The sequence below is a fragment of the Perca flavescens genome, chromosome 18 (genome assembly GCF_004354835.1).
Source record: "Perca flavescens isolate YP-PL-M2 chromosome 18, PFLA_1.0, whole genome shotgun sequence".
Lineage (NCBI taxonomy): Eukaryota > Metazoa > Chordata > Actinopteri > Perciformes > Percidae > Perca > Perca flavescens.
In genome coordinates, this window is record NC_041348.1 from 17,805,670 (window position 1) to 17,949,848 (window position 144,179).

At 40.8% G+C, this 144,179-nt stretch overlaps 4 protein-coding genes across 9 annotated transcripts; 3 read left to right on the plus strand and 1 right to left on the minus strand.

Annotated features, from left to right (window-relative positions):
- Window positions 1-24,497: 24,497 nt before the first annotated feature.
- On the plus strand, window positions 24,498-28,118 carry si:ch211-203k16.3 (fibrinogen-like protein 1). The gene is made up of 7 exons (XM_028604626.1): window positions 24,498-24,710; window positions 25,714-25,833; window positions 25,940-26,054; window positions 26,179-26,316; window positions 26,554-26,770; window positions 26,921-27,116; window positions 27,503-28,118. The coding sequence occupies exons 1-7, from the start codon at window positions 24,498-24,500 to the stop codon at window positions 27,647-27,649; spliced, it is 1,146 nt and encodes a 381-aa protein (XP_028460427.1). The 3' UTR covers window positions 27,650-28,118.
- Window positions 28,119-29,204: 1,086 nt separating this feature from the next.
- On the minus strand, window positions 29,205-46,696 carry snx9b (sorting nexin 9b). 6 transcript variants are annotated; one of them, XM_028604979.1, is made up of 20 exons: window positions 46,363-46,696; window positions 44,588-44,674; window positions 43,505-43,579; window positions 42,392-42,523; window positions 41,652-41,729; window positions 40,494-40,656; window positions 38,943-38,978; window positions 37,132-37,267; window positions 36,738-36,822; window positions 36,316-36,441; window positions 36,053-36,170; window positions 35,816-35,946; window positions 35,554-35,657; window positions 35,314-35,417; window positions 35,042-35,119; window positions 34,792-34,868; window positions 33,652-33,741; window positions 30,925-31,039; window positions 30,735-30,826; window positions 29,205-30,603 (listed from the first exon to the last, which is right to left on the minus strand). In XM_028604979.1, the coding sequence occupies exons 1-20, from the start codon at window positions 46,372-46,374 to the stop codon at window positions 30,556-30,558; spliced, it is 1,887 nt and encodes a 628-aa protein (XP_028460780.1). In that variant the 5' UTR covers window positions 46,375-46,696; the 3' UTR covers window positions 29,205-30,555. The 6 variants fall into 6 exon arrangements, with proteins under 6 accessions (XP_028460780.1, XP_028460779.1, XP_028460784.1 ...); XM_028604978.1 differs by having other exon boundaries at window positions 36,738-36,825; XM_028604983.1 differs by lacking the exon at window positions 41,652-41,729 and having other exon boundaries at window positions 36,738-36,825.
- Window positions 46,697-48,178: 1,482 nt separating this feature from the next.
- moxd1l (monooxygenase, DBH-like 1, like) lies at window positions 48,179-53,176 on the plus strand. Its single transcript, XM_028604627.1, has 13 exons — window positions 48,179-48,457; window positions 48,644-48,790; window positions 49,485-49,637; window positions 49,843-49,926; window positions 50,276-50,401; window positions 50,448-50,658; window positions 50,968-51,140; window positions 51,238-51,326; window positions 51,531-51,627; window positions 51,785-51,844; window positions 52,151-52,245; window positions 52,446-52,530; window positions 52,675-53,176. The coding sequence occupies exons 1-13, from the start codon at window positions 48,188-48,190 to the stop codon at window positions 52,831-52,833; spliced, it is 1,749 nt and encodes a 582-aa protein (XP_028460428.1). The 5' UTR covers window positions 48,179-48,187; the 3' UTR covers window positions 52,834-53,176.
- A 181-nt stretch (window positions 53,177-53,357) lies between these two features.
- rps6kc1 (ribosomal protein S6 kinase polypeptide 1) lies at window positions 53,358-78,204 on the plus strand. Its single transcript, XM_028605060.1, has 16 exons — window positions 53,358-53,541; window positions 54,695-54,730; window positions 56,965-57,085; window positions 57,580-57,695; window positions 57,772-57,865; window positions 57,969-58,022; window positions 58,566-58,988; window positions 59,922-60,046; window positions 60,506-60,604; window positions 62,573-62,620; window positions 63,223-63,355; window positions 65,011-66,645; window positions 68,448-68,537; window positions 73,949-74,031; window positions 75,628-75,723; window positions 76,537-78,204. The coding sequence occupies exons 1-16, from the start codon at window positions 53,440-53,442 to the stop codon at window positions 76,636-76,638; spliced, it is 3,357 nt and encodes a 1,118-aa protein (XP_028460861.1). The 5' UTR covers window positions 53,358-53,439; the 3' UTR covers window positions 76,639-78,204.
- Window positions 78,205-144,179: the final 65,975 nt, after the last annotated feature.

The window sequence follows — 144,179 nt, forward strand, 5'->3', positions numbered from 1 at the left end:
GCATGTCATTCCCCCTCTCTCTCCCCTTTCATGTCTTCAGCTGTCTTATAAAAATAAAGATAAAAAGAGAATCTGTGATGAGAAACATTATAAAAGCACAAATTGGTGGAAATAGTCATTTTTGTCATTTCCTTTAACAGTGATACTTACTGTGGCAGTGAAGACAGGCAGCCGAATGTCACAGTTGGAGGCTAACCCCATCAATGGGTTAAGACATGCTGTGGGCCTTAAAGGGAATAGAGAAAATGGAAATATTACTTTGGTCTTTGGCTAAAAAGGCTACCTAGTGCCAGAGATGAAAACTGCACTGATGTCATACTTCTATCAAATAATAGAAATAGATAATCACCCTGTACAGCAGGTTTCTATTGTCTGGGCATGTTTGAAGGTTTGCTAGTGATTCTCAGATTTTCTCTCCACTCCTTTTATTACATCAGACTTTGACAGTGTCCCAGTGTTCTTCACCCATCTCACCCACTGAGATGTCAGGGTCACCTATCCCACCGGTACACCTCAGCCACGGGGGGGGGGGGTAATAAAGATTAATGTAGAGGCTGACAAGGGTATTGCTGACAAAGCTGACACACACACACAACCACACACAACCCACACACACACACACACACACACACACACACACACACACACACACACACACACACACACACACACACATATATACCTCTACACACATTTTACTATGCAAACTGGTAAGAGGAGATAACCGCTGGGCTGTGAGTGTGAAATGCAATAATATCCATGAGAGTGTAATTCAGCAAAATAAGATCATAAAGCTAAAACGTTGTTCTCGCGGGGCCTCTCTAGTGTAGCAGATCAGACACTTTTATTTCATCACAAACCACATAAGGGCCATAAACACAGATTTTAAGTGAATGTTGTGTCTATACAGCTTGTCCGTAGAGCATCCTCATTCTTGACAATTCCTTCCTCATTCCTGAAAAGGAGACTGATATTTTTCTTCAGTGGTATGACTAGTGACCATGGCTGTGCTCCATGCAACAATGCCTGCAAGCCACAAGTTACGTACAATAAACACGACAAGTGTAGTTTATTCTCTTTGCTCGTTAGACGTGAGGTCTACGTGACACAAAGAGAGAGAATAATAATGCTAGTTTATTGTGCTGTTGATCACAGTGAGGGAGTGAATACCAGTACAAATCGTTTTGTTTACTGTTCGCTTGCATTTAAAATTGTTATCCAATATCTCACTGTTGATATTAGTGATATACTTACTTGTTTACTTGGCTTTGGTCTCTTCAGGGGAATTATTTATATTAGGCAACATTATGCCACACAGTCACATAATTCACTTTCCCACAGAAAACGGCAGCTCTACAATAATATTAACCACATGTTTCATGTGTTGTTCTATTAATGATGATAGCAGACAGTATAGGCTCTTCCTTTGTAACCAATGACTGCGCTCTTTCCAGCCTTTTCTTCCTTCTGCAGGATCCAAGATTATTATAGGATCAGTGTGTCATCCGGTCGCAAAGAAAATAAGGACCTTTTCCTTTGGGGTTGATTGTTTGACAGGGAGGTTTGCAAAGTGCAAGACATGCGCGCGCGCGCACACACACACACACACACACACACACACACACACACACACACACACACACACACACACACACACACAAACCACATAATTTTGTGGTTTCTTTTGAGTGTGAGTGTGCTGTAGCATGTGAATGGGGTTTTGCACCTTGCATAACAAGCTCTAGCCCAAAGACATTATTATGTGGTAGGCTTTCATGAGAACGCACCCATACAAGTCCTCCCGTCTCCTCCCATCACAATGACTTTGTGGTTACCCATTTCCTTTTGGAGTTTTCAACCCACAGCATCCCAACAGCTCGTTATCTGGATAACACACTCATCGCGGTGGCACATACTGTACTTGGAAAGCGGCTTATGTATGCATGTTAGTGCAATTTGCACCACCCAAGCTTGTTATGTGATTAGGTTCTTTCTCCAACAACACCATCACTGCATCTTAAAAAAAAAAACTCTGTGAAAGTTAAGTTATGTCTGTAAAAAAAAAAAACAGTTGATTTGGGTAAAAACTCATAACATATTTACTAGTTTACTATTTACTAGTCCTACACCTCTCTTATAAAAATTAGTTGAAAGTGCTGCCGCATTGACCGGCCAGTTTCATTGCTGCTTTTATAACACTCATTGTGCTACACATCAGATGAATAGCGTGCGTGTAAGATCACATTTCTCCCTGCCATGTACGTCACAGCAGATATAGCTTACTCTGTCGCTCACAGACACAAGGAATAGGAATGGACGAGGTAGCTCAGCAGTGTTTGCGGTTCATCTCCAGGTGCTGTCTCATTTTGTTATGTACTTTCTACAGTCTTTCCAGGTGCCATCTGTACGGAAATTATACTGGCAGGGAACAGATATGGGCTAACCAGATGTTAATCCATCGCCTTCTGTTTACCTGCATCAGGCAACATATTAGACTAGTCTACAGTGACACTGTTGTCTTGCTGCCAGTGGATCAAATAGCTGCTCATAATATAAATTAAAAGATCAATCTGGTGATATTATGCATTTTTCAAATTTATTTTGACATGTCATTTCATTACAACAAGCATAGGCAGTGTACATTTCTTTTGAGTAAAATAAAAAATGTGCTGCAGTGTAATGTACATGCTCATTTAAAAAAAAAAGGAAAGTATGTATTCATGACCTGTTTACATCTCCAGTAGAGACTGATGGGCTAAGTGCCACAGAGAGAATAGGGAAGTCAGAAAAGTATTGAGAGACAGACTATCACATTGTTAGTTTTGGTCTTTTCAGGGGATTTGTTGACAATAAGAAAAATAGTTTACATCACATGGCTTATCCTACAAAATCAAAGTGATAACAAGGGTGGACACAGGTTTACTGTATAAGGATATCATGTTTCTGGATGAGGGATTTTCTACATTGTTAACTATAGATACTTACATTAATTAACTAATATTTGGGGTAATTCACAAAACATTTTGCATGAAAGCAAACTGGTAAACAAATTATCGCTAGTCAACACTAGCATAACAATTGAAAAACGCACCGAAAGTAACGGGATGACTCGGCTTACACCCTAATTCCCCCCACAACTTAAAAATTATTTGAGCTGGGGATGAAATATGTGTGTCCTAAGACCAGTGTTGGGATCCATGGAACTCAAAAGATCAACTTGTTCAGTTTTGCAACTTTAACTAGTAATTATTAATTACTTTTGATAGACATTTTTAATACTGTTGACCCCAACATTTTGGTGGAGTAAGGACACCAGTATCACTATATAGTGTTAAGAAGGCATCCATAAATAGTTGTCGTGTCTAAGTGTGAAATAAGGACACATCAGTCTGTTGAGCCAAAGCCTTTCTAGAATTCCCCATAAAACACAGAGATTGGTATAACCCCTGCCGTTACCAGACCTTTCTCTAATATGGCGTGTCTGTGATATAGTTGGCAAAAAAATATGGATATCCCTGTCTCTATTGTTTTCCTCAAAACTCATCATTCTTTTTTAAGTGGATCATTTTTTACATCCCAGAAATGTATTGCAATCTGTTATGCTCCTGTGGGTCCATGTCTCTCCCCTGCTCGTAGCAGATCAGTAATCTTTCTCATGCTGTTGAACTTGAATGTTTAGGTGCAGACAGTTCAAAGAGAGAATTACAGAGGATTTTTTTTACAGTGAAATTTTAGTCATCATATTCAAGTGACTGAACAGACCTAAGAAAAGGTCCTGGTGCATTTGACACTGAGTCGGATGAGGGGGAGCATACAAAAGAAAAGAAAAAGAGCTCTGCTGCTAAACTTACTTACCTACATTATTTGACATGTTGGGTATGGTGTACAGTAGGATGCCTGTAAGGCAGGCATAGCAGCAAAAAGACAGCAATAATTTACACCTCTTTGGATCATGGTATTATCTACCTACGGCTACACGTGAAGAGGAAAGAATATTTGCCCTGGACCTTTTTGTGGAAGTATACTGTCATACGGTGAGGACACGAAAAGCTTTTCACATTTTGATAAGGTTGCCTAGAAAGAAGACATAGTGGTGTACAAAATATAGGGATTCAATATTCAGTGAGTATGATCTTCTCAGGGATGATGGTCAAGTTTGCTCAAAGGAAAGCTTTTATCATTCTGCCTCTATACCTCTACAGAAAACATCTTCTGATTGCTGCGGTTCAAAGAACAAAAATACAGTTTTTCTGAACAACCACCGTTTGCAGATCCCACAATCTCCTCACACTGCTGTGAAACATAAGTGCTGTCGGCTCTTCATTCTTTTGAAGCGTAGCTGACAACCTGGAGAGCAGCTAGAGACCAGATGGCTACAGGAATATATATTTCAGGATGGATGAACTTCTTAATTCCCAGAAGGGCTTCTTCTTTATGCCTCAAGTGTTGCGTGATGAGTACACAACATTTTCTCGCAGTGAGACTTGGATGTTATTTAAAGCTCTGCAGCTAATGTAGCTGTCTTGCCAATTACCTATGTCAATTTCCAGGAAAGAACATGGTTTGGACTGTAATTGCAAATGGTTCCTCCCCAGACACTGCAGGGATCTCAAGCCCCATTAGCTGAGCCAGGGCGTGATGTGAGATTGAAAAATGACACGCAATATTGTAAGGGAACTACAAGGCACTCTGGTTAATGAGTTTACACTTGTGGTTACTCATAAACAGTCATTTAATACAAGTAATCTCCAATCCATTCCGCTTATATGAGTTTGTCTTCTTTCTTTCTTTCTTTTTTTTTTAAATATACACATTTTAAACATATTAGGAGGTGAAAGGCATTTTAACATAATGTGTATCATCTTGCAGAGACTACACAGTGTTCAAAAGTGATATGCTATATATTTTTTTTAAGTCAACCAATCCCATGAAAAGACCAAAACCAACACTGAATTTATACCACTAATAACTAATGTCACATTTGATATAGTCTGGCATTGCCAGACCTACAGTTGAAACCAGATATTTACATACACTTAAAAAAAACCCACAAAAACATTTATTTCTTTACTGTCATACATTAAATCAGAGTAAACTTTTTCTGTTTTACATCAATACATATTAGCATATTTTTTGCATTTGTTAAATGTCAGAATCGAGCGAGGGAGAATTTTTATGTATTTTTTTTATCACTTTCATCAAAGTCAGAAGTATACACTTCCTTAGTATTTGGTAGAATTGCCCCGAAAATGTTTCACTTGGGCCAAAAGTTTTGGTTATCCTTCCACAAGCTTTTCTACAATAGTTTGCTGGAGTTTTGGCCCACTCCTCTTGAAAGAACTGGTGTAACTGGGTCAGGTTTGTAGGCCTTCTTGCTCGCACTCGCCTTTTCAGTGCCACCCACAAATGTTCTATGGGATTGAGATCAGGGCTTTGTGATGGCCACTCCAATACCTTGACTTTGTTGTCCTTGAGCCACTTTGTAACTAATTTGGAGGTATGCTTGGGGTCATTGTCCATTTGGAAGACCCATTTGCGCCCAAGCTTTAACTTCCTGGCTGATGTCTTCAGATGTTGCTTCAGTATATCCACAAAATTTTCTTTTCTCATGATGCAATCTATTTTGTGAAGTGCACCAGTCCCTTCTGCAGCAAAGCAGCCCCACAACATTATACTACCACCCCCATACTTCACAGTTGGGATGGTGTTCTGAGGCTTCAAAGCTTTGACCTTTTTCCTCCAAATATACCGTTTATCATTATGCCCGAACAGTTAAATTTTTGTTTCGTCAGACCACAGGACATGTCTCCAGAAATGAAGATTTTTGTCCCCATGTGCAGTTGCAAACTGTAGTCTGGCTTTTTTATGGTGGTTTTGAAGTAATGGCTTTCTTCTCCCAGAGTAACCTTTTAGCTCATGGTGGTACAGGACTCGTTTACTGTGGATAATGACACTGTCTTACCAGTTTCAGCTAGCATCTTCACAAGGTCTTTTGCTCTTGTCCTGGGATTGATTCGCACATTTCGCACCAAAAAACGTTCCTCTCTCGATCGATTTTTAAGTGGGTAAATGGAAATCCTGGAGCTTTCTTAGTGGGTATACTGCGTATACCTGCGTATCACGTAGACTACACTACTGGTGATGGACACAGATTTTCAACTCTGGATTGTCTAATGTCAAAATCATACACTCCGTCTATATTTCACACATGTATTAAGCAACTTTTCTCAAGATTATTTGTGGACCATGACAAAAAAATAAATCAGTAAAAGAAAAATCACAACCTCCTAGTGCAATTTGTCAGCCACTGATTTGCCACCAAGAACAGGAGTGTGTGCACTGTAAATCCGAACGTTCAAAGTACTTAAATAGATTAAGTAGTGTATACTCAAAGTTTTAGAAAATTTCTACTAACATAATTTGTTCAAGTTAGTATAACATGTTCTTCCTTAACTTAAAAACATAACTTAAGTACAACTTAATAGAATTGAGTAATAACATACTAAGAATGAAAAAGTCCTGCACTGTTAATTTTAACAAGTTGACTTTACTTAAAAAATGTATGCAAACTCATTGCCTTGAAAAAAGTAAGTTCAATGAACTTAGTAATGGTAAATTAGTGCAGCTTAATTGTTCTGAGTAAACAATACTTAATAAACTTACATTTCTTAAGTGAATACAGCTTGTTCAATGATTCAAATGAGATTTGTGAATTTTGCAATTACTTTGTGTTTGCCATTTGTCTGATTGCGTTAAAGATGTTAACAGGTTATTTGTGGACATATGTTCTGATTGGTCTGTTTAAAATCAGCTTTGTTCTGTAAACTCTTAAGTATATACAATTCTGTTTTTATCTGAATAGGAAATCCATGACATCCACACCAAGCGCACTACTGTTCTCCACGCCCTTCCTGTGTATCTGCGTGAGGACGTCTGGATTTTTAAGAACCTGCAAGGTGAGTCTCCTTAAGTCACTAACAGATTCTACTGTGTATTATCTAAACGTTCATATAAATACTAACTACAAAGGAACTGTATTGGCATTTTATTCAATGTTCAGTAAAACATTTTCTTGTAAATGTCCTTGGTTTCAGTCAACACTTAGATTCTCTGGTAATTTGGCTAATTCATACTGTATGTGCAGAAAATGGATCTTATGTTTTTCAACTCTTACAATGAGACCCAGGTCTCTTTTGTAAAAGATGTATTGGATTTCAATGGGACTTGGTTAAGGAAAGACAAATTATGTCATCTGTTCTGTTCCATGTGTTAGTTTGTGATTAGTATCTATTTTTTCATTTATTCAGGATGAGTCCGATGAGCCAGAGCTTGATGGTGTTTGCAGTGGGCTTCATTACTTTCATCAGTGACTATGACGCAAGTCCAGTTCACTACCACCCTGTGAGAATCACTGTTGTCATTGAAAGTGATGCCGTGGTCAGCCTCCCCAGACTTGGCGATGCCTTCCTGTTAATCTGTGGAGTGATCTATGCACTACACCTCAGCTATCCCAAAGCACTGACCAACACTTTTGAATTCACTTAAAAGATTTAACTTGGTCTAGAAAGTGGTAAACTATCCCCGAGGTTGCAGACCCTCAAGAATGAACTAATGATGTAGAAACTCATCTGAAAAAAGGCTGCAGGGTAAAGCATTATAAAAGGCTAGTTCAAAGTTATCTCCTTTTGTCTAAATAATGCCTCAGAAAGTTACTGCACTACTGCAGGTGTTCAGCTAATAGGCCCAAACTACACAATATTCCTTTGTTCTCATTAATATAATGCAAAAGTAACGCTAATGTTTTGTAAATTTAATGTTTTTCTTAACCATTGTGGGCTGCGCAAGATGACCCACATTTCACTGTGCATTTGATACTGGTTATGTAAAACATTTACATTTTAGAGTTTTAAGTGAAAATGTCCTTAAACTCTATAGAATTTTAGAAATTTCATCCAAATTGCTGCCCTGTTGCCTTACTCAGGAATTAGCCAGGAAACCAAAAGCAGTGTTTTTCTTTTATAGCTGTAACGAACAATAATTTCATTTTGGTATTATTGTTTTTGATTACTCCGACTATTTTCCTGACTATCTGATTAGTTGTCTTGTCAATATCAGAAATTTGTGATAAATATTTATTTCATAGGGCCTTAAAGAAACATGCCTACTTATTGGGACTCATTCACTGTATCCCCCAGAGTTAGATAAGTCCATACATACCCTTCTCATCTCCGTGCGTGTCGTAACTCTGTCTGACGCACCCACCGCTAGCCTAGCATAGCACAGATCCTGGAGGTAACTGGCTCCATCTATGCTCCTAATAAGTGACAAAATAACGCCAACATTTTCCCATTTACATGTTGTGATTTGTATAGTCAAAGTGTGTACGAATAACAAGGTCACATGAGACACAGCCATCTTCAAACCATATGCATACTGGGAACTATATTCTCAGAAGGCAAAGCACTGCTACTTGGGCGGAGTGATTTGCTTGCAGAACTCTAGATGAACTCTCTGCTCCTCACCACAGGGCTTCTCAGGTGCAAATCACTCTGCAGAAGTAGCAGTGCTTCGCCATTTCTGAGAATATAGTTCCCAGTATGTATACGGTTAGAAAATGTCTGTGTCTTATGTGACTTTGTTATTTGTACACGCTGTGCCTATACAAATCACAACATGTGCTAAGCTAGGCTAGCGGTGGGTGCGTCAGACAGAGTTACGACACGCACGGAGATGAGAAGGGTATGTATGGACTTATCTATCTCTGGGGGATACAGGGAATAAGACAAAGTCCCAATAAGTCGGCGTGTTCCTTTTAAGTGACCAGGAACACATTTGGAAGGATAGAATCAGAGAATTTTGAGTTTTTCTTCTTAAAAATCTCTCAAATTTATTTATTTAATATACAAATTATTTAAGTATATTTTAAAAAATATTTTTTTATTTTAATTTATAAATGTTTATTTATTTTTCTATTTCATTTTAACATTTAACTTTTCAAAAGCAGACGTTCATGACTTTTAGATATATTAAGTTAGTTAAACTCAATGTAATTTTTTTTTAAGTTTTGCGTCACATGGTGTGGTTGTGTACTTATTTTCTAAAGTTCTGTGAACTTATTCCTGTGGTTTGAAAACTCAAAACTGTAAGTCATAATAACTGAAAATAATTTGAGTTCTGGTAACTTATTCGGGTTTACAGCGTACTATAAATATGTTAAATGGCATGGTGGTTTTCTATGTGAATGCCAGATAATTAAAAATTAAGAAATTATGTGATTCATCTAAAACAACCTTCTCATTTCATTCTTTTAGATAGATTGTTTTTAAATAGATGTATATGCTACTTGTATAGTCATTTTCAGTCTGTAAACTGAACCAGAAAACAAGTCAGTAGTATTAAGTAGTACTCACTTAAGAAATCTGAGCTAATTAAGTGTAATTTACTTAAAATAAACAAGTTGTCTTCAATTAACAAGTATAGGCTTATTGAGTGTTACTTACTCAGAAAAAGCAAGCTTGATTAACTTAAAAACCATGAGCTAATTAAGTGTCATTTACTTAAAATAAACAAGTTGTCTTCATTTAGGAAATGTAAGTTTATTAAGTATTGTTTACTTAGAACAATAAAGTTGCACTGATTTACCATTACTAAGTTCATTGAACTTACTTTTTTCAAGGCAATGAGTTTCCATACATTTTTTAAGTAAAGTCAACTTGTTAAAATTTACAGTGTGGTAGCAGTATACTGATTTGTTAAAAAACAAATATTACCAAAATAAGATGGACTTGTCTTGTTTATTAAATTAATCTCATCATTTAAAAAAAGGGTGAAGGAATCTGGCATTACAACACATATTGGAGTAAACATGCACACACACGTTATATAAAAAAAACATGCCGAGGCAGCACTAAAACATGCAACATTTTACTTTATTTGTTACATAATCTTCTCCACATACACACACTGTTCTCGAAATAGCCACTGCAATGTAGAAGAGAGAAAGTCTGTCACACCAACAGTAGAAATAAAAGTATGGATAATTAATAAAGCTATCCTTTATTAAAATCAAATTGAGAACACTTGTAATTATTTTATCTGTTATATAATGGTCTGTCATGCTGATAAACACAGAGATAACAGAGAGATGACAGCCTTGCCCTGAGTCGAGGCTCCTGTATTTGTTACCACGAATGACCCCTGAATTTGGAGAAATTAAATTACCCTTCTCATTTGGCTGAAATACAATCCTTGATTTAATTCAAGAATGTGATTTTCATTATCTTTGTCTCATGCCTGTAAGCAGGGGCACAGGTATTGGGCTTTCTCAAACGAAGAGGGAGACTCCCAGTCTCATAAAATTTGGAGAAAGATAAATGAGCATGAACTCTGAAACTGACTGACAACACAAATTATTTGAATCCAATTGTCTCCTAAGTCACTTTTGATCTCTTCAATTCTGACTGCAGGCTAGACATCATGCTGCTGCTGTTGTGGAAGGTTACATTTTTCCTGCTTTAATGTAAAGTTGTTTCACATAACAAAGTGACAAAGCAAAGTGGATTCATGGTTTATACTGTATCATTTCATATATGTAATCAACTAGATGAGAAAAGTTCAGTGACCTTGACTTCTACACGTTAGATAAATGTCTTCTATATGAGTTACATTAATGCACATCTTTTGGACTATTATATTGTACAATGCATATTCTTTTTATTCTTAGTACTGTACACCTTTGCATATCCCCTAGAAAGTATTTCATATTCCTAAGTAGTTCTTTCAATTTAAACAGTTACATTGTACACATTTTTTAATTTCTAAATAGTATTTTTTTAATTTTCATTGTAATCCTTTATATTTTGTTTCTTGTCTATGCACTAAATACACCAAAGCAAATTTGTTGTTGGTGAGAACCTACTTGGCAATAAACCAGACTCTGATTTTGATGATTCCTTTAATTAATTCACAATTTTGATAAATAAGAGGCACATGTCAGACCCATAAGTTAATCATAAAAAAAAATGCATTAGTCATTTCACTTAGCCTATATTACCTAGGCCCTATAGCTAGCTAAGGTTTTTTCACATTTATTTGCAGCCAGTGTAACGTTAGTAAAAGTAATGTAATAATTCACATTAAACTGAACATTTCCGTTGATGGTGATGTAAGACAAGGTGAATAAGACTTCTTTGGGACTATTTATGTTGACGTCTCTGTCCTCATTCATCTCGTTTCCTGATTGCCCAGGCGCTACAGTTGACACACCTGTAAACACAATGTTGCAATGTAGCTTACCATTATTGTCCCTACTTCTGAAGTTACTGCGTAGTGACCATAGACTGTATTTAAAGATGTAGCGATAGGTGCTCCCCAGATCTGCTGCAGTCGCCTGGTTTGGAGGACAGGATCTTGCTCCACTTTTACACACTTTCTGACACAGCTGATAAATTAAGTGGACTTCTTTCTGCGGATTGATGGATGTCCATCCAGAGTGATCAGAACTGCGTCCGTGGCAATGCTCTGCTATACATGGCAACGCTCTGTTATGCTTACCAACAGTCTTTTATACAGAATTAGCAGACCGCAGAATGCTGTGATTGACCAATCAGAACCAAGCTGTGCAATTAACACCTATAATGTTAATTAGGGGACCGTCTATGCATCTCTTTTCCCCTGGTGTATGAAGCAGCAGCTATTGTAAAATTACTTTGATTTAAGTAAATTCTTTCAGTTTGTGTGCGTAAAGTGTAAGTATTGTCATTACAAAGTGGCTTATTTGGCTAATGTTAACGTATGCTAGAAAGGCAATTTATTGTTAGCCATTAGCTTTAACAGTTAATCTAGTTAGAAGTTGGGTTTCAATGTTGTTGTACAGCTGAAGAAGTCAGAGCTAAATCACAATGTATGAAATGTTGTAATAAGTTATTTACCTATTCTCTGTCTAATGCATTTGTAAAATGGGTTACTGTCCTTTATTAAACCACACAAAGATATGTTTGCATTAAACAAGAATGATTTAGGGACTGTAAACTGCATACATGAGTGGAGTAACATAACAAATGCAGATTAATGCACAAGGGGTCATATCCGAATCATATCCTATGCACCAGATCTTAACCCAGTTAAGAGGAATTATATAATAGAAGACTGACTAGAGACTTATATGAAGACACTGTGTATGAAGGCTACCTAAAATGCTCAACATTTGTTTTTTTCCTTATGTCTCAGTTGAAGCCGTGACAGTAACTGTGCTTAGTGCTTAACTCTGCTTAGAGGAAAAGGTGCCCACATTTTAACTCATCAGCTCATGTCTCATCTGGTTTTCTTGCTGCACCAGAAGCTTAAAATATATCCATAAAAAACCCTGTCAATGCTCAATGTTCTTCAAGCTCAACAAGCTCCCTGAACAAGGCACTATTTGTTTCTCAGTATGGCACTCAGCCAACAGCAAGTTCAACTTGCTGAATAAGGTATGAAAAATTATGAACATTGTGTAGACTGAGCAGACGATCTGTGACCTTGCTCCATATAGACCCAAACTGGAAACCAGCTAACCCTGGTCTACCATACTGCAAAATGAATCACTTTAACAGTTTCATACTGCATAATGTGTTTGTCGGTAGTACGTAGGCGGTTTTGACTACAGCCTAGTCTTCTTTTATTTGACTGTACTGAAAAGCACTATATAAATAACTTGCATGACCATCTTTCAAATATTCCTCCTTTTCTCTTTATTTTAACAACACATTTTTGATTCATGCAATTATGAATCCCTGGTTATGCTAGTTATAGATTCATTCTGACAACCAGATAAAGTACAATCTCATTTCATCATGTTTTACTTTAAATATAGGATTTAACATGACCTCAATGTATGATGAGTCATTTACAGGATTCCCAGCTATTACTGTAAGCAGTAATTAGTCTTGTTGCTAGGAATGGGGATACCCAGTAAAAACAGTGTAATAGTCCTAATGGTTAGAGGCAGCAGAATCCTCTAATTACATTGCCAAACATGAGAGCGTGCGCATATACACACACACACACACACACACACACACACACACACACACACACACACACCTTCCTCCTCATTATTGTTATGCAAATGAAAAGAAAGCATGCCACTGTGATTAGCACACAAAGTGGGCAGAGAAAGAGCTATGGTTTGATGTTCAGTATGACAGATTATGGAAATTCATCACTCACTGTCAGTCAGGAAGGGACAGCATGCATCATCTGTAACCTGATGTAAATATCCATCCTCTGTTTTTCGTCGCTTTATTTCAAATTCTTTTTTACCTTCATCCGAGCAGGAGGGAGACTCTTTTGTCTCCACAAATGACCATGCGTCGTTGCCATGGTTACTAGGTCATAACAGGCAAAATGTCATTTGTGGATGGGTATTGCCATAGAAAGTCAAATGTGATTCATTGAATCCATTTTGTTTCTATGGGTATTGCATTTAAAGACTCATGGCATATGGTCATATACTCACTGAAACGTTTGTTACAATTGGAGTTTATCAACAGGTTCTTTTAAGCCCAGTGAATTGTTCAAAAATATAGTCAACTCTGATGTAAATAAAACACTGCAGATCCATTTTCACAAAGTGTCAGATATCTTAATTGTGGCAATAAATCATTAAACTCTCCCACTCTGCCTATATTGTTTTGGTCCAGTCCTGCATTTCCAAAGTCATGACAACATGTGTTTGTGACGAACAAAACACAAGAATAAGAAGGGGTACATATTAGGTCCTCATTCATTTTAGAGTCTGTATACAAATTATATGGTGTGAACTCAAGCTATGTGTTTCTTGTGTAGTGAAAAGTGCATGGTAACTGAAAATGAGGAGAAATGGCCATTCCTCTTTACATGTAACTACAAACTGTCATTGTCTGCATTGAGAAAATCTGTTTATCATTTTGAAAAGAGAACTACTTTAAAACCAACTGCATCAATCCTCAAATGCACACTGGTCACATCTGACCCCCCTAAGTTATGAAATCTGACATCTGGGAGAGACAAAGTTTTCACCTTTCTACAATGTCATGCTAATTAGCAGGATGTTCGATGCAATGCTCAGAGCCTGCAGAGAATCCACTTCTGCTAATACAGCTGCTCTAATTCAGTGTGAAAAACACTGAAGTGTGATTTAGCACGTTCAGTGTGTGATTCAGCATTTTCATTCACAATAAATACAATTACTTGACACTTGATTAAATAAGACTCTTCAAGTGGGAGTCTTCGTCACAGCTCTGCAGGGCTCAAGAACATAACAAAAAGTAGACAAACAACACCAAGCATATCAAGTAACCAAACAGAAACTCAGTGAGGTCAGTGTGACATCAGCAAGAGAGAAATCTGCACAGGAAAGACAGTGGAACAGAGCACACAGATTTGTGATGAATTTAGGAATGTATTGGACAATTTGTGAGTATTTGGTGCATAAATGCAACCCAACTAGAATAATATTCTACATATAGATTAACAACTTCAAGCTCATTAACCCATTAACATTTGCTTTTGAAAATCTTCCTGTGCACATTTCTAGAAATTTTTAATACCTATAAATTACTCAAAATCACCACATACATTTGTAAATCTTGAAGCATTTGAAATCAATATTGAGAAACATTTTATCAAAAAACTGAGAACTAAAATTAGACGCAGAAGTGAAGAGAAGAGCTGGTGAAAGGCTACACAGTGATCTTTTTGTGATCATTGGTTTACTTTCCCCACCATCAGTGAATGTGTGTGTGTGTGCGTTGCTGTGATTGACCATTATCTTTTCTCCATAATCAGGAGAATCAGTTAAAGAGTCAGAATAATTAAATCAATTGACGAAAAACCACAGTCCCTTTTTACGTCATCAGCAGGGTGAGAGGAAGGACGCAGAGAGGCTCCACATTCATAAATCATTCATTCAGCACTTCCTTCTGCTGGAAACTAGCTTCACGTGCTGTGAATACATGAAAAAATGTCAAATACAGCATATGTAACTGTGGCTCAAAAATATTCAGGCCAATTATTTTGAGTTCAGCTGAGTATAAGCGCATGACACTATGTAGTAACATCATTTTACAACAACAGGTGGCTAATTTGTTGTGACTCAACAGTTCAACCGCTGCAGTTCAAATCTTGAGGAGCCTGAGGTCTAACATAATCGTTTATACAATTATCAAATCAATAATATTATCTGTCTTTGTGATCCGGGTCATACAAAGTGTGTGTGTGTTTTAGAGTCCCTTGCAGGCAGAATATGTGTGTGTGTGTGTTTTTGTGTGTGTGGTGTTGCTCATGTTTTGCTGTTAGATCTTTAAGTGTCCCCATGCTACAGCTGCCCAGAGGGTATGAGGACACAAGGGGAATCAAGTGGCGGCAAAAACAACAGTTGTCTCAAGTTGTCAACAATCAGTAGTCTTTATCTAATTTTAGATTAGAGTTTGTAATAGCCGGAGTTAAAATAACAAATTTGTAAGAGAACAAGGTGTGGTTGTTCAGGAACAATTGGTGATGTATTTTAAGCTACGCTAGCCACATGGCTATGGGAATAGCAATGTCTGTCTGTCGTTTTGGTCTGTGCACCACTATGGTCCAGACTGAAATCTCAACAACTATTGGATGGATTGCAATGACATTTTGTACAGCCATTCATGGTCCCCAGAGGATGAAACCTACTAAATCTTGTGATACCTTGACTTTTTCTTAAGCGCCACCATGAGGTCAAGATTTGTGGTTTTGAGTTTAATATCTCAACAATTAATTGATGGATTTCCTTGACATTTGGTACAGACATTCATATGTCAGGATTAACTGTAATCATTTTGGGGATCCCTTTTTCAATATGTTCACTACTTTGGTTTATTAGCCATTCCCATCAGCCTCCACTGTACTTTGTGTTGAGTGCAAATAAGCAAACATTAGCATGCTAAGACAATGAACATAGTAAACAATATACGTGCCAAACATCAGAATGTTAGCTTTCTAACATTACAGTTTAGCTCAAAGCGCATTGCCTTAGTATAGTCTCACAGAGCTGCTATCATGGCCGTACACTCTTAGTCTCGTTTTGCTTTGCCTCCATGAGCTGCTGCTTTCTAACTCTGTGTAAAAATGTCTTTCTTGTCCTGTTTCTCTTGGTTTGCACTTCTTCCAGAGAACTCCCAAGAAAGAACAAAAAGACTTATTGAGGTAGTTTCTTTGTAAGAGATGCAACTGCTAAACTAAATTATAGTAAGCTCTTTTGTTTTTTTGTGCTTTGGTGCATGTCAGAGCAAATTGCATGGCTAAACAGGAACAATATGATGATGAACATCTGGAATAAGGATGAAAAACAGCTGGAGGAGTGTTACCTGCTATCTCGTCAGAACTTTGGAGCTTTGTTCACTGAACACGTTAGGATAAAATGAGTTTACTGTAATCAACAAATAATTTGCCATGTAGATCTCAATTTCAAATCACAGTGAAAAAAAAGAATATTCCCTCCTTTCTATGTTTGAGAAGTGATAGGGAAAACATTGCTAAATCACTTTGCAAACAGTAGTTAATCAAAGGAAATTCAGACTCTTTAAATAGTCATCAATGATAGTCATCTATTCATTTTGACAGCGGTAAATGGAATCTGACCCCCTTTGATGATATTTATTTATTATGAAGTCATTTTTGGTTTGTGTTACTTTTTTCTTCTGTCAGAGAGATTTCAAGAGTGCTTTGTAAAAGACATTGATTTTAATGCTAAAAATAAAACTCAATTAATCTTAAGGACCCATCTCTTACTCCAGGGAGATACCAGTCCAAGTTAAACCACTCAACATTTAACAGGAAAATCAAATACATTTGATTAGTTATTTGTCTGTACCAAATTTTGCCAGTGTTTTTCTCTACTCAGTGCACTCAATCACTGTGGATGCTGAGTTAAAATGACTGTGTTGATATGATGTGTTAAGCCTGTGTTGCTTGCCCACACTGTTTGTCAAACCTGTCCACACAAACACACACACACTCACACATACTTTATACTCCCCTGTTGTCTGGCAGATCAGCATGAGCACTATGTGTGAAATGCTGTTTCTGTCCTGTGAAGCAGAGGTCAAGGCGGCTGGGTCCTCTGGAGACAGGAAAAGCACAACTATAAGTGGAAGGAGGGATAGAGCAGGAGGAAGTCCTGCTGGGTTTATGATACATCTGTCACCCTAATGTAAAACACAACAGACTACAGTAGCTTTTACCCTAAGATGTCCGGCTGACAGCTTTATGATTTTTGCTCTTTAAAGTCTTTGACAATAAAATTCAAATTAGTTGTGTGTTTAAAGCTGCTCTAATCAATATTTTTGTATTAACAATGGATCAAATTACTATGCGTAGTATGTTTAAGTCATAGTAACAACCTACAACGAATTATCACTGAACTTTCCCATTTACTTATTGAGCATTTTATCTTGTTTCTTTTTTACTGTTTTGACTCACGCTGTCAAAACTCTCTAAAAATCGACTGACTGCTACCTGCCCAGCATCAGATGACACCCAGCAAAGATAGCCTTTTGAACATAGTTGAACAACAGCTATTTTCATCAGGACCTGGTGGAGACCAAAAACAGAGCTAAAAGAGTGACTATTGGACCACATAGCTAGCTAGTATAGAGTCATGAATCAAAATGAATAATGTTGCTCCGTATCTGCTGAATGCGTAAATAGGCTGTTTAAAGAGAACTGTTTCAACTGTCTTGGCAACAAGTTTGCCATCTTAAAAAGGTGTTAACAAGAATAATTGACATAGGCTAGTTGTTATGCATATGACCAATACAATAAATAATTATGTATCATGTTATAAGAAAAAGTTCATTTCCAAGATGAAGTGTTTTGATGACATATTTTGACATATCTGACAAAACATTGCTCTGTAAATACATGAATTGATTATAGACAGAGTTCAATGCATAGTGCATTCTGTATAATTCAAAAGACATGAGTTTACATACTTCTCCACGCTGCAAATGTGAAGCAAAAGGTTAGGTCACCCTTCAGGCAAGGCAATGAGACAAGCAGCCATGTGCTTGATGAATCTGCCAACACGCCATTAACATGGTAAATGAGGGCCCGTAATGTTTCTGAAGTGCACTGTAATTAGTGCTTACTGCAGAGGAAAGTGAAGCCCTCAGGTTTTTCTTCTAAATCATTCAGAGGGGCATTGGAGGAGAATATATATATATATATATATATATATATATATATATATATATATATATATATATATATATATGTGTGTGTGTGTAGAAAAGGAAGTCATTGATGCATTATTATGTTTAAATGACCTCTATTATCTGTAAAATAAAACAAGCAAGGCAGAAACAGATATTGAATTAACAGTAAGCTTGGTTAGAAAAATGGCAGGTAATGACTTTCCTGTATTCGACTTCGTCAGTAACAGAAAAAAGTACCACATTAAGTTACCAAATAAAATGCACCAGCACCACCACACACCGACTCATCCATTGGCCCCCGTCAACCTCAGGAGACGATACTTGAAGCTGCTGAACTTTAGTTCAAGGCTAGCAAGTCCCTGTAGTGCATTCAGGTAATAAGGTTGCCATAATACATGATACAAAGAGGAGTACAGTGATGAAGTCTGGTGTCTCCTCAAATTCATTACAGCCAGAAGCTTCAAGCTAGACCTTGAAATGTATGTTTTTTCCGTGCGTGTGTGTGTGTGTGTGTGTGTGTGTGTGTGTGTGTGTGTGTGTGTGTGTGTGTGTGTGTGTGTGTGTGTGTGTTTAGTATGAGGGAGACTAAAAGCACAGTGCTGTTGGCTCTTGGAAACAATGAATCTTTCTGTAAACATTACTGTAATCTCAATAAGTCCTCCAAACCATACTACCACATAGGTAGAGAGAATTTTATAAAGCGTTGGCAGGAAATACGACCCACAGGCTTCCTCATACCTAAATGTAATGTTTAAACACATATACTTGGTTGGGTTTAGAAAAGGATTGTGGTTTGGGTTAAAATCAGTACATTTGTTGGGTTAATTCATCTTCCATGCATACGGAGATGACTTAATAATGCAGGTGACATAGAACGTGACAAAGTTCCGTTTGTTACGTAAAATTAAAATAACTCTGTTTATTTTTTATTTTCAAAAGGGATACAAACGGCAGTCTCCTGGGTTAAAGTCCTGTGTTTGTTTGACCCAACCACCACACCAACCTGCCTTTTTACACAGTTTGGCGCTCTTACACTTCGTCATCTTAATTCCTGATTTGCTCCATCATAATTACTACAGCCACTAGAGGGCATAACAATAAACGTAAAGATACTATGTGTAGTTACTGCTTGTGCAGACTTCTGGGGTCAGTCTCATTCATCTGGTTTTCTGTAATATTGAGCAGATATGAAGCCTTTTCTGGCATTGATCAGAGGCTGAAATCACACAGCTGTCTAGTAACATGTATGTATACGTTCAGTATTTTGAACAAAGTGTCTAACTGACAAAAACAATTTTCTTTTTGTGTTGGTAATGAGGAACTTAAGTTGTTTCTTTCAAGAATGTCATGTCATGACATTTAAAAAAAAACAGAGAAAAGCCCATTAATTTAATGTTCATAAAAAGAAAGAAAAGATGTTGGCTTACAGTATCTCTAGTTTTATTGGTATTTTATTGCTTTAGGCTGAGATGTTCAATTAGCTGTTGAATTTATGCACATGCAAATTAAACTTTAAATAAAGAGTACACACACTGTATGCATAATTATATGACTTTTGGTCTCTAATTTCCTAAATTTGTTCAGAAGTGTGGCTGTGTTGGATCAGTGGGTAGAGCAGGTGCACATATACTGAGAGGTTTATGCCTCGACGCAGAGGTCCAGGGTTTGAAGTCGACCTGTGATGATTTCTTGCATGTCTCCCCCCTCTTTCTCCCTTTTCTCACCTAGCTTTCCTATTAAAATAAAGGCGGAAAAGCCCAAAAAGTAATTTTTAAAAAAGAAAAACAATTGTTGGGAAGTTTCCTAGAAAAAAACGATGTTCTTTTATCAACCTAATTATAGGAAAAAAAGAGACAATGTTTAATCTGAACAATTCCAATAAATCAATTCCAATTAGCTGCCAGTGTAACCTAGAGAGTCTTTTATTTAGTGCACAGCAGAAAATGTGACATTTGTTTACTGGCAAACACTTTTTTACTTCTGTTTAATGAAGCAGTGCTCTATTTTCCTCATAATTATCACAAAATGACATAGTTCTTTCCAGGAACAAAATCATTAAATTATAATTTTGGACTTTTAAAACTGGCTGCAAATAACGATGCAAATAAAGACTGGTGACGATGCGTTGACATATGGATGACAAATTAAAGGAAAAACAACAACTTTAATGCTCCTTGCCAGAGATTATCCAATTCTCTGTTATGCTACTGGGTGACTAACTGCCCTTCTTTCTAAAATATATTTCTTTATTTGGTGTTTTGATGAGCACTGTCTAACACATCAGTCTTAAATTCCATAAGTGTTCAATAGGGTTGAGATGTGGTGACTGCGGATGCCATAGCATCATTATGACTCACATTATTTTCATAGTAATCAAGCCATCCAGTGACCCGTGCCCTGTATGGAAGCATCTGCATTCCTTATGTTTCTTTGCTCATTTATTTTTATTTTTAATATGTCACCCATCTGTATGTACACACACACTCTCTCACACACACACACACACACACACACACACACACACACATATATATGCATAAAGTTTATATATGCATTTTTCTAGACATATTTCTCAGAACTTATTTACATTCAAATTCAGTTAGTAACTACAACATCCTCATTTCAGGTCAGCGTAAGCAACAGCTGCTTTCCCCTTTAGTAACAGTTATTTCACTCTGCCTGGTGGACATTTGTCTCTTAGTTGAAATACCACTTTTTTTTCAAATGTGAAGTTGAATTCATGAATAAATAAAGGCATCATTGTTCAATTCAAAATGCTGGCAGGTTTTCCTGCTTTAATTGGTCTGATACGACCAGTAGAGTTTGTTAGCAAGCTTTAGATAGCTGCTGTGTAAGTGACATTAATGAGTTAGTTTGCTTACTTTAGAGCTTCTACACTTCCTGTGCTACTATTACAAGCCTTTAAAGGGGGAATCTGTTGCTGCAGAGAAAGTACACTGTCAGGGGTAACAGTAGTTTATCAAACAAAATGTCCATGAATGTGAATCACCACTGAAAATCAGTGAGTGTATTGATGAAATGTTTTATGATGAATGTAATATGGGCTCAAATTGATCATGATTTCTTTTCTGACACAAAAATGCCTAATTAGCACCATAACATTAAATGCACCATATGTCTGAACAGCCTTGGGGTGCTTGGCTCTGGCACCAAGATTCCACTTTCAATCAGGTTAGCAGACTTTAAGCCTCCTGCTTTTTTCTGGCTTTAATGTCTTCGGTCAGAAATCAGCAGCAGCTCTTCTTGTCTTTTAATTCTGTCCACTTATGTGTTGTCTGTATTGTCTCTCTTTTGCACTTCAGTAGGGACGCTTATTCTCACCATAGTCAAGTGCCAGCAGGTAATTAAGTTGTTACATGGTGCCACCATGTGGCCTCACACACACACAGCTTCTCTAACATGCTTACAGCAGACACCACCAAGTACAACAGCAAAACATTTCTTTTGAGGGATGTTTTACATTTCTGAGAGTTTATATGTGGACATTGTATGCGTTATATTTGGAATGCTTTGGCCAGGTAAAACATTGCCCTGTCTTCTGTGTGATGTGCAGAGTCCTTTGAGAACAGCAGGAAGATGGCTGCCCAGCCTTTCTTCTCTGCAGAGATAGATGCGGGAGAGTTCCCTGAGGCAGTGTTCTGTGTGAGTGTGAATTGATATAGTACAGTTAGATAGATAGTTGTTTTAGGAAATGCTTTTGAATTTTATAACAGTTTACTGAATAGCTGTTACATTATAATTCTATAAAAACAAATAATTTGGTTTTCAATAACATTTCGCTTTTTTCTTCTTTTAACAAAGAGACCATGTATGCTGAGCCATATTCCAGAGTATAAAGATGTAAAGAGCAGCTTGGCTACTGTAATAGGATCAGCAGCCCTCATACTTCCACTCACATCAGCCTTCACTACAACTAGCTTTGTTGTGCCTGTAGGTGATGCTTATTTATGTGCTGATGTGTGTTGGTGATTTGCTGATGTGTGCATTCCATTTCAATTAAAATTAAATGAACTGCACTGACTCTATTTCTTCTTTTCTCTGTTTAAGTTTAATTTATATTTAATTATTTTTTTTAGAACTCTGTATGTCTATAACATAATCAGGTTATTCCTCACAATATTACAAATATTACCATGAAATACAATTCAGTATATTTTGCAACAGCATTTGATGTCAAGTTGTTTTGTACTCAAATTGAATCTTGAAAGAATAATGGATATTGCTAGTAAATTAGAAAAGCATTTTGTAGCAGATTGTGTGGCCTTTTCTCTTATTTCTCTTTTACCAATAATTTTATTCTGCTTCCCTATTTGCCTGCCTTCCTTCATCCCTCAGGCGTTGTGAATCCTCTTAGAGGTGGATTATGGGACTAAGATGTCTACACTAAGGGGGAGAGAGAGAGAGGGAGGGACAGAAGAAGAGCATGAGGCACACAGAGTGAGAGAGAGCGATACAGGAGGAGCTATAGAGAAGGATAGGAAGAAAATGGAGAGGACCCCTCGGCCTGAAATGGGCCGGGAATGGGATAGAAGATGGTCTGTAACTGGGGTGAGTACACCACCTTATCTACATTTGCTACAAGACAAAAGTAATTCAAGAAATCTATTTTCTGCAAAAGGATAGTACAATTGTACAGTACATGTCATGATATCATGATATGTGTGTATGTTTTTGAGCGAGACTTAGACAGAATACACCATATAACTATTACCTGCCTCCTAATTAAGCTTAATTAAATCCAAACCTCGGTTTGGCTTTAAGAGCAGGTGACGTGCGCAAGCTTGAGTGTGTTTAAGTTACCTGAGGACAAACTAATGTAATAGACTGACGGGATCACCTTCCTCTTCATTAATCTCACTTTTGTTTATGTCCTATTAGTTGTACTGAGACAAAGGTGTGTGTACTGTAAGAGATAGAGAGAACATTGTGTGCCAAAATTCATCTTGGTGGCTTAATGAATTAGACAAAACTCTATTGTAGGAGCATAATACACTGATTTTTCTCAGTTTCCCTCCTGGTAGGAAGAGCCAGCAGAGCCTCACATGGTGAAGCACACACTCCCGTGTCCCGTCGCTCTCACTGACAAGGCAGGGACAGACTAACTGGGCGGCACAAATGTCTCTCCTGTCCTTAATCAACCCTCCCGGCTGGAGCGTGTGCTCTGCTCTCTGTATCCTCATCGTGTTGCTCCCAGAGGCCCAAACAGACGACCTGAACACTACCACTCAGCGCAATGGCGGGGGATCCCAGTGCGGGGAGTACACTAACCAGGTAATTACTGTAAACATACTTGAATATAGGCTACAAGCCAAAGTGATGTTCTCGAGCTTGTTTCCTCCTTTTACGCCAGAGATGTGTCAGCTGTGTGAAAGAGCAGCTCAGCTCTGCTGGAATCAGAAAGAACTTCATGAATGTAATGCTCTGCCAGAAATACATAAATAAACATGCAAGACAGCGGTGGGAGAAGGCATCATACTGTATTTTATAAACTGATCATATGTTTTTACTTAAAATCGTATTCTGAAAATCACCTAGAATGATAATGATGACCATCAACTAGTCCAGAATGATGTCTTTAAATAAACCAGAGGCATCCATGTTTTTATTGTAAACAGGATTAGGTGATATAGGTATCCTGGAAATCCTCTGTCATATGCAGTTGTCACATTTTCGAAATATATCAGGATTACAACTTTCTGGAAAATCAGTTTAGAAACACTTTATGAATGGAATAACCAGATAAGAATGTATGTTTTTGTCTAATACAGTGGATTTAATAATAAAATCAAGGTATTTCAATACAATATTGCCATTAAAAAAGCCCTGTTTATAGACTTGTAACATTGCACACTGGCCTTATACACACAGGGATATCAAAGGGATAGCTACCATGGTACAAACAGTAAAGATCTTTAACCGTTGAGAAATGTACCAAGATGTATATAGTCATGACTTAACACGTGATATCAGCACTAATTCGGCTGCAAAATAAAGTATTTGACCTGCAAAAGGTTTGAAAGCATGAAATCAGCTTGTGGCTGGTTTGTGGGGACATTGAAAATAAAAACTGACTCTGCTATTGGCAGGACTCAATATACTGCAGTTAAACCTTGAATCCAACACATGGAAATAATTGATTTGCCAGAGAGAAAATCCCTGTCACAACTGGGCTATTGGAGGCTGTAGTTACATTATTTATTAACAGATATTATGACACTGTTGAGCAACAGCAGGTCTGGAAGTTAGAAGTTGTTTGTCATCTAACAGGTGATGAGGGATGGGATGTGTCGGCTGGTGGCCACGCTGCCTCAGCTGGACGAGCAGAAATGCCCGGATATGTTTCGCTGCACAGACGAGGTTTCCTACTGGCTGCATGAGAACGAGGAGAGGAAGCAGCAGATCGTGGCGCTGAAGGAAACCATCTCTGAGCTTCAGGAGGAGCTGAGGAACCACCGGCACCGCATCAGAGTCCTCGAGCTGCAGGTGAGATCTCCATATCGACTTAGCAGAGCTGGGTCAACTATCAGCAACAATCCTTTCAACTGCTTTGAGCGCTTGCTTTAGTCCACCTGCAGCTCACCGGATGTTGTGACAATGTGACTGCTCCTTTTTTTTACAGACATAGACATGTGACAGAACTCACTTTTTTACTCATTTGGAAAGTAAACTTATTCTGTTCTTCTATGTGTGTGTGAGGGGGGCATTAATTATAGGCCTATCTTTTCAGAGCCAGACTTTTTGTTAAATATTTTTTTTTTTATTCTCTCTGCTCAGGGCCTTATGGTCGAGAGACAGTTCAGACATAAATATTTCAAATATCAAGGTCAAATAAGTCTTGGACGTGGTTTAATAAAAAAAGTTTTTTTTACATGTGTTCTGTGTATACTCTGAGTAGCTGTTAAAAATCATGGTTTGCAATTTGGTGAAACTGTCACTACGATTATAAATACTATCCTGAGCTGTACAGTGCAGTTCTGCACTGTAACGTGGTGCCTGGTCATCAAGCTGGCTTCTCCCCCCCCGCCAGCATGTCCTTGACCTTAGTCACTAACAGGATTGGCCTACTCTTCCACGTGTTGCTTCATGCGTCTCAGGCAGAGAGCCTATACAAACAGAGACTCTCAGCTGGACCGGTCAGTGGCCAAAGGTGGTGCAGAGGGTTCATGTGTTGTGTGTGTTGTACATGAGAACTGGGCACGGCAGAGAGGGCTCCAGGGTTTGTGGTAATGGGAGTTAGTGTTATCCTCCATGTCCAGGCTAGGAATAGACCACACACTGAAGTATCTGGCTTTAAGTTTATAAGAGAGGGCTCATGCTTTTTGTCTATACAGCACAGGGAGAAAAATTTAGTAGTCACTGTAGGCCTAGTGGCTGTCAAGTTCTAAGATCTTTTAAACCATTTTAAAGGGTTCCTTACACAGTTCTCAGTTATTGCCTATGTTTTTGTATGTGTGTGTAATTGGATATTTTTCATGTATGGTGTCAGAGTGAAGGGAAGAACCACTTGAATAACTCCTTGGAGGAGCGTTTTCACGAGTTGGAGCATCACTATACTGAAGCCACCACCCTGCTGCACCTACAGGGCACTCTGATCTTAGACCTCCAGGTATACCCATGAGTAGTACTATTTCACTTTCAGTATTTAAGGCACAGAAACATTAGAACATTACTATGTGCACTGCTTGTTTTAATTTTTACTGTATTCTGTTAAGAACCAACTCCATAATGTGACACTTTTGGTGGATAAAGTAAAAAGAAGCCCCGGGTGCTCAGTCAACATGGTCCGTCCCAGCCCACTGATGAGTGCTCAAGAAGCTCTGCACCCAGGTACACTCTCTCAGAAACATACAGTAGATGTAGTCTCACCTGCGATGATCTCCCAGCAGAGGGCGCCAATTTTCCCTTGTCGATTTACTCCTAATCCATCCTGTATCACATTCTCTTCCCTCAGAGATTCAGCATGTGAGGAACTGTCCCATAGACTGTGCTTCCATCCACTACAATGGAGTGAGGAGATCAGGTCTCTACACAGTGGTGCCATCAATGGCCGGCATGCCTGTGGAGGTCTACTGTGATATGGACACAGATGGTGGGTTGCATACACAATCATACATGGGTAGAAAGTTGGCAAGCTGCATTCACTGTATTCCATCTGAATTTCAATCCAGTTCAATCAATGCACAAAACACAACCTGTATCAACTCCAAGTTTGCTGTGTTGCACTCTACCTGTATTCTTCCTTTTGCCAGATAGGAACAAGTATAATAGCCCATTAGACATCACATATGCTTTCCCTTCCAATAGCCATACCTTCTTTATGCCTCAGGTGGTGGCTGGACTGTGATTCAGCGGCGTGCTGACGGCTCATTGAGCTTTGACCGTAACTGGAGGGACTACAGGGACGGCTTTGGTGACCTGCACTCAGAGTTCTGGCTGGGCAATAACCACATACATGACCTGAGCACCCAGGGAGACTACAGCCTCCGCATCGACCTGGAGGACTGGAGCAACAACCACAAACATGCCCTCTACCAGAGCTTCAGGTCGGTGGCACGCACAAGTCCACAAACAGTTGACAAACACATGCACTTACTGTACTTGTGTGTTATGGAAAACATGCACAACCATATCTACCTCTTGCATCATTTCCCTACTGTTCCTCTGCATGTGTGTGTGTATGTGTGTGTGGGCAGTGTGGAAGATGAAGAGCATCAGTACCGGCTCCATGTGTCAGGCTTCAGTGGGACAGTGCAGGACTCTTTCAGCTGGTACCATGACAAGCAGGGCTTCAGCACGCCAGACAGTGGCAACATCTGTGCTGAGATCTCCCACGGCGGTTGGTGGTACAACCAGTGCTTCTACGCCAACCTTAATGGCGTCTACTACAGGGTAAGTATAGGGTATACACAGATAGCCATGACTTCCATGACTTTCAGCTTTAGTGCGTAACTTTTTCATATTAATGAACGTCCATTACATTCAAGCCATAGCCAAATGATTTGAAATAATAGCTAATTAAGACTATCAGCTTCACAAAACTCTCTCTGTATTTCTCGGTATGGCTATGTTCAGAAACTGGTGTCGTCCGGCAACTTTCGCGCGTAAAAAACGAGTGAAGATATTATTACCTCTTCTGAAGAGTCCATCGTGTTTTTTTAATCCTCTGTGTCCTCCTTGGCTATAAGCAGCTTCATCATTACTTAGAATTCCTCACAGGGGAGATAGAAATATAGCTTTAAAGCCGTGAGATTGTTTACTACTTCCTGATCCTGCAGGGAGGCCATTACACCCCTAAAGGCCAGGGGCCGCTGGGTCCTGATGGGATCGTTTGGTACTCCTGGAGAGACTCTGACTATTACTCCCTACGCAAAGTCAGCATGATGATCCGACCACGCTCTTTCCGAACTCGGGTGTCCCCATGACCCAATGTAACCATGACATTGGTTAGGACACAGGAAGAATCCCAACAGTAGCCCACATGGGCCTCTCACTGGGACACCAGGGTGATGATGACATCCAGTGATGTTTTTATTGACAGAGCTCATCAAGGACTGAATGCTGTCTCTTATGTCAACAACAATGGCCTCTCTCCTGCTATTTTTGAACCACTGTATGTGCAAATGTGGCCGGTAAGCTCGGTATCCTCAATACTCTGGACTCATTATCTGCTGTATATTTTTGAAAACACAAACTTCATACTGTGGAGTTCTTTTTGGGACACGGATATTTTTCATTCAGTCACAGGGAAGAGAGTTTTTCCATATTTTCTACTTCTATTTTGTACCTTTAGTTTGTTACACTTACAGTACACACTATTAGCAACCCAGCCAAAAACAAGGTACATTCGTATGATGTGTTGACAGACGAGTGAATGGGGCTCACAGAAGAGGCTTGTGCAACTGGCAGGAAGATCATGTGTTGATCAAGAATGTGTGCTTATTGCATATTTATGATTACTCTGTTATCCAATTTTGTTCATTTTGAATTGCAGCCAACTATGAGTTTAATCCACTGTGATAATAATAAAGGGGGTTTTATTAATATAACAAGTCAGAACATAAGAACACTGAATTATATTAGATATAATAACCTTTTGATTTAAAAAGTGCTACTGTATCACAGTCTAGGGTCAGGCAGAGAAGATGTGTGTACATACATACTGTATGGACTGTACAATAAACACTATATATACAAAATGTGACACATAAAAGTGACACTATTTGATATAAAATGAAAGGTTTAAGTTCTGAAAGAGCACTGTTGAAAAGTAAGAACATTTCTGACAGATAGAAATAAGAGATAACTCCTATCACAGAGTACACACACAGACACACTCACTTTTTATCTGTGGCATCCAGTAAGTGTTACTTACATTCAAATAACTTCACGCATGGGTTTCCACAGACCTTTAGCCTATTGGCAAGTTTGTGTCAATATAGCAGGCATGTGTTGAGCAGAGGTAAAGTCCGTAGGCCAAAGGATACAGAAAATTTGTAATCAGTTCACTTTAAACTCTTATACAACTTTCAAAAAAAGAATTATAAATGTTTCACAAGATTTTACAGAGTACGAGTATTTTAAAACTGGAATGAGTGCTCCAAGCTCCAATGAACACTAAACACCCTAAAACACATACACTCAAAAATAACATGAGAATGCCTGTACTGTGTGGTGCATAAGATCTATACTTTATGTGGCCTGCACATCCAGCTGCACCTGATGGGGGCAGTGAGCTGAATGTGGGTCTTTCACTTCCTCTGCTACAAGACTGCACAAACACACTCTTTGAACCGTCGCACAGGCGGCCGACTCATTCTCATTCCTATCCCATCTCTACGCATGAATCTGCTGAAGCAAATAAGGGCTTTACTGTGAGTAAATCTGAGTGTGTGTTGTGCAGAGAAGACACACACAGACAAAGAAACAAACTCCCAATGAGTACAAATTATTGTTTAATAAATCAAAATGAAACTTTGCTCCTCTTTGAGTTACACTTTATTGCAAATACTCCTATACATAAAATTGTATCTCAATGACAAGAAGCACCTGATAGGTTAGATAGAATATATATATATATATTTATTTTTTTTCATGTATCAAGTGATAAGAAAACAAAGAGTGAACAAGATTAGAGACTAAACTAGCAAAACTGCATACATGACATACTCCATGGCTCTGTCCCAAACTCTTTTTATAGTACAGATTCTTACAGATAACATTGTTGTTACACCTTCAAATAAAACACTATAATCCGGTAAAACTAAGGGACAGATATTCTTTGGGAGAACTGGGAGAGAGAAGGAGGAAGGTATTATTTAATTGATGTTTGGCTTTAATGTTAATATAATGAACCCAAATTGAAAATCATTTATCCCCCACTTAATCTTTCCAGAAATGTAAACTGCAGTGTCATGGGACGCACGCTGGGGTCAACATTTCTATTTTCCTCAAAGGGGCAAGTCAGGAAGGAGGTGGAGCTTCCTGTTAGCTCTTGAGGAAGAGCAGGGTGAAAGGGGGCTAGCAGTGGACATGCATAGGAGACACACTCTGCCTTTGACAACTCTTCCAAGACTTCGATTCATAAAAAGGAATGCTCCACTGCTTTTCATGAAGATGTTAGGACTCTCTCAAATGTTAACGGTACTATTACGAGGCAAAAATTCTCAAAATATTGGCTGAGAGAAAAACAGTAAAGCTCTGATTTGTTGTAAATGCTGCATTCAAAAATCAACACCCCCTGCTGTCCCCTTGACAGAAGGGAGGGTGGCTTTGGTTTTTCGGTTTCAGTATATCACTGCATCACTGTGCAGACAACATGTGTAAATCATATCCTTTAACATTTCTAACCCGGAAAAAATGAAAAACTGCAGAAATATTGCTTTAAAATACGGAGATGTAATGTGAGCAAAGGCACGTTGGCACCTATAGCTGTACAAAACCTGCATCACATTAGAGAAACTCGATGCAATATAGCAATTCATGGTGTTTACGTATGTGTCACAGGCTGCAGACCTTGGACAGAGGAAAGGGTGTGTGTAACAAGTGTGTCTTGTTCAGCTATCATTGTTGGCCCTAAAAAGACTTTTCAGCTGCTGCACATGCTCATTAACTGTTTATAAACTGAGAGCGGCGAACAAAAGTAACTCCATGAGCTGGGACTGTTGGCATGAGCAGTAAAGAAAGAAGAGATGAGGTAAGAGCAAGAGAAATATAAGTGAAATTTAAATTAAAGGGAGGGAAGTGAATGCAGTGTAAGAAAGAATATTTTGGATGTTTTGCTGGTTTAACTTCTTCTTGTATTGTAGTGCGAGACTGAAGGCAATTATTTTCACATTGTAGTGAACTGACTGTGTGCTTGTCTCAGCTTTGCAGCAATCTGTAGATTCAGAAGAGGAAAAACTGGCATGAATACAAAAGCAGAGGCTCACCAGGTAATAAGGCAACAAAAAGGACAGGCTGTTACAGACTCCAATTTACGTTGATAAATGGTCGATAAAAATGCTTTACCGTCTCGTAAAACTTGACTTGCTCTTCCAAGTACAACTGCATGACCCTGTTGTAGTCGTAGATACGGTTGCTATGGAAGTGGTTCATCTCAGCTGTGGGAGACGAAAGGGGAAACCAGATATCAGATTTAATATGTAGATACGTAAGATAAAACGCCACCGCTTAAATGTTTCCTGAGTAAGTGTGCTACCTTGTAATGCGTACGACATGGTGCTGACTCGTTTAGCCATGGTGACTTTGTCCTGAGGGGTAATTTTACTGGTGGCCACCAGCTTGTCGGCCTCCTTCACCTTGTCTATGGCTGCCTGCGAGAATTTGAAAAATAGGCAGACGACGCAAGGTCTTCAGTGACATTGTATGAAGACAAAATACCATTTAACTCACCTGCATCCAGATAAGGTGATGGACAGTTGTACAGTCATGTGAAAAAATTTACTAAAAAGAGGAATAAAAAAGAGGAATGGTGAATGGTATGTGATGATGTGGGGCTATTTTAATTCCAAAGGCCAAGGGAACTTCATCAGGATGCATATTATCCTGGATCCATGAAATAACTGGCCTTTAAAAATAAAAATCTGCCTGCCTCTATAGGAATTTAACATTAAGAGGTGCTTACTTATGCCCCCTGTATTTTAAGGAAGAACATTTATTCATTTACGATACATTATTCATTCACAAACAAAATTGGTGTCCTTAAAGGTTGGATTTTTCCTCATTTTTTAAATTAAGGCATTAAGATCAATTTCCAAAAGATGATTTTTTTATTCCTCTTTTTAGTCAACTTTAGCATGGTGTCCTAATTTTTTTCACATGACAATACATGTTCACTATATTTTGACTCCTCTGGACTCTGGCTTACTGAGTTTTAAACAACTACTAGCTAATTTCTAAACTAGTGATTCACTAAATTGAGTTGCACTATTAGGCTTTAGGAATGTCTTAGATCAGTGGTTCTCAACCGGTGGGGCCCGCCCCCCTGGGGGGGCGCGGACACTCTCCGGGGGGGCGCGAGTAGGCTACAGGATGAAAAAAAAAAAAAAAAAGAATTCAGAAAAAGAATTTCCCCCATGTTGAAATGCAAGTGGTTGGATTGTAACACACAAACAAATCATCTTCCTGGCGACTTTTTTGTCAAAAACTAATCTAGCGACTTTTACTGGTGTTATTGGAGACTTTTGTGGTGTTTGGAGACTTGAAAGCACGTATCACTCTGCAGCTACAGTTTTCAACGAGCAGCGGGTGTTGCCGTGAGCCCCTCCCCCGTCCAAAAGCCCTCCCAGGCGGTCAGTCTCTCAGTAGCCTCGCGCACCAGTCCCAGCCTGCAGTCGGACCAGAGAGGAGACACACACACACCACTCCTCATATAAACTTCACACAAAAACTTGACCTATGGCATGACCGCATCAGTCGAGGGAACTGCGACATGTTCCCCAGCCTTGCAGACTTTATTTTATTTATTTCAAATCGGCGTCTGAGCACCTGTCAGCAATGAGAGAAAACAGCCACTGACCAAGTGGGAGTGAGAACGGGTTAAATTAATTTCCTTGTTTCGGTTATGAAGATGTGTGTGTGACTAACATCTCACATTTACCAACAAAACGTACAGCGAAAGACCGCGCAAAACATTTCAGACTCTACTGCCAACGTGTATACATTTTAACATCAATGTACGCTGTCATATTTGATTCATTCAATAAATTATTATTTTTTGTCTTAAATCCACAAGCCATTTTCCTATTATACCAACATTTGCAGCATCCTCAGCCTTTTAAGGTTCCCTAGGAAATCTCAGCCCAGAGTAATTAATTAATAGTACTAATTATTATTCTCCCCAAAACAAGTTTCCTTTTTATTTTTAAAGAAGTATAAAAAAAATTTCACTGTCTTCTGCAACTTCATTGCAACACACATACAAAAGACACCACAACTTTTATCACAATTTTTAACAAAAGCTCCCGTGAAATCAGGCATTTTGGGCCGCAACAATCTCAAAAAAGGCTGTGAAATCCTGGAGGGACTGCCCTTGTGTGTTTTTTCATGTGTTATGGTCAACATTCACCAATGTTTTTTTGTTGTTGTGGTGCGCATCTCTTATATGCTGTGTCTCTATGATCCTATCCTGTCCTATTCATGGTAGCCTACTCGGGGACATTGCGCCGTCATCACATGCTGTAGTGGGGGGGGGGGCCCGCCTTGATAATCCTGCATAGGGGCCCGGTGTTGGCTAGTTATGCCACTGACCTCCTGCCCTCTTTCGTCATTCTGGGCAGCACTGATGCAGGGATACTCTCAACTCTGTGATGTCACCTTGAAGATTCTCCTCCCTTTCGCGTCGGCATATTTGTGTGAGGCAGGATTCTCAGAAATGACTGCAATCAAAACGAAATACCGCAATCGTGCACAAATCGAGGATGATTGGAGGCTACGTTTATCAGACATTTCGCCAAGAAATTGGAGGGGGGGGGGCCCAACTGCAATGGACCAGCTTTGGGGGCCCAGCTTGCAAAAGGTTGAGAACCCCTGTCTTAGATAGTACAGACTTTAATAACGTGTTTTATTATTATTAATCGGCTGCTAGGAAACATATGTAACGCTGTCTAATCAAAAGCAATCAACTATGTAAATAGAAAGTAACTGTAGCATCATTAGCTGTAACATATCTTCCAAATCTATAATATATTAAACTGTCATTGCTTCGTAAGAGTAGGTATGATTTTTATTGAATTTACTGCATACGTAGAGAATTATATGTCTTTCAGAGTTAGTATTATTCAAGCAGGTTCTCTACCTAGTAAAAACTAAGGCTGAGCTTGAATTTAGGAGCAGCTGGTGCAACCGGCTCTGGCTGCAGAAACAGTTGCCCCCTGAAGAAAATTTGCTTTCTTATAAAGCTTCGTGTAACTATTTCCCAGTGTACCTTATGGACTCCGATGGTGTCCGGGAAGCATCCAAGAAGACCCTTATATTCATTGTTGGTCTCCATGACGAAGTGGAGGTCCTTCTTGGGCTGCAAAGGGAGCACAGACAGAAACAAAAACATATCAATGTAACCTGAAATCAAAATCAGGAAATTACACAGATCTGAAAGTGATAAGAACACAGGGAAACATTACGTCACAGGAGTAACTTCTCAAAGTTAAATTTTAACACATATACTGTACCTAATGGCCTAAAAAAGGGAGTTTTGCAGATTCTGACCACGGATTCAGCTGAGCATCCAGCAGAACTAGACACTAAACAAAGAGTTGCTGTAGTACTACTAAAAACAAGTACAGTAATAAAAGAGGCAATAATATTTAGCTGATAGATCTACGTATCCTGCATCTGGTAAAATGATAATAAATTGAATTTATCAATGGAACGCTGTATGCAGCCTTAATGCAACAGATACACTGCATTGTTTTAGACTTTTGGCTCTTAAGATGAATCCATGTCCAAAATATAGCTATAGCTAAACTAAAACCAACAATTCCACAGTACCACTGACAAAAAGTGTCTGGAGCAGCATAAGCTTACCAGATGAATCGTCCCTCTGGAAGCTGCTGGGACATCAAAAAAGGCCCAAGTTTCATTTTATTACACACCACACCAATCAGACTACATAGCACGGTCAGAAAAGCCACAAATACTGGTAGTGGGTTAAAACAACATTATGTAATAATAGAGATAGGTTTGCCTGTGGCCTCTTCCTTTACAGATACAGATTTCACGAACAGGACGCTGGGTTAAAGGGGTCAATAAAAACGCCACAACCAGGATGTAAACACTGACTGCGAGCAGGAAATGTTCACAGACATTGCGAGATACTGAGATATTATTGAGAGAGTGAACCCTGAACACTGCGGTTGATAAACAGGTCTAAAATAAACTCAAAGACATTTGAGGAAACAGAGGCCTTTAAGTTTTGCTCCACTGCTTTGTTCGTGAAGAAAAAACAAGTGCAGTATATTTAACAGCCCTGCCAGGACCGTTGGTGAACGGTAAAAGTAAAGTTTGTTTGGGGGAGAATATGAACACATGAAAGAAACACTACAGATTTCTTAACAACAGTACCAACCTGCTCTGCCACCATCTGAGCTATCTCCTCATAGGTCTTGCCTGCTGCCGTCATGGCATCAGTCAGAGTTGACTCGCCTACAGCAGAGAAAGGGTTGAAACATGTCGTCACCGTGTTTCTTAACCGCATCTGTGTGCCAATTTGTTTTTAAAAACAGACTTCCACATAATAAATGGCTACATAGTAAATTGCATCTACTTCTGCTATTATGATGATTACATGTGTTGAGGTTTTGAATTCATTGTTGTACCTTGGTATCCACTGCTGTTGAAGACGGCAGAGAGGTTTTGGAAGGCTTTGCCGATTCTCTGGTACTCTTTAGGTAAAGCTGTGGAGGGGAAGAAATGAAACTTGAAGACACACACACACACACACACACACATACTGTGTGAATGAATTTTGTCTTGAGTTGACAAAATACTTAGCACAAATAACCATTCTTTAATATAAACAGTAATTACAGCAGAGTAAAGGTGTGGCCTGTGTGTGGTAAAACATGTATTCAGTGCTGTGTGTACGTACGTCCTGTACATCTCTTCCAGTGCTCGTTGCCCACTGTGAGGATTTCCTTTACTCCGTCATCCATGGCTTTAGTGAACCTGTTAAACTGCTCACATTTCTGCTCTCTGTGGACGAGGGACACATTTTACATACAATAAACCGTAAGCAGGCTAACATACAGTCAGCTACACGCTTCATGTTGGTGCTTTTTGAGCCAGGTTCTATTTGTAGCAATTTAGAGTAAAGTTTGAGGAAACTCACACTTCCACCAGATCCAGGTCCGCAGCTTCAGGCTCTATTGTGGTGAAGACCATCACTCCCACTGTCTCGTCCTTTTCTGCTTTTCTTTTCCCCGTCTTCCAGTCCTGTACCAATGAACCATTTTAATTAAGCAATAATAATAATAATAATAATAATAATAATAATAATAATAAACAACAACAACAACAACAACAACAAAAGACTTGTCTATCCTTCAGCAATAAAGGGAGAGTGGAGAAGAAGTGGAGGAGGAATAGCACACCTTCTCATCCTTGTAGGTGAGGAAAATCTGGAATACTTCACTGCTGGAAACAACCGGGTGCCTGCACATCCTGGTCATCCAGCCCTGCAACCGCTCCATACGCATCTTAATAAACTCTTCCTCAAATCGTCCTGGAGTAGAAGGGAGGATGCACAGAAAAGATTTTATATATTCATGTTTTTGTCAGCAGTGTTCATCTTTTTTTTGTATGTCTTGGTCACAGAGTCGGGCACTTGCCTGTCACTTGCTTGTCTGGTAAAGAGGGGATGGGGATGGCTGACCCAAATTTGTCTAGCAGCCTCTCATACAACCAATCAAAGTGCTTGTATCTGTGATTGACTGGTCGGTTTGTGGTCTGCGAACCAATAACATGGAATTATAGGCACTGCAAGTCATATAAACTTGAGGAAAACATTTATCACTATTTTAACCATATTATATCATATTTATTTTACTGAATATGACCAAAACTATTTTTTTAGATGGTACTGGATATTTACGTTGGGTGTGATTTGGTACTCGATGTAGCTCTTGAGGCCGTACATCTTTGAGCCTTTCTTGGGATCAGCCACCACACAGTCCAGCTGAGTTTCTGGGTAAGACCACACCGGACCAACTTCTCCAATCTGAAAACAAAAGGTTTAGAAACCTGCTGTTCTGCATTTTATGGCATATAAACATAGATTCACACTGGCAATAAGAGGAAACAATGCTATAATACTAGTGAATATACCATTAGTATAACCTCTGTTACTGCAATAATCAACCTTGTTTTTTTGTGTTTCTTTTGTTATGATACAGCATATTGTGTTTAGTTTAGTTATATAGGTTTAATTGATTTACCACAACCACTGATATAACAAGGAAAGACATCTAATGATAATCTGTGAACAATTTGGGTGGATATTTAGAGATAACCTACATAGATTGGCAGCTTTTCTTTGCCCTTAGCGATCTGCTTGCATAGGAGGTAGAGCTCTGGGCCAGACTTGGAGAAGCCAGGAAACCTGCTCAAAGAGAAAGAGAAGTTTGAAAATTCACCATGATGTTGTGCATGAAATTCTGGGAGCGACAGAGAGCCATAAACCAATCTCTAAAAGGCCCATTTCATCTTAAGCACATTGTTCAGCACCAACTCAGATCAGCTCAATCTAATTGCAAACCATTTGCATAATTTTTTCCTTTCAGACACAGTGATTGTACCCTGTGCTTGACAATGATTTTTAGTACCATCAACACTGTTCTGCTGCTGTTAATTTTTTTTATGACACTCAAGAAATCAAAGCCTTGTGTCTTACTGCCTTATTAGGTCTTACTTGTTGAGGGAGATTTTCATTGAAGACGCATGAGCTCCTCTCTGAATTGCTCCGGCGTCTCCAGATTCTGACTCGGTGTAACCTCCAGTGGACTTCATGTCATCCCACTCATCATCCCACTCATCATCCTCCGCTCCTAAGGGGAAGACACATGCACACACGGTTGTGTTTTAGGCACAGAAAGTACATATTCTATGTTCAACAACCTACTGTATGACGTGTAATGTAATGTAAAGCTCCTGGAGAAGATACAAACAAATCTATTATATCAATTAACCACTTGCAGGGACTGACATCAAAACGATGTTCATTAAACCAATTCTTAATTGCTTCCATTATCGATCGCTGTTGTGTTGGATTGAGAGACAAATACATGTTGCAGCATAAGCCTGAGTGATGTTATCTAAAGTAGATGAACTAGAGTAATATTTAAGTGAAATTAAGATTTCTTACTCTTATTTTATGAGTGGAAAAATACTCAGTTTAGTCTTACTCTGTGGTCCTTAACTTTAGATTATAAAGAGACTTCTACAGAGTTAACGGATGTACAAGTTGAACTTGATTGAGGGCATGCAGCACTTGCCTATACTGTACAGTAAGCTATCAGAGAAATTGCATTTCTGTAATTTAATAGTGTGTACTGTGTAAATATATACACAGTTGCAAACATTGCACTTTGCCATTTTTATGATGTTTAGTTAAATATCTTCAAGGATTCAACATTAAAACGGATAGCATGCACCCAGGTGTAAAATAAGATTGGTACAGCTAAAGACCCATAAATAGCCAACAATTTGAACCTGGTTCTACATGGGAACCAATTCTCACTTTCTGTCCCTAAATGAGACTAAAAATATGAATACAGAACTCACACAGCATGATTTTCTCAACAGCCGTGCACTTTCAAAATGAGTCCTGAAAGCACATAAATACTGTATATAGAGTGTGATTAAGACACTGTGGTGCTAGGCATATCTTGAGGCTGGAATGTGGCCTCAAGCTATTAGAGAAAACATTCCCACACAAATACACAACAGGCAAGTTAGGAAGTGCACTGCTGCATTACACCGGTCCCACAAAGCTAAGATGCAATCACTATATATTTGGTCAAAATTCAGTTAAGACCAGAATCTGATTTTCTGACGTTTTACCATATACTTTTATAATGCCATAGAAACATTTCAGAGAAACAAACATGACATGCTAATGAGAAAGCCACAGCTAGCCTGAGCTAAAGCTAAATGTAACTACTCTTTTCTACCAGTTTCCTGTAACTGAAGAATCAATGATTATGATCCAACATCAATTCAGTATGTTATCCAAGATAAAACGAGGGCAAAGCTAAATCCAACCATGATGGATAAACCAAAGAGTTCCTTTACCACTGCTAACCTAAAAGTCCTGCTAAAAGATTACTAGCCTAGCTAGAGTTGTACCGGTCATCTGTTACAAAGTTTGGCTAAACAGCCTGAAAACTTAAACCTCCTTTTGTCAACTTCATTCTGTGTTTAGTTTCTACTCTGTGTCTTTTGTAGGGCAGACTCATCAACTGCAGAAATACATTGCAAGTATCAGATGTGCAATATAATCCAGTCACAATCCCCAGGTCAGTTACAACTGACACTTTCCCACATCACAATAAAGTTAATATAGTGTTAATATCAAGATACAAACGGAATGCCTCAAACACACATGCTTTTTAGTCTGTAAATCATTTCCTAAAACTATTTGCTGGTCTTCATGAGCATTTATTGCCAGCCCACACACACAAAAATGAGGAAAAAGCTTCCACCAGGCAATGCACGGGATACCTGTGTTATCGATAAGGTAAGGATACGGGTAGATGTCTTTGGCAAAAGAAAAAGAAAGAAAAAGTCTGTTAATTATTCTCCTTGCCAGTTATTCAACCAGTTCTCTTTCTACAATAACAACTGGAGAATTAAAAAAATGATAAGTCAAGTCACTTTTCATGACTTGATTGTCATATCCACATGCTGCAGTGTCTCTGTGAAGGGACTGGCAAGAGACGGCGAGTGAGCAGAACCATATCTAGGAGTTAAAGTCAATGCAAATCTGTAAAGACCAGGACAAAATAGAATTTGCAAATAATAAACACTAGATCAAACTACCTCGTTCCAGATTAGAGAGTTTGCTGTATATTCTCACAGTATTTCACTTAGTACCAGGAAACAGCACTCTGTTCTGAGTAAAAAGATAATTCTTTCCTATATTGTTCTAAGATGCGAAACCCATCTGGTACTCCAAAGAAGTTGATATTCAGTATTGTTTGCCATGACTACTTGGCCTAGCTTTAATTCTGTGAAACATGGGTTTTATAATCTTCCTGGTGAACATAAAATATAAGTTAAAATATACATATAAAGTAAAAATAAGGGGGAAAATCAAAACAGTAAGCACATTTCAAAAATCCTTAAATCATCTTCTGTCTTAAGACCAAGACATGTATCATAGTTGCAGATAATCTTACTCTTCTGAAACATTTAGGAAGTCTTCCTTTTCCACCCAAACAGAGAACTTTTACCACATGCCTGAAGAAGTGGATTGTAGAAAAAAAATAAAATGAAAACATTTATGTGGGATGTAGCAACCTCTATCATAATAATACAAAACATGCATCCCAACAGAAAGCTGATTCTGACAACAGTCTGACTAGGCGGTTATAAATGTACAACCAGATTCACCAGCCACATAACCTAACTGGGTTGCAGTGTAGTGTTACACCGAGCTTGCTTATTACTACAAACTTTGATTATTTGATTATTAATTAAGCTCACACCTCCAGAGGGATCCGCAGGAAGTCTTGGCTTTCCAGAACCTCATCCAATGCAGCCATATATTTTATCCTGTCCCCACAATTACAGTATAAAAAGAAAACCATCTGCAAACAGTAAGTTTAACTGTTTAGCAAGATAATGACGCCAAGAGCTAAAACAGTGTGTGACCTTCCCATGTGTGGAATCATGATGTAGAGGTTTTAATCTCTGTTTTTAGCCCCAACCATTTCTGGATTATTATGTTTGTTCCTTCAGAAATCTTAGATTCAAATAAACTTAAATGATCCTGTTAAACATTTGGCAGGAAACAAAAATAATCACTTGAAAAGAAAGCAGAAGCACTTGAGAATGACATATGCAGCATAGTCTTTGTTTCCTAACTTTGATTGTCATGAGGTTTTTAATAGCAGTACTACTGAGTAGTGTAAGTACAACCACAATAATTAATTATAATATAATCAAATTTACAATTTATAAATTGCATAAGATCATAGGCATTGATTTTACTGTAACGTCTTCGTTTCAAACATCAGGCCAACCACGGTTGCTAAATTAAGCTGATCTTACCTGGGCCCTGGTAAGCCTGAGGGTGACCCTGTGATACAGAGCCCCAGGGGTCAGCAGGACTCTTCCCAGTCTGGGTGCCCTCTGGATTGGACGCCCAGTTATTGTTGGAGCCCCCCGAGGGGTCTGCGTTCCACACCGACCAGGGATCATTACCGTTACTAGCCTGGAAGAGACCGAGAGAGAAAAAATGTGAGGGACGAAAGAATGACAGATCAAGTAAAGAGAGGAAGGGAAGAGAGAGAGGACACAGAGTCCAGTCTAGTTTGGAGTCTGTTTAATGAAAAGCTGACAGTAGTCTTTAAACAATGCTTTTTCAAACACAGGATGCAGACCTGGCCCCTAACAGGGAATATGTTAAGATATTTAACTTGACAGTGTAGTTTGTAAACACATGCAGTAGCTACAAATATCACATTAATATAAAATGCAGACACTTGCTTACAATGATGAATGTGCTTTTTAAGGATCTTACAAGCTGAAAATGCAACTGCATGCCATGCTTGCAAGACAGACGTACTGTAAACCACTATGACACCTTGTGGGCATAGCCATGCAATAGAGGGAATGTGTGCCTCTTGTACGTTGCATTTAGCTTAATGCTAACCAGGTACTGAGCTGCCTGAACACAGAACTAGTGCAGGGTCTCTTAAAACACCACGTAATGCACACAGACTTTGTTTCACAAACAATTGCCGCAATGACAAATAATCACAGCAGTGCAGCGCAGAACAACACTCCAACAGCATTTCCCAGATTTAGCACCCCCTTCTAACTGTACATGAATAGATAACATTTTAAACAACAGTCAGTCATAATGGCATTAAATACATTTTGAAGGTTATTTATGAGATTCTGATAATCATTGAGTAAATGCTTGTGTCCTGGTCTGATGATTTGTCTGTGTGATTAGTCAATTCTATGTGAGATACAAGGATCACTGACTCTGATCTTTAAGCTTTTAAAGTTTTGCTGTAGTGCTGATTCATACAATTGAGATAAGGGTGTACGGAGAGGGTGAGATCATGCTTTCTGCAGGCAGTGGGAGTACTGTAGGAGGGGGAATTTGCCAAAGCAGACCAATCAGAGAGGAGGGGGCTTGGGGCAGAGAATGGGTTTCATGCCACTGGCCTCATCCACCACCCCTACGTGGCGGGTTACCTCATCAGGGGACGAAAGGTAGGGGGAAACTGGGGTGTCGGGGGTGTCCGGCTGGGGACTTAAGCCCCCAGCATCCACCTTAAGGGGAAAAGAAGGTGACATCATCACAAAGCGGCAGCAGTGAAGGTTTACATTCAGCACGGCATGGGTTAAAGTGATGCTGGACATGGATGTGTTTGTGTGTGTGTGAGAGAGTGTGGGTGAAAGGAAAAAGAGCGTTAGGGAAAACGGCTGACACATTTCCGGCCTTGACACAACCCATTTCTGTGCCTAAATTTCTACTGATCCAGCAGTACGCCCATACTTGCGTGAGCTCCTGCCCAGAAACAGATTACACTGAACTTATTTCCTCTTGGTTCTATTTTACTAGGGCAAAAACATGTGCCTGTTATAAATGACTTGACCACAATGAATATCCTTCACAGCAGCTGCTCTCACTTCTGCATCTCTGGGGATCACACAGGCTGCACGGACGTCAGTAAAACTCATCACTCACTTCTGCTTCTTCTTCAACATCACCGCATCACACATACTATTGAGTGGGAACACGGCAGGTGCTCGGTGCATGGCAATGTTCTTCTCCAGCACTGGTCTGGGCTGGTGCATTTAGAGAAGTTAAGTATGTACATGAATCTACAACTCTGACTAAAGGTCCGTGAATAGCCAAAAAAGGCAGGCATTTGATATGACACTAGTATGAATTTAATATACCCAAAACCATCATTAGGTGAGTGCATTACCTGGTTTTGTACAGGTGCTGCTGCAGGAGCGTAGGAATCAAAGATGGAGAGGTCTGGAATTGCAACATTTCCTACACTTATAGCAGGTGCTGCGGTTCCTGCTCCTGGGAACGATGGTACCGGCTTACTGAACTACAAATGAAAACATAAAAGACAGAGGGAGAGACAGAAAACAGTCCCATTAGGAGAGCAAATCCAAATATTCCAGGGTGAGTTAATGACTTTTAAAGGTACATTCTTCTGTGGTAATGTGATCATGTCTGCTTGGCATTCCCTGGCTTTGCAAACTGGGTTTTAAACGTTCTCAGTTTATCCAAAGTGTGATAGCACTGGCTGGGTATACTTACAGTATATTTACACATTTAAATCTGCTCTACCACTTGTCAATATGAAGATACCACACTTAATTATTCTGGCTTATTTCTGTTTTTGCAGATCTTATTCCTACCAGTAGAGTGCACTGAAATAGAAAGTAGTTGCTTGAGAAACAGGCTGTGTCCTGATGTTTTTCATTAGATGTTACATAAGCTACAAGTGCAATTGTCATCAGTGGGTTTATATGATTTGCAAAAAAGAATAAAGTAAAACAGTCTGGAGGCAGCTGGGGAGGTAACTTAAGGTCAGACAAACACATCCACATGAGCTTGCTTGTTTGCTAAGTAAAACGGATGGATAACATCAATCTCTCATACACACAGAAACCACATTGTTAGATGTTGCAGTGAGGGTTGTTTAGTTTACTTTTAATCAAACTCTCTCTGTGTCTCTTTCTGGATGTCTTTAGAGTGAATCATAACCCCATGATGAGGTCAGAGTTACTGGACACACACATAAAAAACAGAATCAGCAAAACCCTGAAGGAGCCATATCCTGTTGTGATTTTAGAGACAGCTCCACATTCAACAGTCAAAGAATAAACCTATCCTTGACTATAATGGCACATATCTAACTGATAAAGCCATTAAATGGTTGAAATGTTAAATGTTTGGTTGTACTCTGGCATAGACAGTACATAGCGTGCATCTTGACCTCAAAGTGCGATAGCAGATGGCTTTCCGGCTTGATTTTCTGTTGTGAAATCACCATCGTACACTGAGCAACTGTCTATCTTACCTCGATGTAGTCTTCTGGCACCAGTCCAACCTCCCCTCTGGAGTTCTGTGCTTCAATCCAGCCGCCTCCAATACTCTGAAATAGAGTGAGACCAAAAAACAACATCAGTCAGGCCTGCAGAGATTAGGTGTCTGCATCACATGCAAACAAAAGACCAGCGTGCTGGGAGAAAAAAAAAACAAATTAAAAGGAAATAAATGCATTGCAGTAACCAGATTACTCTAAACCCCACATTTACATGCAGCTGGTCAGTAATCAGATTTCTCCTCTCGTTTCTACAGGATGTGTGAATGCTGCTGCAGCCTTGACATTTTTGCCAGGTTTCCCATGTATTTGTTATTTAGCTAGTTGACAATAACCAGTTTACCAAAGTATCTGTAAACACACTGAAAGCTCCAGGACAAATTCCTCCACAGACAGGCGATTTAGAGAAGAAGAAAAAAAAGCCTGTTTTCCTTATAGTTCCTGATTGGCTTAAGACCAAAAAACAATGTAAATCAACACACGGTGAGTGACCTTTGAACTGTTGCCGACTGGGGAAACTGGCTGAGACATCATGTTTACTCCCTTCTTTCCTTCCTTTGTACGCGTTTGTGACACTCCTTGTTTATATACAACCTGAGATCATGTGAGTTGGGCCTTTATAGGGCTGTTGGTTTGGAATAGCAGTGTTCGGAAGAGTCACATTAACATTAATATGTTGAGGCTACAACACACAAAGCTATTATAGCCAACTAATACCTAACTTTTAGGCAGAAAATACGATCACTTAAATAATGACTTACTGAAAAACGAAATGTGTTCCTCTTCCAGTGTCAGTGGTGACAAACAATTTGATCCAGATTCATTCTTCATAATCAGATGAGATAATACAAACTACATCAAACCCAATACACATTTTACATGATGTACACAGAACAGGAACCACCAACAAACCCACACATTAAAGCTTAATGTAAACAAGCTGAATAAATAATAAAGAAGACAACTGCCAATGTAGCAGTAGGCAGTGGGATCCTGCACCCAGTGTCTACTGGGCATAGAGGAGATAGAAGGAAGATAGACGCGCTGGCATAGATTTACCTGATTGGTGATAATAAGTGTCTCGCCTTCTTTCACCGTCAACTCGTTGTTTCCAGCCTCAGCAATGAAGTCATATAAAGCTTGTGCCTGAACACAATCAAGAAAAAACACACAGAACGAGAATATTTGATGAACACTTTTATGTCTAACAATAATTTGTTTTTACATCTGTGTGCGTGTATGCACATATACCATCACACCCAATATTACCCTCAGGATTAAAATTCTTGTGGAGTTAGTTAAATTAGGGGATGTGAAACAGGCCAAACTAGTTCTTCTGGGCATGTCATGCTGACTCAAGGCACCAGTATCAACCAAAAACAAGACCAGAACTATCACATTACCTACTTCAGTTTAATACAGGAGCCTGCAGTTCTTCTCACACTGACCACACACACACACACACACACACACACACACACACACAGACCACACACACTAACCACACACACACACACACACACACACACACACTGACCACACACACACACACACACGATAACGGTGTGAAAATTATTCTAAATATGACTTGCTTTTCACAGTTCACGTCATTGCTGATTTCAAGGCCCACCCACTCATTTATTTTCATCAATTTTACTATCCAAATTCACTTGGATTGTCATCTCTTATCTATACAAAAAAAGTATGCATGCCATATGTTATCAAAACAGTATTAACTTCACAGACTAACTTGTTCATTAACCAATGACATGGAATTCAAGGCTGTTTGCTCTTGGCTGAACAGAGATCTATTTTAGTGTTAGCCTGCCACCTCCCAGGATGATGTTTTTAAAACAGGGGCTACAAAAGTAAAAGAGTCATGAATTTTTCTGGCCTCAGCCTCAGGTATTATTTTAATGTAACTAATGTTTTACTTTACTTGGATGTTTGACACTAGAAAGCTTTCACATGCAGCTGTACAAAGGAGGAAGATTCTCTTTAACATCTGTGCCACCAGTAAAGTTTAATGACATCACAACTAGTTGGAAACCAATAATGGTCCAATACGCCACTTTAACAAAAGTGATGTGGAAACCTAACTCCTTTAAGTGTAGTAGGAGTCATCTTGTGTGGAGCAGTAACATTTTTTAAATGAAGAATATTTGCATATTTATAGATTCTGGAAACTAGACTTAATTTCTTTTTTATTTCTTTAATTTATATGTATTGTTTGGAGGGATGATTACCTATAATGGATAGTTATCTGGAACCACAAACACAAAACTGTAATCACAATAAACCTCAGACCCAACCATCTATTATAGTAACACTCATAAGCTGCTAATACTATTAATACTCACAGTAACTCAATAATTAATAATACTACAACTAACTGTATTAATGATGATTATACACAGTAGTCTATGGTGAAGATTAGTGAACAAAAAACATACACACACTCTAAAGACTCCATTTCCCAGAATTCCACGGAGGTAGACATGACCCGCACTGGGAAGGTAGTAAAATGTCACAAGACACTTTCTTAATGAGACACATTTTCCATGTATAGCAAAAACATTCTTGTCACATCTACTGAATACAAACGTGTCGTAAGCGTCCATTACACGCTTTTTAACCAGAGTATTAAGTTTTGACTTTTAATATGTAGCTTATCGAGTGAAGTGTTTACTATAAACCTAATGCGAGAAACTACAACTCTGTCTGTGTTTGTACAAGTCCACAGCCCGCATTATTGGTAAAAAAAAAAGTACAGCTGGAAGAGACAATACACCCAGGTTGACGTTAAAACAGCCGAGAAAAGTTGTCAGACTAACCTTTAGCGCCATTGTCGAAGCATTGATCAATCATTACAAAAACGGGCCCTGCGGTTTTCAGGATTTCCAATCCTCAGCTGGACATTTCCCCCGCTGCTTTTCAACTAAAAGCGAAGACAAAACGGTAATTCCTCCCGGTGAAGAGCCGCCGCACCATAGACTTTTAACACATTACGAATAACAGTTTGTTATTTTAAAACTCAAAACCTGGCGACAAAAAAAACGGTAGGAATCGATTACTTCAATGTGGCTGCAAGTTTGAACCGCTCAGAGAGCTGCTGCTGACAGTACGGAGGGAGTGACCCGCTACGGAGAGAAACCGGAAAGGTAGTCTCGGTCCGATATATGGCCCTCGAAGACATGACTATATAAAAAATAAAATTTGAAACCGGCTCACAAACGTAAATAAACGTAACATAAATATTATACATTGAAAATGGTTAATGTTAAAATCAGAAAAAGAAAAATGAATAGGCGTAGTAATAATAAAAATAATAATAATAATAATAATAATAATAATAATAATAATAATAATAATAATAATAATAATAATAATAATATAACCACTATACATGTATATAATAATATCATCAGCAAATTGGAAATCTGCCTAATAAAACAAGTCATCTAAATGTTTCCTTTTTAAAATATATTCTAAGTCCAATTCGTGTTTCATTGGTTAATATAGGCTATTCTATTTTCCAAAATAGGCTACATAAACAATGCTCAAGGGTTCCGACAACATTAGGCTTAGTTGGTTTTATTCTGAGTCCAAGCAATGGTCAAAGTGGTGTATTATTGCAGTCTCAAGACGGCTACTGTTAGTGTGTTTACTTGACAGCTCACAGCTGGCTCAACGGCTGAAAGGGAGTGACCTAAACGTTTTTCTTATGCCGAAGTCGGCCTCTGCTGGGCTCAATGTGCTATTACATTTAATCTATGTGGTCAGAATTGGCCATCAAGTTAAAACACAAAAACAAAACAACAATAGCATTAATAATATTGTTGTCTGGTTATTTTGTCCAGCTCACATCTGTATAATCACTCTTTGCCCTAAAACTAGAAAAGGCTAGATTTTTTTTTAAAGGAAATTCCAGCATGCTCGCTTAAACTGAAATTTGCAAGTGCAAACACTGTTATCAGATTAAAATGTCTTAAAATCCTAATTGTTTGCATCTGAGATGTTGAATGGGAATTGAAGTTGAAGCACTGAAAGGGTTAAAAGCCATTGAAATCAGTTAAAGTACAATTGCTGAAATTATTTAACATGTCAAGTTTTAGCTTTGTAGGCAGTTGAATTTTCAGTATATAGCCTACTGTATGTAAGCACTGAAAGAAGTGGAACTGTCAGTTCAGGTGCGAAAAAAGGGTTGGCCTTTCATAAAGCCTGCAACTTTTATTCCTGCTCCCTCCCTCACCTCCTTATACTGTATATCAAACACCTGAGTGGTCTCATTTGTCTGTCAATGTGAAAGATCCGGTGGAACGCGTTGATATCGATGAAAGAGGAGCTGTGAGGCGGTTGTAAGTAGGTGAAGTCTGCAGCCCACCTGTCCAAAGACTTGACTTCAAAGCAGAATATTTTCACAGCTATGACATCAAAGACAGTGATCTTGCAGATTTGTAATTTGATCGAGGCCGCAGCCTATGTGATATACAGTGTGGTTTTTTTTGTTCTACAAAGTCCAATGAGAAATGACTTAGCATTTTTCACCTGTAGCCTATCATCGAGCAAAGCAGGTGTGCCGGAGGAGGGTGGGAGGGTGTTTGGCAGCTCCACAGACAGTAGGTTCAGTTTGAAAATCTCCAACTTCACAGAGACATCATGCGCTCTCTGCTTCCTTTCCTCTACCTGTTCTCGGTCTGGACAAAAGGAGCCAGGCCGGCGGACCCCACCTTGCCCTTCATGGAGTATCTGGACCAGAACTATATGGTCTGCCTGAAGTGGGGCTTTGATAACCCGCAAGGAAACATTACATTCAAGCTGGTAGTCAACACAACAGGCTGGGTGGGCTTTGGCTTCAGTCCGAACGGAGGCATGAAGGGGTCAGACATGGTCATAGGGGGAGTTGGACCCAGTGGAATCTACTTCACAGTAAGCCATCACCAGAACTTTAACATGTGTAGCAGTTTGTTTTATGTTTCCTCCAAACTTGGATATCTTTGAATATGACAGGCAAGATGTCTTGCAATTAATTTTTTCATGCTCAATAGCAAACATAACACAGTGTTAGGCCAATATATTTCTGCTGTGTGAAAGTTGTGTCTTTTTGTCCATTAGGATAGATATGCCACAGGGAACTCCATGCCCTTGGTAGACGAGCAGCAGAGCTACACTCTCCTCTCTGTGACTGAAAGCGACGGTCAAACCATCATGACCTTTCGCAGGTCAATTCAGTCATGTGACCGCCAAGACTTCCACATCACTGTAAGACATTCAGATATATATCTATTTGTGGTATTAGACAGATAGCTGACGAGCACCTGCAGCAAGAATTTTGGGTTACCCACTGTAAGAGGCTGCTGATGAATGGAAACAATACAATGCCAAAAGGCCAACATCCCTCATTAACTCATTAGACCTCACTTACCTTAAACTTTGATTGTTGTTTTACAACATGGAGTTGTAATCTGAACCACCGTCTTTTCACTTTTTCTCTGTGGCTCATTTTTCTTAATACTATAGGCTTTTGTATTGCTAAACTAATTCTTCTATGTAGAGCTCAAGTTTCCTGATGGTATCCATGGTGCATTATACAATTTCTTTTGTGTTGAGTGTTCTTACCATGCATCGAATTGGGTGTTTTCAGATATAAAGACAATAGCAACAAAAGAGAGAGTATTTTTTTGCAGCAAGCACATTAAATGCTATACAATTTTGGTAATGACACCTTGCTGTGTGTGTTGACATTTGTGGTAGTAAAATGCAAAGCCAGTATTAAACTTTTGCTGTTTATCACTTGAATTTTAAAAATAAGTTGTTTTGTAAAGTAGACTTGATTTAATTTGAGTGTTTTGAGAACACAGGAACACTCCACATCCCTTTTCTTCCCCCAGATGAAAGCCCTCTCATGTTGCTGCTGATGTATATTTGTTGTCTAAAATTGCCATCTCTTTTACAGGATAAACCCATTAAACTAATCTATGCCTATGGAATAACAGATGAGATTGCTTACCATGGGGATCGTACGGGCACCAAGGAAGTCAACCTGCTGAACTATAAGCCCAGGACGACCTCAACCAACCTCAACTATCTCAATGCAACAGTGGACAATGTAGGAATAATAAAACAACCGTTATGACAATGATAGACAAGGCATGTTTGTGTGTATTATGGGAAAATTTGTAAATTTGGCTCAGTTTTCAATATAGTTTGGATGAATGGATGGACACTTCAAAAATACAAGCAAATTACTAGTCGTCCAAACTAAGACAAAGACAAACTGTGTTGTTTTTACTTTTATCATTATTTCTTTGCAGATCACTATCCCTCAGAGTCGTACCTACTACCACTGCAAGGTCATGCAGTTTCCAAACTTAAAAACAAAACATCATATATATCAGGTAATCAGCCTTTTTTCATGTTACCGTCATCTCTCTTCAGTCACCTGTTATCAAAATCAGCAACTGAATGTTGTTCTTTACACGATCTTGTTGTTGTTGTTCTTTACATGGATTTACACATCAAACTGTGAGCTTTTGAGTGGATTGGGTTTTCAAATGCAAAACACCTGGAACAAAAGTAGTTACAATGAAAATACTCTGAAAATTACTTTGATACTATATATAACTGTCATTAATGAATTCCTAACTATGGAAGAGTAACTAGTCCCATGATTTTAATATTTTGTGTCTTCATTTATTCACCATTTTTTAAACCTTCTGTACCCAATCTCTTCTAATTTTACCTCAGATTGAACCAGTGATTGAGAACACTGACATAGTGCATCACATGCTGCTGCACCGCTGCCCCACCTTTGTGACGAAGCCCTACGACAAGCCGTGCTTCATGGGCGACATGGGGGATGCCTGCTTCGGGGTGGTGGCTGCATGGGGAGTGGGAGCAGGGGTTAGGGAGAATCAAGTGTCTATCTGTGAATGCTGAGATTCATTTTGTTGTCTGTATTCTTGTGTGTATATCCTTGTCAGTGTTGTGCTGGTGCAAGCTAATCCACAGTTTTTTATTCCTGAAACCTAAGGCATATAAGCTTCCAGAAAATGTGGGTATTCCTGTTGGAGGTGAAGACACATTCTATCGGCTTGAAATCCACTACAATAATCAAAACAGTAAAGCCGGTAAATACTGTAGATCCTTTTCCCTGTTTTTACAGGCTGTGTAGTTCTCACTATGATCAGTAAATTTACCTTTATGTGTAAAATTGGTGGAATTTCCCTTTCCCTTTAAAATGCCACCAGTGCGTTTTAAAACAACGTGAAAAACGTGTGCTTTGGTTGCCTTCTGGACAATAATACACCATATAGAGTCATACTATCACAGTGTTACAGACTGTATAAACAAAGTAATGGAGCATGTCTTCTTTATTCTATACTCTCTCTTATTCACACCAAGATGCAACATTTTTAAACTTCTGTATCTCTGTAAAGATAGGACAGACAGCTCAGGAATGAAACTGCACTATACAGCCCAACTCCGGCAGCATGATGCGGGCATCCTGACCACGGGTATGCTGCCACTTGACCATATCCACTACAACATCCCTCCAAAAGCCACTCAATTCCACACCTACGGCGTGTGTAATACCACCCTCTTTTCACAGGTCTGTATTGGTTCAGTATGGATTTCAAAAGTTAAGAACTTATTTTTGTGGGTTGTTTATGACTGTGTTCCTGATAGTGTTAACTTACCACCTCTAGCTTTTGAATCCTGTGCCTGAATTGCAAGTGTTCGCTATGATACTGCACACTCACTTGGCTGGGAGGAAGGTCAGAGTTGGCCACTACAGGTAAGAACGAGAGAATGGGGATTTGCTTTATGTCAGTCAGTATCAAAGCTGAAAAATAAAAAAAATAGATAATATGACTGGTTTTGCAAAAACACAATAACAAATTGTTGGTAATTGTTTTGGAAAATAATCCAATTTTGATGCTGATTATCATTGTGCCATTGTTTTCTTGTAAATGTAGTGTTATTTCATACATCTCTGTAGAAATGGAGAGCAGATAGACTTCTTGGGTTTGGATGAAAACTTCAACTTTGAGTTTCAGCAGGTCATCAGTTTGGGAAACATCAAGACCATTAAGCAGGTAAGTCTCCATTGCTTCCATGACCAAATATTATGCCCATATGTTACTGTTAACGCAGTTTTTTTTATTAAGTTATTAGTTGTTTGGACTTTTAAAAACTATACTATAATATTAACAGTTCTCTATAATTTATCGAATTACTTGTCTCCCATTACAGAGTGATGAGATTGCAGTGGAGTGCACCTACAGTACTACCGATCGCACCAATGTCACGATGGTGGGTAAATACTGTATGACCTCATGTCATTTCACATACAATGTACTTTAAATGAAATCAGTGTTGTCCAAGAAACATAAAAAGAAACACAAGTAACATGATTGTTGAAACAAATGAGCAGTTTAATATTGTATGTATCTGACCTAAAAGATTGGTGAAATATGTATTGGTCAAACTGTGTGGAATTATAACCTAATGACGTGGGCATCTTAACATCCTGCAGCTCATAACACTATATATAGAGTAAAAATCCATCCGCATGTATAAAGAGAATCTCATGTCTTTAATCACATTGTCCTCCTTCAGATGGGATTAGCAACTACTGATGAGATGTGCTTGGCGTTCCTATTCTACTACCCTGCAATCAAGATCAACACATGTGTTAGCCACCCAAATACAAGGTATCTATCAACGAAACACAAGCTACCAATAAAACCTGATGCAGTCCTTCACATAATATTTCTGCTGAGATTGAATCATCAGCATCAGTGCTGGTTAACGAACAGCTTACAGGTTACATACATGTATACATTACATACAAATTATTTCAAGCAGCTGTAACTTGATATGCTCTGATGAACTCTATACTTATTTCTGACAGCATTTCTAAGGACAAGAATGACATAGCTGCACAGGAGAGTTTACTAAAGACACTTCCACAAATTCAGTACATCTCTGATGACAATGTAAGTCTGAATTGTTTGATAGTGTATTTTCTTCTCTGCCTACAATCTAATAAATACATATTTGTTGATAATTGAGGTCATTGCTTCCACCAAGTATCATAAAAGAGGTATTTCTATATAATATAATATTTTCTTTTTCCACAGACCAACTCATCATTTAACTTATATGGCACAGTCAGGGAGATGATGAAGACACCGACTGACACTTGTGAGAATAAAAACGCGGCAAGCAGACGCAGCACTTCCTGGATTATGAACCCAGCAGGAATCATGCTACTGCTACTCTGGATTGCAATGATGTAACGTGGTTGTATGAGCAATAGCTCCAAACCATTGCAATCTTGATTTAAAAAAAAAAAAGGCACAGTTGATAAAATATTATTCTAATCAACTAGCTATATTAAACTTTACAGGACAGGGTGTATAACATTTTCTATGATTTATTTTTCTCCATGCATAGAACATCTTTTGTCTTTGGTATTGATTATTAATCACAGATTGGGTCATAGTATTAGTTACTTTCAAATGTATACATATACAAAATTACATTCATTAGGGTAGAAGGTTTTATCCATATCGCCTAACAATTTCTCATTTAGTCCATGCATACGCCATGGCTATATGGCACTAACACTATATGCACTTATCTCTGTTTGTGTACATGTTGTGTATGTTGTGTGTATTTCATGCACACACATTATTTCTCACTTAATAAAATACATACACGCCAATATAAAACTGGTGTTATAACAATCTTAAAAAAAAGAGGAAGAAGAAAAAAAAAAAGAGAAGTGTAGTTCATTCCTCCAGGAGGCGCTCTAATTAATTTGCCTCCTGTCACTTTGCTGTCAGGGAATGAATGTGAATGGCTAGCCGACTGGTAGCTTTGGCAATGTTGTCACTATCAGAATGATATCGCAGCGGGACAGAGGAGAACTGGCTCGGTTTTATACTGTCACAGATCCCAAAAAGCACCTGAAAGGCTATACTGTGTACAAAGTCACCGCAAGGGTAAGTAAAGGGAGGATGGGCACTCTGACAGCAAGGCTAATGCTAGGTGTTGTTAGCTAGCTGTCTAGCTTGAGCTGTGCTAACCAAGCTAATATGATGCAAACACAAGTAACGTTACTTTAACCTTTTAAGGAATCGCTGGCAATGGTAACAGCTTTTGTGAACACCGTAGATGTAGCTAATATGCACATTCAGACTTGCTTATGTTATAAAATGTGGCGGTTTTACCCTCAGTGGCAGTGGATTGTCTAGTTACTAACTTACATTAGCAATATTAGCCGGACTGATTGAGTCCGACCTAAACGCTGTGTTGTCTATGTGTTAACCCAGTGTTAACCGCTAACGTTAGATAGCTAACTAGCTAGCTTATTTAGTGTTATAGAGTAGCGTTACAATGGACGAACATTTAGGAGATAATGTTAAGCAGAAAAAAAGCATCTTTAGACTCTAACATCAACAAGATAGCTGGGTCATATTGCCATTATATTTTTATTTCCCAGAGAAATGCCTTAAAAGAAGTAATTCACGTTTTGGATTATTCTGATTGACCTGGATGGTGAAATGTCAAAGCCTGGGTTAACTTCACCCACATGTTAATTGCTTAAGCTCCCTGTAAGGTGCTACTATACTCTGACACTATTTCAGGTTAGGAGAAAAACCCTAGACAAAATTCACCTATACTTTTGAAAAATCAGGCTTTAATTTGTAAGAATGGGCTCATGTCGCCATTGATAATATACTGCAACTCACAGATCAAGTGCTTGTATAGAGAAGTAAGTCATCTGATGTTAAAATGAATAGACAAGTATCCTAATATTCATCCAAACTTCTGCCGGATCTCCAGTCACCAGATTTTGCAGTGGTTTTACAGATGCATGGGCACACTCCCAGTCCTTAATAAGGACAAGCTGAGTTTTTTTGTCTCTGCCTCCCTGCTATTCTGCTTGTTATGGTTGTTGGGGATGTCTCGTTTCTACACTCAAGACTTCCGTCATTCGCTATATAATGTACTCATTGTCACACACAGAGCCGTGTCCCAGCTCATGCTTGTGCCAGCCTCACGAGAAAGTCTTAAACCATCACTGGCATCTTATAGGAATCACTCAAATGAAGTATTTAAATCCTTGAGTTCTCATATCTCATTTCCACATAGATAATCTCCAGGAAGAACCCAGAAGATGTCCAAGAGGTAAGCCATTATTTTTATATTGTGACTTTGTGAGTGTGCAAAGCATTTGCAGAGAGTTGACTTTCTTGAAAGACATAAGCTTGATGGAATACTTTGGAGGGAATTTCCCCTGCAGGGTTGGAGGATAAGCACTGCTTCTGTATATAGCTAGTATAAGCTGTTTGTTATCTCAGAATAAGTTGGTTGAGGTCTTCCAAGACCAATATAATAACACACATCAACATTTGCAGTTTTACAGTATTTAGTAGTTATAAAAGTGTACAAAAAATACAAGTTGAAAGCGACGGATACATTTGTGTTAAGAGATTTTAAAAAGGCAAACAACTGCCTCTCTGAAATGGAGATAATTCTGCTGGAAGAATGTGTGATACGCCTTGTGATATACCAGCTCAGAGAGCCTCTACTTGCTGGAGACAATGTGGTTTTGTGAATTCAATCGTTATCATAATTTTTGGGACTGCAATGTAAATTCATTCCGTTTAGCAGGACAAACATAATGTTATAGAGAGGGTACTTCATATTAAGATGAACTGAACTTACCAGACTGTTGTAACTGTTCTATTATTTACCTTTACCCACTTAGTCATTATATCCACATTACTGATGATTATTTATTAAAAATCTCATTGTGTAAATATTTAACAACTTTTGAACATACACGTTCCACCAAATCAAGTTCCGTCCTGAGGCTATTTTGCAGTGGCTCCGTGTAAAGGTTAGCACAGCCCATGACGATTGTGACCAGTTTAAAGAAATGCCAATAAACCAGAGTACGTTTTTCTCCCATCCCGAAATGCTGTGTGGACTAGCCAGACCCTCCTCCGCTGCGCCGTGGAGGAAGGTCTGGCAAAAAGACTACCTGCAGCCTGAAATGCCTATATTACAAGACTTTATTGAAATTATGAAGGATAGCTATGTAATAGAGAAATTGACATATTCTTCAAAGCTGCAAGATAGCAGATTTCAGTCATACTGGGTTAAATGGATACAATACTTTAATACCATTGAACCCAGATATTTTGTTGTATAATTTTAGTGTGTAAATAATGAACAAAATAATTTCCCTACCATTGTCATACAAAGGAAATTAATGAATGTAAGGGTTTCTGTGCTGTAAACAAGTGTGCTGTTTTTTTTTTGTTTGTTTCTAGGTATTGTTTTGCTTTATACTATTTCTTTTTCAGTTTGTGCTTATATATTTGCAAAACAATATGAGTAATGATGAAAAATGTCTGATGTAAAAACAGAATGATTTTTGAAATACAAAAACTATTAGTGAGGAGATTTTCTAAGGCAAAGCTTAATTTTCCTGGCCAGAAATTCAGTTGTGAAAAATAATTGATTAAAAAAATTCAAGAATTAGGTACACATCAGGTTCATTTTCTTTACTTTTTTAACTCCCTGTCTTTGTTTTATAATACTGACATTCAGGCTTTTTTGTCAACAGTCTAAATATTCTGGAAACACACACGGTCACATCTTCAGGGTGACCATTTTAAGAATTTTTGCCCAAGAAAACGGTTCTGTATTTTAAAAGGTTTTAAAGAACATTTAAATGTTCCCGTATCTCATATTGTATCTACGAACATGCTGTAAAGACACACATGCATGCTGTCTTACGTTTGTCACACACTGAGGAATGCAGTCTAGCCTGAAACCAGCGCTAATGCAGCAGGCATGATGTTGATTACTGCATGTGTGTCTGGGACAGAGTGAAAACGTTAACATTAAGCAGTGCTCCTGTTTGGGAGTGGTGTTTCCCACACCGGCAGGCTGTCCAGAACTCTCATCTCAACATTAGGCAACATTACGTTGTGCTTTATGCCACAGAGTAAGGAAATACTTCATCCATGTTTGTGTGTGAATGTTGTTACTTGTGTTTTAAGATTTTTTTTGTTTTTTGCACAAGATGGTGGTAAGATGAGTAATTTAACTTGTCATATGTGTTAGATTGTTTAATGTGTTGGCAGAGGAGCAATAGCTGCATAGCATGCATGTCATCTTTAACAAGACCTAATGAATATTTTAATTCATAACTTTTAAAATAAAAAGGGATAGTGAGATTACTTTTAACAGACAAGTACAAAATCAGATTACTTCTTCAAACAGTGTTTGATAAACACAATTGATATAATCCATTTGGGGAAGCTGCACATGTCATTAAACAGAAAATGATTCATTCCCCAACTCCTCCTCCATATCTTCATCCATCTGTTGTCTTGATCTTTCTGTAGATAACCGTATGGAAGAGATACAGTGATTTCCGGAAGCTTCATCAGAACCTCTGGCAGCTGCACAAGAATGTATGTAGCCAGTCGGAGCTGTTTCCTCCATTTGCCAAGGCTAAAGTCTTTGGTAAGAAACTTGATGTTAGTGACCTTCTCTAAAGTGTCTTAAGAAAAAGAGTTTAAAGGACAATTCCGGTGCAAAATGAACCTAGGGGTTAATAACGTGTACTGAGTCGACCGTTCTCTGGGATATGTTTTCATGGTAATCGAATGTGTCTCTGGCGCGAACCGCTGATTAGCTTAATGCGAGGCTTTCGGGGCACTGGTAGAGTAAAAATAAATCGCTATTTCTATACCACTAACAAGGCTCAAAATAGCAGCACACTTCCACGGTAGCATAATGAGGGTCCCTACATGTAAACCGAAGCATTGAGAACTTTGTAAGTGTACAGACAGTTTATTAAAAAGATAGTTTATAAAGACATTACCTTCACGTATACAGCCAGGCGCCATCTTGGGGAAAAAAGTCGAACCACGAACGCCGTGCAACCAGTAACCAGTAACATAGCTCAAGCTGAGTCTGATGTGTGTGTATCCTTCTATCCATGTATGCATGTACAGGTCGTTTTGATGACTCAGTAGTTGAGGAAAGAAGACAGTGCTCCGAGGATCTGCTGCAGTTCTCTGCTAATATCCCTGCTCTTTATAGCAGTCAGCATATCCAAGATTTTTTCAAGGTACCCAAACACACACACAGGCAAATACAAACATACTCCCAGGCTATGGACTGCAATGTTTTTAATTCTTTTCAAGGGAGGGGAGGTCCACGACGGCTCGGAGCTCATTGGACCAGCCGAGCCCTTTTCTGACTTCCTGGCAGACAGTTTATCAGACTGCAGCTCTGACGGTAGGCTTACACACAATTACTATTCGTCAGAATGAATCTTCCTCTTAATTAACAATGACTGTTAATGCATACTTGCTCAGAGATGTGTGGACATGTTTTTCAGTTCAAAGAGACCTCAGTGGTGCAGATGATTTGACTATCACATCTGAGTATGGAGGTAAGGTTTGTTTATGCATCAAAATAACACCCACCTACATAAAGCTCATACATAAACACATTATCAGGGCTTTTTCTGGCTCAGAATAAGCCTTTGGGGGTTGACTATGCACGGCAGTAAGCATGATCGGTCTGCGTACAGTATAGGCAATTAATTTGTTTTACCTTATTTGACAGAAATCTATGCATTTTCCTATTATTTCTGACAATTTGATAAAAATATATATTAGGCTTGAATTAATCAAACCCCAGTTAACAAAACCGGTACAGACTGACTCTGGATGATAAAACTGAGATTAGCTTTCATATTCAAGTTTATGTTCTGCATGTTCAATGGTTGTTTGGTAAATTGCTCGTAAAAACATTTGGAGAGGATTTTAATTGATATTTTTATTCCCAATTTTTTATCATTTTGGTCTTTTGGGGGCTGGCTCAAACCTCTTTGGGGGGTGCCAAAAATTCCTCTATGCAGGAAAAACCCTGATCATGAAGTGTGTATGTATGTGTCTGTCTGTAATGACCCCAGCATTGTTCTCCTCCCTAGGCCCGTCCAGTGACAGCGACCTGACCTCCCTGGCTGTGGATACAGACTCTTTGGCTGGGCTAGATGATGGCATGGCCTCAGGCCGCACCTCCCCAAACCAGCCACAGGGGGGAGCCACCAACATTGGCAGCAGCTGCAGCCCTCGCTTGCCCTCCCTGCACGGTCGCCGCACTCCATCTCCTGCTCCAGTCCCTGCCTCCTCAGCCCCAAACCCAGAGGTCAGCTGGTCAGGCCGAACGCCACTCTTTTCCGGCAGTCTGAAGAAAGCCAGTGGTGGCAACCCGAAGGACGTGAAGTCAGACTACCTAGACAGAGCCAGTGAGCTCATCTGTTTGGCTGTACAGAAGGAGAAAGAGCAGGACTTCCAGGCAGCTTTCTCCTGCTATCGTAGCGGAGTGGACCTGCTGCTGCAAGGAGTGCAAGGTGTGTTTGGGAGAGAGCTGGGCATCTACATGTGCAGCAGTGAAACAACACGACGATACAGAAGGAGAGAAGTGTTACAACTGAAACTCGAGTGTATTTAGATATTCAAAATTGAACTCACCACTCAATGAGAAATTTGGATATATTCACAACTAACTCATCATAGTGTGACACAGTGGAGAAACCAATACTAACTCCGGACATCCTGTTGTTATTAATCCAAAGTAACATGAATTGATATAGTTACCTAAGCTTGTTACTTAAAGCTTTAGTGCGTACCTTTTTGATATTAATGAACGTCCGTTACATTCAAGCCATTGCCAAATGAGTTACTACAAGGCTAATTAAGGCTATCAGCTCCACACAACTTTCTGTATTTCTCAGTATGGCTATGTTCAGAAGATTGTGTCGTCCGGCGACTTTTGCGCGCAGAAACTCGAGTGAAGATGATTACCTCTTCTGAAGAGTCCATGTTTTTTTTTTATCCTCCGTGTCTAGCAACTGCGTGGAGGAGGGGGGTGGGGCTCTGTGCGATCACGGAAGGCTTGGATCACGTGGACGCGCCGACAGTGTTGTAGTCATTACATAAAATTCCTCAAGAGGGCAACAGAAACTAGGCACTATAGCTTTAATACCAAGTGGTAACCATGGATGTCTATTTGCTCGGATGGTTGGCCTTGGGTTTATGTTGGCCTTGGGTTTATGAAGACTGTGATTCTGTTAGCATCCACCCTGCTGAAGTGTCCATAAGCCAGATACTGACCGTACCAGCAGGGTTGCTGTTCTTTAGTTTGCCTTGACATTGCCAAATAGACATTACTTTTACTTTGTGGTTTATTAGCTTGTCACAGTAATACTGTGCTGCTTTTTCAGTAAAAAATAAAACAAAAAAATGCTTTACAGAAAATTGATTCCCCCCTCATCCCTTTTCAGGTGAGCCCAGTCCCACGCGGCGAGAGGCAGTGAAGAAGAAGACTGCAGAGTATCTAATGCGTGCAGAACAGATATCCAGTCAGCATCTGAGAAGCAACATGGGTCAAGGGTCAACACAGACAGTGGTGAGTGGGAGGGAGTCTATGTTGGATTATGCAAATGTGTTTTATATGTGTCCATCCACCAAGGTCCTCAAACCCCTTGAGGCAGTATATCAGAGTACAGTCGGGTTTATTACAGACGAAAACATCACAGAAAGTCAGTGTTGAAAAATATCTTTAACACATCATCATATTAATACATATTGACCAAAATAATCAATAATAAATCCTACATTTTGGCCACAGAAGGCAGCAACTGCAGCTGTTTTCAAAAAGCTCTAAAAACCCACTGTATGCTACCTGTATCTGATGATCACAGTCCGGAGCCTGGATTATTTTTGGCTGAGACACTGACGGTTGCTTTCCTTCTCATATTGCTTGGGTCACATGTTGGAAGAGGTTAAGATATCTAATGAATGTGACCATGTTTTAATGATAAAATAGCACAAGATTAAAGCACTATGAAATGTTTTTTTGTCCAAGGCTTTGGGGGCACAGTGCTGCCCATCCACCAGCAGAGGAGGCCAGCAGAGTCCGTCCGAGGAGCTGAGAGCTTACAGGGTGTTGGGGGTGATAGATAAGGTCAGTTTACTATTGACAAGTCTTGCAACTTGCTGCTGCATTTTGTGAGTTTACTATGATTTTGTTTCTTTCATAATCACAATCAATAATTTGTCTATTTTTTTTCTCTCTACCAAGACAGTGAGTAAAAGACACAAAAAGTTTTACTTTGTTTGATCTGATGTCAGAATTTTCTTCTTGAATATTATAGTAAATATGGAAGAGGACACTTCTTACGGTGAAAACAAAATAATAATTGAGGTCCTTACAAAATAATTACACAAATTTATTTATTATTTCCCCGGCCCAGATAAATATGGATGTGTCAAATTTCTCCTCCTTGTGTCCTTTCCTTCTTCGACCATCTCTTTTATCCAAAGCAATAAAGCGTAATAGATTTACTGAATGGTACGGCAAGGGCTGAGTGTGTGTATGTTCAGCGTCAGTTATGAGTACTACAAGGTCAGTTTAGGTTGCTGGTCCTCTCAACCAGCTGCCGGCGAAGCAACTTCACCACTCAGCCATGAAATGACTTGGCAAGCAGCTCAGAGAGCGGTACACAACATTGAATCAATGATGCTCGTCCTCCACACACACAAAACCCCAAGGAAAATGTTGACACAATACTAACATGTGTTACTCTACAGAGGTGCATGCAAAATCCACAATATGTCAGAAACAAATCAGACAAAAAAAAAAAAAAAAAAGATACGCCATAAGTGGAAACTACGCTATCCAAAAATGACCTGGCTTTCCTCTCCTCTTTCTCCTCCTCCTTCCTCCTTTCACTTTTAATGGGGACAGAGGGGACAGATGGAGAGAGCTCCTCACCCTCCTGCCCCTTCTCTCCACCTCCCCCCTTCCCTGATGTTTGTGTCTTAATTATATTAGCGCCCTGGCTAGCACTGCCACTCTGTTTACTTACAGCTCCATTCATATCCATTTAGCCTGCACCTGTTTGGTTCCAGCCAGGGTCACATGGAGAGAACGCACCCACAAAACATACGCACTGCACAGCACTACGCACGAACACAGACTGGGTCACACACATATGCTCAAGCTCTCCCCTGAGACGGTAAGGGAGCAGAAGAGCAATGAAGATGTCGGCGATAAAGAAGGGAGAAAATAAAGGAAAGTGAAATTATAGATACTAGGAGCTCCTTTTTTTGTGGGAATTTGGGGACAGATGGAAAGAAAGGTAGGGATTTGAAGACGGCACTGCTAGCAAGCGTGTCTGCCGTGAAGAATTGCGTGGATCTGTAGTGAGATATTTCATGTGCTCCAAAATAATAATAACAAATGTAGGAGCACAGGAAAGAAATGTGTGCATCCGATATATGAACATAAATGTGAATAACCACACTGGCTTGCAGGTTGCTCATATGTATATATATTTTTTTTTTTTTGGGGGGGGTATATTAGCAACTAACGATTATTTTCCAATAATTATTAATCTGCCAGTTATTTTTTCTGTGGTACAATCTATAAAATGAAATTTAAAAAGGGAAAGACATGATAGTTTTATATAACATTTTTGATTTGTTAAATTACTTATTGATGAATTTATCAAAAATTGTTTTCATGGATTTTTTTCTGTCAATCAACTAATCGATTAATTGATTCAGGTATAATGTATTGCTAAAGATATGTGTTAATTCTATCACATTTACATTCTTCTTTGTTTTGGGGGTTCTTTAGCAGCTAGTATTGCATTTGGTTCCCTTTTTTAGCTCTTACACTACAGAACTCGATAGATTCCTTTTAGTTATTGTTGTGCCTGGTACTTGGTTTGGTCGACACAGCAGGATTCATTGTGTAATGCCAATTTTCTAGTATAATTTAGGGACCTCCATTTATCTTACAGGGACCCTCATGTGTGCCCTGACCCAGTCATTGAAAAACACTGCACTAGAGGACACAACCACTACATCATCTTAGACTGTGTATGTCTGTTCATATGTGGCAATTAATGGCACTCTTTCATCACAGGTTCTTTTGGTCATGGACAAGAGAACACAAGAGATGTTCATCCTGAAAGTAAGTTTTTTTTTTTTTTTTTTTTTTTTTTTTTTTGTGTGCTTGTGCACCCCACATCCTCGTTGTCCTGACTGTAAGTGTTAAGTGTGCCAGAAGCCCCTGTGTGTGACCGGTGTAATTGATTCTAATGGGCCTGTCCCTGTCAGCTCCTCTGCTCTCAGGTGTGAGACGTGTGCCAGATGCCAACGCACAGTGCAAGCACAGATGAATACACACGTGCGCGCACAAACGCACATACTTACACACACGCAGCCAATGTGAACTTTACGTGTAGCGCTGATAGATTTGTGTGGCTCTTTTAAAAAGTCACGCGCTGTATGTGGCTTGATGAATCCAGTGACTTTGGGTTGCCAAGGGGCAAAGCTGGCTCCTCGTTAATAGGAGGTTTCTCCTTTGCCACACTCCGTTTCTCATCTTCTTCTTTTTTTCTTTTCTTTTTTTTAACACCCCTTATTCTTCACACAAACTAAACTCACCTTCCTTTACCTCATCCCATTCATGCCCTCCAAATTGGGGTACATTTTTCTTTTCTCGTCTTCAGATTTCCTTGCTTACTTCACCTTTAACTACTCACCTCCTCTTCCTCTCACTTCTTATTGCAGGGTCTGAGAAAGAGCAGTGACTGTGGGCAGACTAAGAGGACAATCATGCCTCACTCTGTGCCGCACATGGTGCAGCTGAGAAAGTTCATTGTCTCTGAAGACACAGTTTTCCTTTTGCTGCAGTATGCTGAAGGTAAGACACACACATCTCATGCTTCCTAGTTTCATCTTCCCTCTTTTGTCTTTTTTACCTCCAACTGTCTTTTCCCCTCCTTCTTCTGATTCCTCCTCCTCTCTTCTCCTACCCCTCTCTCTGCCCTTGTTCTAGACAGATGTTTGATAAAGATGGGTGTGTGTCACAGGTCATTATTCTGAATACCAGGTGGCGCCATGCTTCATTAGCTATGCCAACACCTGGGCCTCCTTACATCCCACTCACTCTCCGATGTGTGTGGGTGAGTGCGTACAATGAAATGCAGCCATATTTTTTTAATGCCCTATAACCTATTCAATCTGGTGCACTCTATAACCACCCTGCACTAATATTAGTGGACAGTATTAAATATCATATGAACATGATCTAATAAAGCTAATCAAATGCCAGCAAAGGCATAGTTTCACCACAGTTACATCTGTTTCACAAAATCCAGGCTTGCTCCTTTTGCTTCTTAAGTATGCTGTTAGCAGCTGATGGGTTGAATGACGATAGGCAGGCAGACGGAGGGAGGCAGTGACCTGAGTGACATTGGACAAAATAACATGTGGATGGTTTTACTTTCTAAGCCATCGAGTTGTCCTGCTATCATTATCATCACTGTGAACTCCCTATTCCTTCTCATCACACACAACAGATGCTGGCTTCCAATTGCTCACACTACAGCTGTGTGTATTCTGTGTGTGTGTGTGTGTGTGTGTGTGTGTATGTGAGACAGAGATGTCAAAATGCTAACATTACACTGGGAACCTAAAACACACACACAGACCTCTCCATTTAGCCAGATTGGGTTCAATCCTAACTGTTCTTGTTTGCCTTGGTTACTCATTCCTAAGTGGAAACTAATGACCCTTTTTACCAAATAGTCTCAGAAACTAAGGAGCCCCAGAAGCCAAAGTCAGGAACTAAAAGGCTCTTTTGCGCATTTCTTTTTGCGTTTTCACAGAATCTGAAGAACTGTGAATATTAGGTAAATTAGATCGATGGCAGAGAGCGATATATATTTTTTTTATTTTTGTTTTTTTATATGCAATGTAATCATGCACAGAAAAGTGAGACGGACACCTCTGAAATAGTGATGAAGTTTCTGGTTATTTTTCCCAAATGGGCAAAACAAGCAATAGGCAGGGACCCCGAGGGGCGCTGCAGGTCATTTTTGCCACGGGCCTCATAGCGGATTACTTTAGCCTTCTTTCTGCTGTAGAAGGTAAGTCCATTGAATCAACTTACTCAAGAGTGGTTTATAAGTCTACCGCATAATCAATAAATCATCCATATGTTGATACTACTGGCACTCAGTAAGTGCTTACTGTATGAATGAATGTTTTACACAAATTATTGAGGCCTTGGGGCTAGTGTTTGACCAGTCAGTAACTTTGTGTGCTGCTACCTAGGGACTTTTTGGAAGATCTATGGCCTAGGAACTAACTTTAGACCAAGGTTCCCCCCTGTTGAAGCACAGGTGGCTAAAATTATTCCTGAAAAAGTGAATGTGGTGAAAAAGCTGTAATTATCCAGACATTGCACAGCTTTCTCCCTTAACTCCTCATTCATCCTCTTTATACCTCTGCTTACCACTGTGATAAATACACCACAATACATTGTTTTAATGCCCTGTTTTTTTTCATCTCTAGGTGGTAAGCTGTGGTCTCACATTGGAAAGTACCTGCGTAATTCCAGCCCAGAAGAGAGCTTTGACATTCCTTTCATCCAGAAGAGCCACACAGCGGCTGTACACTCTCCACAACATGCTGTACCACAGCTGGATGTAGGTTCAGCCAGTTCTGGTTCTGGGCCGGTTGCTTGTTCTGATTCTGTCTCAGGGCTTCAGAACAAAGGGGAGAAATTCATTGTGTCTCCTAAGAAAAGCGTTCTCCCTCCCAGGCTTATCGAACAAATTGGTGCCCAGTCAGACTCTGGAGCCACGTCTGAGGAAGAGTGCACCAACAGTTATTTGACACTTTGCAATGAGTATGAACAAGACAAAGTAGAACCAGATGCACTAGAAGAAGAGAAGGAGGAGGAGGAAAAGAGTGAACATGAAATGCTGTCCCTGGAAGTGCCCATTGCGACCACCACTACTTCCTCGCGTAGCCGCTCACTGCTTAGCAATGACAGCCTATCACCTATCAGCTCTCAAGAACTTGGCTTTTTTACCGAGTCATCCGACAAAAGTGGCCACACTCTTGACAATGAGCAATACCGCGGCGAGGGACAGGACCACAGTGAAGTGTTCAGTCCTTTGCCCTCACCTGCTGTGCCTCTGTCTTTGGATCAGTCCAAGCACACGCCAATGGAGTTTTTCCGTATTGACAGCAAAGACAGTGCAAGTGAGGTGACATGTCTTGACTCTCATAAGCCAGTTCCCCTCTTTTCTACATCAGACCTGGGCTCTGAGGATCTTCCAGAGCTGGCTCAGGAGGTCAAGTACCACAGCTCGGAGCTTTGGGAGTTGGACTGTAGCGATAAAGGCTCCAATGAGTCAGTGCCAGTCATCTCTTTTAAAGAGGCAGTAGTGGAGGATGAGGGACACCCACCAGACCTTTTGGTCAACCTGCCTATAACGGGTGGGACTGTAGACTCTTTACAGGAAGAATTAGACACTTCGGGGGGGTTTGTGGGCCTCGAGGCCACAGCCTCTCCTCAGAAGTTCATTCAGCCTGATGTTTTACAGCTTCCCGTTCACCCTGAGGAAGAGGAGGAGCAGCTGTTGGAGCAGGACCTTTCATCTTTATGTACAGCCTCTGCAACATATGACACCAGTGTTGCATCTTCCTCTCCCTTCAACTCACTATGGGATGACTGCAGCGTGGCGTTTGGGCAAGAAGCCTCTGACAAAATGGTGGTTCATTCTCCATGCCAAAATAATGAACTTCCCCTTGACCTTCCAGTTACTGATCCTCTAAATGATAAACCAGAGGCCAGTACAAGAGTAAATACAGACTTAGTTCCAGACCCCAGTAGCAACAGCACAGGCTCTATCCCCGCCACAAATGGGACTAAGGCATGCACAGTGGTTGAGAGTTTATTGGGTCTTGATGGTGAATCAAGAGTTATTAGCACTACAGGTGGCAGCGAATTTGATAAAGAAGTATCGCGGCTGTTTGCAGAGCTGGACGAGCTGTCGTTGGCTGCATCCCAAGCTCGTATCCCGGAGGAGTTTGTCCGATGCTGCGCGGTAGAGATAGTTAAAGCCCTGGATTGTCTGCACCAAGAGGGCGTCATCTGTCGAGACCTGAACCCCAACAACATCCTGCTCAACCACCAAGGTTAGACATCCTTTATAACCACAGCTTATGTAGTTTTGTTCAGCAAGATCCCATTATCTTGTCATTTATCTCATAGCTATCTTAAATCTTGTACTAGATTGTTACACACAGGGATGCCAGTATATGTCTTAAAATGTAGTGAAAATTAGAACATTTTTAGACTATGTTCTAACAATATAAGCTTTAATACTGCTAAACTAATACAGCTGCCTATGAGCAATAATAACCGGACAGCATTACAATGAAGTTTAGTTACAGAAAGTTTAGAAAAAGATGTAGATTATCTTAGTGCAAGATACATCTGCAAGTAAGATCAAACTTGAATGGGCTGAGAGAATGCAAACATCTACTTGCTGTTAAACCCCAACACATGATTCCTGTCACTTCATGATGGGGATAGCAAGCCCTCTAGGTTACTTTTAAAGCAAAGATGGACAACAATGCACCAAATCTATGTACCAGGGAAGAAAATTAAAATGTCAACTTCCAAGAAACATGAATTAGACAATCCACACACTGAACAGAGGCTGCAGCAGGACTAATACTTTACTACTATTAGGTGGCCTAGTAAGAGTTTCATCACAGATATTTCAGACGTAAATAGTTCAATAAAGACCTAGTCTATATCTACAACGTTCCACTTCCGGGATTTGTACCGGTACCACAGGAAATTCCGCTGGATGCATATCTTTTCGCCGTTGTCCGTTACCTTCCGCTTTCTTTTGTGTTGGAATTTTAAACTCCGGATCAATTTATGAGAACTATGGTTAACTGCTCCTCAGATCTCTGCATGGTAAATTGAAATAGCTAGCTAAACTGTCCATTCTGAGTTTTCTCTCGCACGACTAAAACAACTTATCAATGTACACGTTCTACCAAAACAAGTTCCTTCCCGAGGCTATTTTGCAGAGGCTCTGTGCAGAGCTTAGCGCCGCCCAAGACGATTTATGATTGCTTTAAAGAAATGCCACTAAACCAGAGCACGTTTTTCTCCCGTCCTGGAATACTGTGTGGACACGCCAGACCCTCCTCCGCAGCGTCGTGGTGGAAGGTCTGGCAATGCAAGACTAATATAGACCTAATGAAAATCCCATACGCTCTTGTTGACATCTGCTCATATTTCTCATACAGCAAGCATAAAATCACATTCTTCTGAAGCTGCTGTCCTATCATATATTGCTTGTTTCCTTAAGCAAAAAAACAAACAAAAAACTTGTACGAAGTTGAGATCTCTGCTTATTCCTCTCTTAGACCAGATAATATTTGACTAAGGGACTGTCTCTGTCAGTCAGCCAATCTATTTACTAAAATGAAGGCTCTTCCAGAAGCGAAAGTGTTGTTTTACCAGGAGGGAACAGATTCCCTATCAACTTCTTCCTTTGTCGTCCTACAATCATCTCTCTCCACCTCGTTATCAACAAGCGTCTAATTAGCTGAGTGGCTGTTTTCGTCTCCCTGGTAGTAATTATTGTTCTAAAGGGCCCATCAACGGCGTAGTGTGGTGCATCAGTCTGGCTAGCCCAGGCTAATGGCCACGGCTACCTAATGACACCATTAGTTCTAATGATAGCGTTAACGGGTAGCCGCTAAACAGGAGTAATCGCTGGGGCTGTGTGCTTGAAAAGCTTGCAGAGAGATGTAGAGAGGCATAAAGGAATGGAGGAAGGAAGTGCTGTATGTGAGTAAACAGTTTGAAAAGTAGCCAGTCAGAGTGACACTTGACTGTGTGAGGTTAAGCATTAGATGAATGTTTCTACCGAGACTTTGAGCTAAATACTTTCCCCCTCTTCCTGTCTCCTTAGGTCATGTTCAGCTTACCTACTTTTGTAGCTGGAATGATGTGGAGGAGTCCTGTGACAAAGAGGCCATTGCCAATATGTACTGTGCACCAGGTGAGACATACATATACATGCTAAAAAAAACTTTATCTCTCTGATTTCTCTTGTGTACTCATTTTATGCCTGGGAGCCTTTGCATGTCAGGAGGTTTTATGTGGGGTTAATTCTATGCAGGCATGCAGGGCCATAAGTAGGCCACTTTCCCATGGTCACAGAACCTTCATTCAAAGCCAGACATGAATAAACAATATAAAGTAGAAACAGATTCTTCTCGACTTTGAAATCAACAGAAATCCATATGCAAAGGTACTCTTTCCATTCTGTTCTTTTGCTTTTTTTTTTTTTGCCATTAAGGGCACCGCATCTAAAGGCTACTACATATAGTACGTCATCATGGCAGTGTTATTTTACATTTGAATTATACTTATATTGGTCCATAGCTGGGGGATACATTAGAAATATCTGTGTTTTTTACTCTTGTGGTCACAATTTTGAGAGGCTGCCTCTTCTAGTCGTTCACTTATTGTCCTCTAGAGTGTGTTGTTGTGCAACAGTGAGCCAGCAGTGCGGGAACCCCATGTGTTGCCTTCAGCAGGCTTGTGGCGGCTCTGGCATGCTGTTTACAAGCTGCCTAAAACAAACTGCTGCTAGACTACAGCACCATGTCCCTACTTAGCACTTGTGTGTGTGTGTGTGTGTGTGGGGGGGGGGGGGGTGGGGGGTGGGGGCATCAGACAGCTATGGGCGGATACTTTTTCCAATATGTTGCTGCTTTAAGCGTATTGCTTCACACTTAGGCTGCTGGATAGATTTCTGTGTGATGTGTTTGATTACATCTTTCTTAAATATGCAAGATGAAAACACCGGAAAACACCGGACGCACTCCGAGACACAATGACCCTCGCACCCATTTACTCTCCCACTTACTTATATTAAGCTATTCTCTCATATTCATCCTCTCTCTCAAGCCAGCAAGGTCACTTCAGATTTAAATCCTCCTTGTGACGAGAACATACAGTATGCCACTGTTGTAATAAATCTGAAAGCAACAAATGCTCCATCTAATATCTAAAGTGTGCATTTTTATTCCCTTAGCAACAGCTCGTTTAAAAGCCTACTAATGGAAATAGAAGCACGTAGAGACATATGTTCAGTGGCCAGCAGTAGATGACCTAAAGACACACAGGAGTGAAGCTCAGCACACGGAGCTTTATGCATAATGTAGCATAAAATCTAAGTGCCAAGCTGAGACATGTTTGCCACTTAAGTCATTGTGAAATAATTATAATTTTTTTTGTTAATATAAGCAGCGTGATATTTTTATACCTGTCTAAGAGTGTGGTAGGTTTGAAAGGACACCTGTCATGTGATGAACAAACAAATTAATTTGCTATTCAAATTTAAAAAAATATTAAAAGGTAGATTTTGACTAAATGTACACTTGACTTACAGTTAGTTATAACGGCACTGTTAAGCCCCTTCTGGTTCAGTAAAAGAAAAATGTTTAGGGCTGCCACCAATGATTATGTTCACCATCAAATTATTTATTGATTTTTTTTTTTAAAGTGCTGTACATAAACATCATATTTTCTCTTACCAGCAGTCAACAACTGGAAGGTATTCATTTTAAAATGACATGAAACTGGGATAATTAAACAAATATTCAGACTTGAGAGGCTGTAAGCAGCTTGTGGTTTCTTTACTTGACAAATTATATAAATGATTAATTGACTTTCGTCATTGAATACATCCATAAATTAATAGACTAGTCGTTTCAGCACTGTACTGAATGTAAATGTAGTGTAGTTTGAAGATAAATCAAAGTCTAACCAGCTAATACAAATAAAAAATATTTTCAGAAAAGAGATTCATGCCAAGACATGCACTGGAATTAAACTGACCTCACTCCAGGTGTGAAATGTCTTAGTTAAGCGACTATTAATCCCATGTGGATCAATGGATGTAATACATATTAGCAGCCAGCAGGGGGTGTGTTATGCTTTTGTTGAGCGATAATATCACTTCCACATCCATTGTCCTGCTCAAACACTGATAACTTTTTCCTCTTTCTTTTCTGTCTACCTTTCTTTGTTGTTGTTGTTGTCAATTTCAGTATACACACACTACTAAATAATGGCTATCAACTATTTTACATGCTTTTATTTCATACCTGAAAACCCCTACATTTGGTACATGCATGCATCTGTAGATGTATGTGGTTGTTAACACACACACACGCACACAAACGCAGAGGTTAGTGAGTGTGTGTCTCTTCTGCCCTTGTTATGTATTGCTGTTTATCCAGACAGGGTCAGCTCTAGCGATGGCTTCATTCCTGATGACAGATTTATGACTGTTTGCCAGAAAGCTAGCAGGGGGCCTGGTGTGTGTGTGTGTGTGTGTGTGTGTGTGTGTGTGTGTGTGTGTGTGTGTGTGTGTGTGTGTGTGTGTGTGTGTGTGTGTGTGTGTGTGTGTGTGTGTGTGTGTGTGTGTGTGTGTGTGTGTGTGTGTGTGTGTGTGTGTGTGTGTGTGTGTGTGTGTGTGTGTGTGTGTGTGGTAAGACGGAGGGAAACATGTTTTTAAAACGCACACATTCACACCCAAAAAACACGGGAGTGGACTCGGAAAAATACAGTGGCAGCCGGGTATTAATCTATTTATTTTGCACTTCTGCTTATTTACTTTCTCACCATTTTATCATTATTGATAAACATCAGATGGTTAATGTTTTGTTCTCTAATAAGAAAAAAAAAACAAGCTGTTGTGTGACACAACCTGATTTTAACAGGATTGGGAGTTGTTTATTGTTCTACTGAGAGGGAAGCAAGGCCAAAACCGATTGTCTTCAATGTCTAAGAAAAGGGAAATTCAATGTTCTTCCTCTCTGATGTATTAAGTCAGTAACTGATGACTCCATCATCATACTCCCTATTTTGTTGTTTTACCTGCTCAGTGACAGTATGATGATCTAATGAAAGATAAAGTTCAGTTCCCCTTTTGATAAAGAGCTGTCATCTCATTGTTTTGAAAAGCTTTTCAAGTAAGACATTTTACCGGGGGGGGGGTTACTTCTGCTTTATTATTTGAATATGTTCAGATATTCTGTCCTCATAGTGAAGATGTGTCATATAATCATATTTATATGTTTTGTTTTTGAAACAATAACAGCTGTTCTTTAGCAACGATTGGCACCATTTCAACAGAGCTTCCCCAGCTCATACAGTAAGACACGCATTCAGTCTTGGAACATCGTACACCGTCCCTCCTTACTTCCTACCTGCATACACTTTACTTCCCCTTTCAACAATGACTGTGTGTTAAGTTTTTAGGGAAGTCGGTCTAAGAGGAGAAGAGAGAAAGTTCCTTATGGCCCCCAGGAGAGAGGAGATGGAGTGTGATTAAGATACAAAGCAAGAGGGAACCTGATTGTTGAGGGGAAAGGGAAGAAGAGGAGGTCACGAGGTGGACACACTGTATTGTTTTATCAGTGTATCTGAACTCCTCCCTTTTGTTTTCTTAAAATTCTTATGATTAATTTTTAAAGTGCTTTATATTTTGTTCAAGAAAGAAAAATGCCAGCTTAGTGGAAGTATGGTCAATTTTGAAAATGTATACATGCTACAGTGTAACAGAAGGGTTTGAATGACCCATGGCCTGTGGATGCAGTTAATTCTCCCCTCCCATCCTCTTTCTCTCTATCTCCCTTTCTCCCTGCCTCGCTCTGACAGAGCGGTAAGTGTAGCCAGCTCCACTGTACTCTCCCTGCAGCTCCTTAGACATTAATCCATTGTGATGACATCGACCTTGCTTTGAGACGTGTGCTTGTGTGTGTGTCCAGTATCTCCCCTACAGCTCATAACTACGCAGGTATCACTAGTCCGTTCAATGACGATCTTCTCTCCTTGGCTGTCAAAACAGTAGTCCTGGGGAGCCCTGAAGACTGGTTGCTCAGTTGGCTGTGTGTGTGTCTGTGTGTGTGTGGGTGTGTGTGTCTGTGTGTGTGGGGAAACGTGCAAGTCGTATCATAGCCCTCTGTAACCTTTGCCGCAAGAGAGGCGCGCAGGCCCCTGGACTTCCAGGCAGCCTCCGGGAGTAGAGGGGTCTTTGTCTCTTACACTCCCCCAGCCGAGAAGGCAGGTCTCTGGGCACACGCAGCCGTGACCCAGGGTGCGGCCCTCTGGAGAGAGCCCAGCAGAGGGAAGCTGAGCGGCACAAGAGGCCATCTGGTACCCAGTGGAGCTAGAACACCCACACACTCTCACACATACACTTTTGACTTTAGCAAATGAGTGTCATTCTTGGTTTATGTGTTTTACTGAAACACATACTGTGGAGTCCCAACAGCCACACATCAAGCTGACTGTCGGACTGGTTGTGGATCAGAATCTCACAGAATGTGGCCATGATTTGGACAGTGGACAGACTTCCCATGAAATGTTCAACTTGAGAGGGTTTTGCGACATGTGTAGATGAAAGTGTTTGTGCTTATTAAAAATGTACTCCATTAAAGACGAACACAAGACCAAATGGGGAGAATTTTAGAAAAGGAAGAGATGGTAAATGAGGTCTTTAATTATTGAGAGCCTTTAATTAGTTGTCAAGACAACAACCTTAATGATAGACCGGGTCTGTGGTAAGGCTGCAACGATTTGCCGATATGGTGATGGATTAATTGTTATTTTTCAAGCAAAAGATTTTCTGCTTTTTATTTTTACTTTTTTTTTTTATTGTAAACTGGAAATCTTTTTGGAGTTTGGACTGTTAAATCAAGACATATGATGAAATGACTTGGGGCTTCTGGGCTTCATAAAATTGTTATTTACTAATTTGCCACTATTTCCTGACATTTTACAAACCCAATAGCTGAAAATGGTGCAGGGGGGGTAGTAAAGAAAACTGAACAAAAATGTTATACTATTTGTTCTCAGTTCCTGCTTTGCATTTCTTGCTGTGCGTGTGTTGTATGAGTGTATGTGTGTTTGAGGTCAGGTCATGCAGATGGTGTGAAGTTGCAGCAGACGGTTTCCTCAATTTAACTGCTTTTTTATTATGCAAATCACCCTTTTATGAGACACACACTTGTTTGTGTGTGTCTGTGTGGGACTGTGTCCATGTTTTTGTGCTCATTTTGAATTGATTATAACAATTCAATGAAATATTAAGTAATCAAAGATGTCAGTCTGAAACACTGAGTTTTTAATGTAATCATTAAAGGGGTTTTATGCACTAAAATGAGCTTAAGATAAAGTGTGTGTGTGTGTGTATATATATATATATATATATATATATATATATATATATATATATATATATATATATATATTTATTTATTTATTTATTTATTTATTTATTTATTTATTTATTTATTTATATTCCATCACTAGTTGATTATTCTTCTCCAACACATAAGCTATTTCTCTGCTTGTTGATTTATTGATGAATTCAGTGTCTTCCCTCCGTTTCAGAGGTGGGAGGTATCAGTGAGGGGACCGCAGCATGCGATTGGTGGAGTTTGGGCGCCGTCCTGTTTGAGCTCCTGACAGGCATGGTGAGTCAAAAAGCATGAAAACTGTTATCCTTGTTGCGAAGGTGTTGTGGGATGTCTGTAGGTGTCTTGGCTTTCAACTCTCTCACACTCTTTATGGTTGTGCCAGGTTGTGTATGATTGTGCGCGCGTGTCTGTATGTGTTTGTAGGTGGAGTTTGCTGTTTTGGTGTGTATGTGTGTGAGGTGCGTCTTGGCTGCCATCTCTTACTCTGGTTCTCGGGGAGTGCCAGGGGTGTCGGTGTGACTTTCTCCCCCAGCCTGAGCTCCATCTGCTGGGCCATAGGGTCAGCCCTCCCTGGGCCCCCTTGCTGGCTCCTGGAGCAGCACTGGGCTTGGAGGAGGTGAAGACCAGGGCAGCTCTCAAGGTGCCTCAACTCGGCTGGTCCAGGATCAGGGGCGTCTAAGACAGGCTTAAGTTTGGAAGACAAAAGATACATATTCAGCTGTTATACATGTATACAAACAAGTGCACATGCTAATTATAACTTGCTGCTCTCTTGAAGGACAAATTCACACACAGGTGAACGCACAGACAGGTGCAGGTGCAGAGCGTCCCTTGAATTTTTTTATTGTTTATTAAATTTGAATAAATGCTAACTGATCGCCAGTGGGCATATTTTCATATCCGCTATCAGTGGTTTCCATCAATGGTCCCAAACATGAGTCGTGGTGTTAGGTTAGTGTTTCTATGTTGAACAATACACACCCACTTACCTGGAAAAAACAACAACTCAGTCACACAGATGTCTCCTTTGATGATTATGTCTGGGTACAGCCCTGGCAAGGATACACAGGCACACATAGTGTCTCTTGATCCTTGCAGGATAAGATCTTGCCTGGAGCAGTCTTGACTGCGGCTAGGAACCCAGCCAGAACTCCTGCAGCACGTAGAGAGAGAGAGAGAGAGAAAGAGAGATGACCTAAGTGATGGAGAAAAAAAAACAGGGTCCCCTAACACAAACCGTTAACGGGCTTTCTCTTGCTGAACACGTTCTGTTCTAGCATTTTCAATTTGTAGGTGTAGATGCACTGAAAGACGTGCTGTTGCAACATACAGTGATTACGGTCATTATTGTCAATTATTTTAACAATGGGACTACATTCTGTGGTCGGAAAACCATTTGCAGGTCTTGGCTTCTGAGATTATTTCTTTTTTTCATTTTTTTTTGCCGTGAGTGCAACAATTCCTTGTAATTGACAGTTTGACCTGGTCACGTTTTTACTCTAAAAACAAATAAAAAGCTTTTATATGTACTGCTTCGTAACTGTCAGTTCTTCCAGTAAAATTGCTCTGTATACATGAAGAACAAAATAACCGAAAACAATAAGTTTTTCCATATCATTGTTTCTGTGACACACGCAGCAGTTCTAACAAAAAGCAACAGTAGTCAAAACGTAACCATGTTGTAGTTTGTGTGATCAGTGTTGTTTCAGGTGCTTTTCAGGTCTCCTCCTATTTGTCCAGTCCTCTGGTGCTTTCACATTGACTTGGCTGTGCAGGTGTCATTATATCTCCCTTTAGCTCTCAGTCTGTTAGGTTTTCTTTGTTTTGATTGATAGTTATCTATTCTTTCCATCCCTCCTTCCCTCTGCACAGTCTCTGCTGCGGTGCCATCCAGCGGGAATTGGTCGCCACACTGCTCTCAACATCCCCGCGTCTGTTTCAGAGGAGGCCAGATCTCTGCTGGAGCAGGTGAGAGTTATGACTCTCAAATAGATTTTCCCCACCTATAAAGATGCTGTCTAAAAAGATTGAAGAAACATGAACATGACGCCACAGTCACTGCTTTTTCTAAAGGGGGATGGGGGAGTGAGGAAGTAATATGTGTTCTTTTTTCTGTAAATCAAAGTTACTACTCTCTCACTGGCTGGTACACAAATATAAATTAGTTTATAAAAACGTGTGTATGTGATATTTAAAATACCCAGTTTTTGGCAGGTCTTTCCCATAAGTATGCATAATAATTTCCTACAGCAGCAACAGTGGTTTGTAATAAATACAGTAGAACAAGAACTGGGTTAGCATTACCTGCTTCAGTGCCCTTCTAAACTGTACCTTCATTGACAGAACATACAGGTAAAAGGCACCACAGTACTGAAAACACTCTCAGATAGGTGAGTGATCTCTAGACATGACAGCAGTGAGATCGAATCCCTAAAGATGTTGCGAAAATGAAAACCAGACCTCACCATAACTGCTTTAAATGATTAGGAATGTAATGGATGTATTTTTTTTTCTGACAGATTAAAACAGATAAACACACATCCTAGACATAGTGGACATTATCCTTAATAACCAAGCTTGCACCATGCTAATATCTTAAAGCTAATTGCAAATCCTCCACACTGGTAATCTTTAAATGTATATTAATATGGTTAGCATGGATTTATCTCTGCTTAACGTGACACAGATTTGCCATGAATCCAGTTTAGTTTGTGCTGTGAAGGAGTGGACATGCCGACACTTGTGCTGAATTAAAAGGTTGGTCTCTGTCTTGTCCTGCAGTTGCTCCAGTACAACCCAATGGAGAGACTGGGGGCAGGTGTGGGAGGCGTGGATGATATCAAATCCCACCCTTTCTTTGCCAGAGTGGACTGGTCCAAATAGACGCTGTGCATTGTGGGACTGCGGAAACCAGAGCTGCATCCTGGGAGACTGTCTGTCCTGAATGAATCCCTTTCAGGCTCACATATAGATATACAGTAAATATGCATTTCTGCACACATCACCCATTGTTTTGCCACAAAGCAGTATTACCTTCCTTGTAAATTGCTCATTTCTTTATCTCATAGAGGATTTACTGTCTAACCTTTTGGTGCAGGGAACACGTAACAACATGTGTGGTGCAATAATTTATACAGTGAGTGCTGGTGCTGAGTTATCATCCACTACGACATTGTTGCTTTTACATAACTCATACAGTAGCTGTACGCCAAAATGAGTGAGAGGATTTTTTTTGGAGGACATTTTTTAAACTGACGCAGACTTAGGTAAGCGTTCCTGAAGACACGTGCAATACACAGTTTGTTGCCACCTATAACATTTTTATCATTCCTCACTGAGTCCCTTTAGATTAGCTGGAAGTGAGACGGGTTGAGCTTTTTTATGTTGCTCTGATATAGAAACAGATATATCTCATTTCCTACAACACTTTTTTGCCAACCAGCACCCACATACAATAAAAGAGAGACACTATACAAGGTGAATAAACAAAATATTTTTAGATAGGAGATGGTTTTGTTGTTGAGTGAAGTATTTAGTTGTATGAGGATTGAATTATTTAATAGATTAAAGCTGAAAAAAAAGGGGGCCTTCTCCCTCCATGAGTAGTGAGTGTGTATCATTCATTCAAGAAAGAAAGAAAGAGAAGGATGGAGGGCTTGACCCACACATTTAAAACCAGCCCTTTTACAGATAGTTGTTTTTATGAATAACAGAGGAAACTCTGTACTGTACAACACTGCATTTTTTGCATGGTCGAATATGATTTATGTAATCTATTTAATACTATGATAAATCTACTGAACAATAAATATTGTGCGTCTTATAAATATACCTTTTTAAAGGATGTTGTGCTGAGTGAACGGTACACCCAGATCTCAAAGCCTTGATTATGTCCAACTTTTCAATCACTCACTGCCTCAGCAATCAGATCCTTTTTATTTGATTGTGTTTTATTTCTGAGCATCACATCTGCTAACTTGCCGCACAGATCTTAATGCTGATTTAATAATATCTATAATAGTCTACAATGATAATATCTATATGGTAAACATTGCCATGGTTACATTACATGCCATATATCACTTCTTGTTTAAACAAATGAGACTTTTGAGAATTATTGGAGCATATACAGTATATCAAACACATTGCAATATCAAACGCATTGTAATACATTTCTCTAACAAAACACAGATAATCACACCACTGTAGATGCTGCACTCTGTTGTACTCCACTGCGGTATGCTACATGTTAACTGACAGATACTGTCCATATTCCACCTATTAACCTTTTTTATCAGACTTAAACATCACAGTAAGATCACATTTTCTTTTTTCAGTTTTCTATTGAATGCTCACTCTTGTCTGTGCTGTATGTCTGTACTGGTCTGTCAGTGCACTCTGGAAAACAATAAACATACCTGGATAAGAACATCTAGTGATTACGTGTAAGGAGCTGGGAGTGTGTTGTGTTTGTTCTGAGGCTACAGCCCCTCTTATTAGCAGGACCGATGATACTCCTAGAAAGCCGCTTTCACTCCTGCTGAGTGTCACCGTGACGGTAATATGACCCAGCACAGAGACACACACACACACACACACACACACACACACACACACACACACACACACACACACACACACACACACACACACACACACACACACACAGCATGGTGAACCCCAAGCACTCATTGATACACGTGGGCCTCTGGGTGCAGTTATGCTATGACCAGCTTTAAGTCTTGATTATTTGAAAATCTGTTTGGAAATGTGATAAATAAGTACAGTATGTACTTACTGCAGTTGAAAAATGTGAGATGAACTTAAAGGATAGATGATAAATAAATAATAAAAATAAATCTGATTACTTCTTTGTGGATCAATACGATCACTTAACATTATTTTCTTCTTAATATTCTCTTAAAAACTGACCTTTTTAACTTTTTACATAAATCACACCCATTAAAAATCACACCCAGGCTTGATTAAACTGAACATGAACTTGTTCCTCTATTACCTGAAATTCACACACACACAGACACAGGTCGGAGGAGTTGTTAGCATTGTCGGGGTGTATCCCCTTGTGTCAGCCTCACTGCCACAGGGTCAAGAGTCTGGGATGATTAGTGCTTGTCATAGGACCTGTCTCTCATTACACACACACTCAGGGCGAGAGGTTCACTTCAGCTCAGAGAAGAAACCTGTCAATCTTACTCAGCGTAGATGTGAGATGTGCCTTCAATGTGTTCACAATCCCTCTAAGTGTATTTTATTTTATTAATGGTTCAAATTGATCTGATATGGACTTAAATATAATCATATAATACATACCTAAAATGTATGTAATGGTTCAGCACAACATGCCATTGCAATATCTCAAACTCTCAAAACGGACTTCTATTTGCAGTGCTGTAAAGTAACTAAATACATTTTTAGTAAGTACTTAAGTACTGCACTTGAGTACAGTTTTGTGATACTTATGAGCTTGAGCTTGACTGCTTGAGTATTTCCCTTTTGTGGTACAATCATCTCACCTCACACTCTGCCAGTAAGTCTTTAAATCTATCTTCACCTTGCCCAGAATACTATTGATGCATCAGTATTAATGATGTAGTATATCACTTGCCTGAGTACTCATCTGCAAAATTTTTACTTTTGATACTTTTTGCTGATAATAATTCTGTACTTTTACAGTATGATTTTGAATAAGTGACTTGTAATGAATTATATTTACATTGTTGTACCCAGCACAAGTATCCGAGTACTTCTCCCACCACTGTCTATTTGGATCCACACACAGACAAAGAACCAAGGTGCATGCGTTTTATGTGTGTGTGCGTGTGTGTCTTTGTGTGTGTACAAAGCCACAGGGAAGGATCCGTCTGGTCAGAGGCAAGATTAAGAGGACACGCCAAGGACTCCCGGGATGCAATACAGGCCAGAGCCCTGAAAGCGTCACCCAGGCCTGCAAGGCTGAATTGACCCCTGAACCACTTCTGCAACTTCCTGGACCTCCCTCTCTCTATCTCTGTTGTCTTTTCCCACCTCTCTCTCTCTCTTCAAACGCGCCTCCCTCAACCCTCACACCCATCGCTTTCACACTGAGGCACCAGCAAGCGGGCAGCAGCCAAATGGCCTGCCCTCTGCTTCATATTGCTGTTGGTCAGGTTTTGTTTTTGCCTTTGACGGTTTGACTTTCGTTAACAAAGCCCAAGAGAACTCCTATAGCCCAGGGATGGACACACACACTCACACACGCACTTGCGCCAAGCTGAAGAGTTCCGCTCTGAGACCCCGGGCATCTTCTCCAGCTTCTGTCAGAGCCATGATGTCATTATGAAGAGACACAATGCCTCTTCATTATCCCCCCCCCCCCACACACACACACACACACACACACACACACACACATCCTTACCACTGTAGGACAGATATCAGACAGATGCACACACGCAAGCTACATGGTCAAAAGCATTAGGAGCAGCACGTGGTAAGGCACAGGTGAACAGCTCTGTGAAACAGGTAAAGGTGTAAACATAATCTTCAGTGGATGATCGGTTGATTGCTACCTACTGTATATTATAAGATGTTTTGTCATGAAATCTTTGGGACAATAAAACACCTGCATATTGCCCTTTTCTTACATTTTGTTTTAAAAAATAACATTCAAAAAATACATTTTGTGATCTCTTTGCCCATTGCATCTACTTTATATAGTGGTTAATGTGGCATTGTACTTTAAGAAGCAGGCCAGCTGGTGTCCAGTGTACTCCTTAGGGAATGGATCATGACCAAACAATATTGTAAACAGAAGAAGAGCAGAGCCATGAACAGAACCCAACCACCACCCACAGCATAAATGTGTCTTTTCAAAATATATCATAACACCTATTGACATTTGTGTGTAAGGAAAAAAGTCTGATATATCCAATTATGCAAATCATATTCCTGCTTAGTATCTTCAGGGCCTTTGAATAAGATTCATTATACTGCATATCTTTGCAAAAGTTGTCCACTCCAGATAAAGAAAAAAAAAAAACGAATTAAATCTCCTCTTGGTCTGCCTCTAACTAACTCCTGTAATACTACTTGTCACTGCCCTCGTGCTTTGGGCTGTCTCACACCTTAATCTGATCAGATAGTACAAAGCAGCTCTGCCTCTTACCTCAGCTCCTCCACTAGACCGAACAGAAATGAAGCTCTGCAGTAGTGATGAGGTAACTGTGCAAGACATCTCACGTGCAGTCACATAATCAGTGTCAGAATCAGTGTCTGTAAACATACACCACAACATTAACCACAAGTTGGCCTTAAGGATTTAGGGATCTTACAAACAGGTCATTGACCTGCAGTGTGCTGGTGCACTCCCTCCATTTGCAGAGGACCTTCATTAGCTGCATGGCTTCATACTGTGATGCTCTGCTTTGCTGCCTCAAGACAATATAACAGAATCACTGAGAGGGAAACACAGCCCTGTGAGGTCACATGAAGCCATCCTAAAGATTGCATGGTTAAATATGACCTTTGACCCTTAAATAAAAGCACTTTACAAAAAGGTGAGGTGTTTATTAGTCTGTTTATTTCCCCCCAAATCACTTCATGTCTTGATCTTTATTGAATACCTGAAAAAAAAAGATTAAATCAAATGGAATAGCAATTAAGGCCCCGTCCACACATACCAAAACGATCTTTTTTTTACCCGTCTTCCCTGGATTCGTTTCAAGAATAGTTGCGTCCAAACGAATCCACTTGTAAATGACTCAATACGCTACTTCATAGTCCAGGCCTATAGGCGGCGCTGTTTCTTCTACAGAAATTCACCAAAAACGGAGAAGAAGAGCATAGTCACTTCCACTTCCTATCATAACATGACTAGCTAGATTATAACGTTCTCTTAATACATCCGTGGACTATAATACCTTTCACCACTGCCGCCGCAAGAAAACGTGTCTTTGATCGACATCATCGATACGGATCCGTATTTACCATCCATACGAAGCCAAACAAGAGCCGTTTTCGGATTTTTTCACCCTGAGACCAGGTTTTAGTACAGCAGATTAATGGCATATTTCAAGAGAATCGTTGAAATTGGTATAGAAGCATGAAATTTGGCACAGATACTCTCTAAGGGTCACTTTTTGGGAAAAAGGCATTGGCCACCCAAAAATTCAACATGGCGGCCATTTTTTCAAGATGGCCGCTATTTCTGTCAAATGCTCATTATGTCAATCGTTCAAACAGTGATGGTAGGCATAACATTTTGTGAAAATACTCTCTTAAGAATGTTTTTTTGGAAAACGGTGCTGGTCCCTCAAAAATTCAAGATGGCAACCGTTTTTCAAGATGGCCGCCATTTCTCTTGAATCCTTTCATAAATTTTTGATAGAAATGGTGGCCATCTTGAAAATGGTCGCCATCCTGAATTTTTGAGTGGCACATACCTTTTTCCAAAAGAGTGTTCCTTGAAGAGTATTTCTGCCTAATTTTATAATTGCATCACCATATGAACAATTGAAATAATTAATATTTGACAGGAACGGTAGCCATCTTTAAAAATGGCGGCCATCTTGAATTTTTGAGGGACAAGCATCTATTTCCATTAACATGTCCTTTAGAGAGTATTTGTATCAAATTTTATGCTTGGATCACTGCTTGAATCATTGATATAATAAGCATTGAATAGCACTCAAAAATTCAATATGGCGGCCATTTTGAAAAATGGCCGCCATATTGAATTTTTGAGTGGCCAACGCCTTTTTCCAAAATAGTGGCCCTTAGAGAGTATCTGTGCCAAATTTCATGCTTGTATACCAAAGTGAACAATTTTTTTACTAATCTGCTGTACTATTTAAAAAAAGTGCGTTTTCAAGCAGTGCGTTTGCAGGATTCGTCTGGACGGTCGGCCCAAACGATGCAAAACATGTGCGTTTGCACAAAAAAACGTTTCCGTGTGGATGGCCCCTAAGATTCAAATTCGACTGAAATTATATTACTTAACATTGAAATAAATTAGTTTTAACAGTTTTATTATGGAATATAGTTAGTGTTGGTTGTATCTATAGTTTATTTTATGGGTATTTATTTCCTGTGTTTGAGTATTCAGCGTTGGTTGACGAGCATGGGTGGAAGTAGCGAATTACATTTAATCTCCCTAATGTAACAAAATGGTTTTTGTGTGTACTCACGTTACAGCGGTGTGGAACGTAAATTGGAGAGAGGAGTTTCCGGGGAGCGTTTGTTATGTTGGGAGTAGCCCCAAAGTGTAGGGTATAGTGTTATCTAAAAGTTAATATAATATATATAATATAATAATAAAAACAACGGTTCTTGTATGCGCATATGATACTTGTAAAAAAAAAAAAATAATAATAATAATGTCGAGCTACACTTAGACATAGACATAACCTTTGGATAGGGAAAGGCCAAAGTTGTGCTACAGCTACAAATGGATCCTATGGTCCATACCGTGGATGTGTTCATTCAGTGCGCCTTGCAGACTATCGGGTCTGCCGTGACCATTTTGACCGTATGGAAACTGCCAGCCAAAGAGGAGAAGAGACACCCACATCAAAGAAAATGTTCTTAAAGAAAAATGCTGCACCAAGAGTGGAGAGCTGCAGACACAGCGGAGGTAAGCTAATGCTATTAGCTAAAGTTACTGCGTTGACCTGGCATCGGTAAATTACACACCAAAGCATGGCAGGATACTCTTTCCATAATGTTGTCAGACACTTATAATAACAATCTGAAAAAACAAGCACCTATAACGGACGTACATTGACAGTGTGTAATTTTGCCCCATGGGATTACATGGGATTACATTGCAGTGGTTTTGCGACTACCAGCTGCAGTGCTCTCACTCGGCCAATGTATGAAAAAAATGTTCTTCCTATTAGTCACCACACAAGTACGTGGGAAAATAGATTCCAGGTTGAAAAATACTGATTAATATACTGACTAAAATACTGACTAATTCCCTTTTTTATATATATATATATATATATATATATATATATTTTTTTTTTTATCTCAAGTATTGAGTACTTTACTACAAGAACAGGTGCATATTCTGGGTATAGCTAACAGGGTAATGCTAAATGCTTATTATCAATCCTCCAGGTAGCTTCTGCTTCACTGAGAAACTTTTACCTTCAGTGAGGTGTTTGTGTGACAATAATTGTGACTGCAGAGGCTTATTCAGTTTATAATGTTTGAAATCTTAAAGGAGCGCAGTGGGAGCTGAGAGGCTGAGTGGACTGGTTATACTGGGACAGAGCGGCTGAGTGGACTGGTTATACTGGGACAGAGCGGCTGAGTGGACTGGTTATACTGGGACAGAGCGGCTGAGTGGACTGGTTATACTGGGACAGAGCGGCTGAGTGGACTGGTTATACTGGGACAGAGCGGCTGAGTGGACTGGTTATGCTGGGACAGAGCGAGGCTGAGTGGACTGGTTACAGTATGCTTTAAAAGTGACCGAGCAGGTAAGTTAAACCTGGAGCAGATTGAGGACTTCACTGGTGGTGCTCAAGACTCCCAAAATGCCTTCAAACAGGTGAGTAACAAAGTTCTTACTCTCCAGAGGAGAGTGTCGACGTTGCTAGGCAATGTAGCGTTGTGTGCAAAAACTGTGCAGCTCTCTTTTTGCTTTAATATGTCTGTGTGCTTGTGGCTGCAGTTGCTGTGGAGTTTATATTGTTTATACATGTCCATGTTGTCTGCCTTAGTGATGCTTTATTCTGCCGCTATAATAAGTCATGACAGGTTATTTGATTTGTGTAGATTGTTGCACCATGCGGTGTCCCCTTGTTATATTTATATTTGATAGTCATTGTATGCTCAGGCTGCAAACTGCCAATACATAGGCCTGTATCATTGGTTTGGAAATAATGGCTCTGTGGTGTGATATGTATTAGTTGACATATTAATGCACTGTATTGATAGGTCTGTCATATAGCATCCTCATCATATACAGTTTTTGTTTACCCCTCTCTTTCCCTTTTTAAAAATGTAACATAGTAACATTTACTCAGAGTACATTTTAACTGACCTACTTTACTTTTATCTAAGTAGGCTACATTTGTTCAAATTTTTAAAAACTATTAACAATTCTGTAAAGTAACAGTACAAATTCCAGTCCTTTTGATTAGGATGGTTGCACTGTGATAGGTTGGATATTTCAGCCTACATGTTTCAAGTGTATTTTATATGTTGTATGTAGTGTACTACACAAGAAGGCTAGTCTGGGGACAACCTTCACCCACAGGAATGTGTAGAATCTATTATGAGTTTGGGTACAACTTTCACACAGAGGAATCGGAGCCAGGAATGTGAGAATCTATTAGGAGCACGTGCCATAAAAGGTGTAGTTTAAGAGTAAACTGTTCCAACTGAAATAGATGTCTCATGCTGTGTAAGCACAAAAGGTGTTTAAAAGGTATTCACTATGATGTACATGTGGTTCATCTTTGGGCAGACGTGTCTGTATGCTCATGGTTGTTCCAGTGTGAAAGTTTGTTCATTGTTTGAATAAAGCTGCACTTGATTTGTAATCATCGGACTGGTCGTCATCTTTGAGGTCTCCCAACATCATTTCTGAATCGTCACCCGATATCACACTGTATTATCCATGTTTTTATGGACGAATAAATTGAACCCTGATTGATTGTGTATGGAAAGGACACTACAAAACGTGTTCGACTGCATGGAACCATTGTTTTAAGTTCATCCAGATCACTGGGACAGGAGTTTTGCAAGATCTCCACCGTGCATCGGTGACACCTGTTTAAGAAAAAGAAACCCATATAGAAAAAGGCCATGGTGTGCTTCCATATAATAGCATAGCACATTCTGTGTTTTTTGTTCTAATTGTGGTTTCATGGTTAGAAACCTGTAACTTCAGCTCTCTTGTTGCTTGACCAACATACATTTATGAACATGTTTATTTGCGGTTGTTTAGAATGATGCTAGTTCAATTAGATGCTCTTAAACACAGTTAATGAGAACAGTTTCAAGGGAAAGGGAGAAAGAGAGAGACTGATGGAGGATGTGCTTAAATGCCTGCTAACCCTGAGAGATGTCTCAACTCCCTTCAAGTCAAATTACCCAAGGTGCCTTGCTGAATAAAGCGTCCTCTGTATACCTCGGTTCGAAGTGCCGGTTATTTTTCTTCCTCTGAGCGTTGTTCTACCTCACCTTTCCCGCCACATTGGATTTAGGGGTCTCTTTATATAACCCACATGCCTGCCTGTGAGTCATGATACGAAAGGCTCAGATGGTAAAGGAGTCCCAACCGGTGCCCAAAAGACGTGTCACTAGTAATACCTCCCCCCCAGACCTGAGGTGTCTCCTTTCGTTGTGCTGTGGGCCTCTGTGATCTGTGTGGAAGGGCGGTGCACCAGGGCCCAGGCATGCCGTTAGCAGCTCACTAACATAGCATTAGCTCCACGGTCATCTCAGTGGGCCTGTGCTGTCTCAACTGTTTCCTCACGCTCGGCTACACACACCTTCTGTGGCTCCACACCGCTTGTTAGCCGCAGACCCCCTCTGTCATAAGACCACCCTCCCCTACTCCCCCTCCCACTGACTGTCTACTTCTAGGCCTTTATCCTCCCTTCCTCTTTTTCTCCCCTCTCACTCCCTCCATCCACTCTGAGGCTTGAAGAGGCCTCAGCAGGGGCTCCTGTTATTGCCACACACACACACACACACACACACACACACACACACACACACACACACACACACACACACACACACACACACACACACACACACACACGTAGAAACATCTCACGGTTGCAGCTCAGGGGCAAAGGCATTTGACTATCCCGCTAAGAAAAGAGAGATAAGGAAAATAACAGAGAGAGAGTGCCATCAGATCACTTTCTCCTCTCCTTGTGTTTGGGGTTGTGTGGTTGCCGTGGGCGACCTGGAGGGGAATGTGATGCTTGTTAAGGAGACGTTCCTGGGAATGCAGCTTGAACGCCGTGGGAGCTAGAATCTACCCGCTAATCTGTCTGTTCCTCCGAGGCCCAAGTCTTCTTGGCGATGAGACACACTCTGTTACCACACACACACACACACACACACACACACACACACACCAACCCACAGCTTTTACAGTTGCATTCCCAGCCAGACGACATCTCACTCACCCTCAGGGGAGAGAGCAAAGGAAGAGGTTCAGAGGGAGAGGGGGCTAGAGAAAAAGGGGCAGCAGATTAAGGGGGTAGATGACATCTCACACATCCTGACAGGGGGGCATTAGACGGAAACGACGTGAGGATGGAGGCGTGTAAGGGAGGTGGAAAAGAGAAAGGATAGGGGCAGATGAGATTAAGGAAAGAATGGAAAGAGGGAACCAGCTGGAAGTGTAACTTTGATGTGGCAGGGGAGGTGGAGAAGCTGTAGGACCAAAGTGAAGGGGAGAGGAGACAAGAGCCAGTTTTGGGAAGCAATAAGCAGAGGCCACAGAGTTAGCTGGACTGCATGATATCATGAGGGTGAGGCGTGAAGCGGGTGAGAGGGGGTTAAAGGGTGGGGTTAGCGAGGTGTAGAGCAGTGTTCTTGAGGGAGTGTGGAGGATCCTTGGAGTCCTGGCACCTTATGGCATGGCCTGCAGTCAAACAGATGCTGCAGGCCATGCCAGCCTTGAGCAGGGCACAGATGAGACCATTTAGAAGCAAAGGAGGGACGTGCCTTGTCTTACCGAGCAGTGTGTGTGTGTGTGTGTGTGTGTGTGTGTGTGTGTGTGTGTGTGTGTGTGTGTGTGTGTGTGTGTGTGTGTGTGTGTGTGTCTGTGTGTGGACCTGTCTCTCAAAGAAAAGAGAGCGTGAGTTGTTTGTTGAAGATATGCTAATGAAGTCAGTTGTCTTCAGTTGATTTTCAGACCATGATGCCCCGGCAGTCAGCTGCTAGTGTTCCACGCAGGTTCTGGGTGAGCAGATACACATTTAACATGTACACATTTAACAATCTGTGTGTTTATTGTGTTAAAACCGGTTAATGGAGCCACATTCAACTTACTCATCTGACACATATCTTCTATTTTGGAAGGAAAAAGAAGCATAGGGGGGAAAAGTGTTGACAACTTTTATTAATGAGAATTTTACACATTTTAATATTTGCTTACTAGAGTACAAACCAAACTGTGAAAACATTTTTGCTGTGGAAGTGTCTAAGAAAAAAAACCTAAGTGATGCTATTATCTGGGATTAGCCTGATCAATAATTGTTTAGTTTCACTTTGTTCATTTGGCCTGACATCATGTTGATGGTAGATTTTATCCGTCTTAATTGAGTCTACATTTGAGATACTACATTTCTAGAGTTGTCTTTTAACAAAACAAAATATTTTCATGTATACATGTCACACACAAAAAGGAAAAGGGACATGGAAATGTGAGGTAGCAATGGCCATTGGTGTTAACAATGGATAGATTTCATTACATCTAACTCTAAACAGCCATTCCTCCTCTCTTTCCATTCCTGTCTCTCTACACAAATCACACCTGCATGTTTAAGGATGGTAGAAAGGACAGAAAAAACCCTTCTCTACCTTAACTTGAGAATCTATGCCTCTGTTTTGGAAAACTACTGACTCTAGTGGGTTGAAGCATGTGCAAGTGGAAGAAGAGCAGCACCAAATCTCTCCTCGCTGTCTATTCTCTCTCCTCCATCTCTATTTTTTCAAGTGTAAGTGATCATATCCTACCTTTTTTCTACCTCTCACTGGCTTGAGTGATTTGCTAAGGCGGTGTGTTCATGTGTATATACGTGTGTATGTGTGTGCGTCTCACATTAGCCTTTTTCCATTAAAGCAATTTTGCCACCCATTGTATTCCTAAAGAGGACCTGGGAAGTCACTAATGGTGCCTTGCGTCCACACTTGCGCGCTCGCACACACACCCACTGCAACATGCGCTCAGCAGAACATCTCTCAGCGCGTGCTATCATCACCTGTCGCCTGATTGCTGTAAAACACACACATTAGCATAGAATGAGACACATTATCACTCCTGATTATGGGACGCTAAGAGGTTTCACAGAAAAAAAAAGACCTCGCACCTTTTCTCCACAATGCCTGCTGCTAGTGAGATAAATGCATGTTGTCCAACATCTCTTACGCTACCGAAACAGCCTGAAGACTCTGCTGATGGATTTAATGGCCTCTTGTTGTCCATGCTCATAACTGCTCAGAATTGTCACGTCAATACAAAAATTTTAAATTCAGACGGCACTATGATCTGGCTGCCACCATCAAAACATGTACTTTGTATGTTTCCTGCTGTTTCGAAAGTAGAGTGAAAAGTGGCCGGCTGGTGGGGATTTCAACAGGTTATTACTTATTTTAGTGGGATCAAATCTAAGTAGGAATAGAGCAGACACACACACACACACACACACACACACACACACACACAGACACACACACACACACACACACACACACACACACACACACCACGTCTGCCATGAGAGAGGTGACGGTCTATGGTTAGCAGGTGGCCTTCTCTTCCCTGTCTTGATGAGTACAGGAAGTGTCAGCCGTGTACAGCGGAGGCACAGGACACTTGTTGAAGTCAAAGGTCAGCCCTCTCTTCTCTTTGCACTGTTATCTTAAGTCTGGGGTCTCTGATGAGGTCTCGTCACTTTTGAATGGCCTCACTCATTTCAGGGGTGGAGGAGGAACAGGAGGAAAGGGGGAAAATGCTGTCAATGATGAGTTTTTACTATTTTCTTTTGCCTTTCTGGGCTTTTTCACCAACATCCTGGAAACGCAGGAAGGCCATGTCTGGATCCCTATATAGCCTGGCAGGGTCACAGTGTGATGGGTGGAAGAGACTTTAGGCTACGATGGAAATTCCCCTGCGTTTGACAAAAGCTTTACGTTCTCTGGAGAAAGTCCACTTTCTGGCGTGAACTCAATCATTCTACAAAAGTATGTTTTTCATACAGAGAGTTAGATGAAAAGATTGCTATCACTCTCATATCTGTCTGATTAATTAAATGCTACAACCAGCAGCCAGTTATCTTAGCTTAGCATAAAGACTGGAAACAGCTAGCCTTGCTCTTTCCAGAGGTGGAAAACTTTCACCTATCATCATCTCTAAATCTCATCAGTTAACAAGTTTAATCTGTTTGTTTAATCTGTATAAAAACACTTAAGTCTTAAAATGATAAGTTTGGTTTTACCAGGCGTTATGTGCAGAATAGCTGTTTTTCTGTGCTATCAGTCTTTTTGCTAAACTAATCTAACTGCCTGCTGTTTCGAGCTTCCTATTTAACGAAGACACATGAGATGTAGAACCGAATTTCTCATCTAACTCTTGGAAAGTATTCCTTTTGAGGTTGAAAAAAACTTTACCTTTGCAGGGATCCCATTTTTCCCATTTGAGTTGAACATACTGTTAAAAGTGACTTTATAAAACCCACAGAGAAAGTGAAAGAGTGTGAGTTCAGATTTCCTTGGCACTTAGTAGCTTCATTTGCCCACCTGTCACCCCGCACACACAGACACACAGAGGTGTGTGTGATAATGACATAATTGTCCCAGAGCATACAGCCATGCAAATAGGGAAGATGGCTTGTGTTGCCATCCGTAGGTCTCTGCCATCTATTTCCATTATTCTAATGCACTGCTACTGATGACCTGCTCTCACACAATTAACACATACACATACAGAGAGAGAGAGAGAGAGAGAGAGAGAGAGAGATGTTCTGCCCTCGTCTTTATACCCTGATCTCTTGGCTTTTTTTCGTACAAGCTCCGTTTTGTTTGACTTTTGTCATCTCTTCATTCATTTTCTGGGTGCAGAGTTGGAGTTTAGAATTAAAGGTGGTAATATTCCTCACTTTTTGTACACACTGTTTATACCATTTTCTCCATATTATTTTCTGTCTCTTCTTGCCCCCTTATTTGTGTGTGTGTGTGTGTGTGTGTGTGTGTGTGTGTGTGTGTGTGTGTGTGTGTGTGTGTGTGTGTGTGAATGAGAGAGATATCTTGGGAGAATGGGCTGTTGATTCTGGTCGGTTCCTTGGCTCTCCGTCTCATGGTCTTGGCCCAGGTCTGATCCCTGCGATTGGATTGTAGGGCTTTTGTGGGGGCTGATGGGACAGAATTAAGCCAAGTGGCACACACTGAGCACGCTCCATGGCGGGCAGATGGACGGAAAGTGAAAGAGCTGTGATTTCTCATTGTGTCTCGTCGTCTTTTGGGGTGTGTGTGTGATACCCCCAGAGCACAGCCTCCATCCAAGAGTTCTATTCTTCAATCAGTGGCCACCGCTTCCTGGGTCCAGAGACACGCCTCTCCAAGATTTCATCTCTGTATCGGACCACAACTGGGTTGTAAGCAGCTTAGAGAAGAATAATGCAGGGCAAGATATAGCAGCTCAGTCTTTGTTGAGGCTCTGTCAAAAGTGTGAAATACTCTGAGCTTTTTAAAATATAATTTGAATAGAGTAACTGAATATTCCTGATGTTTCACCCTCAAATTTTTTTTTTAATGAGATGCATTTGCAGCTGTGCTTATCATTAAACACATTTTTTGTTAGAGCATGATGCACAGCGGATCATTCTAAAATATAATGTTACTTAAATGAAGTCTCTGGATCAGTGCACTTGCAGTTGTGTCCAGCTGTTGACAATGAGCTCGTATGCTCAAGAGATTTGGAAAGTAAACAGATGCCCAAAATGTCTGTTTAAACATATTTTAAAACCGATTAAAAAGATCTAAAGGGGTTAAATGACTGAGGCGGTAAAAGTTCCCACAGATCATATTTAACCTCTTACCTTTGGAGCCACCCCCTGTGCCCAACCCCTAAAGCTTAGCCTCAATGGGATTTACACCATGACGAGTGTGTGTAATAGTTATTTGACCCACTGCTTTTCTGTGCATACATTTGTGAGTGTGTTTTGGTGAATGTGCCGATTACAGCAGATTACTTACACCCATGTAAAAACAGGAATTAGTTCCCAATAAGAACTGCTTACAGGGCCTAAAAATATCAAAGATAATCATTAGTCCAAGGGGAACATCGCTCATTGAATCACGCAAAAACCCACACTCACCATTACATGTTAAAAAGGAGTAAATACCCCTCTACCGCCTTTCTCAATTCCCTCCACCCCTCCCGAAACCAGCAAACTGAGCTGTCGGCAGTGATGCTTAACTGCTCCTCTGATCTGGACATTAGCGATCAGGCTTTGGTGTTTTATTTTGAGGGGGGAAATCATGTGAAAGGGCCCAAAAAGCCTGGAGTTCTAGCCAGGAAGGGTGGTCAAAATTCTTTCCATCCGCCCCATCCTCTTGTCTGATTCTAGCAGTACCTTTTGTCTCCTGTTCTGAGAGCTGAGCGACAACAGGGAGAGAGAGAAAGAAAGAGAGACCATAGAAGATAACAGTGGTAACATGGTGTTCCCAGCAAGGGTTGAGTGATCTACTTAGAAGGGCCGTGGCAGGCCTGGCCAGCAGAAGCCAGATAGATGCCTGAGCAGGCTGGCTGAGGACCAGACACCCCTTTAAATCTGCTACTATGGCTAATCTCTAATCTGGAGATTTACTATATCTGTTCCCCTCTCCTGCTGTTTCTCTTTTTCTCTCTGTTTCTACTTCTCAACATCTATAAATGAAGCAATCTGTGAGTATTTCAAAAATGCATTTATCCCCAAAATGTGTTATTAAAGACTGTCTAATTCCCTTCACATCCCTCAGCTACTCCAACCCCACCCACTGACCATGCCCGACAACACACACAAACACGCACTTACATTTTTTTTTGCAGATGGTCACATAATGCGCAATCAGCCAAACAAGACGGCTGATTTCAGTGTGGAATGTTGGACTCCCTCTCTCTTGGAGGGCATCCTTGGTGGACATTGCTAGCTAGAAGCCATTAGATGTTAGCTGTACGCAGTGAGCCAGCACCAGTCACAACCAATCCCGAATCTTCCTTTAACTGGACCACGTTCCAGTCCAAAAACTGGAGCTTGCCTGCCTGAAACAATGTAGTGGGATTGCAAAAAAGACATGCTGGGTGCCATGCATATATCAGGAGATTTTTCTCACACATCTTGCAACAAATAAAGCCCTGAAAAGCACATTGTTAACACATTTTTGGTCTTTTAATGGATGTTGCAGTCATGGGGTTAGTTTTAAAAGATGGTTTTCTTTGCTGCCGACAAAAGCACCTTTCCCCCTGAAGCACTCAACACATGGCAGTCTTGAAACTTGCATGATGAAGACATGATGTGTCATAATAATTAGGAGGTGGACAAAGGATCTGCTGTTTAACATGGAAATGTATGCAGTCCCCCGTTGTATTCTATGAAGCTAAATTCTATGATTTTCCATTTTCAGTCCTGATTCGTTCAATTCATTTTCATCGTCCATCAGTTTTAGATGGCCGAATGTTCACTGAAACTAATGTGGCGCAGGTCAAGAGAGGAAGGGTCCCAACTAATGCGCATCTTCATCTCTGCGCTCCTCGTCGCCTCCGCTAAAAAACAATGCTTCCCTCCTCCCTCGTTTCGGCCCTCGCAGCAATTATGCCCAATCACAGGGCCTCAATAGGAAGCAACCGGGGCTTGTTTGTGGCTCTGCGGTCATTAAGAGGGGGGTGAAGAAAGGAATTAATGACTTAATTGAGGAGGAGAGAAAAGGGGGAAATCACACAGACTCTGGGAGTGAAGGGGAGAGTATGAATGGGGCGCCTGGAACCCTCCTGGAGCAGGGGATTGTGGGATTGCTGAAGTGTGTCAAGATTTTGGTCGTCCTCCAGAGCAGATGGCGGCTTGTCGTTCGCATACCATCTATTCTCCTCTTTGTCAACCCAGAACGGCTTCTTTTGTTTGTCCCCATTGCTTTGCTGCAAAAGTTCATGGGCGGAGAGAAGAAAAAAAGAAAAAAAACAACACAACAAAACTGAAACATCGGCCCAGTTTGCTCCAGATTAACAGTCTCAGTGTCTCTCTCTCTCCCTCTCTCTCTCCCTCCTAAAGTTTTGACCAAATCAGAAAGGATGCTGTGTCTAAAGTGCCGGTTTGCCAGGCTTGGCACATTTCTATTCATTCCTCTCTAATGTTGCAGGGTCCCCCCACTGCCAAGCCTTCGCTCCTGCTCCACAGACTCCTGATTACTGTGGATAAACACGCAGGAGGAGATACCCCTCCTCTCCTCCATCCACACCAACTGAGACTTGAGAGATATGCTACCTCCAGGAAATTCTGGCTCGGCTCGGCTCGCTCTCACAATTTCTCTTCCCATCCAAGATTTCAAACCGATAAAGTAATCAGGAGGAAACTGAAAAAAAACAGCTTGCTGACTATTCAGCACTTGCCATACCACTGAAATTTTCCTCTTTGATTGTTGCATAGAAACTGTGAAACAAGGACGGACGTTGCACTGTTAAGCCCCAGGGTCTACAGGGCTGATGAGGAGGTGCTTTTAACAGTTTGCTTTTTTCTTTCATGTGTCCTGATTCCTGGAAGGTATTCCTTCCGTAAACAACGACTGAAAAAACAACTGAGGCTTATTTGGAAAATGGCTCGCACCTTTGCAGGGCTGAATAATTAATGTATGCTAATGCTAACAATGTATTAGTTATTCAAATGTGATCCTTTTAGACAACAGCACTGTTTACCCCCTATTACTCCCTCTGATCGGCCACTCCAAAAGGGAACACATAAAGAGAAGAAAGCAAAGGGAGAGATGAGTGTATGTGACACTAGCAGACACCAGCCAACACAACAAAGAAACAGTGAGATTAGCATGACAGAGAATACCAGCGCTCCTCACATTAATACACAACATGAACTATAGCCATAACCCTCAGGGGCCCGATGCAATATTCATCTCCTTTACCTCCTCCTTCAATCTTTCTCTTTTCACACCTCTGTCATTTCTTTTTTTTACATTTTCTCCCCTCTCTCCAGTGTTTTCTGTTCTTTGCTCATCTCTTCTGCCTCTCTTTCCCACCCCTCTGCTCTTTCTCAGTAGACGTCTGAAGGGCCCTTCAGCCCAGAGGAGATGGGGACTGGTCTTACCCAGGGCAGAGGCCACTGTGTGGGTGGAGGGGTGCGGGGGGGCTCAGGAGGAAGGGAGAGGGCTCTCTGTCTGGAGGATTTAAGGATGGTTATGTGTCTGAATGTTGGGAGAGGAGGGCCTCCCATTGATAGATTAAGGACCAGGTTGGCTGTACTTGAGAACTATGGTTCTCTATCTCAGGAGGTGAGACTCGAGAGGCAGGTCACACATTAGCATGTGTTTTGTTTTCGGCTTGACTGTCCCAAAGTCCGTTACTCAGTTGTATCACTAACAACCAGGGGGATGAAACCCACCGTCTTGTTTGCTGAGCAGTATTTGCACAGCGTGTTAGGCTTATGTAAAGTATGTAAATCTTTCTAAAACACATTTATACTACACAGACCGGGGATTGGTTCCAATGTTGCTACCCCTTTACCTATAAATATTCTGTATGATGTCAAACTTTGTCTCTGTTAACATGTTTGTAGCTGAGAACCCTGGACCACCACAGTACTAAATATAATCCAGCTAAACTAAACTAAAGAAAAGTTTTATGATTATCATGATAATACCATTTACCATGATATTTTTGGCCACAATAATCACAATCATAAGAACATCCTTATTATCAATGAAATGCAATTGTGCTGGATTACATGCTGTAGAATTTCCTGTGATCTTGGGAACGGCGGACTCCGCCACTACCAGTAAAAACTACAATATAGAGAGGTAATTACAGAATGTAAATACAGTGAATGGCTATTGCAAAAAAAATGAGGACCATAAATAATATAAACTTAAAATCCCATGAAACATATGGTAATAATGCAGATTGATTACAATTGAATGTCATTAACAGATCTTCTGGATGTCTTATACTGTATCAAGCCACTGATGCTCAGTGATGCAGTACTAGAGATAAAAGACATAATATAGGCATTAACAGCAGGAAAAGTAGTTGCTGATACGCTTGTATGGTTGAGAGTAGAGTTTGGGATTTTGTGTCTGTAATTTAACCGTGATTGCACTGGTGTATCACTAAGGGTTTGTTGGTACGCCTGGTCTGAAGTAGTTGTAATGTACATACTTCACAACCACAAAAGGAAACTGATAAATCTGATTCTATGCATAGAAATGAGTGAACGCAATGTTTACGCATAAAACTGTGTGTACGCAAGGTGGATACATTAAAACTTATTGTTTTAGATTTAGCCACCATTTTTATTGGTTATGATAACATTGTCTTAACCAGTAAATAAGTAGCTGGAATCAGGGAACACAGCAGCATCCTGTTTGACTTCCCAGATCAGTTGACTTGGGTTGTACAATCTTATTATTACTGACAGGAGTGATAACAAAACAAAAAAAAAAAAAATCTGAATTTCCCTTTTAAAGAAGGATGTCATTTCTGAAAACCTTATGTTAATCTAAGATATTGTTTGCTTTGTGCAAGAGCCACAGTTACCCATGTTCATATTCATGGCTACTTCTCTGCAACTTAACAGCTATATGTTTTTGAATGAACTTCATGATCTGGTTCTCCACATGTTGTCAAATACTTGAGAATATTTGCATTAATCCGACATGCCGTTGTGGCTGAGGTTGTGTTCAGCGGTCACGATATCTTTTCAAGGGTCTTTAAAACATATTTTCATGCCAGCTTCCATCCGTGTGCCGCTTTCATTTGTGAGTGAGCGGAGCCAAGACCGCCTGAAGGCAGCTCCTCAAGGTGATTCAATCTGGGAATGTCTTTGAACCTCCCTGAAGCTACGCCTGCCTGCACAAAAGATCAATGCATCTGCGAAAATGCAAGCGCAGTTGAGTTTACCCCTGTCCCCTCTTCTACTCATCAAAGATGAGTTTGAATTAGGTGCAATTAAGGTATTTCCACAGCCACCATAAAACAAAAACCACATGATAGGAGAGCCGTGGCTTCACCATTAACAGTAATCGCCCACTAACTTCACACATTGTCACTCAGCAGCAACAAGGTCAAAGATGTGAAGCTGACCTGTTTATATATATATATATATATATATATATATATATATATATATATATATACCAATCACGACAACAGTAAAATCCCACGTGAGGCTGTAAAACAAAGTCATTTAAACACTGAAAGCTATAGAACACCCCCTAATGATATCAGTAATAGAGTCTTTTGTTTGATAATGAGAGCTGCTATTTCTGATAGGGAATAATAATACATGGCTATTACAGTTTCATCTGTTGGGATTGAATGAATAACAATGCTTTGTGCAATATTCAGCGTCACACTAAAACACACACATTCTGTATGTCTGTAATTGTGGGGTTGATGTTGAAGTGGCCGGCCACCTCGGTCAGGCAACACGGAGAGGAAAGCAAAGGTCCTTGGAGTTATTGTTACAAGTGTAACAATGCAGTCGTTTTTTTAGTGTTAATCATACACTTTATTCCAGCAATAAAGTCCTGGCTGTGTTCAACCTTTGATGAGACTGTTTTGTTGCTAATTTTACAGTGGAATAATAATTAAGTTAATGGAACGGACATTTAAGAGAACATGTTTGTGGTGCCGAGAAAGACTGGCACTCATAATGAGTGTCTGACTCAGTCCTTGCTGTTTACAAAAGTTGGTAGAGGTCAAGATCACAATTCACTGTGATAATTATAGTGTAAATCTAGCTATAGCGACGTTGAGGGAATTCAAAGTTTCAGCACATATTGAATAAGAAAGATTCTGACAGTAAATCTACTCTAAAATTCTACTTTGACATCCAAAAACCTTCTAAACGCTGCAACCTGTGAGAGTGAAAACCTGGAGGGCGAAAACTCTGCAACAAATTGAAAACTTTCTGTTGCTCCCGCTGCCTGCCAACTTCAGTGACTCCAGCTGCAACTGCCAAAACACTGATTCACAAAACTGGATGATGACAAAAAGCACATTCTTAACTCAAAACACTGTGCCGATGCTTGAGATAGAATTTCTCGCCTTTGTGGGATGGATGATAATAGGTGAAAACAAAGAAGCGGGGTGTAAAATGCTTCAGCTGAGCGTGATTACAGCTGTGGCCATCATTAGGCAGCCTCTTTAATGTAATTGATGGAGTGGATTCTCATAGCAGACCTCAATAGACTGGGCAGGGTCTCCTCGTTTATTTGGACTCATCTGCATTTGGTCTGTGTGTGTGTTTATGTGTGTCTGCGCGCATGCAGGCATGAGGTAGAGCCAGAGTGTGCAATAATTACGACTTCACACTCTTCAGACACTTAGAGAAAAGAGCAAAACAAAGCGCAGTAATCAGTGTGTGTGTGTGTGTGTGTGTGTGTTACATTCTAAGTGCAATTGTGCAAATGTGGTCTCAGTGTCTACATGTGTTTGCGCATACACGCTTCTGTGAATGTGTGTGCAGCTACTGTGCGAAAGTGAGTTGCATGCGTGTGTGCGCGTGTGTGTGTGTGTGTCTGTGAGAGAGAGAGGGAGAGAGACTGTTTGCATTTGCTCAAGGATCCTGACCCTTCAGAAATGACACGTTTTCTCTATCTACCCCATCCTTTCCCCACACATTAGGTGCTTACAAAAGACAGAGCACTAATGCATCATCTAATTGGCCTAGGCTCCTGCCTCTCCCTCCATCACTCTATTAGCTCAGTAATTACCCATATGCCTCAGCGAGGCGGGCGTCCAGATAATGGCCGCCTCAAGGGCCCTTGAGCGCAGCAGAGAGGGGCCGCAGTCTGTCGCCGCGTGAACACAGCGAGCTCTCCAAACTATCCCAGCACCACACTGGGAAACACACAATGGGGAAGGAGTTTGGCAACTTCGTCTCCCCCCCACTCTTTCCTCAAAAAAATAAATAAAAAAGAGTTATGAGTTAAGGGAGTGGAGATGCAAATTGGGGCTTTTCAAATTGGATGTTGTCTATTTAGCTAATGTGAAATTGTGTGTGTGTGTGTGTGTGTGTGTGTGTGTGTGTGTGTGTGTGTGTGTGTGTGTGTGTGTGTGTGTGTGTGTGTGTGTGTGTGTGTGTGTGTACAAACCCCAGACATACTTTTACATTTCTTTACAGGAGAGTTAGGGATATTTTCACATCTGTCTTAATACAATATTCAAGCCCAGTATCCTTGCAAATATGTCCACACTGAAAGATGCCGCATCACAATTGCCAATGTTCAGAATGCAGGGAGTCATGTGCCTGATATGTAGCGAGGTGGATGGGAAGGGTTTGATATTGGGGTGGTGTATGTGTAGTGTGACGTTCAGACCAAGAACAGCTGGCTTGAGGAACAGATCCATGGGTTTTAAGGCGTAGCAGACGCCAAAACACTGCACAGAGGTTTATAATACTCTGGACACTGGATTTTACGACTCGCGATTAGTTTATCTGTAATCTACCCAGACTGTGCAATGCGACAAACGTTGAGCCATGTTCAGCTTTTTTGGCGGACAACCCTGAGGGCTAGAGACAGATTGAATGCGACCTGAACGCCCTGTCAAAGGTCGTGCAGGTGTTCTAAAATGACCATTTGACGGCAAACAGGATTTTTTTCTGTCCTTTTCGATACCAAAGTTGATATATGTGCATATATTATAGAAAGCATCAATGTGACAAAATGTTGGCATTGGAAGTAATAAAAAAACATGAGTCATATAGTCAAGGGTGTTGCAGAATCATCCTATATCAGTGTCCTAGTTTGGCAATAGGGTTGAATACTCGCATACTATATGTGCAGTGATTGGTCACTGTAATCACTGCTGCTCTCTAAACTGGTATATGCTGTATTACTGTAAAAGATCAGTGACAGAATCCATCGTCCTGTTCTATTTAAAAATGCATTTCCAAAATTCATATTGTGAGTGTTGTATTACGACTTGCATCTCCTCTGTCTTCCTCTCTCTTTCACTCGCTCTCTCCTTCTTATCTAAATCTCTCAATTTTACATCCTTTGAAAATAGAAATCATAATTCTCCAATCTTCAATCTTAAACCTCTTAATTGAAATCGCATAATCTGTGACAGAAACGGCCGCCCTCATCCCATCCCCAAATGACACTTCCAAAAAGGGTACAACAAAGAGCTTCTTAAACAATTCCCTCGCTCTCAGCATCATATAATATGGATTACACAGAGCTCTCCCTCTCTTTCTCTCTCTCTCTCCACCTCCCACTCTTGCTCCCTCAATCTGGGATATGATCTCATCCCTCCATCCTACCCAAGGCAGATTTTGTGACACTCAAGCTGACCAGGCAGCATTATCTCTTTTTAAAATAAGTTAAATATATAAATAAAGCATCTAGCAGTAATGCTAATATATGCCCTAAGAGGGTCTAAGGCTTCAGATCTGTGGACTTAATCTGGGTTTTGGGAAGGTATCTTCCCTTGGCCGTTCAGAGATTTGCGAGATCACTGTCAGTCCTGGGCCGGCTGAATTATCTTTGCGTATTGTGTTAATCTGTTGGCATGCAGCTTGTGGTGGACTAAGGTTCAAGTGGGAAGGATTAGGGGAGATCTGAGCAAAGCTGATGCAGGCAGCCTTCTCAAAAACGGTCCATGCGTTCAGGCCCCTGTGTGGGTTTTTTGCACACTGACCAAAGAGACCACTGAAGCATGCTCTCTCTCTCTCTCTCACTCTCTCTCATACACAATCACACACAAAGATACACACACAAATCGCCTTCATTCCTCCCTTTCCATTCCAGATAATTCCCCTCTTAAAATCTCCCCTCAGACCAACCACTGCGAGTGCAGGACCAAAAATGCAAAAACCAGTGGCCATGCCCACTCCACAAATCCCAAAACCTTTTAGAGCTACTTGACAGAGAGAAATCCATCTGGAGAGGATATCCACCGTCCATTACTTAGAGACTAATGTCTAGTTTTAACTCTGCAGTATTTATTTACATCATAGCATCTAAATAAAGCAATTTTTTGCCCCAAACTCACCCCAGTAATACCTTATTAAGATGCTTTGAACACAGCCTGAACATGGACAAGGTTTGTAACTTTGTTAATTGTTTGTTGTCAGTTCAATAACCCAGCACTTTGTGTCGGACTCTCCATGATTATCTCTGGAGAGTGATAAAATCACTTCAGGTAAATGAGTGATTGGACTGGAGGACCGCTGAAGTACAACTTAGCAGTCCTTTAGCAGCTTGTGTTTGCTAAATGGAGCCATGGAGTTGGGAGTATGAAGAGGCTGGAGGGGTCAGAGGGGTCCATATGGACCAGCACTTGGACGACTCTCAGAGGGACGAGCAACCAATCACGTTCTCTACTAATCCTCGACCTGGAGATCCAGCAGGAGAGCCCTGATTTCATTTCCACCAATCACTTTGCGTCAATGAAAGCTAATTGAACAATTCTTATCTCTCAAATCGTTTTATTTGGTTTAAGTTCTCCGTGACAGAAATAACAGTGTTTGAGGTGCACTTGCCTTAATGGAAATGTAAGAAAAAGGTCTCATTGTTGAGTTGTCCAGAACAAATGGACTTTGATTCTTAGGAAGACACAAGAAATATAAACTGACAAGTTACTTTAGCTTTTGCACCAAATTACATAAAAAAATAGTGATAACGTGTACAAATTCATAAATAATATGCCCCCAGAAACCCCGGATTTTTGCATTTTGCACAGAAACTAATGAGTCTGCTAACCAAGACATTGAAACAAAGAGATCATGCTTACATCTACATAGTTTAATCAACCAAATGTCTTCGTTTGGGTTCCTACTCACAATCCTGCGTTGATACGGTTAATAGGTCTCTAATATGGTAATTGTCCGGTCAGGGAGGAAGGAGACCAAAACATTTTAATTAAGGAGCGAGTGGCTTTTTTTTTTCTCTTCACTTTGTTTGTACTCCGACCCTTAAATTATCTTCCAGATATCAAGACTTCCAGAGCAGTTGTTTTGTCATCTCTCCAATTAAAACAAGCGGACCATCGGAGAAAGTCGGCGGCTAATTTCTTTTTTCCGTTTTTCCTAGATCCATGAGTGAGCAATAAGGACACTAATAAAATCAGATTAGCAGTGACCACAGGACTCCTTGATTGATTCTTGTCCGATATTGTTTTCCACAAATGTAATTAGGTTCAACTCTGGATACTAATCTAGCTCCTCGTTTATTCACGATAGCATCTGTTTGCCCTCCTCATATTCTTTACTAAATGTTCTATAATTACCACCGGTTATTATTGCCCTCTTTTTCACAAAGAAATATCTTCCTATACAAATCTTTGAAAAAGGTGTGTGAAGAAATTATCAAGAAGAACAGAGGGGAAATGTTAATACAGATACTTGTAAGTCTGGCAGAGAAGCTACAATGAAAGACAAAAGCTTGATTAGCATTAATGTCAAACAATTAAAGCAGGGGTATTCATAAAGGGAAGGATCTTATTAGCTGGAGAAAAACCGAATGAGACGGACCATTTCTCGGCTGCTTAAGCCTCAGGATTACTCAACCTTTGGTGGCAGAGACGAACAATGTGGCTTTTAAAAACCCATTTTGAAGAGAAGCATTTGGCTGACAATTATATGCCTCTAAGCTGTTTAATAGGTGGTTGGGAAGAGGTCTTTAAGATCCTCATTCAGGACGAGCATTCTGGGCTGTGGTGTTTGAGGCATCTCAGAGTGTCTGTCTGTGTGTCTGTGTATGGGGGGTATGAGAAGGGTTTTAGGAAGAGCCTGACACAAGAAAGGACAGAGGGAGAGTTTTAAGCCTGCTAAGCAGATCAGTGTCTTTGTATGCGGTCAACAGAGGCACTTGAAACTTTTCGTGAGCCCCAGCTGTCTGGAGCTAATTCTTTTTTCTTTTTTTTACAAATGGTTTTTTTTGTGTGCCTCTACACTTTTTCTTTTAGCTGCAAAAATGTTACATATCAAGGGATACGAGTCCATGAAACTGAGGGAGCAAGTAAATCTGAGATATAAAGTGATGACTAATGTTATTCATGAGACTTTTGAGGTAAAACCTGAGTTAACAGATAAAATGTTAACTATTTCTGACCCCCTTTGACTCCTTAAAGCAGCCTGTTTGTGTTTACAGATTGATTTAAAAAAGAAAAAAAAAACAGTCAATAATCTGTTTTCCCTAACGATTTTTAATCACCCTTTCAAATATTTGTGCCGTCGCTTGTGTGGAGTTGTGTCCTTTAGGATTTGAGATGGCCACAAACAACAGGAGGAAAAAAAAGGCACCACCAGAAAAAAGATCAACAAACAGGCGAAGCATAGAGACAGAACAGTTTGAGGATGAACGCTGCTAATCCTGACCTCAGCTAATGCTAATGCAAATGCATGTTTATCAAATATGTAATCGACATTAGTTACAAAAACAAGGATCTGCCAGCAATCTGCTCTTTGTTCCGTGATTGTGGAAGAGGGAGATTAAGATGGGCTTTAGTGATGCTCAGATGGATGGAAGGAGAGAGGGAGGGACGGCTGGATGCACTCATGCTCACTGTCAAGAAAATCTCTTCTTTTTCATTTGAGCTAAGTGGAATTGCATCCAGGCAGTGTTGGCAATCTTGGCACCTGATTATGATTTAGTTTTACTCACATTTAGTTTGCATTTTTAACTATGTTTTCTAAGCATTCTGAGGCTACTGTAGTTGTCATCTTTGAAGGAATAGTTCAACATTTTGACAAATACGCTTATTTGCTGTCTGTCTGTGAAATATAAGGCTACCGGCAGCAGCCTGTTAGCTTAGCTTAGCATAATGTTTGGAAACTAGGGGAAGCCGCTAGCCTGACTCTGTCCCAGATACACAAAATCCACCTACCAGCAACTCTAACTAATTACTAATTAACACATTCTATCTTGTTTGTGTAGGCCGTACAAAAAGCAAAACATAAAAATGGCAATTCACAGTTTTACGGGGGGTTACATGCATTTCCTAAATGTTTTAAACAAGATATATTGGTTTCATTAGCGATGCTGTATTTTGTTACCTTTAGTCAAAGCCAGGCTAGCTGTTTCCCCATGTTACCTGTGTTTATGCTAAGCTAAGCTAAGCAGCTGCTGGCTAAAGCCTATTCATCAAATAGACTACAGGTGTCTCATCATCTACCACAAGGTTGGCAGTAAAGGTACCGTTTCACACACATAGTGCCCATGTCACTCTGTAGTCATACAACATGCAGCTTACTTTTTATTTAGATGTAGTCTCGTTATCATCATGAATATTTTTCATCACAGTTTTCGTTAATGAAACCGACACTCTTGAAACCTTGCTTGTGCGGTTGTTTTTAACTCTTTAGCTAAAAGAGGCACACATCTTTTACTTTTGGAGTGAGCATTTAACTAAACATGTTTGCCACTGTGTGCACATAAAACATTTTACATTACACGTCACACGTCTTGTGTTATTGGGGTGTGTTGCGGGGCAGTTTTTGTGGTTAAATGTTTACAGGATGACACAGGGCCACAACTCTTGCCAGTTTGTTTCTCCCCTGGGCACCCGGAGAAACAGAGGTAACCTATTTTCATCGGCAAGGTTGAGCAGTCACAGAGACTGTGTTTCTGTTGTTTGATTACATTGCTCCTTTAGGCTCTCTTACCTTGCTTTCTCCATCTCTCCTCTCTCTTAGCCAACACATTCTCCACTTCTCTCTCTTATCTTATTTCTTGTCTCCATGTTTCCTTATTCCCCCTTGGCCTCCTCTTTCCTTCTTTCCTTCTGTCCATTGTCGCACAGGGATAAAGGAGAGATCTTGCTGTGCTGTGTGTTTGCCTGCTTGGTTGAAGGGTTTGTTGTTAGTAAATGAGGTCAAAGACACTCTGACCTAACCAAAGGCATTTGTTCTGCATGCTGTATTTTTTTACCCTCTTTTTCTCAGTATAAATATACACTTTTGATGGAACGACCAGATGCTAGGATCATTAACATGTCATTATATCATCCGACAAATTAAGGTGAAAAAATCCTTTCCATATTCCTTTCACCTCTCTAAGCATCAGATACAGTGACAACTAAACATACACCCAGTATCTATTCTTTGTCCTGCTCACACACTTTCAGATGTTATCTCCATCCTCCCCTGAGCTCTAGTATAGCCTGTGATGTTTTGGTACATCTTGCAGCAGAGTGACACCTCCAGGCGAGCCTCAGGGCCTTTGGGTCTACTCTCCGTGGCACGTAGCCAGATCCCTGATGACACCTGTGAGCTTTGGCAGAACTCCTGGTTTACAGTAGCTGTTAGCAGGCTTTTTTTATGTCAAACAAAACACCAACACAATGTGCTCTCTCTCACTGTACCTCAACAATTCTCCCCCCCCAAATGACTCCAGCCCACTTTCTCCTGCACTCAATGTGGTCAGGGCTCTCTCTGCAATCATATGCTACTGTAAACACCGCCAGTGAATCAGTCTTTTTCTCACCATGTCAACGGGTTTTAATTAACGGTGAATGTCAAGGATGTCTGCTGGGTCCGCCTCAATTCTCTCAGAACCAAACCCATTTCTTGTGTTGTGTAACATCGTCCCCCATTGTCTGAGCGCACACTCATAAACATACTTCATACGCAGCATCTCTGAAGTGTATTCCATTGTTCCTCAAGTGGGGAGACGAGTGTTGCTGCTCTCAAAATGGACATTGGCGCATCTCCTGAAACAATACGCTTCCCCCACACCACATCACTCACATGCGTTTAAAAACGCCAGACCTTGGCCACTTACGCCTGGAAAGAAAATTACCTGAGCACAAAGCGGGAGCTCTTGTCTACACCCTAAAACACATCATAGGACTCTTGTCATTGCAAGTGGAGGGTCTATTATAAACAATTATTTTAGCCCTTCACGGACAGTTTGGTCTTTGTGATGCATTGTGTTTTTGAGCGAAGAAGTATAGGCAGTAATCAATGGAGGAGCCGTACGGTCAAGGTAAGGCTGCTGCGTGATCTAAACACATACATCCGTGGGAGGGAGAGAGGGGTGCTGTGAGTAAGATAGTGATGTATGATCTAGCGTATGCATAAAGGCTGGGGATAGCGCGACAACGGATACTTGTTTCTGATTGGCTGGCAGGTGTCTGTTAAAATCATAACTCCTTTAAACATAGTTCTGGCAACAGTTTAGCCACAGTAGTGTACAAGATATATTTAATTCCATGTAACCATAGCAACGGTGCTTGCTGCTTCCTCATAAGTCTTTTCTGACGGGTTAAATGTACCTAACCGTGGGATAAAATGACAAGCAAATGTTAAAAAACAGATGACAATTTGAAGCGAGCTTCTTTTTTTGCTTGTGGTATTTGGCCATGGTATGATACACTCCAGGGTGTCCTGATATAATAATTAATGGATTGGTGGAGGAAATGCATACAGTATTGGTTGTTTAGTTTTAGTTTATTTTATTTATTAATAAAAAGACTCAAAGAAAAAAAACCAAAAGGGTTTATAAAGATCTACTCACCACAAAGGGAAAAAACAGCTAAAGTTTGTCAATGAAGAACAAAAAACCCATTAGCACAAATAGTTGTTGTACTCTGCCGCATGTTACGGTAAACGTTTCTGCTGTATTTGTCTATTTTGTTGTCTCTGTCATCTACACAAGATAAGACAAGAATTCTTTAGTCTTATTTATAATATACAAAATGAGAATTATAATAATCATTTCAGTCACACTGGAAAATAACATACTCCTGCAGAATGGATTATTTGGTCACTTGCATATAGCAGGGAAGCGAGATGCGGTGTGTACTGCCACTTTAAGTGATGTAAATACTATAAACCCAACATGGCATCATGACTTTGCATAAACATACACGGCACTTATCTAAAGCCAAATGGCGTGTTATCTGTACGCATTTTGAGCTATCCGCGTGTATGTCTACGCTGGATGTATACACCACGTGCCGTACTATTGCGAGAATGTCACACGCGTGTTTAAAAAAAAAAAAAAAGGTTGGGTTTAGGAAAACAATAAACATTGGGGAAGGCTTTAAAAAATAAAGGTTGAAAAACACCACACGCGGGACGCGATCCCAGCTCTCCTGGGTGAAAGTCCTGTGTTTTACCCATCCGTGGACTTACGTCCTTTCATATTACTCGCTACGGCGAAAATTCACATGTAATGTAGGTCAGTGGTGGCCGAACAGCATTGATAAACATGCTAAAAAGCGATTATGCATCTTGATAACACGCCAAAACGGCATACGAATTGGCGTGTCATACATACGCCACTTTATGAGATCAGTCTGTATAAACCAGATCATACCTCATTGACAATCTGCAGCTTGTTGCAGAAGCTAGAAATTCCACAGTTTCTACATTTTTTAAGTCAATTTTTCATGTTATCCATTTCAATCAGCTAAAAGTGAGACATCACTTCAAAGTATAAAGTAATAGAAGGAGATCAAGAATGAGTATAAGGAAGGGTGCATAAGGTTGAAATGGAAATATGGAAAGAGAAAGAAGGACAGATAAGAGACAAAAAGAGAGGTGTGAGACGTGTGGGTGGACACTGGGCATGGTGGCAATAGGCACAGGGGCTTAATGAGAGGTGAGCCAGAGGAGAAACTGAGCAAGGACAGACAGAGAAGGTAGCAGGGAGAGGGAGAGGTGAGAAGGAGGGAGTGAGTGATAGATGGTGCAGCAGGAGAGGGGAAATAGAGGAAGAGAGGGAGGATGGGACTTTGGAAAACAGAAGCAGTAAACAAACAGCCAAGAATAGAGTCCAGGTGTGAAAAGTGAAGAAACAGGTGAGGGAGACAGGGATAGAGAGGACGGGATAGAGGAGAACGCTGAAGGAAGAGCAAGGAAGGGTGAGCAGGAGTTGTCCTCCGAGTAAAAGCTGTGCAGCAGCAGTCCGAAGGAAAACAAAGAGCAAAACCAAAGAGACCAAAGAGTATATTATCTATTTTTTCTCCATACATAATCATCATATAGCTACTCATTTGACACTTTTTTACAAAAGAGCTACCATAGCATTGCATGTGATTAAAGATAATCTTTTCAAAAAGTGCATCCTATTTTGATACCTTTGATAGTGATTTTTGTTTTTGACCCTTGACCTCCAGTAGATGTAAAGAAAAAAAGAAGGCCTGGTCACACTAGAAAGTAGCACCAAAAAATGTATCCACAACTCTTTGCAAAATAATTGATTCTGTTAGCTTGGTTCTGTTAACATACAACAAACTACTGTAGCCGGGCGAGAACATGCTTGTCACTGCTCTCTTTTTTTTTTTTTCTTAAGGATGTACAAAATTTTATTCAATAAACGGTGTGAATTACGAACTTTATACCTGTTTGCTTATTGTCAGTTAGCAATCTTGGTAGATAGGGACTAATAGGGACTCATTTCTGTTTTTACTTTTGGCAAGCTTGTTAGCTTGGTCACAAGCAGGATAATAATAGTACAAATAGATGTATTTGTACCATCAACTTCTGTCTCTTAACTATCTGCAAACAGTTCCCCTTTTGTGCAGCAGGTTATACTCTGACAGAAGAGGTTAAGTAAAAGTTGACTTGCAACACAGCTCATAACCATTGGATATAAACGTTGGATATTTGTGGGTCAAAAATCACAACATTTTGCCTTGATGCTAAAAATGTGCATGAATTTACTGCAAAAAAGTCCACTGATCGTGGCGATTCCATTGGAATGAATTGATTTAATTGTGAAATGTTGCTGTTTTAGATGCTGGTGGGACTACTGCACTATTTGCAAGCCAACTGGATAACACCTAAAATGTTAAATCTAAATAAAGACACTTGAAGAATGATGATATTGTTAACATTTTTGGAGATTTTGGGAAACGTGATAACAGAAGTTTTAGGCAGAGACAACGAACAGAAAACATCAGGGTGTCCCTAACCACAGAAACCCACCCCACTCCTCAGACAAAAAGGGAAAGGGACAAACCAAAACTTGGCTCTGTCCCAACTTGTGAAGGAGTTTGGGACAGCACCCCCCCTCCCCCACTCCATCCACACCTCCACCATCCCCCTATAAAGGTGATGTATGACCAGGGGATGGATGTGCCCTTGTCAGAGCCCTGTGTCTGAAAATGCTGATGGATGGAGGGATAGAGAGGATGGAGAGGAGAAGGCGAAGGAGCAGAAAGAATGCAGGTGATGGGGAGATGACAATGATGAAGCATGGGTGCGCCATAGTGCCACATCTCAGACAGCTGTTTAGCGACGGGGGCTAACACTCTGGGGTGTGTGTGTGTGTGTGTGTGTGTGTGTGTGTGTGTGTGTGTGTGTGTGTGTGTGTGGGTGTGTGTAGGGTGTAGGGGATGTATTTGTGGAGAAGGCTGCAGTGTGGTTCTGCAAGACAGGTGAAAAAACATATAGAATATTTATAGAAGAGTGAACATAAAGGACTTATAATAGAAATCAAAAGACAAACTTCCTTATCGCCTGTACACAAGTCTATTTTTTGTTAGTAGCTTGTCAGAATCTGTTGGCTTGGTGCAGAAGAGAGGCAGTGTCTCCTCTCTCTGTATCTCATGTCCTTCAAGGCCTGGCTGTAGCCTCCAGGCAAGCCTCGGGCTCCAAGGCCTCCCTCCGTGTGGCAGGATACCAGCTCGGACTTAGACACACACAGCTGTGGCCCAGGGGCCTTCACTCCTCCCAGAGAATGACACTCAAACTCCCCAGAGCCATATTTAAGTGCAACAGTAAGTGATTATGTGTGTGTATCAACGGGATCTGTGTGTTTGTGTGTGACTTTTAGCCTGCAGCCAGCAGGTATTCAAGGGCCCTTTCAAATTAGAAACTGTGTGTGTGTGTGTGTTTGTGTGTGTGTGTGGGTTGGCCGATTCCCCTCAGAGCACAGTGGGTTTCCGAGCAAGGACTCTGGGAATATCAGGAATATCTGTCACAGTGGAACACGGCAGAACGTCACAACAGCGGTCATAAATCACACAGCTTGTCCTGCTCATCATCCACCGGCCACAGGTTACACTGTCTCAGTTTTACTTGACTACAAATCAGGAGAATAGAATAGAAACACTGCCACCACACTGAAGCAGTCAGGTTTAAGTAACTCTCTTCTGTTCAACTGTCCATGAGCAAGGCCCTGAATCCCTTTCAGTTTCAGATATGCCTCTGACCTCCAGATATGACCTCTGACCTCCATGCAAAGAGCCAGACTTTAAAAGGAAACTTGCAGTGTTTTTGGTTTGGTCAGCCAGCAAGTTGCCCACAAAGTCGTTTTTAAATGGCTTATCCAGAATTAATTTCTGTTTACTTTCTGTCAAGCTTAGAGACACACTTTGAAATGGTTTAGGTAAAATTCAAGTTCATTTTAAAGCTTTTAGAGGCTTGTGCTGCTTGCCTTGTGAGACATTGTTTCGCAGTATGTGTTTGGGGGGCTAGAATTAGCATGTCCACAGTCAGAAAGGGCACAATTATGAGCCCCAGTTTAAAATATACCAGGATTTTGCATGAAACGTTATTAATCAAGTATCACCTTGTTGTTTTTATAAGTACTCTGTACAGTTTTCTCTTTGTCTTGTTATTGGTCTTTTTCCTTTCCTTTCTCTCACTTCCCTCCCTCCTTCTTTCCTTCACATCTTAGTTCCTACCCAGGGTCTGTCCTGAGGTTGAAATAATACTAGTCTACATGAGCAGCAATGAACATTATACTGATAAGAATACAATGAAAACAACATACCAGTCTTAACTCAAGGTCAGCTGTCATGGAGATAGTTCATCAAGTATACACACAAAATGGAATTGATAAGCAGCACATTTACTGATGTTTGATTTTTACCATTCATACATGGTGGAAAGTAAAAAGAGAAAGAACAGAAGGGCTGAGTTAAAAACTAGTGGGAAGATGTGGTGATGCAGATAAAGGGAGGGTTGTAAAAAAGTGGAAACATGGGGCAAGTTTAATTGAGGACTGGAAGAGCGGGAGATGAAGTGAAGAGGAGGGGCGAGGGAGAGGTCTGGCTTGGGACAGTGAACTGGAAGTGTGCGTGTGTATGTGTGTGTGGGGACAAAATGCACTTGTGACACAGAGCAGTATTGACAAGCAAGGCTGATGCCCCTGAGAAAACCTTCAGAATTCAATCTCATTGATTCCCACAGAGGAGTGGAGGACGCTGCCTCTGGTCCATACTCTGAGTCATTACACACACATGCACGCACACACACACACACACACACACACACACACACACACACACACACACACACACACACACACACACACACACACACAAATAGTTAAATTCATGCATTTCAAGCCTTTTCTCATAATAAATGCAATGTGGAAATTCAGTGTATTTTTAACATGTTTTTCAAAACAAATTCAATATTTTTGCTCAAACTGTCTGTGAATGTTTTATACAGGAAAATTAAGAAAAAAAATTCAACCATTTACAAAACCACCCCTGAATCTCTCCGAGTCCTCAGAGTGTTTTCATGCTAAGCACTAATGCGACTTATTTCTATAGCTCCCACATGTACAACTTCATTACATTGTTAATGCCCTCCCTTTGTGCAAGTATGTGTGTGATAGAGTGAATGCATCCATCATGCATGTGTGCAAATCATGTATGTGAGAGAGAAATGAGGAGGAGGAGGAGGAGGAGGAGGAGGAAGAGATTGTGGTGGGTGTTGAAGGGGTGGTGGTAGTGTTGGGGGGATGGGTGGCACAGAGTCCATGTGTTGTATGACCTTGGTCACTGCTGAGGGGACCTAGTTTCTTGCCAAGCCAATCAATAAGCTAAACAGGCGGAGGATGGCTATTTGGAGCATGGGAAGCCAAACTCAAATACTGATAGGTTATCTGCCTGTCCCAGCACCACTTCTGTGCAAATATTGGACCAGCACATTTTTCACGGTGACTTGCATTTGGAAAAAAAAGAAAGAGAGTCAGAGAGGAGTGAGAGGGGGTGTTGAGAACAGACATGGTCGAGTGGATATGTTGCAGAGGGCAAAACCTCCCTCCTCCCTCCATGTCTCTCTCAGACCCCCTCTTCTTACCCCCCGAAACCTTCAACCAACAAGTGCATCACCCTCTCTCTCCCCCTCCCTCCCTCACTCCTTCCCACCCACACTCTTTGGACAAGTGTACAAAGCAGTGCAAAAAATAGCAAACAAAATGTAAAGTAATGAGAACAATGGGAGAAGATAATTTAAGATAATTTTTTATCTCCATGGGGGCTCCTTTAGCGGTCATATTCTGCTTCCAGTAAATTCTTAGATACTCACCTAAAGTTGTAATTGCTGTTGCATTAGATGGCGCTCTACAAATAAACTTGAATTTACCACTGTCTATTAAGGCACCCTTTATGAAGAGTTCATAATATTGTTCATGTATTATTAATTGATAAGCATGTATTAATGCTTTATAGATTATTGTATAATCAAGTCATAAGAATATAACGTTTTGATTTTTTTTGGGATTGTGAACCCCTTATTGTTGTATATCTTGTACCAGCATGACACTTTATTATAAATGTTGATACTTCATTGATGAAGTGTTTAGATAAACTAAATCTGCAGTTGTAAATGTTGATTAGTTGTTAATAAACAGACCGGTTTCCAGATTCTCAGTAGATCATTATCATTCAGTTTTTGTTCGTAATTAAATCACTGAAATAATTGATTGTAAGCAGCAAATCTGAAACCAGGCTAAATCATTCTTGATTAATTAAAGAGTTAAAAAGATAAAGTCATGCTGGAGGAGATTTAACAACATGGCAACCCAGAAATGGTTTTGTATTAATGACTCATAAATGAGCTATAATGCATTAGTGAATAATATATTAACCATTAATAAAGCCATATTATGATATATAAACCCTTTTATAGAGGATTCATTATTAGAGAGTGGCACCCAAATATCTATATACAGTATCTTTGACACACTGTTCATTTATTAAGTGGTTACAGGTGTAATGAGGGAGCTGCATGTTGGTGTGCAGTTTCTATGTGTGTGATTATAGCCTTGGTTTTAATAATGTAGCCATAATAATAAAAACATTTATTATAGCGGTAGTCTGCTTTGTATTTTGGGGGAAATCCATTTCTCTCTTGTGAACAGAATGTAAAGTAATCCAAAATCAGTGTAGGAATAATATATATAGCAAGCTAATTATGAATTTTGAGATGACAAGCTAAGCAAAGAAAAATTTTATGAGTTTGTAGCGACATTTACTTGGGTGTGAGTGTGTATTAGTGTGTGAGACAGAGATAATGTATCAGTGTATCTCTAAGTGATCTGTAGATGATGGCAGCTGGATCTAATCAATAATGGATGAGTGACACATGCCAACCACTGTATCCCAACCACTCTGGAGAGACACCAAACAGTCCAATTTGTGTGCGTCTCTCTGTGTATGTGTGTGTGTGTGTGTGTGTGTGTGTGTGTGTGTGTGTGTGTGTGTGTGTGTGTGTGTGTGTAAGTAGAAATGCGTGAAAGCAAGCAGTGAGACCCCCTTCAGAGAAAGAGAGGGAAAGTAATCGAGAGATAGATAAATAGACAGAGGGAAGGAGGGTAAGCTGAGGGGGGAGTGTGGTGCTTTTCCCATCAGGTGTAGAAGTCAAAGCCATCTCGCGTCGGTACAGCGGAGCCTGGAACAATGACTTCAAGAGCAGTGCACAGCAAAACCACATTAATTATTAGAGAGGAGCGATCAAAGCACAACTGTGACATGAAATAAATGAATTAAAGCTGGAAAAAAAATATCGCCATCTGGACGAAGGGTTTCACATCCTGAAAACAACTCACTGCTCAGATGCCTGCCTTTGTTTTCCCCCCTTTTCTGTTTTCGCTTATCAGTTGAATATTTCTAGAGTATGTAGGCTAAACTAGATTCAACGATTTCTCATATTTATTTGTCTCTTTGTTTGAGACTGTTTTACTGCCTGTTGGTTTCATGTAATTTAAATAACCTTTTAGAGTATACATTTATTTTCTTTCTTTCACAAATATGGATGAGAATATGTGCATTAAGTATGAAGCTGGACATAAACCTAGCTTAGTAAAGCGGAGTGTCAACATTTTAGGAAACAACCAAGATGGGTTGGTATGTGGTACTTTCTATTTTCAAATTCTAATGGTTTAAAAACGTCAATACTCGTTCACAGACATGTTGATGCTACACTATCACAGCCCATAGCTGTTTGTTTACATTTGTCCGTCAGTCATCGCTACTGTAAATGTTGTAGGTCTATCCAATCGTGTCCAGAGGCATTTTGTTCTATGTCCTACGTTCATAATGCCCCTTGGAAATCAAAAATCAACTGAGAGGTTACATACTAAAGCGTGATTTATACTATTGCGTAAAATCTACATCGTGGCTACGTACGTTGGTACGTGGAGGCACGGACCTACGCCGGACCCTACGCCGTAGCCTGACGTGCACCTCTCAAAAAATGTAACAAGACGTAGCGGTGACGCACGTCGTGTCTTGGCAGCGTTGCATTTACCCCTACTCATTTCCTCGTTCTCCTTCTCCAGAAACAACATGAAATCAAGGAGAGAGTTAATTTTTTCTGCTATAGATTTCCCACCGTGGTCAGAAAGCACAGGGGAGACAATTTGTTTCTCTCAATATGACTCTAGTGTCGCTACTTGCTCCGAAGCTAATCACCGTCACTCTCTCACTTCTCCCTCGCTCTACCATACACTCCCCACACACACACATGCCGTCTCGACGCACACACCAGTGCACAAGTATAAACTTCAGGCCACTTACCTAGGCTACGGCGAAAGCTCTGTGTGGCGCCTACGCAGAACCATAAATCACGCTTAACTCACATTTGCGTCTGGCAATGACCCGCCTTTCAATAGCATCCGCGCACTACGATTGGCCAGGTGTCCATGCTCACGCGAGGTAACGGAACCTGATTTGTTCAGGTCCTATCCCCTGACCAATCGGCTATCCTAACATTAACCACTCAAGGTCAATGCCTAACTCGGGCTGCTTCGTAGGGCGGGTCCCAGAACTGCATTTGGCTCCATTATAACGCAGCAATGATGGCTAGTGACTTCTTGTTGTGACTGTGATGTTGCCGGGCAATCAGCGGATATGCTGCACAGAAGTGTTGGGGAGACAGACAAACTGTTGTTCATCAAGAGATAGTTACAAACTCCTCCTAAAATCACACCCGTCTGGTAGACCTAATTTACTCTGGACGAAGCTTGGCTAGGTCATTATGCTAAGCTAAGCTACAGTAGTAACTAACTAACTAACTCTCTAAAAATGTTGAACTGTTCCTTTTGAAATCATTCAGTGTTGTTATTCAGACTTTGAAGTGCTGGTGGAGACGACAGTGGGGGCATGTGATTACAGATTGTGTGTGTTTGGTAACAGAGATGGCCCCTTTTTCTGTCTGTCTGCAGCTCTGGCTGGCTGAACTGGTGTGATGTTGTCTTCCTGTTTCAGCTCCTCCACTCCGGTCTGGCTGCCATCCCTCGTCTCTCTCTCTAACTATCTCATTCGCTTCCTATCTCGCTTCCTCCCTTTTCTCTCTCTTTCCATTTCTCTCTTTCTCTCTCATTGACACTGGGCACTGCTCCCCTCCCTGACCATCTGGGCCTCTCCTCCACGACTGTGTGTGTGTGTGTGTGTGTGTGTGTGTGTGTGTGTGTGCGCACATGCAGACAGGCTTGTGTGAGCGAGAGCTTGCGAGCAGTCTCTCCTCAAGAGGGCATATATGTGTATGTCTATGTTTGGGTGTTTGTGTTTGGGTGTGTGTCAGTAGAAGGGTCTTCCTTCGCCAGGTGGACAGCTGCTACTTAGTAGCCTTACAGCCCAGCCAGCAAAGTCAGGGAGAGTGAGCTAGCGGACTTAACCCTTTATATTCCAAAACAATGCTGAACACGGACAACACACTGGAATGTGTGTTTGTGTGTGTAGCATTATTATTATGCGTGGTGATGTGTCTTGTCAGTATTACTTTACACACTTCATACCAGTGTATTGCTATATACTCAGTTTATATAAATACACACTTTTAAGTTTTTTTATTTGTATTTTTGTGAGTATTTGTCGTGTGTATACTGTATGTACGGCATGTGTGTGGGCGTTTTCAGTGTTGTTATCATATTGTATGTCACTTTGTTTTAATTACTTTTCTGTATCTCTGTTTTTCTTATTATAAATCATGTTCAAATGAGAAAATAAGACTGTACACTCTATACAGTATTAGATTGATTAGGTGTTCAGACTAGAGTATCGGTTGTGGATTGCATTGAAAAACAACACACACTCCACAACTCACATGACATAATTAATTAATAAATAAATAAATTATTGTGGTGCAGCATTTACCTATAACTTAATACCTCAAATAGTAATGTAAAGTAGCTCAGAACTTATTAAAACTAAGATATGCTGCTGCTGTGTGTGCAGATATACACTTACCATCACTGGCTGTGTGTGTATACTGTACATTGTGTTAAATCTACATCTGTGTGTTTGTGAGGCTGGCAGTCCGATTTAATACTCTTATCCGTCCCGGCGGTCCTGTCTTTGTCTGGTCCTTAAATGGAGGTTTAGTCTCTGCAGCACAGGCCGGGCTGGATGAGCTTAATCAAACCATTAGAGTCCTGAGCCCTGAGGAGCATCTCACCACCTCCTACTGAGATCTGCTTTAAGACATGGTGGCAGTGGCAAACACTCAAACCTCTGGATTAGATTGGCTCTCAACGACTTAGCAGCATTCTCTCTCTCTCTCTCTCTCTCTCTCTCTCTCTCTCTCTCTCTCTCTCTCTCTCTCTCTCTCTCTCTCTCTCTCCCAATCTTTATCTGTCTGTTGGTCTAAATGCACTTTCTTTAGAGGCCTTTTAAAGGTAATGCAAGTACAAACAGCTGTACAGCATTGGCCATTTTCACAGATCAGTGAGGGATTATTGAGAGCAATAACAACATTTAAAATATGTACATAAACATTTTAACCACTAAGTTGGAAACTAAACTTGAGTACTGCTACACTGCAGGGAGTGGGATGTACAGGTGTTTCCATACATGCATTGGACAACTTGTAACGTAATGACCTCTATGTATCCCGAAAACTCACTCCCATGTCCTTGAATATACACAATACCCGCACTCTAAAGATTTGGAACTTGTTTATGGTGAGTTCCCCTCAGAGTGATCCTCTACCCTGGTTTTCCACGGACTCTCTCCTTAATTGATTTCACATGCGACAACTGTGGATTGTCTTTCTGAAATGTTCCTCTATGGCCAGTGTGCAAATGACGAGCAGTGACAATGTCGGTTTTGTCCCTGGCCTCTTTTCTTGGCTGCTTGCGTTTCAGTGTTCTTGCTTTGATAAGCAGTATCGGAGCGCATTCTTCCTTGCCCCCAGAGGATGATGGGTATTAGTGTTTTCTGAAGAGTCTGGAGTCCACATCCTCCGCAGCCTTTCGTCCAAGTGAGACAAGCGTATCAAAATACTTCCCTTCAGTCCGGCTGATGAGCCATGTTAAAAGATTAGAAACAGTGGCTTAATTTGAAGGGAGAGCTTTGGAAATATTAAGAAGAGGCCATCATCCCCTGTGTTTAGTTTGTAGGAAGTGGATAGAGATATCCCCCATTGTAAATCTTTCACTATGACATTTGATTGAAAAAAAAGGGAGAGGGAGAAAGAAAGAAAGAAAGAAATAGGACATATTCTAAAGCCTTTCTGTGTTGCAGGAATTAAACAAACGCAAAACAGGGATAAAATCGGCTTAGACTGTTGAGACAAGTACATCTAAGAGAATGCACAAAAGGAGGGGTGTAAACGGCGGATTCTTCCCAGCTAAAAACTTATCAAGCACAGGCTTTGTGCTCAATCCATTTAAGTGAGTCCCTAACACGCCCCTATTGTATGCCTTTAATGGTGGAAAAGTGACTTGTGCAGGGCTATCGCCTCTTCATGGGGATTACAGCTAAGTGCTTAAGTTGTAGTGAAACCCGGATTTACTGATGGCAAAGAGAAAAGGGCAAGGGAGGGAGGGCAGAAAAAGGACCCTTACCAAGGATTTGTGTCAGGATCGCACTGTTCCCCTCGTCTGTCTGTGGCAGAGTCCAGAGAGGACAACTGGTGTTCACATGCGAGCCAACAAGCAGACACACACAAGTAACAATGCTTTTGCACAACATCCTTTTACTGTGCGTGTCTGTATTTTCCTTGTGATCCCTTCCCGTCTGTGCCCCAGTCTCTCTCTTACCCCCCTCTCTTTCTCTCTTGTTCCATCTCCTGTTTTAATTAATTTCTAGCTGTGCTGCCGTATGAGACTTGGCCATGGAAGTGTCTGCTCCTGCAATTTCAGCCCTCATCTCCTGCTGCTGCCAGAAAATGACTCAATGCTCCTTGCGTTTCAAGAAGGAGAGGTAAACAAGGCCAGCAAAAAGAAAGAAAGGCAGAGAGAAAAACTGTACATCAATGATTAGACTTAATGATGTATTCAGGTTCTTAGTGTGAAGCCTAAGTACGTCAGTTTACACCTGGTATGAGAATGTGTCTCCACATGCGTATTAAGTGACCACTTGTGATCAGATCTCACTTCATGCATTAAATACATAAATAATTTCTGTTTGCAAAGACCAAATGTCTTGTTGTTTTAAACCGGCGGGAAGCAGTGGTAGTAATATCCTACATATACATGAATTTGGGAATCTAACAATATAAAGTTAATGTCTACCGGCGGTCCCCGGGAGCCTCCATGCCGCTAACACCAGAGCTCCAGAGAGAGCAGACGGGCGGGCTGGCAGGTGGCACACCACCTCAGAATGCGGTCTGAGTGATCAGATCTCAATGTGTCCTCATTGCATCTTGGGTGCATTCAAACCTGTACTTAGCGCTGTCCACTGTTGATCGGATCACCCAAAACACATGTTAAAACCATGTCTGAACAGGGCCTCTGTAACTTTCTGAAACAAAGCAATCTGACCTTAACGATGCAATTGGAACGGTGTGCAAGTGTAAAAGTTGGCAGAGTTTGAACGTCTCCTTACTTCCTTCATTCTTTACACAACTATTTCAGTTTTTGTGTTTACAAACGAGTGCAACATTATAAATGTCTTCCATGAGAGAGCGGTTGGACGAACTAGTTTTTTTAAAGCATAACCCTGCTTACTTTAAGGCCGGCTACACACTGCCTGCGCAGCGCTGCTGCTGCTAGCCTTGTCTGTACACATGTATGTTTCCCATTGATAAAACGAAATACCATGTCAAACATAATTATATACTGATTTGATTACAGCAAAGACAACGTCGGCAGTATTGACGGCAAAATAGGCCACAGAATATATCGTTCTGTATTGACAGGTGCAATATATATTAGAAAATATATTTTTTTATTACATTTATAACTGTATTTATATCAAAACCTAGAGACTTTCAAACATCAACGTGTCATTTATTTACATGTATTTGTGTCAAAATTACATATAAACATCTTTTCCTATTCTATTTTGCCTGGAAACGCTTCCAACACGCTTGCGTGTCGCGGGAAAAATAGGCGTCGGTTCTATTTCTAGCAAGCATGGGTTTTCAGCGCGGCGGTCAGCGCTGCCTGTCATGCCACGCAGCTGACACGCTCACGCCACGCAGCCAGTGTGTAGCCGGCCTAACACCTTCACACACCTGGTCAACCATGTGAAATGGGCATATTTGTTGTCGGTTTTGTAAAGTTACTAAAACTGTCACTTTGTTTGAAGCATATACTAGTCTGACCTGCCATTGGCCACTTATTTCACGCGGCATTCTCCTCCCGCTATCTATTTTGCAAGGGCACCGTCCGCTGCATCCCGGGCAGCTGTACGGTGTGTTATGTGTGTTTTCAACACAGGAAGTGGATGCTTGTCGTTTACTTGTGCCAATGTCAAAGCGCTGTCACTTTCAGACCCGAGTGATATGATACACCTTCCTATGAAAAGGAAGAGATACTGATGATTCCGACGATAGACGAGTTTAGTTTAGTGTTTAGGAGAGAACGCTTCTCCTTGAGCATTGTGTTTGTGTGTCTGTTCCCTAAGCTAACACACTGTATGAAGGTAAACTCGGGAGCACCTGCCTCTATTGTCATGCTCTCACCCCCCCCACTCACACACCTTTCACTTGAGCACACAACACCCAATACTGAGTAAAGATGAAGAAAGGGCCAAGCCCTACATGAGGCAAAGGCTACCTATTCAAATAAAGACGGTAAACCCTCTGTCTTTTCTCTCACTAAGCCTTGATATGTTCCTCAAAGCTACTGAGACCCATTGTGTGTCTCTGGCTTTGTTGTCTCGTGTTTAAGCAGGCTGATGATTCTAATAATGATGATGATGATGCTAACGATGACGGCGATAGCTTAAGGCCAAGCAGCTGCCGAGGGGTTGAGAGAGGCACAGACAATCGGCCTGTTTACTCAAGAAAAGGTACACTTTGGATGTTCAAAGTGACGGCTGCTGAATGGAGATTGACTGTGTGTGTGTGTGTGTGTGTGTGTGTGTGTGTGTGTGTGTGTGTCTGTGTGTGTCTGTGTGTGCCTGTATTTAACTTCACCTCATTTAATTTGGGGCCTTATGTGCATATTATATTATTATCATAATAATGCCCTGTGACATGATAATTCAGTAAGTAAACAAAATCTATCAATGCATATCTATAACTCAGAGGAATTGTTTGGTTTCTATTACCCATGCCACATGGATGTCTTTTTTTATGTCTTTGCATTCAAATCAAAGGAAAGGAATGTTTGGCAGCAGTGGAACAGGCTGCTAACATTGACATAAAAAGTTGTTGTGTTGAATATAGTAGCAAAAAATTGCCTATTTACACAACCAGCAGACATGAAGTGACATAAGCTTTCATTTTAAGTCCAATATCGACACCTCTTTTAGCTCTGTTTTGATGTCCTGATGGAAAAAGCTGGCTCTTTAGCTGCTAAATGCTCCACTATGTTATGTTCACTAGCTAGTTGCTGAACTTGTCTGCCGTTTGGTGCTGAGCAGGTAGTGAACGGTGGTTTCATCAGAGCTCTTTGTGCAGAAAACTGCTGCCTTCTTGCTGCTGGAAATGAGGTTGATAAATTCTCTGTGAGTTCATCATCACTACAGGCAACACCTTTTACATTACACGTAGTCTTTTGTTAATATAAAACATTGATTATTGCAGCTTGAAATCCCCCCCTCCCCCCAGTTGATTGGGTGTTGATAAAATTTTCCTTTTTAATCTGTGAAATAAGTGGCTTTATTAAAAATGTAAATTATAACATGTGGTTACTTGTGGAGACGTTTGACAGCTTGTGTCAACATTTAGCTAACCTCCAAACTGCACACAAAGACACATTAGTTATGTAACACAGAAAAATGACATTTAAGTGGCTGCACTTAGGCAGCGTGTGTTTTTGCTCTTCCATCTTCCAGCCTGTTTCCAGGATTTGCTATCCCCTCACCGTGGCGACAGTGATATTTTCGCCCTACTTAAGCTCCAGATGCTGAGAGGCTCCTTGTACTGGCACTGTTGCAAGAGGGCCAAAGAGGTTAATGCACCCAGGGAGGGAGAAGCAACCAGCTGTTGGCCTTCCAATGTTTAAAACCTCCTCCCCTCCATCTATCCTATTCTTTCTCCCTCCCTCCACCCGTCAAAGGAAGAAAGCCCAGGCAATAAAAAGCGCTCAAATGGTGAAACATCTGTTAGGAGCATTTCAGTGCGGCCAAGAGCGTCTTAAGTCCTCCTGAGCAGCAATATGAGGACATTTTCTGGGCAGGGGCAACAGGGACTTAGAACGAGATAAGAGGAGATAATGGCTGGATGGAGGACTTGGGAGCTGCAAATGCACAATCCGGAGGTCCGCACGGAGATGGGGGTAGGAAGGGAGGGACAGGAGGGGGAGAAGGAGGGAGGAGGAGGGTCTAGGAGGCCAGAGGAAAGTGGTCTGGTAAACAATGCCTCCGCATTAGCATGATAATCTGAAACATGCCTTTTATTTAGATAAAGATGTAGGTTATACTGGGGGAGTCGTACATGATGTGCAAGTGTCTGTGTTTCTGTGTGCAGGAGTAGGGGTGTGTGTGTGTGTGTGTGTGTGTGTGTGTGTGTGTGTGTGTAAGACCTGAGAAATGTATAACAATGTACAAAGAAGCTCTTGTCCATGGATGTGCAGGACATGCACAACATAGCAAGTCAGACTGCTAAGCAGCTTATGCCAGGCTATTACGGTCCTTCTACATTACTCGCTGTTTTAACATTCAACATTTATGGGGCCGTGACTGACTTGAAATGCCCTCAGTGTTGTTAAAAACCTGGATTATAGCGAGACTATGTAACTTTTGAAAGAGGAAGTAACACATCTAATATTTACAATGATTATAAATTCATAAGCAATTAAACAAAGTCTTCAACAATTCAACATCTTTTGCCACTAGAGCCTCCCTTGATCCGGTATGACCAGTAGCTTATGGTGGCTAATTTTAGCTAAAATTAGCCACCATAATCAAAGAAAAACATTTGAATGGTTTTATTATAAAAGTAAAACTAGACATAGACACATCTTTATTGTGGTCCTATTCAGGTTGCTCATTAATGACGCCTTTGAAGCAACTCACTCAAGAAAATTTGATGTGCAATTATATTGTAATTACCACTTTTGGTCACTGTTCAAAGGAAGTATTAGGTCGCTAACTTGGACTTTGCTTTAAATAAAAGTTGGGGACCTACTCCTGATTAAAGCTATCATACTGTGTGTTATGCCATACAATATGACAAAAGTGCACTTAAATACCTAATATCCCTCTCTTTACGATCTCTGTCCTCAGGAGTGTTTTAGCACCGTTTCAGAACTAATCTCCATCTATACTAACATGTCTGTAAACGCATCCCACAGACCATTCACGTATACTGCGTGCTGATAACCCTGCTGGACATGGGAATTGCTGCATATAATAGTAAAAAATAATAATAGTTTGCCTTCTTTGTATGTAGGCAGTAATACCATTATGAAATGCACAACAGCTGCTAGCATCGCCAACAAGGTCAGAAACGACTGTAATTCGTTATTCATGTTGAATTAACTACCAATAGTTTTCCAAAGGTCTCCGTTTCTGCCCATTAAGACTGAAATGCAACCCCTGAGTTTTCAAACTAATGGGGTCACCGGCATGCTTCTCTCTTTGTAATGGCAGCATTAGTACATTTCATTGCTCTTGTAAACTGTGGTCAAAATTAGTTTTAATCTAGTCCAGTCAGTAGAGAAGCGAAAGGCATCTTAAATGCTCTCTTTTTAGGCAAAGTCTCTATGTAACTGTGACATGGGACTGCATGGGGTTTCACCAGATGTTGATCTAGCATATGCTAAAAGATGCAGTGTAGCTGTCACATTGTCAGGGGGAACTTAACATTCAACAGTAAACTACATCGTAGATTTGCTTGATAAAACTGAAAGTGTCATTTATTGCACGTACTGAATATGATTGAAATTAGTGACTTGACCTTTTTCAGTTAATTCAATTAAAGGAGTACATTTAAAAAAAAAAATGCACTTAATACCTTGGAAAAGATTTTCATTTCATTTTCATTTTTTTACTTATAAAGGACAACGCACGTTAATCAACATTTCTGTAAATGTGCCAGTGTTAGTCAGCTGTAGGCCAGATGTTTTGAGACCAGAGAAACAGGAAACAGCTCATGATGGAGATCTTGATACAATATTAAAAGTCGCAGTACAAGCCATGCAGAGCTGACTATATCTGACAATAAAGTAAGTGGGGGGTTAATTTAATCCAAATATAGTTTTGCTGCTGAATTTTTAAGGCTATACAAAATATACCTAAAATTGGCCAGATTGTATTTAGTTATTTGCATTAGTTTTTTCACTTGTTTTTTTTAAGGAAAGGTGAAGTCAAGGATGATACGAGATATTTGACATGAGACAACTTGAATGTTCTCATCAGACACATCACAGTCAGATGCAAAGTGTGTCTGTCAAAAATATGCAGACAGTTTTTTGACATTAAGAAACAGGTGTGAATCATCAAGCCATTTGGTTACATTTACCATCTAGCACTGAGTTTAGAAGCTGCTTGTTCTTTGGTTTTTGCATGGACGTAAATTACAGTATCATCTGCATACATCTGAAATTCACACCTTGTGCAAATCGATGGCAAGTCATTTACATATAAGCTAAACAGAAGAGTTCCTATGTTGAGTTACATTCAAAAGCCAGTGCATGTTGAAGGATAAGACAGAAAAGGCAACATGACATCATGACTTCGCGTAAACATACACGCCACTTTCCTAAAGCCAAGTGGCGTGTTATCTGTACCCATTTTGAGATATCCGCGTCTATGTCTACGCATGTCTACACTGTATACAGCAGACGGCAATCTGTCATGTCCACTTTCTAAAGCCACGTGGCGTGTTATCGCGAGGCTACATGTTATTGCGAGGCTACATGTTATCACGAGGCTACGGTTAGGAAACATGACACGCGGGTTGGGTTTAGGAAAAGAACAACTGGTTGGGTTTAGGAGAAGGTTTGGTTGGGTTTAGGAAACGTGTCACGCAGGTTGGGTTTAGGAAAAGAAGAAATGGTTGGGTTTAGGAAAAGAAGAAACATGGAAAGGAAACGTCACGCAGGACACGAAGTAAACGCCACACTCTCTTCTAGGTGAAGTCCTGTGTTTTACCCATCCTCCACCCCGACCAACCTTTGCTGATTTTCGCCTTTTCATACTACTCGCTACGGTGTAAATTCAACGCAATCGCAAGGTAATGTAAGTCAATGGAGGCCAAACGGCATTGATAAACACGCTAAAAATTGAGTATGTGTATTGATAACACGCCAATAATGGCATACGAATTGGCGTGAGTTCATGAGATCAGTCTGGAAAAGGTAAAATAAGAAGAAAGCAATGAAGTGGGTTCATAATAAGGCTTCAACATGACAAATGCATACACTGCTGTTGCATGCCCTCATTACATGCTCTTGTCATGTTCTCTGAAAGTGAGAAGTAGCAACAGCTGGGTTCACTGCTGCGTCTGGACGGCAAGACGGACCTGGAAGTGTTTGTTTTTAACAGCTTTTTTAAAATGATAAGGATATCTCTGCCATCTACTTATGTGCCTACATAGTGAGTGTGTATGTGCAGATGCAGTCTAATGTGATGCATTTGTATAGAGTGTGTGTGTGTGTGTGTGTGTGTGTGTGTGTGTGTGTGTGTCCAGGCGCCACTCACCCTGATAAAAGCCCTTTGACACTCAGCTGTTTAACAGCTCAAACTGTCTTTGCTCTGTGGATTAATCACACACACACACACACACACACACACACACACACACACACACACACACACACACACACACACACACACACACACACAAACACACAGCTTCAATGACCTCCACAACACCTCCAACACACCCCTCCCCAATTTAACAAGGAATAACTTGTGAGTATGTGCATGTGTTTATTCGTGTGTGCGTGCAAATTAAAGTATTTACACACAAATTCAGTGGCCTGCTGAGGGCGTCCTACACCATACGGCCCCTCTTCTCTGCATTTTAACTGTGGTGACAGGTGCTGGTCCAAGAGACAATAGAACTCCAGAGCTGGCAGCCAGCACACCATAAAGAGAGAGAAAAAGAAGAGGCATTTGTAATTGTCATTGCGTGAGAGAGACTTTCCAAATCTATTCTTTCTCCCAAGTTTTGCCTCAAAGGTGAGAATAAGTGGTTTAAGTTACTGTAGAATACAGAAATGGAGACAGAGTGAGTGAATTTGAGAGAAGAGGAGGTAAATGAAAAAGGAGCATGAAAGATACAGAGCTACACCCAGCTCACAGCTCTTTCCACTCAAAAAGGGACTAAAATGCCTGTTGAAAGTTTCAGCCTTTCAGTCTTTGATTCCACCAGTTTGCAATGTGACTCCTCAAGAGCACAACCACACAATACAAACCCCTGCTGACAAATTAGATTCTATGGCCCTGATTCAACTTGTTCGGTGGTTTCTGGCAGTGTATTTATAGTAAGAGTGTAATGTATGTTTCCTGGGTGAGACCATATACAAATAAAAGGTTCCCTCTGGCCTATGGCTTGTTTCTTAATAAAGTTCATCTCTGGCCAGAACACACATTGATATAAATAAACAGCCCCATCAAAATTCTTAGAAAGCATTGTGTGTGTGTGTGTGTGTGTGTGTGTGTGTGTGTGTGTGTGTGTGTGTGTGTGTGTGTGTGTGTGTGTGTGTGTGTGTGTGTGTGTGTGTGTGTGTGTGTGTGTGTGTGTGTGTGTGTGTGTGTGTATACACGTGTACACACGCGCGTGTCCCACAGGGTGAGGGTGCTATTCACCTAGCCGTTTTATTTCTGTCAAAATCACTTTAAAAAATACAGTCCAGAACACCTATATCATTACTTACCTTCGTCTTTTTTATTTACCTCCTTTGCTGGAGTTTTGTATTACTAGCCTTGGTTTTTTAACTCGAAAAGCAAAGTTAGGAAGCATGCAGAGTATTACTAAAATTTTTGTTGATTTTATTCATAGAAACATGCCTTAAAGGTGCTGTGATGGAAGCTGTGTTAAGGCCTCAGTATGCTTCGAACAAAGTATTGATTTGTAACTTTTGGAAACTGGAAATTGGAAGTGTGTGTGGGACATACATTGTGCATTTTATTTATTGGCCCATCTTGTGTGAGTAGAGCAAGTTTGTGTGTGTGTGTGTGTGTGTGTGTGTGTGTGTGTGTGTGTGTGTGTGTGTGTGTGTGTGTGTGTGCGTGTGTGTGCGTGTGTGTGTGTGTGTTGAGGGTACCAAAGTGTGTGTACTTGGCATGTCACTGGGGCCAGGTGCAGGGCTGGGTTGTAATCACGAGTATGGGTTCTGCTCAGGATAAACAGGGTCTCTTTCTCATCTCTCCAGGGGCCACTGTTTCCTGGTACTCTTTGTAATGGGAGGAACACGACATCACAACAGCAGAGAAGATCAAACGGTGGTCGTTTGCTGAGTCAGGGTTAAGAAAAACCACCAGTTGACTCAAAAACATGCGTGACTGACCGAGGTTAATCAACAGAACAGCAAATCACGCAAAGCAGGTGTCGCAAGTGTCTTATGAAGTCATTTTCTATCTTGGTTAGGTAACATTTAATAGTTTTCTTGTTGTTGTTTTTTGCTTTTGTCCAGATCTGGCATGTGCAACAAGGGCAAATGCCCTTTGACTTTTTATTCCCAAAATGTTTTAGTGTTTGTTTCTTTTGCAACAGAAAAACTAGATATAGATCTGATTCAGTGAGTCTGACCTTCTTTTCAATCCTTCAGCACAAAAGTCTTTATTTTCTCTCTCCAGAATTCCCCCTTCAGCCTGTAATAACCTGCCGTCCATCCCCACCCCCTCCCTCTGCCTTGTGGGGCAGGAAGCGGAGCAGCTCAGACATACTGTACGGTCCCTCGCGTCTGGGCCGGAACCAGGATGTGTTGCTAGGCGCAGGGATGATTGTGTCAGCACTTGCTGGCCGCTTCGTTTCCTTACAGGTGATCTCCTGAATGGACAATGACAGATATACGTTTCCTGCTATTTTTCACTTCTGCAGGAGGGGATCAGAAAAACACGGGACTCTGTGACCACGGGGCCACCTCCGCAGGCAAGTAAGCAGGCTCCCAAAGATAGCAGAGCTTCAGACCGGGTGAGACAATGACACATTCAGCTGGTCAGCTACGAGACCTCGCTGTGACCCTGTGACCTCAGACTGGAGGCGGCTGTAGGGTTTAGTCAGTGGTGGCAACAAATCTGGGAGATGGGGAGGGGGGTGGATGATGAGGAAATATTGAGGAAGCAACTCTTGATTTCTGACGCGTTTGACGAACTTTGATGGGTAAAAGGTTGAGGAGGATGAGAGGGTGATGGTGTGGCTGGAGGGGGACAGGGAGGGGGGAGCGGACGATGGCGTGTGGCAGGATAGCTGAGGTCGTTCTTTTGATTTATGATTTTTCAACTTTTCCTAACTGTGCAGAGTATATGCACAGCACAGGAGGGGAAGGGGGAGAGGGGATAGGAAGTGAAGGAGGGATGCGGCGGGGAGTTGAAGTGGAGGGGTGGTCACGGTCTTTTGATTTATGACTGGGGTGATTAATGCCCAAGGATATTACCCCTTGGAAAAAGTGCTGGCCCCTTGACTGAAGTTGTGTTTTGCTACATGTCTGACAGGCAGGAGCGATTTGGCCTCCTTTTGTTTTGTGACGACAATGTGAACAGGGGTCATCTCTTGTTCACAAGTCAGGAAATATCTTTTTGATGAATTTATAATGAGCATAAACCCATCGGAGTATAGTGGTTAGTCTGATCACATTGAACTATTATTGAAGAAAGACGTCCGTTACTACCAGCAGTGGTAAAAGGAAATAGCATAACACCTTAATCTGTGTGTTAGTGAAAGGCTGTTCCTTAAGCTTAGCACAAGTCATTTACATTATACTAAATGCACAACACAGCTAATTATAAACCGTTCTCTATATATATAAACAGTTTCCTCTCATTCACAGTCTCTAAACCCTGCAGCTTTAGGGCTGGACAGTCAGTTGACGGTCTGGAAATACATACAATGCAACAGATCTTGGGATTTTTTCTCTTACTATGATAACCATGATATTATTGCTTTACGTATTGGCAGAGCTGTGTTTTATGAACTTTGCTGGCTGAGATTACCCTTCGGAACAAGTGTCTTTTAGATTGAAACATTTATAAATGCAGTAGAATCATTTATGTTCTTGTTTTATGTGTGTTTTTGAGTACTTATGCCCCGTAGAGCAACACACAGACACACACGAGGAGGTGACAGGAAGCACTAAGGTCAGCCATGGTCTGGTACCTCTGCTCAGCCATCTTGTTTTCAAAAGACATAAATCACCCAAAATCCACCGGTTCCTCTTCTCTTCAAAGGCCTTTGTTCAACAGCCTCGGCACAGAGGTTATCAGCAGGGCAACAGCAATAGTGTGTATAATAGACCTACTTATGGCTGCCTGATAAGATGCATTGAGAGTCTGTGACTCTCACTTTAGGCTGTCAATAAAACCAGGGAATCAGTGTGTTTTTTCAGGCTGTGAATTATATCACATCAATGTGACAGCGGCACTATTTTTCGACGCAGACTTGTCTGCCAGTATGAACCGTGGAAGAATTGTTTGTGTTCCTGTCTGTGGGTTTCTTTGACTGACCCTGTCTGGTTGATTAAATGGCTCTGTGCTGCAGGTTTCAGCGCCATCATCCCCAGCTGGATCAGAAGGTTATACACACAGCCGCGTACAGTAGATATTAATGTGGTCAATAAAAGTGTCTCGAGGTTATGTCAGCCGACTAGACGCTCCAAGGTTAAACGGTGTTAAGCACACCTTCTCCTACTTGTTAGACACTGTTTGTCTCAGTGTCAATCACGCCATATGTCAGCCTCTTTTATGTTTGCTTGTTCACTCGCAGTGACGACTTTTCTTGCTCCCACCGCTCCCTCCTCCTCACTACAACACACACATCTAATCGTAGGTCACCCTCACGGTTCTGCGTGTGTTGAACCAAGGAGCGCGGGTGGGGAGGAGGGGTTGGGTTGGGGGCATCAGCTATTGCTAATCACTAACACTATGGCTAACGGTAGCGCTGTGGAAGCAGTAGCCTTGCAGCCGTGTGATCTCCAGCTAACCTTGCCCACGGGCCTCTTTTGTCTGCACGCCGCACACGGCTGGCTCCATCCTCTCTCTGTTATTGAGCGGGTTGGATGGAGGGTGGGGCTGAATCAATGGCGAATCGCTGGCACTGTTCTCAGGACAGTGACCGAAGCCCAGTCTGTTGGCCCCCTTTGCCTCCCTTCTCCTGCCTCCCCCCCCCCCCCCCCCAAACCCCTCCTGTCTGATTGACACTTGAAAGGTGGCTGAGGACGGGGCCGGAGGCGATGTTCCACGCTCTGGAACCCTCCGTGCAGGGGAACAGCTGGTGACATCTGCAGAGAGGCCCACAAAAGGCAGTTGAAAGCGTGCAATCGTGCCCCCTCCTTCTCTTCTTCCCTTGTCTCCCTCACTCTCTCCTTCTCTGTCTCCCCCTCTCACCCTCTGTCTCTCTAACCCTGCTCGTTCTTTCTCTTTCATTCTCTCTGCTCCTGTCTCCCCCTCTCTTTCTGCCTCAGATGTCCCCTCTATCTCCTAAGAGCTGGCCCATTCGTCTAAAGCAGTGATACAGGCACCCAAGCCTTTGAAAAGCATGCTTTAAACTTGAAGAGCTTACGCCGGAGCATGTGTGTCTGAGCAAAGAGAAAGAGAGGGGGGACAGAGAGAAGAGGGGGAAAACAGGGGGCACGCCTGTATGTTGTACAACAGCAAAACACTTTTCTCTCTTTAAAATAAACTCCCTCTAGTCGTTTTATTTATCTGTCTGCTTCTTCACTGAGAATTCACCCAGTGTCTCTGCATTTGATCTTCTTACATGGAAAACTATTGGCTGTATTGATATCCACGTGCACACACCCAGTTAAAAGCTGCCTTTTAAGAGGCCCCATTGTCCCTGTTCAATGGCATTACCCCAGCTCAGCTCACAGTGAGTGCTTGGGAAGCGGAAGGGGGTATCGACTCCCGTTAAAAGAATCCAAACGCGTTCACTGACGAGACACACATCGCCCACAGGAATGTCAAACTTCCGACCCATTCCCCACTCCCTCCCACCCATCTTTCTCTCTCATCTCTCCATTTCTCTGTCCTAGAGTCAAAGGCTAACTCTGTGCTATCTGTCCTCTAGTAAATGTTTTTTTTAGGTTTTTCTCTTAAATGAAGGTAATCATTTAGAAATTCGTGTATGAACTTTTTGTCTGACTAAATCCCTGCATAGTGGCTGTCGAATGCATTGAGACTTGTTGGTGTATCTGTACATTTTCAAATAATTAGCAATACAAATTCTCCCAGAAGTTCACTGGCTATTCCACCTGGCCACACCTCACACTTCCGGCCTCCTCCTCCCTCCATCGCCACCTCCTTCTCTAAGAAAGTAAAGGAGCGGTCAAAAGGTCGGCGTGCTCCAGGTATCAATATTTCAGAGCTGTGTGAATCCCTCCTTTCAGGGAGCCGGCCTTGCTGACTGAAGGTATCTTCAGGACCCAGGGGCCGGCTGACTGATGAGCACAATGCACCCGTCAAGCTGAGCAGTGCCGCAGCTCGCACGGTCCGCGTTATGTGTGTGTGCGTGTGAGCGTGTGAGCGTGTGTGTGTGTGTGTGTGTGTGTGTGTGTGTGTGTGTGTGTGTGTGTGTGTGTGTGTGTGTGTGTGTGTGTGTGTGTGTGTGTGTGTGTGTGTGTGTGTGTGTGTGTGTGTGTGTGTGTAAGCGGAAGGCTCGGGCAGCTCCCCTGCGGTCTCCTTTGTTGGGCTAACCTGCTGTTTGAATGGCGTAGGAGCTGTGAGTGACAGAGGAAAGTGTAGCTGGCGGTAAAGTGAGATATTGACCTCTCAATCGCCATGGAGGGTGATCGGGGTAGTAAAGCGGTAAACGCTTGTGTGCGAATGTACAGCATGCGTCTGTGAAAGGTGTGTCAAGCCTATAATAAGATTGTCGGTCAAGGAGCTGGGGAGTGTAGATTTCTTTAAATAGTGTGTGTACATCAAACTTGAGTGTTTAAAAGTGAACTGCTCCTGTCAGGTGAAGTGACGGTGCACTCAGCTCGCTGGCCTAGCCGCTCAGTAACATGAAACAAGATTCCCCCCAATGATAATATTCAGTTTCAGCTCTGCCAGCGCGTCCTGTCTGCCCCTGTCCAGAGCCCCTCCAAGACAAAGGGGGAAGGAGCCTGGCGGGGGAACAGTAGCTTCTTGTTATTATGGCATGTGGTAACATGAACTCCTTGGAAGACTTCTCCTGTCATCCCGGCCTGAGGTCTTCTTTATTCCACAGGCAGGGGATGTGGAGGTCACGACCTCCCGGACAGATTATGTTGGAACATGCCGCGCTGTGTTGAAACTGACTTGAATAAGTTTATTGGCTAAGCCGGTGACGGCCCTTTGTGCGGACTCCCTTGGGAGGCTGAATACAGATTAGTCCATGAATTGACTATTCATATCAGATTGTACACAGCTGGAGTTTTATCTCGCATCACACTTCTCACTGTCTCTACTGTAGCTTGAGGAATTCTTGCACTGAGGATGAGGATGGCGTGATTTCAAATGCCATTTTTTTTCTCCATTCTGGTCTTTTTCAATGAATACCCTTTACCTGCCTTTTAGTAAGAGATATTGTAAATGAGAATTGATTTTCTCCGTTTAATGTTTCAGTCTTGGTCAGTAACAGAACATTTTTCTCATCTGTTCAGTTCGATAGCAATGAAGTTTTTTTTTTTCTTTTTAGCTCTGATTATGATGTCAAGGATACTTGGTTCGCAATGGTTACAAGATGCATAAATGTTTTATCACTAAGCTACTGTGTCAAGCTTCTAATTATCACTTTTTTAAATCAAAACAAAATATGGATAAATTCAGTGCCTCTAAGACATCAAAGTATCAATATAGTTTAATGTGTAGTGTCAATGTAGGCTCGGTTGTGCCAAATGCATAGTTTCCTGTAGCAGCTATGATGTCTGAACGATGAACTGCCACACCTTCTGCAATTAACAGCTGATTATTGGCCCCTGTTGGAACCACAGTAAGAAAAGTGTTTTACAACACTCACTTTACTGTAGCCATCTCTGTCTTCTCTTCGCTCTCACTCATGTATGTGGTGAAAGGAATGCTGGAATAAAAAAATAAATAAAAGACTGCATAAACCGAATCAGATTTGTATTATCCAGATAATTTTTTGACAAAACAAGCATTTGTTTACATGTTTCAATGAGATCATGACTTTTGATTGCTTTTTTTCTGCTTGTCCTGGAAAACACCTGTGACACGTACAGGTCCTGTGACCTGTGTCCTGTGACAGCTACAGGTCAGTCTGCGAGACAAAAAGCGTCAGTGACACTCGGCTTCTGACCGAACTCTGGTATTTTTAAAGTCTTATTTGTTGCGCTATAAATATTCTCACTCTGTAGTCCGTGGCAGGGTTCAAAGGCGCACGCCACGGTGCAGGAGATGACAAGTCTGCTGTGGCACTGCAGCGAGCCAAAAGAGTGACAGCGACATGGCCGCTCTCTCTTGTTAACGAAATAAATAAATGTGCTCTGAAAAGCCAATAAACGGCAGGCGGGAAGCGGAGCCAAGGATCGCTGCGTCAAAAACAACCGCTTCAGCCATTAATCTCTCTAACTCTTAGCCCCCCTTCTCACTTTCTCTCTCTCTCTCCTCTGAGAGAATTACTGCCATAGATGTATAATTCACGGTGGTTTGGCTTCAGAAGGCAGCGGTTCTGTTGGAAAACACAGTGACAGCCAAGTTAGCGCACCCTCTCATTCAACTCAGCCACCTGTTCACAGGGGAGGGGGCAGAGAGAGACGCTTGATTTATATTTCATCTTTCCTCCCAGTCTAATGACTTTGTTGCGCATTCTGAAATCGTCTCATGTATTAAAGATGACAACTTAAAGGAATCCTATAACCCTGACATGATTGAGCACTTAGGCAGAAACTTTTGGTTGTAGTTTAGATTGCTTGTGTCAAGTTTAACTTGTCAGCTTCCTATTCCCAAGTCTAACTCATCATTTCAAGTCCAATCAGTGTCATCGAGTTTAAAAGAATGGCAAAACTTGTGCATTTATGTGTATTAAACTCAGATGAACATTTTGGCAGCCTTCCCAGTCTCTTTCTTAATAGTTTTCATTCAAACAAATGAATTTCTTTCTCAATCAAGAAAGAAGACATGTTTATGATGCAGCGTATGTGTTTGTTTGTGAATGTATGTGTACCTGTGTCAGTGTAACTGAACACGTGCATGCCCGTGTCAGTGCCATTTATTAGCATGCTGTAATTTTTAGAAGTGAGGAGGAATAACAAGTTATGGCTTTGGCAGTCGCACGCTCTCACCCATCTGCGCAGCCCCTGCATCAGTCTCAGGGTTTCCTCGCCGATGATGAGGGCTGTCAGGGGCTTTTTAACCTCCTAACTGCTGCTCCCCACCGGCCCTAATCACACTTTAATGACATCAGGAGGACCCCGGGGCTGGCCGTGTTGCTGCCTGCGCAGACAGAGTACTGATGAAGAGGGCAATTACCGACCAGCAAATAGCATAACCTCCACTGATCTGTACAGGGGTTATGGGCTATTAGCGCGCAGGTTATGCTCAAAAGATACAGCACAGGCTTAAGGAAGGATCTGGTGCTGAGAGTAATTGGGGAGGTCTGTGTGCATGTGTGTGTTGGAGAGAAGGGGGGGTTTATGGTTTTATTATTCTCACTGAAAAGCAGTTTTTAGTCAATGTCCCATCTTTTTTTGCATTTCCTCCTGGATCTGTGGCCAAAGTCGCACCTTTGACAAAGAAGTGTGCGATTACTGATTACTATGCACAAGGAGTCTAGCTGTGAAGCACCTCTGAGTTGGGAAACTATTCATATTTCATCAAAATGTCTTTGATATGTCTCAGAGACATACAGTACACACAGATTTGCCCCTTCACACACTCACGCTGCACTCTCAGTGCTGTCCGTTTCCTTGCTCGGAGATGAGTGAGAGTGTTTGTATGAAATATTAACAGGCCATTTGCTCCTCTGCTCCTCTGTTTGAGAGCTGGATGTTGGCCCTGTGTCTCTGGTCCCTCTTTGAGGCCATCTGTTGGGTACGGGCACCAGGGAGGTTTCCAGGAGGGGGCCCTGTCACCCAGGCAGGCCAGCCCAGAAAGCAGCACCGCCCTGGGGATCGATACACCCGACCTGCTGGGTGACGGAGCATCAAAGCTCTCCAACCTGCCAGATCACTGTACATGCTACAAGGACCACTGATATGTAAACGCTGCTGCTTACCATCACGCCCTTGGGGAGCTGCCGTAGTGTTTGTGCCACTTCTAAGGGGCTGTTTTCAGTGCAGTTTATGTGCTATTTATGTTAACCATTGTAGAACCGCGGTTTGATCACAGAGCCCTTGACAAAATGCCCAGAATCCCTTTGGAGAATTTTTCTTTTCCATTAAAGCCTGCTTCCCTTGTTTGAAGAAAAAAAAACACTCCATCATTTTTTATTCTCTTTCAAAATGTATTCATTTTAAGTTTAAATTAAGAGTTCATTTTAGAGTTATGGTGGAATTGTGGCAAGTTAGAGACTTGAAAACTGACAAAGATATCATCCACAATATAAAGATAGATAACATCAACAGCTTGTCTTTAAGCAGTATTAAACCAGTAGTGGATCACAAAGGTGTGTCAGTAACTATTGCCAATGTGTTTTCTTCCCATACAGTTATTGTAGACACTTCACTCTCATGACATCAATCAAATGCGCTTTGAAGCGTGTGTGTGTGTGTGTGTGTGTGTGTGTGTGTGTGTGTGTGTGTGTGTGTGTGTGTTGACATTTGATGTCCTTGTTTTGGGTAATGGATTTGTCCCTGGCAGAGAGAGGGGCTGGGCCAGAGGCGGTCTTATGAGGCCCCTGGGTTAAGGAGGCTGCATTAGCCCACTGCTAACTGATTACTGATCAGACAGCTGGTGCACACACACACATGCACAGACATGCCTGCGTGCATACATATGTGCAAATACATACATACACTCACAACTGTGCTATTACCGTAATTAAATGCTCCTGAAATAAAAACGCACTAATGTAAATGGTCAGAAACAAACAATGAAAAGTAATTGTATGGGGCTTTAAGACGCTCTGGTGTTATTTCTTTACATAGTAAAGCTAGTAAAATAGATTTTTTGCTAGTGTAGTAGTTATTTACTTATTTTAACTACCATTACATGCATTGCATGACATAAATAAGATCTGTATAAAAGCCCTGAAACATAGAGCAACGATTAGATTTGTAATATAAAGAGATGGATTAGCATTAGCATTGGGGTGTCATCGTTGTACTCATCTGCATTCCAGACCGACACTGGCCTTCTCTCAGGCAGGAGAGTTTTGGCCATGTAGCGTGCACGCACATATACAGTATATATCTACACACACACTCTCTCTCTCTCAGGCACACACGCCACATCTTGGCCCTTCTCTGGTTGGCCGGTGTTTGCCAGGACACCGGTGCCATGAGTGTCCATGTGTGACGCTGGCAGCACCTGGGGCCTCACAATAAAAATACAGCCATCATCAGAGGTCTTATTCACAGACCAGCACACCGTTACCTCTCAAACACAGGAGATGATCCTCTGGCCTCCATCTTTGATTTTTAAACAGCATTTGATCTGTGCTTTACTCATAGCAAAATAACACTTGATGATTTTAATGTCCGGAAATACTGAATCTAAAATCTGACTTTGCTTAATAACACACAAATAACACAGTGTTCTGTTATGGACTCAAATTTTCACCCAAATCTAAACTCACAGTGTTTTGGCTCTAGAGAGGCTCAAGGATTGCTCAAGGATTTGAGAAACTCGTTGTCCATAAAGACGGCATCCTACTGTATTACTGCGCGCTGTGAACTACATTAAAGAGGCTGGATAGCCAAAGCACTAAAGCCACAAATGGCTCATGGAAGTGTGACACAACGGAGAAGAATAGATTTGATAGTGTGTTAATGGACAATTTTAGTGTCAGATTACACCCCATGGGAGCAGCTATACTGTACAGTGTATGCTCACAATAAGGCTCAAAGGCACTCTCTCACTCACTCACACACACACACCCACACATATTTTCTTTGCAAAAGAAATTGGAACACAATTTCTGAAATTTTATTTCTAAAGATTTGTTAAATTTGCTTAGCAGAGACAAATACTGTGTTTGTGTGTGTGTGTGTGTCTGTGTGAGTTAGAGAGAGAGAGAGAGAGAGAGAGAGAGAGAGAGAGAGAGAGTATGTAATAGTTAAATAAGGCAGATTGAGGTGTTAACATCATTATTGCACATTTCCACCCATGAAATACAGCATTGTTTCCTCTGTTGCCATCACGATGGGAATACCATAATCCCAGATTAAAAAGGATGGGTTAGCAGACACACGGCAACACACAATGAGCCTTTTGTGTTTCTGTGTTTGCGTGTGTGTGTGTATATATGTGTGTAAAGCGTTATTGTTTACTGTACAGTTTAAACACCTGCGGGAGGGGGAGAAACGTTCTCATGCATGCACTTTTGCAACGTGCAGCTCTTTTTTCTATTCAGCACCAACGGCATCCTCAAATGTGGACACATGGGCACAAAACAGCAACACAAGTGTCACATGGTTTTAATAAAATGATTTGTGATATGAGCTGAAAGTTGACACACTTTGCTGTCAGTGTGTAATTTTCACGACTTCTCATGACTTCAATATTACTACTAGCACAGCCTACAAATACATTGATTCAATTTTGCAGATTTGGTATTATTCATTATTCCAATATGTCCTCTCTATATGATAGAGATTTTACTTAACAGGGTCCGTATGGGGTCTCCCAGGCCGTGTGCTGGGCCTAAGGCCCCCTCTAAAACTCTCATAGTTCTTGGTCAGTCATGCAAGAGAATCCATGGGTCACAGAGCAGGCTGGAAAAAAGCAGCACACAAGTTGTTCACTGTGACAGATGTCCTCTGGAAGATTTCTCTATCTCGTTCCCCCCCGTCCTCTCTCACCCTCTCCACCTCCATAACCCAATCCTACCACCCGTCTCTCAGTGCTTCTAAGCCGGTAGAGAGCGGCGAGAGGTGATCCCGGCCTGCTTAACCTACTTCCCAAGACCTTGCTCTTAAAATGGGTGTGCGTGCATGTGAGTTGTATCTGTGTTTATTCACCAGGATAAACTCTTGATACTTGTCTAAACGCCTGTATATGTGCAAATGCCTCCTGCGCTTTGACATCTTTCAAACTGGCATCATCATCTCAGTCATATGATGGTAATAATGATGATGATCTATAGAGCTATTGGTTGATTTTTAAATCAAATTAATCTGCAACTTTTTGATTAACGATTGATTGTCATTAATCAGTCGCAAAAATGTGAAAATAATCAGATTAACTAGTAATGAAAACAATTGTTAGATGCGGCTCTAATGACGTTTGTCTATTCATATTATTACCATGCAAACCTATCTCCACCTCCCGTATTTTCTCTGATTTCTTTTCTCCAGTTTTTAATTTTTACTTCTTGTGAGATACTTAATTTTCTTTGTGTCCAAACTACATAAAACAACTTGAAAAAGGAAGTTTGATTGTTTCTCTCACTCTGGCTGCAGTTTCAATGGGGCTGTGAGCCAAAAAAGGTTGAGAAGCTTGTTTCTCCTAGTGTATTTCTCCTATGTTATATTCTTTTCAGTTATACATGAAATACAGTGTCATGAAAGTATTTCAATAGTTCAAACAAGACAGAAAAATACTTTTAAAAATTACCCCAAATCCCCCCTAAATATTAATAATTTCTGTTTCTTATATTTTCTTTTCTTAAGACCCTTTCTATAATATATATCGGTGCAGTATTTACTAAGATGATACTGTATATCCTGACCATTTAAATGAAGTAGGTAGGAGATAAACCCACTTTAGGTGCGTGTGTTTACACTCCTGTGCTCCGCTGCATATGGAGTACAAAGCTGAGAAGTCTTGTCAGCAGTAAAACATGTTGGCGCCATGTAAAATAAATGTGTATAGAACCATTTTTCGTAAAGAGCTTGGATCTGTTAAGCTTAGGTCACCCTGTCTCCACTCAGACACAGCATCCTCATCACAAAGGTTGGATTAGGGACCTTGCAGTAACTAACTCTTCCGTGTCATTTGCACTGAGACAAAGATCAATCAGTCAGATGAAGAGAGGGAGTCTTTAGATAAAGAGAAATTAAACAGTTGGGAGGGAGCAGTGAAGGGAGGAGGGAGTCTCTTAAATAAAGAGAAATTAAACAGATGAAGGGATGGTGTCTTTAAATACCGCTCAGCCACTGTATGGTCTCTCTCATCCTTTAATGTAATGAGAAGAGGCGGAATAAAAGGCTTGGCCCTAGGATGAAAAGGTGATGGCGTTTTTTATTCTTCTTTTTTTTCCCTGAGCGGTGAAAGCCTTATCCTAATGTAGATTAGATGTTAAATCTGACAGAAGGATGAAGCTTTGGTTAGAGTCACCTCATTTCACTTGGCCTGGACGAGGGTGACGGGAGATTGTATTATGTTCTGGTAAAGACGAAAAGCAAAGTAGGCACTCTAAACTCTTAATCTTATTCCTGTTTGGGCTTTTTGTCATTTCTAGGGACTTGTTTAAAAGAAAAATTGGGGTTTTTAATATGTCATGTACATGTAACACACACACACACACACACACACACACACACACACACACACACACACACACACACACACTCGCTGCCACACACATTTTGAAGTGTATCACAATGTCTGTTCGTCTCCCCTGCACTGCATTTGAGGATAAATACCATTTGTTGGTCAAGCAGGTCATTAGTGAGTGACGGAGAAGAAGAAAAAATGTGTGTGTGTGTGTGTGTGTGTGTGTGTGTGTGTGTGTGTGTGTGTGTGTGTGTGTGTGTGTGTGTGTGTGTGTGTGTGTGTGCGTGTGCATTTTCTCTGTAATAATAATCCCTATGAAATCCAGCTTTCTCAATCCGGTAGCTCAAGCTGACACTTTAAATAAAATCATTCTAATCCCACATGGTAAGAGAAATGAAAATGAGGAGATTAACATGGGGAAGAGGAGGAGGGGTGCCCACCTCCCCCTCTGTCTCTTGCACTCACCCCTCTCTCTTTCTCTCAGTCTCCCTCATCCTTGAACCCCTGTTGCTTCATTCATTGAGACTGTCCTCTTTCCCATCACACTCAGGGTGAGAGATAGATAGATAGATAGATAGATAGATAGATAGATAGATAGATAGATAGATATACAGAGTTTATGTCAGGTCTGGAAGACTAAGGAGCATTTAACATTCAGTTTGCTGTGTGGGGAAGATTTAGATAGTGTCCATTGTGTGTGTGTGTGTGTGTGTGTGTGTGTGTGTGTTTGTGTGTTCTACCAGGGCAATACAATAATTGGACACTTGCAGGATCACTGATCCAATCAAATGATGGGGAAATGATCTCTCTTTCTTTCTCTCGCACAGTCATAGCCCCCTAAAAAAAACACAAACACACATACTCCCAGTTCATTCACTCAAACATAAATTCATGAATGGGTGGAGTTTGAATGTGTTAGGATTTTAAAGGGAACAGTAAACGTATTCCCAAAACTTTGCTAAACATCCCCTCACAGTTAGCTTACTTCATTTATTTATTTACTTTGTTTAGGACAACGCACATTAACCAATGTCTTAATTAATGTCTGTAAATGTGACAGCTGGCTAATTTTGAAACCAATGAGGTGATGCCTAAAATGTATAGATAGAAGACAACGAGATGCCATAAAGACAGCAACAGCAACAAAATAAGCATTCTAGAGACAGAGCAGAAGCCATGCAGAGCAACAGGAAGCAGCAAAACATTAGTATAGTAATGTTTTACCAGTTATTCACCTATAATTTTTCAATGGGAATCCCCCACCAGGCCAAAAATAACGGCATACATCCATTGTGTTCCCCCTTTATACGTTCAGCAGCGGTACACTGCCATCAACTGCAGCGACACACCTCTGTGAGTCCATATTGAGGCGACGGTCTGTGGTTAGTTCACGTCTGTAACAGCAAGACCGTTGAGTGTCTGTTATCTAAACCGCTAAAGTCAGTTGAACAAGTGAAGATAACTTGTCGGCAGCCTACCGGTTACAAACAAGCTCGGCAGTGAACGACACGCTAACGTGCTGATGGATTTTCTTTTTGTGTTTTCAGCAGAGCTAGACCAGAGAATATTCGGCTAAAAACAGATCGGTGATGCTGTTTTGCCGTCATTGTTCTCTGTGAAGTTTGCTGTAAGTGATGACCCTATAAAAACAGCCTTTTTAAAGGCTACATTGTTTGTCATCAACCTGTAATGGAAAATTGATCTTTGTCTGGTATGGTAGGTGGCACAGTTTCTTTAAAATTCTGGCTGTACACTACCTGCCCAGCACCAAAGGACAGAAACACAAAGTTAGCGACCAGCTGGTGAGCATAGCGGAGCATTTAAATGGGACTTTATCATAAAGTCCCATTATTATATATAATATCATGATAAGGTGTTTCTTGCCGCATTAGACTTTATTGTAGCGATGTCGCTGTGTTCTCAGATCTCAGCAAATACTTTAGCGAGTAAAATGTTATCATAACTGATAGACAATTGCAAAACTATGAAAATAATTATACTTTTAGTGACAAACCTGAAGTGCCTTAAAGTATATATAATGGGCCACAAACTCTGTAAAACATAAAATTAGAAAGAAGACTACATATAAATATTTCACGAACATTCAGTCTGTAATTAAACTGTAACACTAGACTTTTCTGTTTGTTTGACAAATACAATGGGTATATACACCTCATTTCCCATACAAAGTACAGCCACAGGTCCTCAGTTTGGTTAGTGAACACTTCACAATCCCTGTTTTTACTGCTTAATCCAGCTCTTGTCCTCATCCTTCCTGCTTCCTCCTCTCATTATCTCTCCATCTATCCGTCGGCCTTTCTCCGCTCTCTCTCTCTCTCTCTCTCTCTCGCTCCGTCACCTCACCTCCATCTCAGCTTTTCATTTAGACGTTTCCCTCTTTGCTGTATTTCTGCTGTATGTTTTCGCTTTTTTGTTAACCCTCTCCCACACACACTTTATCTCCATGTGATTCATTTGCCCTCTCTCTATCACTCTGACTGTCCTCGCAATCTCTCCCTCCATCCGCCCCCTCTATATCCATCTCTTAAGCACATCCTTTTTTCTCCTTCTCTCCTCCATCTCCACCGCCATCCCTTCTTTTTAAAGGATAATCTTCAGCTAAGTGGACAGCACTTCGCTCTCTATCGTTCCCTCTTAAGTGACCATCCGATAATCTCAGGATTCTCTGTTGAACCCCCACCCAGAGAGGAGAGGGGATGGATCAGAAAGCCCAGAATTGAAGTCCTCAACTGGGTCAAGAAAAGGCCAGTGCCTGGGTCCTCTGGGGCTGATGGTACCAGAGTGGGATGGAGAAAAGGCTGATGCCAAACAAAGTTGGAGAGAGATCATCAGAGCAGATGGACATCATCTCTCTATCCTTTTATCTATCTATCTTAAAGGCTGCAAGGCCTCAACTTTGAGATGGAAGGACTAAAAAAAAAAGAACTGATGTTTGTTTAGAGAGCAGATAAAAGGACATTACTTGGCTGATATGGGGATTTGTTGTTGTTTTTTTTAATCTGGACACACAAAAGAGGCTGAAAAGAGGGAGGGAAGATGCATTCACGTTGGTGGGGTCAGTTAAAGGACGTGACACACACACACACAAATGCATAGGTAGTGCTGATTGTACAAGATTCACCGCACCTCCTTACTGCAGAGAAAAGAAGCCCTTAGTCAGGTTACACACATATACTTGTATTGTTTTTCTTCTGCTGTCCTCTTTACGGGTCAGCGGGTGAATAAAGCCGCTGTCACTTTCCTTTGGGGGGCGTCAGTGACAGGCGGGCCGACCACGATAAACTTCCGCACAGGAAGAGGAGATTCCTGCAAGGAAAAGGCCAGGAGGATCAGGAATGGCCCTGGGCACACTTGTCCTCTGGCTTAGCTAAAGACACCGTGTGTGTGTGTGTGTGTGTGTGTGTGTGTGTGTGTGTGTGTGTGTGTGTGTGTGTGTGTGTGTGTGTGTGTGTGTGTGTGTGTGTGTGTGTGTGTGTGCGTGTGTGCGTGTGCGTGTGTGCGTGTGCGTGCGTGTGTGCGTGTGAATAATACAACAATCAGTATGCCACTTAAACAGAATAACTGAAATGTAGAATTGTATTGTAGATACTGAAACAAACGTTTTGTATTGTAACATTAAGACTAACGACCTGGTTTAGCAGATTTAAAGTAATGTTGGTTTCCCTCAGACTTTATACAATTACTTGTTTATCTCTGGGTTAGCAGCAGCAGTCTATGATTCCACCCACTGGGTCTTTCTGCTCGTTTAATACAATGACAGAAGTGATGGAGAGTTTTTAAGGAGGTTAAGAAATAAAGGTGGTTTGTTTTGGGTTAACCCCTAAACAGACACCACGGTTTGTGCCCAAGCCCAAAAATATAATGGTTACTGTTACTTGATAATTGAGAGTAATCGAGAGTCCACAGCTCTGTGAGGTTGAACTAAATGTTAAATGTTAACAGTGACGTGTTAACATGCAGGTGTAATGTTTACCATTTTCACCATCTTAGCTTAGTCTTTAGTCTTTTTTTTTTTTTTTACTTTTAGCAAACTATGGTTTGGTATGTTATGGGATTCCTACATAAGGTGATAGACAAATTACAGCACTTTTCAAATGGCTGCAGACAAACAAATAATACTTACTAGTTGAGTACTAAATCCTTTTCATTATATATTTTTTAAGATCAGGTAATATATTTTGAGACACTCAAGCTGCACCTTGAGACAGAAACGGTTCATCTCAGAACATTTAGAGGAGAAGGAGGGGACATTATTGTTAGAGCAGTTACTCATACCAACAGAACAAAAGACACAGCGTCCTATTATGGGACTCTCCTCTGTCCTAACGCTGGATCTGTACCGGCACAGGTGCCACTGGCTCATTTATGGTTAGCCCATGTTTAAGGCATGGATCTGTGGTGTGGCATTCACACACACACACACACACACACACACACACACACACACAAACACACACACACAGCTGAGTAAAAGAAGCTGCTTATGGATGTATGAAGAGGAGATTACTCCGCTGTCTCTTCTCGGAACTGCCGAGTGATTATGTGTGTCTGTTGGCTGATGGCTGCCCAATGTGTGTGTACGTGTATGTGTGTGTGTTTCTGTGTGAGAGAGAGAGTGTGTCTGTACCAACAAGTCTTACAAACCATTAGACGATATAGGTTGTTTATTCCTACCCTCTAATACGACCCACAGGAACGTTTCATAAATTAGCCCCCCTAGCAGTGAGAGGGAGACCCACAGAAGTGTTTTCCATCCTCGTAGAATGTAACATTGCGGTTTTTAAACACGTTAACATTGTGAAATGGCCGCTGTTTGGTAACATTTAGGCACAAAAACTACTTATCATCATTAAGAACATTAATATAGCAGCAAACTATGTAGTAATGTATGTAGTTGCTATGTAGTGGAGTAATGGCGTCCTAAGCAGAGAATGAAGTCACACTCCCTCTGCACGTGTTGTAATCCGAGCTTCTCTGTTCTTTGTTTTACAATTTTGAGTACTGCCCCTTTAAATTTAAAAAAAGTATTTGGTTTGAGTTAAAATCATCTGTTGCATTACTTAACTTCTGGTTATGCACGTGTTGCAGCTCCATTTGTTTCATGAAGTAAAAAAAAACCTGCTGTTTACTTTTATTTTCAAACGGGACACAAACCCTGGTCTCCTTAGTGAAAGTCCTGTGATTGTTTGACTGATCCACCAACCCAACCTGTGTCCTTACGCAGAATGTG

Coding starts and splice junctions, on each gene's coding strand:
- rps6kc1 (XM_028605060.1), top strand. CDS start 53,440: ATGATATCGCAGCGGGACAGAGGAGAACTGGCTCGGTTTTATACTGTC. Junction 54,731..56,964: donor ACCCAGAAGATGTCCAAGAG/GTAAGCCATTAT, acceptor ATCTTTCTGTAG/ATAACCGTATGGAAGAGATA. Junction 75,724..76,536: donor CCAGATCTCTGCTGGAGCAG/GTGAGAGTTATG, acceptor CTTGTCCTGCAG/TTGCTCCAGTACAACCCAAT.
- si:ch211-203k16.3 (XM_028604626.1), top strand. CDS start 24,498: ATGAGGGATGGGATGTGTCGGCTGGTGGCCACGCTGCCTCAGCTGGAC. Junction 26,317..26,553: donor CTGTGATATGGACACAGATG/GTGGGTTGCATA, acceptor TTTATGCCTCAG/GTGGTGGCTGGACTGTGATT. Junction 26,771..26,920: donor GCCCTCTACCAGAGCTTCAG/GTCGGTGGCACG, acceptor GTGTGTGGGCAG/TGTGGAAGATGAAGAGCATC.
- moxd1l (XM_028604627.1), top strand. CDS start 48,188: ATGCGCTCTCTGCTTCCTTTCCTCTACCTGTTCTCGGTCTGGACAAAA. Junction 50,402..50,447: donor TGGGGGATGCCTGCTTCGGG/GTGGTGGCTGCA, acceptor GGGAGAATCAAG/TGTCTATCTGTGAATGCTGA. Junction 51,628..51,784: donor ACATCAAGACCATTAAGCAG/GTAAGTCTCCAT, acceptor CTCCCATTACAG/AGTGATGAGATTGCAGTGGA.
- snx9b (XM_028604978.1), bottom strand. Junction 36,442..36,737: donor AAGAAAAGCTGCCAATCTAT/GTAGGTTATCTC, acceptor TTTTGTTTTCAG/ATTGGAGAAGTTGGTCCGGT. Junction 35,418..35,553: donor GACCTGGATCTGGTGGAAGT/GTGAGTTTCCTC, acceptor CCTCGTCCACAG/AGAGCAGAAATGTGAGCAGT.